At 43.5% G+C, this 137,339-nt stretch overlaps 1 protein-coding gene across 2 annotated transcripts; it reads right to left on the bottom strand.

Moving 5' to 3' along the window:
* Positions 1-33,430: 33,430 nt before the first annotated feature.
* On the bottom strand, positions 33,431-104,640 carry LEKR1 (leucine, glutamate and lysine rich 1). Of its 2 annotated transcripts, none has more exons than XM_079977902.1 (13): positions 104,528-104,640; positions 102,627-102,720; positions 93,353-93,567; positions 82,675-82,794; positions 80,319-80,494; positions 78,349-78,534; positions 68,726-68,807; positions 54,327-54,404; positions 53,649-53,852; positions 48,714-48,807; positions 44,578-44,733; positions 41,401-41,700; positions 33,431-34,521 (listed from the first exon to the last, which is right to left on the bottom strand). In XM_079977902.1, the coding sequence occupies exons 2-13, from the start codon at positions 102,672-102,674 to the stop codon at positions 34,123-34,125; spliced, it is 2,058 nt and encodes a 685-aa protein (XP_079834028.1). In that variant the 5' UTR covers positions 102,675-102,720; positions 104,528-104,640; the 3' UTR covers positions 33,431-34,122. The 2 variants fall into 2 exon arrangements, with proteins under 2 accessions (XP_079834028.1, XP_079834029.1); XM_079977903.1 differs by lacking the exon at positions 104,528-104,640 and adding an exon at positions 96,841-96,976.
* Positions 104,641-137,339: the final 32,699 nt, after the last annotated feature.

Genomic DNA, 137,339 nt, shown 5'->3' with positions numbered 1-137,339 from the left:
AGCGCATTCCCCCCTCCCAAATAACCCTGGGAACTGTAGTTTACCCCTCGCAGAGCTACAATTCCCAGCACCCTTAATAAACTACAATGACTAGGACTCTCTGGGGTAAGCCAAGTGCTTTAAATTAGGGTTGCCATATTTCAAAAGTGAAAATCTGGACACAAAAGCTTTTGGGGTTTGTTTGGTTTTTTGCAAAGGTGGTTTTTTTTGTTTTGTTTTGTTTTTTTTTTTTTTGCAAAATCCCTTGACATTTCCAAGCTATTTTTAAGAAAGTTCATCAAGAAATCAACACCAATTTTTGGAAATTCTTCCCAGACGCTATTTTTGACAGACGAATACCAGATATGCCGGGAAAATCTTGGAGATATGGCATCCCTATTTAAATGCATTGTGTGGCTGTGACCTTAGCACATTCAACAAGTAACCAAACAAATGAAACACGTACAAGTGTTTTTCTGATTTTTTTCTGGCTAGTTAAAGAACCAGATATAAAGGCTTAGTCCTAATCGCACAGACCTGTTAATCCAGTCAGACTCACAGAGTTAGGACTGCACTGTTACTAGAGGGTCATTGACTGTACATTTTATTTTTGGTATTCTAGGTGGGAATAAAGGGGAATTCAAATGAAAACTATGGTGGTTGGTGGAAAGGAATATACATGATTACTGCTCAGGGAACCAGAGAAAGTTCAGGTGAGGTTGCAGCTCGGACAGCACAAATAACTAAGTTTATTACTCAAGTTGAACAAAATTAAACGTGATTGGGCCATGACTGTAGCAGCGGCTACAGGGTTAGGCCAGGAACCTACATCTGAAACGGGACGGAATTCATTAGCTGGTTTGAACGCACACACAAATGTGCAGAAGGAGAGAGGGGTATTTTAAAAGAAATGCTTGAAGCTCTGTGCTTCAAGAGTACATCAAGGGGCAGGCGATATCCAGACTCCATTATTCAGAGTTTGGTTAAAGCCAGACCTGTTGTGACGTGGGGTTTGTGATTTCAGCTCTCTTGACATAATATGCTGGAGACAGTTCTCTAGTAACACTTCTTTATTAAAGCAACAAGACTAAGACTTGAGGAGGGGAGAGCTACATTTATAGGGACAGGGAACTAGCTAGAAAGGATACCTTTTGGAGGGAACAATATCAGGCAATCACAGTCCTGCCTTTTGGAGGCAACCAATAAGACAGAGGATCCAAATACAGCAGCTTAAATGAACCAATAGTAGCTGTACCCTCTGGAACCAAAAGGCAGTTACTTTACCCTAATGCAAATACAGACAATAATAATACAGATATAAAATCCTTTGACTCAATACACAACAAGACCCTTTGCTCCATATCATTTCATTCCAGCTGCTTCTTGTTGTGCCAATATACTTTCCACATACTTTCAATATGTACACACAGGTATTTGTGCTGCTGAGAAGATCATAGGCAGGGAATTAAGATGAGGCAGTGTGGCATAGTGATTAGAACATTTGACTTAAGACCTGGGAGACCAGGATTCATATCCCCACTTAGCCATGAAGCTCTCTGTGTGAGCTTGTGTCCAGTCATGGCCAACTCTGGGGTTGCGGTGCTCATCTCGCTTTATTGGCCAAGGGAGCTGGCGTACAGCTTCCGGGTCATGTGGCCAGCATGACTAAGCTGCTTCTGGCAAACCAGAGCAGCATACGGAAACGCCGTTTACCGGTACCTTCCCACCTATTTATCTACTTGTACTTTGATGTGCTTTCAAACTGCTAGGTTGGCAGGAGCAGGGACCGACCAACAGGAGCTCACCCCGTCACGGGGATTCGAACCGCCAACCTTCTGATCTGCAAGTCCTAGGCACTGTGGTTTAACCCACAGTGCCACCCGCGTCCCTAATAGTAGTAGTAGTAATTATTATTGTTGTTGTTGTTAATTCATTTTATTATTTTTACCCCACCCATCTGACTGGGTTGCCCCAGCCACTCTGGGCAGCTTCCAACATAAACTAAGCCCGCCATGGTGCACTTTTTAACCCATTCTCAGTGTTGTTTTTAATCACTGATGCCAAAAGCTGAATTTGAGTACATATTGAACAATTGGTTTTCACAGCTAGTCATTTTACTTCAGAAAGATGCACTGAAGACACTTTTAAAAAATTGGCCTGCTCTCTAAATTTTGCTTTCAGATTGCACTGTAAGTTCAAAGTTCCAATATTAGCTTTTCCAATTTCACACAAACTCTCTACCATACCCCACTTTCTAATCATAGGAAAGAGGGAAATCAATTTATGGCTAAACCTTTTTAAAAAAATGGCAAAGAACATGCTGTGATTTGATGCAAGCTTCCTTTAAAAATAAACAAGTTCAGGCAGTTTCCCACCACTGCTTATCCTTTGACTTATCCTCTATGACTAAGTGAAATATTTGCCACCAGTGTTAATTACTATGTCAATAAGGATAGAGACGTTTTAATGAGAGATTTCCTGTGAAATTATAGCAGTCGGTTTGGTGCCAAGGTTCTGAAGAAAACACAGATTTTTTTCCAGCTGATAAATCACATGCCTGTTATACGAGTTGACTGTTTTTAAAAGAATAAATGGGAACCAAGAGATGCTAAGCCTTTGTAGCTTTCACTGAACTCATTTCCGCATAGGAAATGGCATTAATCCCATGTGTATTTTGCTCCATGTACACCTATAGAGGCATAGGCATTTTTACACGTGACGAATTACACACTGGAGTCATGCAATGCACATCATTCTTCTTCTTGCTATTGTTCTTTACTATTTACATCTCGCTTTTCTACTCCTAAGAATGCAGGGTAGTCTATAAAAGGACGAATGGTAATGCAACACAGAATAAACATATAATATTAAATAAAAATAAATAAATTAATGTCCAGTCGCACCTTAGGGACCAACTACATTTGTTCTGGGTATAATAATAATAATAATAATAATAATAATAATAATAATAATAATTTATTGTTTATACCCCGCCCATCTGGCTGAGTTTGCCCAGTCACTCTGGGCGGCTCCCAATCAAGTGTTAAAAACAATACAGCATTAAATATTAAAAACTTCCCTAAACAGGGCTGCCTTCTGATGTCTTTTAAAGAGAAGATAGCTGCTTATTTCCCTCACATCTGAAGGGAGGGCGTTCCACAGGGCGGGCACCACTACCGAGAAGGCCCTCTGCCTGGTTCCCTTTAGCCTCACTTCTCACAATGAGGGAACTGCCAGAAGGCCCTCAGCACTGGATCTCAGTGTCTGGGCTGAACAATGGGTGTGGAGACACTCCTTCAGGTATACAGGACCGAGGCCGTTTAGGGCTTTAAGGTCAGCACCAACACTTTGAATTGTGCTCAGAAACGTACTGGGAGCCAACGCAGATCTCTCAGGACCAGTGTTATATGGTCTCGGCAGCCACTCCCAGTCACCAGTCTAGCTGCCACATTCTGGATTAATTGCAGTTTCCGGGTCACCTTCAAAGGTAGCCCCACATAGAGCGCATTGCAGTAGTCCAAGCGGAAGATAACTAGAGCATGCACCACTCTAGCAAGACAGTCTGCGGGCAGGTAGGATCTCAGCCTGCATACCAGATGGAGCTGGTAAACAGCGCCCTGGACACAGAATTCACCTGCACCTCCATAGACATCTGTGAGTCCAAAATGACTCCCAGGCTGTGCACCTGGTCCTTCAGGGGCACAGTTACCCATTCAGGATCAGAGAGTCCCCCACACCCACCCACTCCCTGTCCCCCAAAAACAGTACTTCTGTCTTGTCAGGATTCAGCCTCAATCTGTTAGCCACCATCCATCCTCCAACCACCTCCAGGCACTCACATATAAGCTTTTGTGTGCATGCTCCATGATGGAAGAAAGTCAGGATATGTTAAGAAAAATAAATAATCCATTGCCCGAGGCAGCTGCTACACTCTGCCTAATGGTAGGGCCAGTCCTGTAATCAGTTTTTTTCCTCCTTTTTTGCGACTGGGGGGGGAGATGTAATAGTGGAAGAGGTCTGTTGGACCATTATGTCCTTATATCCTTGAGCTGCAGTGCATTTTGTGGATTAAATTGTTTATAAAATGACTAATGGCACAAAAGGCTCCCTGTTCATTCAGGGGTACCTAGAACATTACACCATAACCATGGTTCCATGTTGGCTGGGGTGTGTGAAACTATAGACAGTTATGAGTCTTTACTAAATCAATTATGTTTGAGTTAAACTCAAATTAAACTCAAACGTAAGAGGAAATAGAAATGCTTTTGATAAATTCCATTTCTGCAGATGGCCTCTCTGTAACCTATTTCCAGGCAGAGGTATGCTTTTTAAATATAAGATAAATCACTTTTACAGCATCTTCGTGTCTCGTGATGATTCAGACAAATATTTCATGATTCCAGAAGCCCATCGACGCATCATTACATACAATGCAACAGCCCTATATGTGACTATTTCCTAGTCAAATAATAATATATTGCAGAACAATGGTTTGCTATCAAGGAAACCAAGCATAACAAATAAACAACACTGTCTCTTGACACAATAAAACTTTGGGCTATTTGTTTGCCAACTAATCCTAGTTGCCCAAGCAACAGCAAATTAATTGCTGTGGTACTGGAGCAAAACACATACATACACTCCAATGTATAAACAGATGCCTTGCACATATAGATACAGGGCAACTTAGAAACATTGGCTTTGTCCCAAACATATTCACAACAATCAAAGATTGTCTTGACAACTCTATTTTGTTATGGTTAATCAGAAACAGAAACTTTACTAGGAAAGCTGCAAACCAGGATGTGCCAATTTAAGCACTCATTAACCACTTTATTTTTGCACAAGTAGATTTGACCCTATGAAATATTTTCTGTTTTCACCTTTAACGGACCACAAGCTGTGCTGTACTCTCTGTGTAACTTATTAAAACAAGAAGTGAATTGCAGTAAAGGGAGAATGTCCTGAAACAGCCGAAGCCAGGACTCAGAACACATGTTCATTTCACAAGCTTTGCAAACGAAATTCTCATAGGCTATTTCATTGGTAGAATCAATGAAATGAAGAAACAAATGAGCGTTGCAAAAACGGCTTTTTCCTATCTGTTGCCCCAGCAAAACTGTGGCTCCTGTTCCGATGGTCAGTTTTTGTCTTGACTACTGCAATTTTCGCTCTGGTCTTCATTTTCTCACATTGGCCCTGCGTTCCCAACTCCCTCTCTCTAAGCTTCCCCCTCCCTCTTACGAATCAGTTGCAGAAACCGGGGGGGGGGGCGGCGAGGATGCTACCGCAAATGCTAACCAACCCCTGCTGAATTCAAACGATATGAGTGGCGTGCACGGCACTCCTTCTGTTAGCACAACAATTTACACTTGTACAACAGAACTTCCTTCCCTCTCGTCCCCCTGGCATGTGTCCCACGACTGGTGCAGTCACAAAATTTTAGAGTTGCACAGGGAGCTGCTGAAATTTGTATGCCCAAAGTCCGCCACTGCCCACCCCCTTCCCAAATCTGCTTTGGAAGTTCGGGAGAAATCATTTAGGGAGCAGATGGGGGGAGAGGAGAGGAAGCTCTGTTGCACAAACATAAATCCTTGCACTGATGGAATGGGGTTCTAGCACATTGGTTGTAACCCTAGATATATATATATATAATAATAATTTACTATTAATTATCATTCAGTTTCTAAGCAACATAAAGCATGTGCATTTTGTACCCTGCTCCCTGTTCCCAAGCTTTTAAAATATCATAAAAAGCACCCGAGACCAAACTACTGTATTTCAAACACCACATCATTTATGCTATTGCTTTCTGGGCTTCTGGCTTGCTTGCGTCTTCTATGTATTCAATGCAGACCAAGATATACCATTTTGTCGCCCGGCCTAAATCTTGATCCCTTGACAGGTGACCTTGTATTTGGCTGTATTGGAACACACTGCATTTGAACACAGAGAACCTTGCAGGCAGGCAGGCCGGCCAGCTGCCTTTTAGATGTTCTCATTATCATTACTGCACCAATCTTTTTATTATCTGCCGATCCTCAATGGCCAGCAGTGATTTTCGACTTCCTCCAGATCCCTGTTGAACACATTTAATCATATTGGGGCTAATAAATGGAAGGATATTTTTAACCTAATTTTAAAATCCCTCTGCGTGTCCTTTTTCATTTTGCATTTCTCAGAAACTGATAATTAATTACAGCTCATTTGGTTTGGTTTCGTGCGCAAGCGTTTTTAAAACCATGCGGCAGTGCTGGTTTGGCAGACTGACGGATGAAAGTTACTTCCACCCCGAAATGTCAGTGAGGGTGATTCAGCCCAGCTTGTCCCCATTATTAAACATTTCTATAGCACATTTATCTGTAGCAAAGTGAGGCAAAGTTTACAACAGGAAAACCTTGCTTCTTGGGTTTTGACCATATTACATTAGACAATATAAAACTTATAAACACTGTAAGATTTAGCATAAGACAAGTTGCAGTATAATCACATGCCAGTTTTCCTCCACCCATTTTATTTGTAAGCTGTCTTTCCACAGTTCAAACCGTGCTCAAGGCAGCTTACAACATGAAAAAAATACATAACTACTATATAACAAAAGTAGTCATAAACAATAAATAAAACACTTGAATTTTACATTGACACCACAACCAGCAGCCATTCGACATTCTGTGAACAAATTCAGTCCTCATTTGCTTGAATTTTCTTTTTTGGGGTAGGGTTCTCCACAGTAGGTTACTTTCCAGGTTTTGCTTTCTCTCTACTTTTGCAAACCTTTGGGTTCCACTAATGAGCCTGCTGATACTTTCCTATTTTGTGTGGAGTGTGCCCTTTTTGCTATATAGGGAGTGGCACTCAGATAACTGAAATTGCTATTAACATATATGATAAAGAAATGAAACTAATATGTCTCCCCAAATTCTCCATTGCAAATCACTGACACTGAATATTCACCAAATCTTTTCATTTGAAGAGCAGTATTTGATAGCTGACACGAAGCCATCCATATTTGACAGCCAACATGCAGTTGTATTTAGCATTTCAATGGAATTGTGACAGCTGGCAGGCAGTGATGTTTAGATTTTGACAGAACTTGGCAGGAAACACAGCACTGTTGAATATTTGACGGTTGACACGAAACTGTATTTAGCAAATAGCTGGCTTTTGAACTATTTCCCCACATTCGTTTAACCGACTGGGGAACAGTCCTGCTAAAAAGTCAACAGAAACAATCAGACTTTGAGTTTGGGAAGCAAGTAATTCATTTTAATGACTTTTTATTCCCCCCTCAAAAAATAATAAAATAAAAACCTGCTGGCATCTAATAGCCATTGATGTCTCACCCAAATCTGATGTTTGGTGCTTGAACTCCCCACACAGTCTTTGCCCTGATTCCCAGGAAAACTGTGATTGCAAAAATGAACTGCAGAAATTGGTGCTCAAGGATAAGCCTTTGGTGTGAATCACTCATCTGAGGTTTTCAGCTAGATTAATCATACTTCCTTTCTGTTCATAAACACTTGTTCGTGTGCCAAGACAGCAGCCATTTGTTGATCCTGCTGGCTCATCCTAACTCCAGGGAAAAGGGAGGGGGGAGAGGAAATTGATTTACAGTGGTACCTTGGGTTACATACGCTTCAGGTTACATACACTTCAGGTTACAGACTCCGCTAACCCAGAAATAGTGCTTCAGGTTAAGAACTTTGCTTTAGGATCAGAACAAAAATTGTGCTCCGGTGGGGCGGCAGCAGGAGGCCCCATTAGCTAAAGTGGTGCTTCAGGTCAAGAACAGTTTCAGGTTAAGAATGGACCTCCAGGACGAATTAAGTACTTAACCCGAGGTACCACTGTATTTATTTTGCGGCATAAAACCAGTGAAAGAAAACCCTTACTCACAGGGTCTTTATTTCTTAGCTAGGGTGGGGAGCATTATTTAGTCCATGGGCCACATTGCCTTGTAGGTAACCTTATATGGGCTGTTTACCAGGGGCGGGTGGGCAGCAGAGCCAAAAGTCAAAGCCAAAGGTTTCTTCTAGACATGCACACACACATATCCAGACAAACATGAGACAATATTGCAGTTTAAGGACACATTCTTGAGGAGGGCCGTTGAAGAATGTGGCCTGAGGAGAATTCCTGTGTTGTGTGCATGCACATCCATGTGCACTTGAACGTGTGCATGTGCAGCTTAATAATTTCAGTGCTTTTCTTCCTATATACCAACAGGGGGCCATGCAAATTGTACCATGAGGGCAGAACAGCTCACTCAGACAGATGGGCACCCAAGCAAGTCAGAGTGGAAGAGCAGCAGCTGCCCTGCCCTGTCCTGATAGTTACTCTAAAGCTTGCCTGGGCCATAGTTTGGCAGGTGGGCAAGCAAGTGGCCAAGGCCAGTGAGGGGCTGAGGAAGTCAAGAGAAGGTAACTGGAGGTCGATGCCCGGAGCAGGGCCGGATTTAGGTTTGATGAGGCCCTTAAGCTACTGAAGGTAATGGGGCCCTTTATATGTCCAGCTGTCCTTTGTCAACAACAAATTGTCACTGTTTTTTGTGTTGAACATATGCTATATGGTGATTTATGGACCTAATAGGTGTCTAAAGCCATTCGCACATAACAAAATATGTATTTTATCAAAGTAATTGTTGAACTGAAATACAATTAAGAAGAAGTATATTAATAGTGGAATACAGTGGTACCTCGGGTTAAGAACTAAATTCGTTCTGGAGGTCTGTTCTTAACCTGAAACTGTTCTTAACCTGAGGTACCACTTTAGCTAATGGGGCCTCCCACTGCCGCATGATTTCTGTTCTCATCCTGAAGCAAAGTTCTTAACCCGAGGTACTATTTCTGGGTTAGTGGAGTCTGTAACCTGAAGCGTCTGCAATCTAAAGCATCTGTAACCTGAAGCGTCTGTAACCCGATGTGCCACTGTACAATTAAGAAGAAGTATATTGGGGGGATCACTGCAGATAGTGACAGCAGTCACAAAATTAAAAGATGCCTGCTTCTTGGGAGAAAAGCAATGACAAACCTAGACAGCATCTTGAAAAGCAGAGACATCACCTTGCCAACAAAGGTTCGTATAGTTAAAGCTATGGTTTTCCCAGTCGTGATGTATGGAAGTGAGAGCTGGACCATAAAGAAGGCTGATCGCCGAAGAATTGGTGCTTTTGAGTTATAGTGCTGGAGGAGACTCTTGAGAGTCCCATGGACTGCAAGAAGATCAAACCTATCCATTCTTAAGGAATTCAGCCCTGAGTGCTCACTGGAAGGACAGATCGTGAAGCTGAGGCTCCAATACTTTGGCCACCTCATGAGAAGAGAAGACTCCCTGGAAAAGACCCTGATGTTGGGAAAGATGGAGGGCACAAGGAGAAGGGGATGACAGATGGTTGGATAGTGTTCTCGAAGCTACCTGCAGGAGGCAGTGGAAGATAGGAGTGCCTGGCATGCTCTGGGCCAAGGGGTCACGAAGAGTCGGACATGACTAAACGACTAAACAACAACAACATATGGGGTGCAAAAGAATGGGGCCCTAAGCTATAGCTTGTTCAGCTTATATGTAACTCCAGCACTAGCCTGGAGGCAGGCAGGCAGGCTGACATGCTCTGAGGCTGGGTGAGACTGAGTAATCCAAGGTCATCCCGTGAACTTCCATGCCTGAGCAGGGATTTGAAGTTGAGTCCCTTTGCTTCACAATCCACATTCTATCCACTAGCAATTGGGAGCTGGCCTGCCTGATCAGACACACTGATAAAGCAAGCTCCCAGACCACATGAGGCGCTGTAGATGCTTATTGTGGACCTTGCTTACTCAACATGGGCAGGCAGTGGTTTTTTCTAAAAAAAATGTTTAGGGGTCCTCTCATTTTGACTCAAGAAAAGCACCATTTTATAGTTCAAATCGGGGGAAATAAATACAGTAAATGGACCAAAAGCCGTCATTGGGGGGTAGCAACAGAACGGACGATTCACTGGGCTAGAGAATAAACTAATTTTTTTTTTAGTTTCTTCTCCTGTTAGATTCTCCTGTTAGATTCACAAAATGTTTAGGGGTATGCACCCCCCTGTGTCCTCCTAGGAAAATAAAGCACTGGACATGGGGAGAATTTAGGAGTTGCCTCGTCTTCCATCTGAAACTTGGTTCCTAACGAGTTTCGACCGAAATAGAGTCAAGGCCACACGCTTCCTTAAGTATTAGTGGTTACTCAAAATATTTCAGAGAACAGCTGAATAGTATGCTGCTGACACAGCCAGTGTTCCAAAGTCTAGTAGCAAAATGTGGCGCTGAAGATAATCAGTCTGAAAATATGTCGAAAACAATAATAAACACTCATCTCCTGTTTACAGTGGTATATTCTTCAGCAAAGGAAGCGGAACCTACAATATGGAACAAAAAGGAACCAGCCAAGTGTCTAAGCAGCAGTACTCTGAGCAGCTCTCTGCCTGACAAAATGATTCAGCCACATGGTTCGGCAAATATTTATGAATAACGAATTTGTCCATGGAAATCTGGAGGAGTGTCTGACAAACCACCAGCTGGAAGGGGAATGTGGCTGACATAAAATATGACTTGTAACAAACAGCTGTTTCAAATTGGCCCTTGCAAATCAGCCAAAACCCAGCAAAACAGTGACCTGCCTGCCTGCCTGCTTGTTGGTTTATTTATTTTTTGCTGCACAGAAAATCCACAGCGAAGACAGCTACTCAGTATCAAGTCATACAAGCTGGTCTTTCGAAAGCGGTTTTGTGTCTGCTCCGATATGTGTCTAGGCTGTGATTCATCACACCCTGGAAAACCCTTTGGAAGCAGAGAGATTTCTTAGAGTAAAAACAGAAGAAAAATACCCGTGGATCAGCTCTGTCTCTGCCCTAGCTAGGCATTAGGCATTACCAACAAAAGAGGGCACCTATTTGCCTCCAATCTGCATAGTCTAATTGATATGTCTAGATGTACATGTAGAATAATTACTATAATCTAAATGAAAATGCATTAAGCTCACCGTAACAGGGAAGGCTGTGGCCTGGTGAGCTTAGTCTGCTGACCAGTGTTGATGGACAACTTCAAGGCCCCTTTCTGCTCTCCCTTATGTTTCTCTATGTGTATCTCAAGGAGACCCTTGAAATTAATGGACCTGGCTACTAATTGGAGGCAGGAACACTTCTGAATACCAGTTGCTGGAAATCCAGAGGCATAGGAAGGGGGGTGCAGTGGGTGCGAGCCACCCCAGGTGTCAACCCTGAGGGGGGTGACAAAATTATCAACAATTACCGCCCTCCCCTCCGAGAGGTGGGCGGGGTTTGCGGCCTGGATTCCAGATGCCACCCTCCTTGCCTTGGGGCAATCAGCTGCGGGTTGGGGCAGGGCAAAGGCCAGGAAATGGCTGATGCTACTCGGCCCAGTCTCATTTTGTTCCCCTCCAGGCCAACTTCCTGTGTGGTGAGCCAGTGTGGTGTAGTGGTTAAGAGAGGTAGACTCGTAATCTGGTGAACCGGGTTCGCGTCCCCGCTCCTCCACATGCAGCCGCTGGGTGACCTTGGGCTAGTCACTTCTCTGAAGTCTCTCAGCCTCACTCACCTCAGAGTGGGGGATGAAGGGAAAAGAGAATGTTAGCCGCTTTGAGACTCCTTTGGGTAGTGATAAAGCGTGGTACCAAATCCAAACTCTTCCTCTTCCTCCTCCTCCTCCTCCTTCTTCTGCCGCTGTGGCAGCCTGCCGAAGATGCTGCCTGTCCTGCGTGCCCTCTTCGGGCTTCAATTCCCCTCTGAGAAGCCCCTGCTGCCCCCGAAAGTGGAGTGTGTGGGACAATGGCACCGGTCCCATTTTGCCCACGCATGGCGCCGGGAGGAACAGCACAGCGCCACCCTGTGTTTTCAGCAGCCCAGCCTCCCCTTTGCTGATCCAGCAGGCTCTTCTTGTGTCCAAAGTTTGGCCCAGCATTAATTTTTATGCTGAAACCTTGAATTCACAGCACCGCTACCCACCTCTTGGCTGTGATGGAGGAGGAATATATGTTTTGGAGAAACTGTTATATTCAGAGTTTGCTTCTGTTAAAAGGAGGGGGGTGGGGAGTGGTATCCATGAGAGTTGTAAGTGAAAAATCATGCATGGAGAGGTGGAAGCAGCTTTTTTTTCTTTTTTGTACAGTGTGGAACTCTCTGTACAAAACCTTCACAAAGTTGGGCAGCACGTAATACCAGTCCTTGTTAACAACAGCTATATGGAACGTGTGTGTTCTCCCTCACAACCAATTATTTGGACAAGTGAACAAAGTCATCTTCATGCTGATGTTGTAAAAAGCAGAGCATCACTGCAAATTAATTTGTGACATGCCTCGTCTTGACTTTTATGGCTACATAAGCCAGAAATCAGAGTTACTCAAGGCTATATATACATATATATATATATATGATTTACACACAAAGAAAAATACTGTGGAGCATAGCATGTAAGATTGTGTAATTTAGTATCTGTGGGTTCTCCTGATTCTGATGGGCAAAACACATACATTCAGACTAATCAAATCAACACATTAGCTCAACCACATGGAAACCATCACAAAATGGAGGTGGCTCCACATGAGGGGCAATAAACGTGCACCATTTTGTTGCCCTGAATGAAATGGAATGCCACTAACTCCAGCCAAGAAGGGGCAGTGTCAACATGCAGAGACTCCATGTACCGGTAATTTGAGTCAACTCATGCAAAGTGTTTCTATATATTACAGCCAGTGCTATTTTTCTAGAAAAAGAGTTGCTGGAACTCGCCATGAACACCTCCCTCATTCTCCTAGAATGGCAATGGCGGTCACCTGAAAGGTGACAGAACTGAGTTCCAGGGAGTTCCGGCTGAAAAAAGCCGATTACAGCTCTTCCAATCATAGAGAGTGGCAGCCACAGGGAAGCACTTCTCAGTAGCTGGCATGACCGAGATAGTACGCAAATTGGCCCTGAACTCTGGCCAAAGGAGAGAATTACAGGAAGCCAGACCTACAGGAGCCATCCAATGCTGTATAGGTCAGAGCAGACCATATTATATACCCTACACTCTGTAAAATCAGCCAGGCTATGAACTCAGCTTAGGAATCTTCTCTGCTCTGGAACATTTCAGAAACATAAGAAGCTGCCTCAGTCTATTTGTCTGTCTAGCTCAGTGTCGTCTGCTTGCGCCTCTCTATGGTCTTGGTCCTTCATCACCTGCTGATTGTTGACTGGATATTCCAGAGACTGAACCTGGGGGACCTTCTGCATGCATAGATCTACAAGGTTGCACAAACTCATTCTCATAATTATCCTCTATCTTGGAATAGATTTTGAGATTTTTCCGTGTGTTCTGTGTTTCAGCATGTAATCATCTGCTTCAGATTTGCATGCAGAGCAAAACTATACTATAAAACAAAACTATAAACACAGAAACCAAAAAAGGAAGCCGATGAAAACCAACAAAATCTCATTCCCATGGTATGGTCTGAAGGCACATGGGGCCACTATCTTGCTAAAGCTAAGTTGCAGTCGGTGCTGGGATAAGAGACCACCTTGGAGGCTACTTTGAATTCCCTGGTGGAAGAAAGGTGGGACGGAAAGGTAAATTAAGTCAATAAACAGTGACACATCTCTGTTGTCTTTTAACTTTTCTGCACAGATAGAACTGCACACAGCAACACACTGACAAATTCAGCTTCAGCCCACTAAACCTCATCCAATCTCCTCTCGCTTTCCTAGACTTGCTGCATTCCTCTGAGCATTGCCTTATCTCACCTTGACCTTTGCACTTTTGTTCCTGTTCAGGAGCTTAAGCCTGATAGGGAGATGGGGTTACCTTTGCAGCTCAAGCCATTTTGAGCTCTAAAAAAAAATAAAAATGTCATCTTGAATTGTGCATGAAAGGTTATTTGAAAGCGACTGCAGGCTCCAGAGCATATCAGACACACCAGCAGTCTGATTACATTCACAATCTTTCTCCAGTCAATTACAATACCATTCCCCATTGAGGAAGGGTAGCTATTTTTAGCAGCATGTGAGAAAACCAGCGTCAACAGCCACAAACAGAGATTAAGCTAGCAATGGGTGGAACATGAAAGCAGAATGGTTCGGTCACCACACCCAGGGAATCAGCTGACACACGACCTTTCTCTTGGAACTATTTTCTACTTTATGGGGTGTCTATTTGAGGCTGGGTTTCATCTGGTCTGCACATGTGGTCCTTTCTTGAGGGCTTTACGGCGACAAATGCTTACATTCAGACCTCATAACTGGAACAATGAAATTTGCCACCCACATAATGCTCCACCCACATGTATACAGGAAACAACTGGCTAGTAAATCAATTTAGCATGGGGTCTGGGCATGCTTATGCTCAGGAACATGGTGTCACTGGTCACAGACCATACGTGCAGTTTTATGTGGCTCAGAATGGCCTGGAGGTTCATGCACGTACGCAGCGTTTCAGCATGTCAACAATGAGGTGTGTTCCGAACGCGGAGCTGATTGACTGCAGGTAAATGGCTGTCACCAACCTACCTTTGTGGTGGGTGTGGCGAGTCAAACATACAAACTTTATGGTCTGGGACACCCAGAAGCCCTTGCATATCTGAACTCTGAGGATCAGCAAAAAAATATTGGTAGTGAAAGAAGTCCATCTAGACAAGACTCTCATTGTGAGGAAGGACATACCAGGCCTCTCCCTTTCCATTGGCTTTCTGATAAAAAGATCTGAGACCAGGAATACAGCAAACATCAAGAACGCATGACAACTTGCCTAACGTGTTACAGGAAACTAGTAACTACCCTGTGGCACAGGTCTTCACCTGGGTGTGCTGACAGCCTTGTGACCTGTGAATGGCTTGAAGCAGGTTATACCAGCAACACCCCCTTCATTATCCTTTTAAAAGAGGTTTTGTAAGAGAAGGAGAAAGAGATAAGTAGAAGGGGTTCTTTTTTTGGGGGGGGGGGGTTAGAGAGAGACAGAAGGAAAACAGAGGGAGAAAGATAACGGAGGGGGGATGGTAGGTTTTTTTAAAGTAGATTAGCATTTTAAAAAAATTGCTTGGTGGGTGCTGAATTTCGACTAATTCCCGGGACTTACCTGACAATCATATTTATTTGGATTATCAGAACATTACCTGCCTTCCTTGGAACACAGTCTCACAATGTTACCAGCATGTTCTCAGTTTTGACGTATATTAGCATTAGGAGATTTAGGAACCACTGCAGGAATAAAAATGTAGACATTTATAACTTTCTCGTGTGTTGTAAGAAAGCGAATAATTCAGCACTTACTATGGGGGGCTTTGTCCTCCAAAATATGAAAAGGTAGAGGTCTCCATGCATTGTTCTCAAAGCTCAGCACGCCACTGTAAATTATACATATTACCTTGTGCATGACAAGACGTGGAATTGCTTTGGTTTTTCATTTGAAGATGCTCACATCATGGTTTTTGTGCTACTTATTAAGGTCAACCCCTGGTTACAGGTTACCCACAGGACAGAGGCATGCAGGGCATGGAATGAAACCTTCCAAAAGCTTATCCACCCATGTTTTCTCCTGCCAATTAAAGGCTTTGTAGCTGGGCCTGACATAGGGCAGTGGTGATTTCATATGTCAAGGAGAGCTAATGCACTTGTAATTGATTATTTTTCCTAGGTCTATCTATCCTCAGGGGAGTTGTGGAAGATATCAAGAGGCAACAACAACAGAACATGACAGAAAAAACATGTCCCACACATCAGCAACTCCCCCCCCTCAAGAAAATCTAGCCTATGATTGAAAGGCCATTTTTCATGGGAGGGAGGTAAACAAAAACAAATTGCTACCCTGCCTATTTTAGGAACTGAGAAATGAAGGGAAAATGTTCTTGTCCATCGAGTCCACTGTCCTGCCAATGTACAAAGGTTCTTCAGATAATATTTTCCATGGGATTTTCTGCCCTGTCCAGTTTTAAAGTGAACAAGTTATGATGTTTCCATTTCTATTCTAGCCTCGAGGGAACAGAGCACAGAGGACATCCTGCCCTCTCCATCTTGTTTGCCCAAACTTTCCATTGCTAAAAGTTATCTTCTAGCCTTGGAACATCCAACCTTCTTTTACTTTTGGGGGAGTTGTTGATGACTGCAAGGAAAAAATAAATATAGATTTAAAAGAGAATTCCTGGATGCCAAGAACCAAGTTTGGGGCAAGTAGTCTTTGGTAACAGAACCCTAGCAGAGATTTTAAATCACGAAATATGTAGCAAAGCATGGAAATATAGGCTGCCAGACCTTTAAAATATGCCCTTGTGAGCTCCAAAATTTCCTTCTTCTCCTAGCATAGAAACCCCCCCCACACACACACATTATGTATATGCTAGGAGATGCCTGATCAGTTCTTTGTGTTGGCCAAGATATGACAAAACATCATTGTTGAGACTCATCCCTGTAGAGGCAATATTGGGATAACATTAAAGGCCCACCTTACTTGGCCTGTAAATGCTCAAATATGTTAAATGTTTTGAGTGCGTAAGAAAAGCTGCATATCAGTGCGCACGATTGTGAACACAATTCAGCCAAAACTGAAATGAAACACTTTTATAGCTATTGGTGACAAATGTTGAATTATTTACTTTTTTAAACAATTCATGGTGAAAAATTCGCATCTAGATAATAGATTCTTGTTCATACCTCACTTCACTTAGAGATAAACTGCTCAAAGTTTTTTTTTAAAGTGGGATATAATTTTTTTGAAATAAAAAAGTAGAAATGTTCGTGTATGCAACTTTCAGAACAAAGTAGTGAAATTGCGATGTCCAGTTCTCAAGTAAGTCAGGCAATACTGTTGCTGTTGAAATAAATATGGCTCTTAGCAAACTCCCGGAATTTAGAATGCATTTACCATATGCCACCAAACCACACGCCATATAATGAAAAAAGCAGGTGATAATATAAACGTTTCCCTCCTTTGCTTCACTTCAGCCTGCATTCTGCCACTGGGAGGCACCTCTGACTTCTGGAAGAAGAACAGAGCATCACCAGAATTAACAGTTTGTTCCTTGGAAAGTCACAATAAAATGCTTTGACGGCTGCAGGAGCTTGCCAAGAGTAAGGAAGAAGCTGGTGAATTATGCCTTAGATGACTTTGGGTTTATGACTAGCTGATTCCTACAGTTCCCCGTGTGCTAAGCAGACCTCCCCATGGCTCTGCAAATATTGTTACAAGGTTTAGGTGCCCTTGCTTCCTCCCCAATGGTTTTCTATTCCTACTTATGTTCATGTTTGCTGAGCTAAGACTGAGCTTGCCATCTATGACCTGGTTTATATACCGTATTTTTCGCTCTATAAGATGCACCAGACCACAAGACGCACCTAGTTTTCGGAGGAGGAAAACAAGAAAAAAAATAATTCTGAATCTCAGAAGCCAGAACAGCAAGAGGGATCACTGTGCAGTGAAAGCAGCAGTCCCTCTTGCTGTTCTGGCTTCTGGGATAGCTGCGCAGCCTGCATTCGCTCCATAGGACGCACACACATTTCCCCTTACTTTTTAGGAGAGAAAAAGTGAGTCTTATAGAGCAAAAAATACGGTAAGCAGCAGAACTAAGGCAGTGGGAAACAACAGGATGCTGTGGACGAGATAGGCTTTTAATCTTCTCAAGCAGGGCTTTTCTTGCTGTACCGCCTCGGACTGCAGACAGGAAATCCAGTTCCCAGTTGCTTATTAATGTGAAAATTCCACGCAAGTAGAAAATCAGCACACCGGGAAGAAAGGTTCTTTTAGCCCAGTTCTCTCCCTGCTGTGCTGTCCTCTTCTTACAAGGATTTTCCTTTTTCTTTTTCTAATGTCGGGGAACAACGATGGGATTCATGCATCTGCAACCTCAAGTGGTTTAGTCAACTCAACCTCTCAGAATTCTTCCAAGTAATACAGTGGTACCTCGGGTTACAGACGCTTCAGGTTACAGACGCCACTAACCCAGAAATAGTATCTCTGCTTAAGAACTTTGCTTTAGGATGAGAACAGAAATTGCACGGCAGGAGGCCCCATTAGCTAAAGTGGGTACCTCAGGTTAAGAACAGTTTCAGGTTAAGAACGGACCTCCAGAACGAATTAAGTACTTAACCCAAGGTACCACTGTACAGCGAGGTGTGAATGGACAGCAGGCCGGATATTCCATTTTTACATGTTTCCTCCATGCTCTTTCTTTAAAATTCCCAATACGTAGAAAATCAGCACAGCAGAAATATAGCTAGGCTAGCCTCTTATCTTCCCTGCTTTGCTGGCTTTACATTTGACTGAGTTTCACATTAAGGAAGAATTCAGAAGTGTGATCTCCTTCTCAGAACCCACTCTGTAACCTCGGCACTCGGTCGCCTTGTTCTGCTGCAAGGCCTATGTTTTCTTTATTATCAATGGCATTTATATTAGTTTTAACTTCCACCTTTGCTAGGGGGACACACCAGTTCCCTTTTCCCTGCAGGAGCATCAGGAATCCATCTCAGAATACAAGACCAACCCTTTGCATAAGCCATTTAAACCCTCCCTGACCCTCCCACCAAGTCTGTGATATTTTTTTTTAAAAAAATTAATTAATTTGGCCCGACCCTGAGAGATTTATTACCTCAGCCTTTCAGCAGACAGACATCCATAGAGCTTTGCTTCAGAAGAGCCCCCCAAATCGCGCCCTTTTGGTGTCTTTCAGAATTCCCCCCTCTGAGAAGCTTGACACGGAGGATGAGCCAGCAAGACCCTCTTTGCGCCTCCTGGTGACCCCCTCCATGGAGAAGGTCAACCTTCCTTTCATGAACAAGCACCAGCCACCCACCGAGCTATTTAGAAAAAAGAAGCTTAAAGGGCAGCTTGCTGCCGGCACTCACATCTCTCCAGGTTCCCTTTTGTCACTGAAACAACCCCTTGCCCTCCTTGCTTCTCTCGCCTCCCTTTCTCAGCTGTTTGCAAACTTTGCTAAAACGGCCCCAGATGAGTCAGGGTGATCAAGTTGCACTGGCATAGATCTCTGGCTGATCCAGGAAGCTCCAGGCTCGGCCAGAGATCCGCTGCACCCTCAGCTGCTCAACCGGGCAGGTCTCACCATAGGATTGAGATTCCTGCATCGGTTGGGAATCCTGCATTGCAGGGGTTGGACTGGATGACCCTCAGGGTTCCTTCCAACGTTGCGATTCTATGATGACGCCATGAAATCATCAGTGAGTGCATCACAATGCATTCGCTGTGGCCAATTGCAGTTGGGGTGAAGAGTGTTACTGAATACATCATACCAACCGTCAGAATGAATGCAAGTCATACTAAAGAGGAAATAAGCTGTTATCTCCAGAGGTGATGCTGTTATGTGAACAGAAACGGCCCAAAAGCTCAGCATCTCCTTCGCTCTGCTGAGATTTCATTGTGAAACAAGATGGCTGCCTCCTCCCTACTTGTGTCCTGGGAGAAATGGACAATTGGGCAACTGGGCATGTGCAGGACAGCTCCCAGTCAAGGATCTTGTGTACTGCTGGTGTGGAAGGGCCTGGCTTAAAGAGGGAGAAGCCCAATGCCTAGGTTTCACCCAAGATTTATGGATGAAGGGTGTCATACCAATTTAATAAATAATAACCAATGAGGGACTTGCTTGCTGGCAATGTTGCTGAGTTAATGGCGACTGACTTGACTTTAAAGGAGGCAGGCAGGATTTTGTACAAGATTCTGGAGGGGCCCAGAAGTGTGGGGCCCAGGCAGCTGCCCTCCCTCTAAAGCCAGCACTGTAGGACCTTTTGTCAGGTCATCTCACCCCAACTCCATCGCCATTTGCAGAGTTGTTCGCCTTTTCCCCAATGAATGTTTGAAACCCAATATTCTTTCTGAATCAACGAAAGTGTATAATAACTAAACCCACATAGATTTCTTTTCTTTTGTAAGGCCCAGACTAGAGGTCGCCTGATGGGGCCCTAGTCTGTAAATATAACAAGGGTGGTCTCACTTTAACAGCCAGATGAGTGTTCAGGAGAGGGGCCTTCGTTCTCTCCCTCCATTGCTCCAGGCACTTTCCCTCCTTTCACTAGTGGAAAAACAAGCAGAAATCTTTCCTACGTCTTTCACACAGCGGGCCCCTTTCAAAAAGATTGCAGCTCTTCCACATCTTCCAAATTGTTTGAGAGCTGCAGCCTACTCTGGCCTTTACTTAGGCTGCAATCCTCTCCCTGTTTACCTGGGAGCAAGCCCCACTTCATTTACTCCTGAATAGACATAGAATTGCACTGTGAATGGCCCAGCCCAATACGACATGACTGCGCCTACTTCCAGATTCTGGTAGTGGGGCTTGTCTCACAAAAGAGTTCTTCAGATCCAATAGTTCTGTGTGTGCATTTGGCATGTTGGCTTAAAGCAGGGGTAGGCAAACTAAGGCCCGGGGGCCAGATGTGGCCCAATCGCTTTCTCAATCCGGCCCATGGATGGTCCGGGAATCAGCGTGTTTTTACATGAGTAGAATGTGTCCTTTTATTTAAAATGCATCTCTGGGTTATTTGTGGGGGCTGCCTGGGTTGCTGACCCCTGGGCTTAAAAACATAGAATTATAGAATTGTACAGTTGGAAGGGACCACAAGGGTCATCTAGTCCAACCCACTGTGATGCAGGAATCTTTTGCCCAGTGTGGAGCTCGAACCCATGACCCTGGGATTAAGAGTCTCATGCTCTACTGACTGAGCTCTCCAGCCTTGTCAGAACATAAGAAAAGCCTTCTGGGTCAAGCCAATAGCTTGTCCGGTCCTCACAGTTGTCAATCAGATGCCTGTGGGAAACTGGCAAGCAGGACCCGAGCAAGACTTGAGCACAAGAGCCCTTTCTCTGCCCTTGTATGGCTTCCAGCAACTCGCATTTAGAAGCATTACAGTGGTACCTCAGGTTACAGATGCTTCAGGTTACAGATTGCGCTAACCCAGAAATAATACCTTGGGTTAAGAACTTTGCTTCAGGATGAGAACAAAAATCGTGCGGCGGCAGCGGGAGGCCCCATTAGCTAAAGTGGTGCTTCAGGTTAAGAACGGACCTCTGGAACAAATTAAGTTATTAACCCGAGGTACCACTGTACTCTCTTCAGCATAACCATCATAGCTAAGAGCAGGAGCTACTCAATGGTACACAGTACCATTTCCATCAACAGGTTGCACTGTTCCTCTCCCCCTGGACGCACTGCTGTGCTGCTGCCTTGCTGCACCATGAGTTCTCTGCCCCACTCTATGGTGCAATTATAGCGTCTGCAGGGCCGTCTTTACCCGGGGGGGCAAGGGGTGCAGGGCATCCGGGCGCCAAATTCTGGGGAGGGCGCCAGGCGCCCGCCACTGAAACCACCTAAGCTCTTAACTATCTACCTGTTATGAAATAATAATTTTGATCAAGCTAGAAAAACAAAATACATATATACCTACATATTACCAAAATGTATACCTACCGTTTCACTAAAGGACTTTCAACTTTGTGCACTCATTTACCAAAGATGCGCCATGCCAGCAGCGGCGCTTGTCATTCACAACAGTGGCGCTTGTCAGACTAAACGACGGGCGCTTGTCATTCTCAGCGGCGCCGTGCAAGTGAAATTAACTCTTACATCAAAATATTATGTTATGTATTGTATTGAGCTGCTATGCGGCAGCGGAGTCAGCAGCACCTTTGACATGACTGATGTTTCTCCTAAGTAGGTGCCTAAACAATACTTATAAGTTTAAGTGTGGTGGTGTTGTACACTTAAGTATAAGTGTATTGTAAATAAATGAGCAAGTAAAAAAGTTTGTTTCTTTTTCCTCCTTTCTTTCATAAACAAGAGATAAGGTGTAAGCATGGTGTCTGACATAAGCATAATAAAAGTTAATTTGGGGGCTAAACTAAATTTTGGGGCGCTGGGTGGATCTTTGCACCCCAGTGATGCATATGCTAAAGACAGCGCTGAGTGTCTGAGTTTATTCCCCCCCCCCCCGCCGCCCCCCACTCCCACACACATTGTGTGGAGATCTTGAGGGAACAGAGCCTCCTAACTGGGTTGTTGAAATGCAAATATGCCTTCAATGTGGCAATTGGAGGAATAGGCCTGCTCCTATTTTCCTGGAAACAAAATGGCCAACGTTAGGCCCAGTGTTGGACAAACTGCCCTCCCTCATGAAAAGACCTATGAAGTTCCCACATGACTAGTGACTGCAGATGTATAATAGGTTGTTTTTACTTATCAGATTTTCTGCAATAAAGAGAACTGTGCATTACGTAACCGCAAAGGAGTGGGGGGGGGAGCTTTCATAACAATAGCATTGTGTGGACAAAAAAAACTTGTGCGCATAAGCTGCACTGACTCCACAATAAGCTGTTTATCTTGCAGTGATATTTGAGAATGCCTTTGGCAAGCAGCGGAATTGCATGCAAGAACTCAGTTTATCTCTGCAATTATTTTAATATATTTATTCAGCATTGCCTCTGCTGCAAGCTACAGTTTCTTTTCATCACCTGAGTCTTGGTTACACTGAATACCACTTCCAATTTTCATTTTTGTTACTGATCTGCTCAAATATTCACTGTACAGTGGTACCTCAGGTTAAGAACTTAATTCGTTCTGGAGGTCCGTTCTTAACCTGAAACTGTTCTTAACCTGAGGTACCACTTTAGCTAATGGGGCCTCCTGCTGCCTCTGCGCAATTTCTGTTCTCATCCTGAGGTAAAGTTCTTAACCTGAGGTACTATTTTTGGGTTAGCGGAGTCAGTAACCTGAAGCGTCTGTAACCTGAAGCGTCTGTAACCTGAGGTACCTCTGTATTGTTTCCTAGATACTTTAAAAAAAAAAAAGTATGGTTTTGGTTCAGCTCCCCTCTCCTCCAATATCTTAGGGATCTGTTTGGTGCCTGGTGGGCCTGTTTGATGTCAGTCAGCTGAGTACATATTTGCAGTGGCTACACCTTAAGCACTGAGCAAGGTGCGAATGTTCCCCTGAACATTTTTAATGGGCTGTTAAGACCATAAAACATGTCACCAAAACAGAGCGCTCCATTTAAGTAATTGAAATGCAGTAACAGGGCGCAGCTGTTGGGCTGTATATTCAGCTGACCTAAAGAACAGATTGAAAGACAAGGACATGAGGCCAGTCTCCCCCTCCCTCTTTCCATAACTCAAAAGAAAAGCAGAGCGAGGCCCTTAAACAAACTTACCCTTTCATGGAATGTGTTCTGTCTGTAGGCATCAGGGTGTAGTTGGTCTTTGTAACAGCTGGGGTACATTGTAGGGTAAGCAGTCAGGTTGAACAAATCTATCAGTTTTGGCTTCTCTCTGTTTCTCACTTTTCCAGCATAAAATTCAGTTGTGTACATTTCCACAGAAATTTGCAGTGTTAAAAAAATCCTCCTGAAAATTCATCAGTTTTGTGTGAATTCCCCCCCCCACACCTTTTTAATGTTGTTTTGACTAATCTACATATTTGGCAAGCATTTTTCCACAATACAAGGCATTTTTGCATGTTATTTTAACAAGTATAGACACTATCCCGCTCCAAGGGCCTTCTGGCAGCTCCCCTCACTGCGAGAAGTGAAGTTACAGGGAACCAGGCAGAGGGCCTTCTCGGTAGTGGCACCCACCCTGTGGAATGCTCTCCCACCAGATGTCAAGGAGATAAAGAACAACACAACTTTTACAAGGCATCCAAAGGCAGCCCTGTATTGAGAAGTTTTAAATGTTTGATGCTTTATTATGTTTTTATATGTGTTGGAAGCAATCCAGAAGGGCTGGGGAAACACAGCCCGATGGACGTGGTATAAATAATAAAATTATTATATTATTAATACTTACTTATCCCTAAAAGATGCATTTGTGTACACATTGTTTGGTTGGAGGCCCTTCTTTTAATCCTGCCACCATCACAGGCATGTTTGATGGCGACATGGGAGAGGGCCTTCTTGGTGGTTGCTCCCAGACTTGGCATTCCCTTCTTAGAGAAGCTAGACCAGCTCCCTGCTTCTTGCTCTTCCACCGGCAGGTGAAGACTTTCATTCCTGCAGGCTTTTCGGAACTGACTGCTCTGAAGCAAAGAATAGTGCTGACAGTTGGGTGCCTGACTTAATAGAGATGGTTGCCTCTGTATAATGAGCGAGATTACATACAGCCCAATCCACTGCGTTCAAACTCAGCAGTCTCCCTGTGTTTAACAGGTTTGCTCCCTAGTACTGTAAGTGGTTTTAGAACTGCAGCTTTGTGAATGTGCTGGGCCTGGGGGTAACCAGTGAAACATGGTCCAGGACCGGTCCAGAATCCAAAGGTTCCACTAGGAGTCAGTCCGACAGGGCCAAGGCAGGACATGAGGCAGGAAACCAGGCAAGGACGGGTACAGGATCTCAGGCAGGATCTAGCATACAGCAATGTTGCTCCTATAACCTAGGGTGGGGTCCGAAAGCCTTTTATCTTTGTCGGGGTAGCAGCTGGTCCTGATCCCCCGGTGACTCACCTCCCTGTTTCCCCCGAAGGCGAACGCTCCTCCTGCGAGTACTCAGGTCTCTTCTTCTCTCAGACCTTAGTCTCTGCAGCTCGGGAGACATCGGTGGGTTACTAGACCCAGAAGCTGCCTCAGCCTCCCCTGACCAAACCAGTAGTGGAGCAGCTGTAAGTGATGGCCCTGCTGAAGGCAACGAGGTAATCCCACATCTGGAACCAGGGCAGGCTCAGGCCCCTGACTCGGCCCAGCTGGTGTTTGTTGCAGCGGAACCTGTGCAGACTGGGACTCTTCAGGATCAGGCCCCAGACTTGGTTCAGATGATGCCTGAGGCAAAGGATCCGGTGCAGACTGAGTCTCTTCTGGTTCCTAGTCCGAGCCCAAGTCCCAGGCCATTACAGTGAAGCAATCCTGAGCACGCTTGCTTCCTTACTCAGAAGCGAGTCTTGCTGGTTTTACTCCCAGGTTCCATGGGTCTAGGTTTGTTGCCCAAACAAGTTTTGCAAGGATCACTAGTAAATGCACCCACCTGGTGTGAACAGAAAAAGCTTTGTTTCAGAAGACAGAGAGCCCTTGGTTGAAGAGCCTCTGAGAAGGTAAGAAATGGCTGTTCAAGCCCAATTGCAAAAATAAACACAAGAGCCCTCCTTCCTCTTAGAAGCTACTCCACTCTACCATGAAAAGAAAAAGTGAGTGCCAAGGAGTGTCCAAGTAGGGCTTGAGAGCCCGTCAGAGCTGCTCCCCAACCTGTCATAACAGCCTGTGGTATTGCTTGGTAATGACTTGTCCAAGTCTCTCTAGCCCAATTCAGAATGGCAGTGATCTATAGCATAATTGCATCAATGCATCCGCCTCTGACCCAGGTGGCAAAGATCTTCCAGTTCTGCGGTATGAAGGACGCAGTGCTGGAAACACAAGCTCTTCACTCCCTTTATACAGTTATGGGGTCTACTGGGCAGTGGGCTTCTCATACTGTTCATGCATATTTCCCCATCCCCCATCTTGCTGTACTAAGAAATATGCAAGTACTCAAAATGTTGATTGGGGATGCAACATTGCAAAATTGCATGCACTGTTAAGTGGGAAGATATACCCTTCAACCTTTCTCCAATGAAAATTGGGAAGTCCTACTCATTGTTGTTGTTGTTGTTGTTGTTGTTACTACTCCGCCCATTTGACTGGGTTGCCCCTGCAGCTTCTAGCTAATAATAATTTATTATTTATACCCCGCCCATCTGGCTGGGCTTCCCCAGCCACTCTGGGCGGCTTCCAACAAAATATTAAAATACCGTAATACATCAAACATTAAAAGCTTCCCTAAACAGGGCTGCCTTCAGAGTTCTTCTAAAGGTTTCAAAGTTACTTATCTCCTTGGCTCGGGGGTCGCATAACTCCATACCTTCCAACATTTCTCTGATGAAAATAGGGACGTCTTCAGGAAATGTGGGACATTCCGGGATCAAATCAGAAACCGGGACGGCTTCTGTAAATCCGGGACTGTCCCTGGAAAATAGGGACACTTGGAGGGTCTGCGAAGATCCAGTCCTGCACTGTGTTGCTTCTGGTGGAAGGAGGAGTGGCCCCGACTTTCTCCCACAAAGATGCAGCTGCTTTTCATTGTTTCTCATTGTTCTCACTCACACCTGACTTTACTTTCTGCCCCTGACAGCCCCAGATGGCTCCACGCCATTCAACACGACCAGTTGTGATCAAGAGCTGTCTCAACCCAACTCAGATGAGACCCGGATCCCTCCAAAAAGAACCAGTTTGGTTTAGGATATGGGCTTCAGCCAAATAGTAGCCCTAGTAGTTATTACTTGGACAGCAAACTAAGCAGGCTCCATAGGTTACCTGGTCTCAGTGTCCCCCTTCTCTGGTGACAGGTATTGTATTTATATTTAAATTTCTAAATTTGCATCTAAAAATATAAAGGTAACGCTTTGATTAAAAAGGACATGGCAGAGTGAAGCAGCCTCTAAGAGGAAGGTGGGCTCTTATGTTTATTTTTGCAATTGGGCTTGAACAGCCATTTCTTCTCAGAGGCTCTCCAGCCAAGGGCTTTCTGTTATATTTACCGTGTATGGATAAATTAGCATATGCTTTTCTTGTGCAATGCTGCATCCTCTTCTTTGGCAATATGTAAGCAGCCACTAGAGGCACCTTCACATTTTTATTGAGATATGAGCTCCATTTTGTGTTCGCAAGCATGGGTTAGTTTTTCCCTATTTTGCTTTATTACCTTTTAATATTTTAATGCTTTGATTAAAAACAACCACCGTTTCTCCCCTGGAAATGTCTCTGTCTCCTTTAGGATGGAGCCTAGTAAATCATATGGAGGAACGCAATCGGTTGCCTTATATACCGAGTTAGACTTTTGGTCCCTTCGGCTCAGCACTGTGTACTCTGACTGGCAGCAGCTCTCAAGGGCTTTAGACAAGACTGTTTCCCAGCCCTACCTAGAGATACTGGGGATTAAAAAAGTACCTTTTGCATGCAAAGCGGATGTTTCACTGCTGAGCGATGGCCAAACTTGAGTGGTATATAAGCAGAGACTATAGAGATTTATGGCTTCCCAGTATGAGTTGTCTGGCAGAACATGGTATTACTGCTTGCCCCAGGAAATGCTGGCTGATCTGCAATCCTAGACTTTATCTCAATGTTGCTGAGGATTTCCAGTGTCAGGCCTTGGTAATCCTTTGCATACAGATGCTTCTCTTCTTGCAGTTTCAACTCCCCCTTGTAAACGGCTCTGGGATTTTGCACAAGCGTCAAGCATTTGTATAGGAGCAGACTTGATTTGCACAGTAATGAAAGCAAACAAGATCCTGACCTCTATCTATGGGGTACCATTTGTTGAATGCAAATGGCCGCAGGTGCCAAAACCAGACCTCCAGAATGAGACAGGTGGGGACCTCTTTACAATCAATGCTTTTATTTCGCTCTGACTTTCATACACAATCCTCCTTTTGAAACTTTGTTACACACACACACACACACACACACACACACACACATACACAAATGCAAAAAATCCGAAGAGAGCTTTAAAGACCTTTTTCTATCATGCTGTTCCCTGCAGCTGGCCTTTTGATTCGGAATGTGTTCAATGTAATCAAATGCCTATTTATGCTAAATTGTTCGTCACCTTTTTGCTGCAATTGAGACATTCAAAAGCTCCGAAATATCTCCAGCTGTAAACATGGACCCTGCCCCACACCTTGATGCCTGGAATCAATCTGGGTCCCCCCCCCTTTTTTTTATCGCATCTGCAAGAAATAAACAAGACATTTTGACAAGCATCTTCTACCCAGGTTGCCCAGGAAAATGCAGAGTGCATTGCATGTCCTTCCTTGAACTACAGCCAATAACGACCTCTAAAGCCTTTCCTTTGACATTTTTATGGTTCCATTATGTCATCTTCATTATGCTCTCAGCAAGCTGATGTTTGGAATGGCCCCCAAGTAACTCGTTCCTTTTAATTAGAAGACTTAACAACCTACATTGTCGTTAAAGCATCGTGCTGAAGGACTGCTTGCGAGGTAATCAAGGAGAACCCAACATACTGGCAGCTGTGCCATAACTTTGAGGGCGGAAGTGCTCTTTCTCAAATTTTCTAACAAGAGCTGGACTCTGAATCGTGCACGAAATACAATACCTAGTCCTGTTTTCAAGAAGAGATTGCGAGGTACAAAGACGGAACGGTATATGTTATGCCAGAAAAGGAAAACACGTCAAACCTTCATTTTTCCAAATGAAGCAAGAAAGCTGTACCGGATGCTAAAGGGCCCTTTCAGTTCTTTAAGGCATGAGGAACCTTTGGCGCTCCAGATATTGCTGAAGTGTAACTCCCAGCAGCCCCGGCAAGCATGACTAAGCGCCAAGGATGTTGGGAGTTATAGTTCAGTGACAACTGGAGGGCCAAAGGGTCCTCACACCTGCTCTGAGGTGATCTCTGGGCCATTCCCTCTGCTGGCTTTTGTGGCATGTGTTGCCACAGACATTTTTTCCTCTGTTCAAAAGTCAAAAGCTAATAGGCACCTAACTTCCTCTGCACAATATACAATTTGTCTATACAGTCATACCTTGTCGAACAGCTTAGTTCCCGAACGTTTTGGCTCCCGAATGCTGCAAACCCGGAAGTGTCTGTTCCAGTTTGCGAACTATTTTTGGAAGCCAAATGTCTGACGGGGCTTCTGCAGCCAATCAGAAGCCGCACTTTGGTTTTCAAACGTTTTGGAAGTCGAATGGACTTCCAGAATGGATTCCGTTCGACTTCCAAGGTACGACTGTACTGCCCTTTACCGTACAACATATTGAAACACACTAATGAAAATTTCTAAAATCAATCAAAATAACAATACAAGTAAAACATAGCATAAAGCTAATAGAGGACAACATGGGGTAACGAGTAAGGTAAAAGGTAACAAGTACCAAATACTGAGCTTACTTAATTATATTTCCTCATTTCCTGGTGGAAGGGGTACCTCAGTTATGCAGACTAGGTATAAACATAGTATTGGGAAGCAGCCCAACCCAACACAGATTCAATTTCTCAACAGAGTCAGGACCAGTCCAAGACATTTTGTTGCTTGAGGCAGAATCGCAAATGCTACCCGCTCCCACCAGCAGAAAGCACCCAAGGCCAGTTTGAGACAGAAAAATCCCACAAGCACCTCTCTCCTTTCCTAGACAATAATAAGAAATTGGGTCCCGTCCCCCCACCGCCCTTTCACGACACCCAAAATCATCCACCTGAGGTACCAGCCTCAATCTACCTAATGTACTAGGACCGGCCTGGAGAGGTGATAGAGATTTTCACTTTGATGCAACCCTTGAAATGCAAGAAGGAACACCTGAGATCAAGAACGCTTCTTCATGTACTTAGGAGCCTCAGATGAGGAAAACGAGTTTTGGTAGCCAAGAATATAAGATAAAAAATGGAACACTCCATGCAGTGAATCCTCAAATGCTGGTATTTATTAACTTAAGAAGCAAATGAGGTCCAAGTTAATTGCCCTCCCAACCTCGCCGATGGGAACCCATCATTCAAAGAACACATTCAAATTTCCAAAATAAGCAGGATTTAGAATGTAAAGGTTATTTAAACAATAATATGATGTGATGAAGGGACACGGGTGGCGCTGTGGGTTAAACCACAGAGCCTAGGACTTGCCAATCAGAAGGTCGGCGGTTTGAATACCCGCAACGGGGTGAGCTCCCGTTGCTCGGTCCCTGCTCCTGCCAACCTAGCAGTTCAAAAGCACATCAAAGTGAAAGTAGAAGGTAAACGGTGTTTCCATGTGCTCTAGTTTGCCAGAGGCGGCTTAGTCATGCTGGCCACATGACCCGGAAGCTGTACGCCGGCTCCCTCGGCCAATAAAGCGAGATGAGTGCCGCAACCCCAGAGTCGGCCACGACTGGACCTAATGGTCAAGGGTCCCTTTACTTTTATGATGTGATGAACCTCTGGTAACAATATAATTTATGTCTAAGAAGGCAATGCTGTCGGTTCACGCTGTGTCAGTCTCCTGCAGCGTGAGATGGAAGAAGCCATGCAGAGCTGCCCCCCCAAAAAAGTTTTGCTGGCTGAAGAGACAAAATGGCAGCCACCATTCCCCGCCTCACAAGCCAACTAAACTGATGGGTGAATCTTGCTTCAACGCAGAGGGACTGTGTCATGGCAGAAGGGTCCTTTGGAGGGCACCGGACAGGACACACCCAGCTCTGTTTTCCTGCAAAGGAAAATGGCTGGGGAGGACTGAGGGAGAATGGCAGGACGAAAGGCACTACTATAGCTGCTTCTCACAAGCCCCAGCTCCTGCCACCAGAGGCATCTTGCTCATTTGGTCCACTGGTAGGGCTGGCCCTGGCAGAAACACCCCCACCCCTAATCTTTCCTCATTCCGAGCTGGACTTTGCAGCCAACTGCAGCCAGCATTTTTGCATGTGTGAAACCATTTGTGCTAATAACGCAGCACGCTGTGATCTTCGGGCTGATGCAGTCCAGAACTAGGTGTCTTTGGATAGACTGTGCCGTATTACTAACCCTTTGGGATCAAGAGTTTTGGGAGCCTACGGAAAAAAAACATTCTGTCCTGCAATAGGCACAGAGCGTTCACTAGTAACATTGGGCTTTCATTCTGAGACTTGTGTTAGCGTCAGTCATCGTCCCTTAAGGAATTATGTGAAATATTTTTAACTCCTTGGGCCTGCTTGCTCTGCATTAACTATAAAACGAACCTTTAACGGATGCTTGCTTACTAGACTTAAAGCAGTGGCAAAACATCAAACAGCATGAGTTCCTGTGCACGTCTCTCTACTTTCTGTTCTAATAATCGGGGAAATTTTGTTTCTCCCCCATTGCATATTCTAGTTTAAATAACGGCATAACTCTTTTATTTATAACCTCTTTTATTATAACCTCCTTTTATTTATTGAGAACGCAGGTCATTTATTATCCTGGTGCCAGTAGAAATTCATGACAAACACAGGGTTCTGGGTGGCAAGATTGTAATAACTTGATATTTGTAACCCTATGTTTGCTCAGTGGACAGAAGAGTCTCTCTTGAGGGCTGGACAGAGATAATGTAAAAAGGCAGTGCCTTGTTGGAGAGATTTTGTGTCTCGCGTATTATCGAGTTGCGATTCTGGCATTGCAGGGGGTTAGACTAAATGACCCTGCAGGTGCCTTCCAACTCTACAATTCTATGGCCCAGGGAGGAGTTCACAATACGACATTGGGGGCTCAGGGTGTCCATTGCACAAATTGTACCTCCAGCAGAGAAACCTTTTGCCAAAAAAAGAAAAAGAAAAAGAAAAGCCCCTGGCAGAGCGCTTTTAAAACAACCTCTTTAAAAGATGGCGGTGATTATTATAATGTGCTTCAGAAAATGATGGATGCTGTTGAAGACTGAGCATAAATGAATACTCATTATTATTATTTGCTCCTGGAGCGTGCGCAACATACTAGGTACTTACGGGAGGAATAAATACCTTCCAGTTGCTGTAATCAAGAACACATATTAGCAAAACAACAAGACTTGCTGAAAGAAAACAGAATTCTGATTTGGTAGAGTGAACTACACTGCTTCAGACTGTAGGAGGCTGGGTGATTAAAAATAAATAAATTAACATTTCCAGGCCTAGCATGAGCCCAAGGCATCCCCAGTCAGCTGCCAGGGCCTCAGGACCCAACTGTTGCCCAAGGCCCGCTGTTGCCCAGCCCAGCCCAGCCCAAGCCCCCTCTCCACTCAAGCACCAGGCAATCCACCGGCGCAAGCCTGGGAGCCACTTTTCAGATTTCCTACGATGTCTCTGATGTAGCATTTGGTCAGATCCCTCTTGGAAGGCAGGTGGAAGGAACTGTGCTCATCAGCCTGTCACTCTTCCCATCCATTTGCTGCTGCCTTTCCTGTTCCACCACTGCTCTCCTCACCCCTCAGTCACCTTCCACAGAATCCCCATTGTCCTTCCCTCCAAGTTTACCAGGCAGAAGCAGCAGTGGGGGTCCCTCCTCTCCCCCCTTACATCTAGCGCATGGCTGGCAAGGCTCCAGGCAGCCACCATTTTATTTTCCTAAGACTGCTTCTGGGCCTACCGGTTGCCCCAGGCCTAGAATTGCAAAATTTTTTTAAAAAATTGCAGGAGCGAGGTGCCACTTTAGGGATGGTTGGACTAACATAAAATGGCACCTTCCGTGCAACTACCAAAGCAGGAAATGCCTAATTAAAAATCTCAGAGAGCCTTTTGCTGAATCGGGTTTGCTTCTGAGTAAATATTGTGGAAAGATATTTATTAGCTATGCTAGGGAGACAGGAATTGATGGAAAATATAGCACTGTATTAAGCGCTAATTCCACCTGCTAATTGCAGAAAAGCATCGCCTCGGCCGTAGAAGCAGCTCCATGGAGAATTCTTTCATGAAACATGCACTTAGGATAATATGACATGGCTTCTTTGCCTCCATCATGACTAATTAAATCCACTTACTCCAGCCTAGCGGGTCCAAAGATCAGACTGATAAAAGGTTCTTATATTTCTGTCTAGTTAGAAGCTAGTGTCTTCCTGCATACCCTAGAATAAAATATCCATCCTAATATAAAATACCTTGCAATATTTTCTGCCTCCTCCAGACATGCCTTGTTTTTCCCCTCTCATTCACTGGATCCATTAACCACGATTCCAGCTTCTTTTAGCTTCGGTCTTCAGGTAAAAGCAGAAAGGAATTAAAAGGAAACAATTCCCGTTTCATTCCGGCCTGAGATGGCACACACTTGTTAGTGAAATCTAGCTGCACCGCTTGGCAGAGCACTTCAAAGATACGATAGTTACAGAGGGAGCCTTTTTTTTGTTTTTAAAATGTGCCTTTACTAAAAGGAACATTCCAGAATAAAACCATGCTCCTTGTAATATGCTATTCTGCTGTCAAACAGTTTGTGCCACAAACAGTACCAAATTTGAAAGTGCCTTAGCTTAGTGAATAATATAACTGGCCACATGAAGAAGAAAACATTGTGATAAAGCTAGTTCTGGCTGATAGGATTCTTCATGTTTAATAGAATCTAGGTTTGATGGGGGCATCTCAGTAGGACACATATGGTTGGTACAGAGCAGTGGAGGTGTTGAAAATAAACACACACAGACAAATTTATTTGCTTGTAAGATGAACTTTTGAAACTATTGCTTCTGCTGCTTCCTGACACTCATTTAGCAAAATCTTCCAACAATTTTGCTGTTATTATACAACTTATGGCTGTTCAGCTCATCGCTGAGCCACCACCAACATCTTCAGGTCATTTGGCTTCCACTCAGTGTGATATTTTTAAAATTTTGCGGTAGTTTCCTTTGCCCCACAAACAGTTTGTTTATTCCTCAGGCAAATATTCTGCTACCTCTCTTCATTCTGCAGTGCTTGGCTATTTGCACATCTAAGCTCAAAGTCAGAATGAGAAATACTGGTCCTTTACGAATACTATTTGTTTGAACAGAGCAATTCCACCACAGTACAATCATGCGAAGTAGGACAAAACCAGAGGTTGCGAGGTGGGGGGAAATTTTGCATGTTTTTATTAACTTTTTAACAATGGAGGCACGCAGCGTGAAAAATACCACTTCAGGATAGTGTAGGCGTGAAATACTTTAATGAATTTACTATATCCTCTACACCCGTTGTAGAGAGGCCTCATTCTCATCAACATGCTATATCTGTGTCTGCATTGTACCACTTCAGACTGAATACATATCCTGTACACACACTAATGTTTTAGCCCAGTCTTCTCCTTGCCACACTAGTTTTCTACATGCAGGAACAAGGATAGGCTTGACACCCCTGACATCTACTTTGCTGTAGGGAAACATTCCCACCCTGCTCTTCAGTTTATCCTTTACGTGAAGCCCCATCTGCAGGCAGAAGCCCATACACAAGATTGCTACTTTAGTCGGAACCAGACCTAAGTCACCAGCATTTACTAAGCAAAATGCCGATTCATGATTTCAGTATAAAACATAAACATGTGTGAGATTAAAAACCACTGCTTAGCTTAATTTGATGTTGCTTGTATATAAAACAACAACACTCAGTGCTAGAAACATGCTAATTGCCCGACAGTAAAATCTGGTATTTTCCCCTGTGGGCCGCACTGAGGTGGCCTAATGACCTATGCCACTGTTTTTTTCCTGACTCTTCTCAATAAAAGAGAGAGAGAGAGAGAGAGCAGCCCTTGACTCATCACAGCTCACTCATCTGTCTTTTTAGAACTGCTGTGATTCTCTTCCTGGATTCATCTAGAGATGTTTTTCTGCTTGGGGACTGCAGCGCAGGAAGAGCAGGCAAGCTTGCGTTCATGCTGCTTTTGTACCTATTAGAGAGCGGTGCTTTAGTGGCTCTTGAAATCCCACAGTGTCCCGAGAATGTTATTCCTTTCCCACAGTTTGGGCTCCTCTGCCCATGATGGCTGACCAATGCAGCGGAGGTTAGGCTGCCCTGACTGAGAGAACACTGTGACAATTGGAAGTTTCCACTGAGTTTCTTTAGCTCCACGACTTGTTCTTTGGCTTGAGCCAAGGCTTCGGTGAGCTCATACCGTTCCTCACACTCCCTGCGCACTGTGTCCTGGAGAAGAGCATTCTGCGAGCATAAAGAAACACATATTTCATAAGGCATTTGTCAGGGAAGACAAAAAGGAAAGGTATAAATATTGTGTGCTTTCTTCTTAAAACGTAGAGGACTCAAGGAACAGAGTGCACAAGCGACTACGCATTATGTGCTGAAACGCTTGAAAACAGATAAGCAACGTATTCATGTCAGTAAAAGTATTGGCTGCCGCATTCTTCTGCCTTGGGTGTGGTGACAGAACATCTGTGCCTGGGATGCAGAGAGGTACTTTAGAGTTCAGATGCGCTCAGGGCTCTCTAAAACTGTCTTTCCTTTGAACAGTGCAGAGTGCCATGACGCATCACAAACTGCTTTTGAAACTTACCTCAGCTTCAAAAGAGGTTTGCTTCTTTGGAAATGCTTGCTCCACTTGGTTCTTTGGCTAGACACAAAACTGTCCCTGGATATAGCTTGATTAAAATACTATATACAGTGGTGCCCCACAAGACGAATGCCTCGCAAGACGAAAAACCCGCTAGACGAAAGGGTTTTCCGTTTTTCGAGGCGCTTTGCAAGACGAATTTCCCTATGGGCTTGCTTCGCAAGATGAAAATGTCTTGCGAGTCTTGCGATTTTTTTCACTCCCCCCCCCCTTTTTCTAAGCTGCTAATAGCCGCTAAGCCGCTAATAGCGCTAATCCGCTAATAGGGTTGCTTCGCAAGACGAAAAAACCGCTAGACGAAGAGACTCGCGGAACGGATTCTTTTCGTCTTGCGAGGCACCACTGTACCACTGTTCATTTTTTAAAAATACCAAATATACAAAAAAACCCAAATAGTCAAAAGGTAACTTAGGCAAGAAGAACCTGCTGCACAAATATAAGATTGGGGGGGGGGGGGGGGCAACCTGGCTTTCCAGTAGTACGTGTGGAAAGGATCTAGGGGTCTTAGTAGACCACAAACATAACAGGAATCAACACTGTGATGCAGCAGCAAAAAAGTTAATGCTATTCTAACCGATAGTGTCCCAATCAAGAGAACAACAACAATTTTATTTATATGCCACCCATCTGAATGGGTTGCCTCAGCCCCTCTGAGTGGCTCCCAACAAAATATGTAAAACTCAATAAAACATCAAACTTTAAAAGCTTCTCTATACAGGGCTGCCTTCAGATGTCTTCTAAAAATCAAATAGTTGTTTATTTCCTTGACATCTCATGGGAGGGCGTTCCACAAGGTGGATGCCACTACCAAGAAGGCCCTCTGCTTGGTTCCCTGTACCTCCAGAAGGCCCTCAGAGCTAGACATCAGTGTCCGGGGTGAACGGTGGGGTTGGAGATGGTCCTTCAGGTATACAGGACTGAGGCTGTTTAGGGCTTTAAAGGTTAATACCAACACTTTTAATTGTGCTCAAAAATGTACTGGGAGCAAATGCACCAGTGTTATATGGTCCTTGGCAGTAATCCTTTGTATGCGAGTTGTGATATTGTTGAATGTGAGTAGTTTATGTTTGAGTGGCTGGTCGATAAGACAAAATGTATGAGGCAGTGAAAGGTTCTGGTGGCTGTGCGGACTGCTGAGTGAGATTGGCAAGTTGCATAAAAGTGTGCTATATTGCTTGAATAATCTTCATTATGCTGCCTTATTAATGCTCTCTGGTTTTATCTGTATGGATATTCTTTGTACATTTGTTCCTTTATGTAAATTATTTGACATGGTTTTTATTGTACAGTGGTACCTTGGTTTAAGAACAGCTTAGTTTATGAGCAAACCCGGAAGTAGGTGTTTCGGTTTGTGAACTTTGCCTTAGAATAAGAACACATTCTGCTTCCTGTTGAGTGTGTTCCATTTGTAAATTGAGTCCCCCGCTGCTATGGGAAAGCACGCCTTGGTTTAAGAATGCTTTGGTTTAAGAATGGACTTCCGGAACGGATTAAGTTTGTAAACCAAGGTACCATTGTACTTATTATGTGTGTATATATGTGTCTCATTAATACACACTCTCTCTCTAAATGGTCTGTAAATTAAATAAACAAAAAATAAACAAGATGAATTATGTCTACATCATTCATAATTTTATAAATCTGCCTTGGGTTGTCCATTTTATTTTCAACCACTTTTCTCAACAGAATTGTGGTTAAGGTTAAATGAGAAAAGGATGATAATGGTAGAGGACAACATCCACAATGATACTAGATATTCAAGCTGCATTTAAGTTAGTAAATGGAGCAAAACCCTTTTTTCCTGAGTCATAGTGCGTAACCCAGCATTAAGAATTATACTGTGCAAGTCACATTGAACTGAATGTCAGTTGGATGCCTTTTTCAGCAACTGTATAGCACTTAGATTTGCTGACAACAGAACTGCAAAGGCCGTATATTCCCCCCCAGGAAGCTCACATGGTTCAGAAATGTCTTTGGCGATGTCTATGTGCCTCAAGCCCTTGGAAGGAGTGAGTTGGAATTTTTTTAACACACACATCTACCTTCACCTTCATTGCAGCAAGACCGCTCATCTTTAAATGGATCCGAGGGTGTGGCTTCTGTCTGATGCCCGGACGTGGGCTAGGACTACAGCTGTCAACTTTCAGATTTGAAAATAAGGGATCAGCAGCCTTGAAAACAAGGGACCAGCAGCCTCACCTGTCCTGGGGACAGTCTACGGGATATCTAACAATCCGGGACAGCAGCGGGAAGCAGTGGGAAACAGCGCTGGAATAAAGGAATTCCCCCCCCCCGAAAAGGGAAAGTTGACAGCTATGGCTAGGACCATGCCACGAACCCAGTGGGGACCCCTCGGGGTGGCCCTATTTTATGTAAGTTATGTTGTTGTTGTTTAGTCGTTTAGTCGTGTCCGACTCTTCGTGACCCCATGGACCAGAGAACGCCAGGCACTCCTGTCCTCCACTGCCCCCCGCAGCTTGGTCAGACTCATGCTGGTAACCTCGAAAACACTATCCAACCATCTCGTCCTCTGTCGCCCCCTTCTCCTTGTGCCCTCCATCTTTCCCAACATCAGGGTCTTCTCCAGGGAGTCTTCTCTTCTCATGAGGTGGCCAAAGTACTGGAGCCTCAGCTTCACAATCTGTCCTTCCAGTGAGCACTCAGGGCTGATTTCCTTCAGAATGGAGAGGTTTGATCTTCTTGCAGTCCATGGGACTCTCAAGAGTCTCCTCCAGCACCATAATTCAAAAGCATCAATTCTTCGGCGATCAGCCTTCTTTATGGTCCAGCTCTCACTTCCATACATCACTACTGGGAAAACCATAGCTTTAACTATACGGACCTTTGTTGGCAAGGTGATGTCTCTACTTGTCAAGATGCTGTCTAGGCCTGTCATTGCCCTTCTCCCAAGAAGCAGGCGTCTTTTAATTTCGTGGCTGCTGTCACCATCTGCAGTGATCATGGAGCCCAAGAAAGTAAAATCTCTCACTGCCTCCATTTCTTCCCCTTCTATTTGCCAGGAGGTGATGGGACCAGTAGCCATGATCTTCGTTTATGTAAGTTATAGGGCTCCTCTTATTGGTGATTCACTCTTAGTTGGACTCCCTGCAGACAGGTGGGAGTCGAAATACAGCCTGGCTTCACCCAATGCCTAAGCCAAATGACTCACATCTGTAATCAATAAAATTGTGGCCTATTTGAACCCATAAGCCAAAATACTTGTGTACATGTGTTTATTATCTGCTAAGTAACTGTGGGTCATGGGGCCTTGGCATGCAATAACCATTGAGCATTAAGGGCTGGAAAAGCGTTAGATGGTTTTGCATTTTATAAAGAATTAAAAGCAAACAAACCCCAATAGAGTCAAGGACATTGTGAAGGATCTGATTCTAAATTATGAGCTCAGTCTGATTTCATTAGTAGTCCTATTTCAATCTGAATCTGAATAATGAGGTCTTATTTTAGTATGAATCCAAAATAAGACCTTGTTGAGAGAGACAAAATCACATCAAACAATTTTTAAAATATTTAAAAGCAAAGGTGGTTCTAAAATATTTAAAGGTGATATATTCACTCTTTCATCAATACCCCAAAATTTACCAGCTCCCACCCTGCAAGCAAGATTAAGAAAGTTTGAGGCAAGAAATAAAACTGAACAGCCTCTGGTTGCAAATGTCTATTTGAATGGCTCAACTTTTCCACCTTTCAGTGGGAGACAGGGGGGCATATGGTACAGTCTCAGAAATAAACATATTTATTTTAGTGGCAGAGTTTTATGATGAGCTAAAAAGCTACCCAAACTCACATGGGTCAGTACCATATGGCCTAGTTGTATCGGTTTATGTTTGCTCTCAATTCGATATTGTATTTAGCAAAATTTTGGGTTTGCTTTTTTAAAAAGAGATATGAATCAAGGACTTTCTCTCTTGTTGACTGCATAACATCATTAGGGTGGTCTACACCATTAACAGTTGTACAGAAGAGGAAATTTCAGCAGGTGTAGCTTGCACCTGTCTACCTTCGGTCTAATGCCACAAAAAGCGAAATATCTGGATTGTGGAGATTTAGCAAAACATGCCATCGTTTTACCCAAACAAAAGGATAAAACCTAACCCTCATGCTTCTATCTCTTTCCCCTAGGACTAGGATAGTGAACCTGTGGCCCTCCAGTTGTTGTTGGACTACAACTCCCATCCTGGCTGGCCATCAGCTGGGGCTGATGGGAGTTGGCGTCCAACAACATCTGTAGGGCCACATGTTCCCCATACCTGATTTTTGTTTCTATCCATTGATCAGAAGTGTGGCAGAGGATCTCACTATGGTCCCTATCTGAATTGCCCCTTTGCATCCATGCTGGCTATGCATGTTTTAGAAAAGGGCTTATTCACATGAGGGCTAAAGACATTAATATTGTCTTGTTTGGCCCTTAGGTTGCCTTATCTGCAGTACCCTTTCCAAAATATGGCATGAATTTGTAGAAAGGGATGTAATCACCCGGAGATGGCCTATGTACCTAAATAGGCTTATTTTGCCTGATCTCAGATGGCTGCCATTTTGTGAACTCTTTTTGATTTTGGTGTTTGGCTTCTCAAACGTTTTATACTCTCAGGAATCTGAGCTATTTAAATCTTTTTTTTTAGAAACCTTAGCCTCTTTTTGGGTGTATTAGGGTTTTGATTTTTTCACTGTTTAATTATTTTATTATAAGCTACCTTGGGCATTTTTAAAAACCAAAAACTGGGGTACAAATTACTTTTAATAAGTAATCCAATCAGTTGTCACAAGGAAAATTAGCACGTCCCATTTGGATTGATAATTTTTGACATCTGGCTCATAATTCCCACCCACAGCTGAGTCTTTGGAGTTTATTGTATTTTGGAATATTCTATTTTGGAATGTCTTGTTCTGGCCTATGTACTACTATTCCTACTATATTTTGCAAGATTCAAGGTCACTACCACAGTCTGACTGAACATGACAGCTACATTTCACAGGGCACTTTTATTGTGTCTGGGGCACTTTGTCTGCGGCTAGCAGAGAACTCCCTGGAGACTTCAAAAGGATATGTGCTCTTTGTTGGAAGAGAAGCGGGAGCGGGGAGAAATGTGGACACAGCTTCTGTTGAGGGTCATGCGCAGAGTGAGACAACCTTGGTCAATCTGCAGCATGACAGTGCTACCACAAAGGATGTCTTCACCCTGGGGCCAGACGATACTCATTCAGGAATGATGTTGCCATGGATTTTACTGCATCATTGTTGCTGTTTCTATAAGCTGATAAAATTCCACGAATATGTCCCAATAGAAAGGTTTCCTTAGATCTTTCCTCATACTCTTGGGCTTGGATCAATTCCCCATATTCCTGGTTGTATCCTGCAAACCAGACATGCTCGAGCGATGAGTTCACACACTTGATGGCAGCAACACTCAAATGTGTGAAAGTCACTGCAGCTCAAATGCTACACAAAATGTACCTCTTCCAAAAAATTTGTTACATCTGACATGACACTTATCAGTGGAGCCAGTTCTATTCAGACAACTATGGGTGCTTTCAAGTGCCGAGCAATGATACCTTTTTGCATGTTGCTCTGAACATTTGAAAGTCAGGAGCATTGTGCAGTGTCCCTGCTCTAGACATCCCTGTGCCTGACTGTTTGCAAAGAACTTGGTTGGCATCCATCTGTCTTGGGAGATAATGAAGGAGTGCACCTTTGTGGGTGAAAACAAACTGTTGGAAGGTTACAGTGTCTGCTGTGGCTGTAGAGACCAATATGGGAGAGACATGTTTTGTTGTAGCTAGGGCAGATGAAGGCATCCGGTTGTGCTGCTACAGATGCACCATGGTATTTCTTCTCTCTGCGCTCCTCCCAGCAAATAACTTATGCATGTACTATGGTATACTTGTAGGGCTTTCTGGGAAAGCGGGTTTCTTAAGTATTGGAGGACGCGGGGAGAACCCTACTACACTGATGCAGACAGTCAAATGAGCATGTAGAATTTGGGAGCCAGGTCAGTATGTGCAACCCCACTCCCCTCTTCCACATGTTCAACATAATGGGCTTAACAATCCTAATGCAACAAACCACTGTTTGTTCAACCAGGAACAAGCTGATGTTCCCTCCATCTCTTCCATTGTGTCTTAACTGAATACTTCCTACATACAGTTTCTCATGATGTCCAAACCGGGAAACTGTGTTTTGAAAGATCCCTACATACCAAGACATCAAAACACAAGTTGATCTTGGTTAGATATTCTAGTTTTTGGCTCTGATGTCCTGGACGAACACGTACACATTAAGCAACCAGGAAGGTACACAAGAGAGCAGGAAAAGGTTGGGGAAGAAAGACTGTGCAGGTTCATGGCTTGCTCCCTAGTTTGTTGGACTAGGATGGTTAGGTCTCAACCAAGACAAGGCACGAAAAGGACTTAAAGATGAGACATTCAATTGTGAACCCTGGTTGAATTCATACCTCCTCTTGAACCTGACTCATTTTCTGAATCAACTGCGTTTGCTCTTGAGTCAGTTTTTCCAGCTCATAAGTTTTCTTCTTTATTTCTTCTCTCATGTCTTCTGTCACTGAATGATGGGCGCTCTGTTCCTCCTGCAGCTGGAGCTCAAGCACGGCAACTTGTTTTTTTAAACTTAGCCATTCCTCCTCTCTCTCTCGGTGCTTCTCTGTAAGCTTGATCTGGGCTTCACAGAGTTTCTTTTCAAGGGTGCCCACTTCCATCTTCAGGTTATTCGTGGCACTGGATATCAATGCAGGTATCTGAAAGACAAATAATGACATTCCTTGGTTTGCAAGGCGTGATGGCAAGGCACCCCTTTGGTTAAACACATTTTCAATAGGGTTAAGTGAGGTTTCAAAAGATGGAGAAAGATGTGAAATCATCACTTCATAAATCAGCAGTGCTAACAATAGTTCAGATAAAATGTGTAGCCTTTTTTTCTTTAAAAAGGGGTGGGTTTTTTCCAGTTTATTGTGGACTTGATGCTTGCACATTTTACACCGTGGACCCACACAATATTGTCTTCCTTAAAATGCCATTAAGTATTATTTCCCATTTGATGAGGATTTATCTTTTATGGGGGGGGGGGGGGGGAATGGATGTTGAAAGGAAAAGCAGAATGGCATATCTGGTTTAAAGTGGGGGCATGGGACAGCATCTTGATGAGGATAATGTTTTGTGGAAGATGCCAAAAATATGCATTATTATTATTATTATTGCCTTGCCTTTTTCCTAATGGGACTCAAGATAAAGATAAAAGCAATAATTGCAAAAAACATAGAAAATAATAATAATTAAAAACAATTAAACCATGACAGAATTAAAACTATATACATATATAATATCTGTTTAAATCCAAGTCCACGATAAACAGCTGTGTGGGCATGCCTGTTCTTTATACAAGTGTATTACTGCAATAGGACAAGAGAGAGAGCAAACTGCACTAGATCAAGGACAGATCACAAATGAATGAACAAGGAATATTTATTATGTTATATATTTTATTCATTAATTTACTTTGTTTTCCAATAAACGAATAAAATAAACGGCGAAGAACTAAAAAGATCCATAAATAATGTAGTAGAAAAGTTTTAAGTATCCAGAAGTCAGCATTGAGATAGAAAGTTTTTCTCATGGAAAGCCTTGCAAAACAATCAAGAAAGCAAGCAAGCAAACAAACAAACAAACAAGCCTTTGTGACTCTGTGTGAGGTGGGGATGTTAGCTACTGGATTTACTCAGGGAGGCAGTTCCATAATGGAGCCTGTCCAATGAAAAGGCCTTGTTCCAAGTGACTGCCAGTCTGATCTCAACAAATGACAAGGCCTCCAAAGGAGATCCTGTTTCTCAAATTCAGAAATTCTGAGGTGATCCTTGCCAAGTGAGCTGCAGTGCTGCACAAAGGCATGGTGAGGGCTGTGAGAGAAGTTAGTGGCTGTTCCCCTCTACAGAAGTAGCTGCCAATGGCTTCTCAGCTTCCGGTTTTACTTGGGGTTGCTGTATTTCAAAAAATGAAAATTCAGACACAAAAGTTGTTGAAGGTTGGTTTCTTTTGGGCAAAGTTGCTATATACGTTCAGGTTTCCCCGGACGTTTTTACCGATTTCTGCAAATTCCGCCTGGATGCTATTTCTGACGGGCGAATCCTGGCTATGACCGGGAATTCTGGACATATGGCGGCCCTAATCCTATCTTCTTCCCAGCCAGCTTCTCTTTCATTGAAGAGGAAATGTCCGTTTTTGAGGGTGGTGGGTGGGTGTAGAAGGAAGAAACTCCTAGGCACCTTGCATACAAAAGGTAAGACACACCTCTTCCTCACAAAAATGTGAAGAATTTGCTTTCCCCCACCTCCAGCCAACTGGATTAGGGAGAGAGTTCATTCCCTCTCCAAAACTTACAAAAATCACTGGGAAGATACTTGGGTCCAGCGCTATTGGAGATGGAACCTGGAACTTTCTGCATATTCTCCTCTATTGAGCTTTGATCACTCCCCCCCCCCCCATGGTCTTTATGCATTTTCAAAACTGGAGAAGCCAGAGCAATTTTTATTCTTTTAAATAAAGAATTGGGAATTTTTGGCTTATACCAAAATGTAACACTGCATTGGTACGCGGGTGGTGCTGTGGGTAAAACCTCAGCGCCTAGGACTTGCCGATCGTATGGTCGGCGGTTCGAATCCCCGCGGCGGGGTGAGCTCCTGTCGTTCAGTCCCAGCTCCTGCCCACCTAGCAGTTCGAAAAGCACCCTTAAGTGCAAGTAGATAAATAGGTACCGCTTTATAGCGGGAAGGTAAACGGCGTTTCCGTGTGCTGCGCTGGTGCAGGCTCACCAGAGCAGCTTCGTCACGCTGGCCACGTGACCCGGAAGTGTCTTCGGACAGCGCTGGCCCACGGCCTCTTAAGCGAGATGGGAGCACAACCCCAGAGTCGGTCACGACTGGCCCGTATGGGCAGGGGTACCTTTACCTTTACCTTTAACACTGCATTAGCTTGATTGCACATTCTTTTATCATTTGATAATCAGAATTTACTTCAAGCACATAGAGACACGAGAATTGCCGTGTTTACATGATCAGTTTTCCTGGGAAGTCACTTCGGACTCTTTGAAGAATCAGCCTCAAGGGGCAGAGCTCAAGAAGTAAAATGGAAAGAGTGTTCCTGACTCATTTCTTTTCTGAAGTTGGGTAAATGTGTTTAACAGCAGAACTGCTGCCTCTGATTGATGGATTTCACAGTCACACAGAAGAACATTGTGATCTGTAAAAGTCCGAAGGGAGTCGCAAAAGGGTGTGCCTGAGACTCCCAGGGATTCCTCAAATTTTGTAGACAGGATTACAACTCAGAAATGACAATCTGGGCGTCTTGACTGTATAAACAAGTCCAGTTTGAGCAACATGCTGTAACTAAAACACTCTTTTGCTGCTTGCCCATGTCAACAATAACTATTGATTCTGGGATTGTTTATTGATGTCAGCTCTAAATCTTAAAAACCTAGACTGTGACTCTGTCTGTGTCTAACACCCTGACTGTGTCTAACCGCCCCATGGTATCATTTGATCTACATGATGAAATTAAATGAATTCCCCCCTGCCGGTGCATTTGTCAAAATCCCAAAGCAGTTTATTTTTAGTTGCTAAAACCTTAAGGTGTAGCTGGTCATCGTGATCTTTCTGATATTTTGCAATCAATTCCTGATGCTTTTGTTTCTCAATTTCTAGTTCCATTCTGGCTTCCTCTTTGAGGCTGAGAATCTCCTCTTTGTGATGAGCTTGTTCCTTTGCTCTATCAGCTTTGATCTAGAAAGCGAAAAACCTGGGTGTCAGTAAGTATCTGTTCAACTCGTGTCTTGTTTTACAATGAACGTACAGGCACCCAATTCAGAAAAAGGCGGTGGTAAAAAATTATGTTCATCAAGATGAACAGCCTTTATGTATCTATTTATATCTATACATTTTCATTAGTATGAAATATACAAAGCATGCAAAACCATAATATATATATAATGCTAATCACAGAGAAATATAAAAGCTATCAGCAATATTGTATGAATACACACAGATACAGATAGCTGTTGTTGCCATCTGAAGTGCCTGATGCACCACTGGTCTCTAAGCTTCACACAGCCAGCTAATCATATGCATGTTTACTTGGAAACAAGTACCTCCCTGCTTGATGATGCTCAGTTCCAGTTAGTGTACATAGGACTGCAGTCTAAGCTCCATTCCAATTGTTTTCAATAGAACTTAAGTGCATGCCAACATATTGTTTTGATGATCTGAATATGGGTTGTATTGCTACGAGTGAATCATTAACACAGTGATTTTGCCTAAAGAGTTGCCTAAATGGGTTCAGGGATTTGTTCCCCGATGACTCTCGCCTCCAAAATGCAACACCCCTCAGAGCTAGAAGGCAATGCAAAGAAACAGCTTGAAGCCAGTCTGAAGAACGAATTTGGGGAGAGGGAATAGTAGGACATTTGTCTGTGGAAGGTGAAGTACGGGCTCTTTCTGGAAATCTTAAAAACTGTTAAACACGTCTCTTTGCTTCCATTTGCATAGGCGAAAATAGTCTCCACTATTCTTTCCCCCTCTCTCCCAACAGAACCTAAGCTCTGTAACGGAACCTCAGGAATTTCTCATTGCTCAAGGAAGTGAGAGCACACCCAGAACTTTTGCTTGCTCTGAAAAGCATTATTTCGATTATATCTCAAAGGCAAATTAGCAGAATGACTGGAGCCCACACAAAAGGATGATCTCGTTATTGCAGCTTTCTAATCAGAGATTCACACCTTGGCGCACTCTCAAGCTCTCATTATGAGAATTTCATGAACATTTACGAGAAATGTCAACATTTTTTGGCACAGAAAAGGAGTGGGGGAGCTCCAGCCTTTCAACCTGGCAGCTGTACGGATTTGGCCCACAAGGCAGTTTGGTGCAAGCCATACCCACGTTCCCCACACTTGATATAATGTCAAATGTGGAGTAAGTTGAAGACACGGGTGAAAAGGAACATGGCGGCAAAGGACTATCAGGAGTCTTTAAATGCACCTTCAATAGTTCCTTGGCAGGCAGGGCTTATACTTGATGCCTTTTAAATGTGCCCTTGCCCTCTGCTATGCTCATTTTGCTGGGCTGATGCCCAACCTAGAAAGAACCCCAACCCCAGTCAAATTGAGTACTGCTGGACATCTCTTTGGGGAAAGAGGGCAGCACAGCCTCAGCTCCCAGATTGGGCTTTTTAACCCTGTGAAATGTGTGGGCAGCACCCATTCTGTGTATACTTCTGCTTACAAATCAGGATAATTGTGTTTTTCCTATCAGGACATCACCTTTGTGCTGGTAAAGAAGTGGACCTCATCACTGCTGAAGTGCAGCACAAGTGTTTATTATATGTTGCATGTGCAGGTCAGGGAAGTGGCTGAAGTACACTTAAAACATTACCAACAAGGGGCTGAAATGAAAGGTGACTGGCAGTATTGACACATCACTGGAAACTACTCTCAGGATGAAAATGTTTCCCATATAGCAAACACCTGAAATCAGGGGAACTAATAACCATAATAATGAGGATTCTGAAAGACATTTCTCAATTATCTTGTTCAAGTTGCATAGCAACAATTGATTTCTTCTACTTGCAGAACATTTTTATAACTCCGTGCATTAAATGCCAAAACACCACTTGAAGCAACTTAATTTTAAAAGAGATTTTTTCCCATTTAACAAAACATGTGGATTGATTTTTTTTAAAAAAATAAAGGGAACACATTATGCCTATGTAATGGCACAATGACCCAAGAAAAATACAGCAACATCTCTTTGGTCTGATGAGAGCATTTTCAGAACACTTGACATTCAGCACATTTTAATACTGGTTAGCAAATCTAAGTGCTGTCTCTTATTTCTGTTAGTTCTTTATCCATTTTAAATGTCAAGCTGCACAACAAATTCTGATGGTGCAAACAGAGTGACCTCATGCTAAAATTATATCCTATATGTGAGAAATTAAGTTGTTTAGGACAGCTTGATATATTTATTAATAAAAGCCTAAAATGATGATGAATGTGTATAATCTGTGCCTACTGGGATAAAAGATGTGAACATTAAGAGCCTGGCATTGAAAGCTTGGGGTTTAATGACCAATCATGAGTAAAGAACATAAGTAGACTTTTGAGGAAGTTGTTTGAAACAAAAGATTGCAGATCCCTCAGCCCAGACACCTGAACAGAAGACAGAGAACAGCTGTCTAATATGGAACTTATTCATAGAATCATAGAATCATAGAATCATAGAATCATAGAATTATAGAGTTGGAAGAGACCACAAGGGCCATCGAGTCCAACCCCCTGCCAAGCAGGAAACACCATCAGAACACTCCTGACATATGGTTGTCAAGCCTCTGCTTAAAGACCTCCAAAGAAGGAGACTCCACCACACTCCTTGGCAGCAAATTCCACTGTCGAACAGCTCTTACTGTCAGGAAGTTCTTCCTAATGTTTAGGTGGAATCTTTTTTCTTGTAGTTTGGAACCATTGCTCCGTGTCCGCTTCTCTGGAGCAGCAGAAAACAACCTTTCTCCCTCCTCTATGTGACATCCTTTTATATATTTGAACATGGCTATCATATCACCCCTTAACCTCCTCTTCTCCAGGCTAAACATGCCCAGCTCCCTTAGCCGTTCCTCATAAGGCATCGTTTCCAGGCCTTTGACCATTTTGGTTGCCCTCCTCTGGACACGTTCCAGTTTGTCAGTGTCCTTCTTGAACTGTGGTGCCCAGAACTGGACATAATCAAGTCTGTAGATGAGCCATTATATGTTTGTTATAATCATGAAAACGAGGCACCACAGAAAGAACCTGCAAAAAAACCCCGATGGCATTCAGTGGAGTAAGTTCACACATTCAACTGCAAGTAACCAAGTGATGCATGTGTGAACTGCTCAAAGAGGGTTTTAAAAAGCAGCATATCAACATGTCTGAGGTTTATTGCATGAACAAGCAGTGTGGTTTGCAAGAAGTGGAGGAGACCAAGAGCAGATTCTTCACCATGAGAAAGAGTTCAAAAGGAGACTCGCCACTTTGATACTTCAGTAATTAAGCAATATATACCGGTAAATACCTTAAACAAACAAACAAATTGTCAGGACTTTCCATAGCCAGTCAATAGGTGACACAGTTCTGCTTGTATTAGATTAGGAACTGGAGGAAAGCTGGGCACTAATATTATCAGGAGGTCCCACGCTAGTGTATAGTTTGCCTGTTGCCCGGCAGATTTTTTTGACTAGAACCCCCACCACACCTGAGGGCACCAGGCTGGCAAAGGCTGATACAAAGGGTCTGAGACATGTTTTGTCTCAGCTGAGGGATCCTAGCTCACCTTCCCAGACAAATGTTGCCTTTTGTGTCAAATACGGTGAACACACAAAATGGCAGTGGAAGTGTGCTCCCTGGTCACATAATGGCTGAATATTTTGAGTTGTGTGTTTTATAGCATTGGGTCTTTAAGCAGAAATGCTAACCCTGCCTCTCCTGCTTTTACATTCACCATGTTTTTTAAAATGCCATACGCTGCCCTGTGTTTCTGTGGAGTTGTATGTTGGAATAAACGTTTTAAATAAATAAATCAGTATTTTTTTGTAGAGTAACCTTAATTTTGGATGAAAAAATATGAAAGCATAGCTGAACAGAAGCTGTTAGGAAATGGGTGTCGGGCACATTTGCCTGACAACTGACTGAAGTTGGAGAAAACAAATAAACATGACACTGGAAATCCAGTATTACCTTTTCCTGCCAGTTCTTTTCCTTCAGCACCTTCTGCCTCAATGTTTCCTGCAGTTGCTCCATTCTGCTCCGATGGGAAATCAGCAGAGACTCCCTAAACATGACAAATATCCATGAACACAAGAGTTTCTATGGAAAGAGGGGGGGAAACTAGCTCCCTCTCACCATTCAACTACAACGCATGCTCTCTCTTTCTAATTAATTTTGTTTGCTATTACTGCAATGGGCTCAGAAATCTAGTCAGAGCCCATGTATGCTTCACACTACAATTAAAAATATTGATGTAGCTGACTCCAACTCTTTCATGTACCGCACTGTATTTGTAATATTACTGATGTGCAATCTTGTGAATACATTGATGTAAAATACTCTCTGTGCCTGAAATAATTTTCAGTTCATATGACTGGATAAATATTGACACGTGTGGCATCAGATGTAGGCAAGGTGGGCATGGCTTCACAAAAACAGCCTCGTGGGCCACATGCAAAGGCCTCAGCCCTGATTTCAAGGCTCTCATCATTCTTCATTCCCAGTCCTCCTTGGGCACAGAGGTCAAAGCAAGTACTAACATGCCCAGCCCCAATTAGATGGGAGCTGGTGGTGGTATGGGTACAATTTATATTCCACTCAACTATCTCCCAGAAAAGCAGCTTCTACTATGGGAAGAAGGAAATGATTCGGATAGCCAGCTGATCCCCAGACTTAAAAGTGAGATCACTCTGTGACCTGCAGAGTATTCTGGGTGTGTTGCCCTGGAAAAGATTTTCCTTGATTTAAAGGAAGCTGGCAAGGGCTGGGAACACTTGTTCTAATTAAAATCTCATTGCTTGAAATGATGCCCGATAGATGCTCTGCAGGGTTCCTCTGAGTACACAGAGCTCTGTGCAAGAAGGTCTATGAATTTTTGCAGTGTTAAGAGAAAGCACCAGCTTCTGCTTACATGAAGAACTGTGAATGTATCAGAGCCCTTGGTTGGTGCCACAGGGCAGAGGTGGGTATGTTGTGATTGCTGATACATCTGGATTGCAATCTACTCCAATCTTTTCCTGTTAAATGCCTCTTTCTCAGAAGAAGTACTTTCAACATTTATAGATGGAAAAATGAACAATGCAGGGAGAAAGAATACTCACTCCTAGCATTTCTGTCCCAGCCAGTGAAACTTTATTCAATTAACTATACAAATAAATGTTTGCTAGCTTATGAAGGTCTGCTGTGGAGAAGTTTAGCAAGTGCAGCTTCTCCTGTGAAGCAAGAACTTGCACTTGCTGGACTCCTAATTTCCGTTACTACTGCACTGTTCTGAAAGAAGCAAGAGCCCATTCATTCAAAGTTTCACCTGCAACTTTAATTTCTATGCGGTGACATTATTAGTCACCCGGTGGTGGGATTTATACATACATGAAACTTCCACTTGCTCAACTTCCACTGAACTGTGTGAATTAAGTGGGGCTACATGTTTCAACAAACAACAGAATGCAGACACCATTTGGAAAGGCTACAAAATGACATCTGCTCAGTGACTGATGGGCTATGGAATCCAAAGTTTGTTGGGCCTCTTGACAGACCATGTATTTGGAAGAGAAAGACTAAGGGTCAAACTAGGTGATAAAACATCATGGTGGTTTTAAAACAGCACGATTGGATTGGGGCCCTGACACTGAGAGAAGGGGTTAATCCTCTTCTCTGCACCATTCTTGTCCCGCCCTACCCAAGTTATTTGCCCCACGGGAGAGAAAAAATGCATATCCCACACAAGTAGCTGAATATTATCCCTAGGAAGCAAATGGGCTGCCCAATATAGATTGGGAACATGACACAGAAGAAGGGTTAAGCCCCACTTCCCCAGCACTGCAGTTCCAGGCTGAAATCCTCCCCTCCTCAATGCTGCTTTTAAACTTTAAGAAACAATGGGAGATCAGCTCACATATCTCCAGACATCTTGTCTTGGCCAAATTTCAACCCCACTCCATGTCTAATGTAATCCACATTGTGTTTCCACTTAGGAGCCCTTTACAGAGCAGAAACATGGTATTACTGGGGCTACTGTATTGAATAAATTGGTAATGTTACAGTATTTCACTGGGACACAGTTTGAAAATTTTATAAATCATGCAGAAGGTCCCAGGTTCAATCCCCAGCATCTCCAGGTAGAGCTGGGAGAGACTCACTGTCTGAAACCCTAGAGAGCCACTGCCAGTCAGTGTTGGCAGTACTGAGCTAGATGGACCAATGATCTGACTCAGTATAGGGCGGCTATGGGGGAGCTTGGATTAAAGAACCTTTAAGAGCCTATCCAAAACCCGTTGTCAGTAGATGTTGAATCAGTCTGCAGAATTCACATCTTAGGTAATGTAGTCAAATTAAACACCACCACTATGGGCCAATTTCACTGTTAATGGTTTCCCTCTGAAGAATGCATGCAGAGAACTATGTCGAAAGGTCTGCAAAATCCACACAGATGCTCCATGGGTATTTTTTCATGAAGGAAATGAACCAATCTCAGCTTCAGTGGAAGGGTCTGCCTTAGAAGATGGTGGACTCTTCTTAACTAGAGATTTTAAGCCAGGGGTGGCAAGCCATTTTAGCTCCAAAGACTACATTTTTTATCAGGATCTGACTTGGGGTCAAATTTGACAAGTGGGTGGCTTCACCCACTTATCTAAATTCCACTTGCTCACCTCTCAAAAGTGGGAAGTGGTTTGCAAAAGTCTCCACCCTTCTTTTTTAAGACCCCAACCTTTGATCTTTAATCTCCACTCATCAGCTGACAAGAGGTGATTAAATCCTCTTGCCAAGGCTGCACAATCCTGTTCTATGCTGGGAAAAGGGCAGTGCAGCCAATGCATGATTAAATCCTCTCCTTCGACCTATCAGCTGACATTGCCAATGATGTCAGCTGATGGTCAGGTGGCTATTGCTTGGGGGAAATGGCATGGCAAACCAAACTGGACCCACTGGAGAGCCAGGATTGACTTGTGAGCTGGAGATTCTCCACCCCTGTTTTAACCAGAGCATGGATGGCCAACGATCATGGATGTCATAGCGGCAGAATTCCTGCATCAGCAGGAGGTTGAAATAGTTGACCTTTGAGGTTGCTTTCAACTCTGTGGTTCAAATTCTACATGCATGTCCCCTGTATCCACACACACCCCATAGTATTGCAGATTGGGAGCAATAACTTGAAAACATGCAGCTCAGGGAGGGGAAAGGTTATCCCACAAGAGTTCGGCAGAAATGAGGTGTTCACTAGACAATTATAATTATTTGCTTGCACTCTTATGAAAATGAAAACACCTGCTGTATAAATGATGCTGCACTACTGAGGATAATAGATTCAGGATTAGACAAATTAATGGAGGACATGGCTATCCCTAGCTACTAACCCTGGGCTTGTAGCCAATGCTAGCCCTACTCAGAGAAGACCCATTGAAATTAATGAAACTAAAGTCATGCTCATTCATTTCAAAGGGTCTGCTCTGAGTAGGACTAGCATTGACTACAGCTCTTGGTGGTTAGGTTCTTCATCACTTGCTGGGAATCTCTAGTGGAGAAAGTGCTCTTGCCCTCATGATTCACTTCAAACTTCCCATAGGCATCTCATTGGCCAGGGTAAGAAGAGGATGCTAAACTAGGTGGGTTCTTTGGTTTGATCTAGCAGGGCTCTCCTTATGTTCTTATGTCATTTCACTGCAAGCATTATTTGAAGATACCTTTATTTGAAGAAGCACCAGAAAGATCGCTCATAGGATAGCATGCTTAGAGAAACAGGCAGGGAACAATTTTACAAGCTTTTAAAAAAAATATATACATAAAAAGAGATGAACATAATTGTTATACGTGAATATCATCACTGAAACAGATATGACGTAGCTGAGAACTGATCTGATGTGATGCCTGTGTCTGATGTGAACTACTGCATCATTCAAACATCAAGTTAGCCTTGAACTCACTAGGTTGCTTGAGAAAAGCTACTAGGTCCCCATCAGCAACATGTGGACAGTATTACTGAATCATCTCCCAGAGATGTCAGCAGTGATCATGGAGGGTGGTTGTGGAGGGCAGGAAATAGCCACCGCTGCTGAGCAGCTAGCAAATGAGGTGGTTGGGGCCCCACATCCTTAATTTCAGATGCTGGTGGAAGGCAGGGGGCAGTGCGGGCCTTCCAAGAAACATCCACTTATAGAACAATAGACTAATAGAATTGTAGAGTTGGAAGGGACCACGAGGATCATCTAGTCCAACCTCCTGTGATGCAGGAAACTTTCGGCCAATGCAGGGCTTGAACTCACGGTCCTGAGATTAAGTCTCATGCGCTACCAATTGAGCTATCTCTCAGGACACTTGTAAAGATGTGAATTCTCCCTCCACACAGATTGCTGCTAAGTGGTGGTCGTAGTATGTGGAGCATCTGAGACATTTTAAGTCCTATATCTACTGCACCCGATCCAGAGGAAATCAGTCATGATTTACCACTAGAAACCAATTAATTTATGTGTATGTCACCCTTCATTGGTAAATCTCAGGGCAGTTCACATCATGCAAACGGGGTTTGTTAACTGTCACAAAGTTCTCTTGATGACTTAAGTGGGATTTAAACATGATTAATTTCTTTTAGATTGGGGTCAGCATTTCTGTTCTAATCCTATGCAGTTAAGGCTGAAATCCTAAACACACTCACTAGAGATTAAGCCTTACTGTGTTCAATGGGAATAGGCTTGTCCTAAAAATATTCCCTCCCCCCCCCTTATTATTTAAAATATTATTAGTTCAGTGCACAGTTAATATGCTGTGCTCTGTAATGATTTATTTTGGGTGTGGAGGACTGTGAAGAGTCAACTTGTAGGGGACTTTCAGTTCGACGATATTCTCAGAAAGAAAATCTAGGCAGAACATCCTGTCCTGTAACGCTATGCATGGCTAGTCATTTCTGATTACCTTTCTTGCCTAAGCATTACCACTTCTTCCTCTCGCTGCTTGAGAAGACTCTTAATCGTTTCCAGTTCGCTCTCCAAATGGTCGGTGCGTTTTTTTAGCTCTTCTTCTTTCCTCTCTTTCTCAATCACTTCTTCCTGTAAACGTCCAGATGCTTGTTGGCAGGCAAGCAAAGACTCTTCTCGCTCTTTCAGGGTATTAGCAAACCTAAACGCAAAAAAAAGACCGCATGTCATAACCGAAGCAGTCGGTAAACATATATAAAATGTATTCTGACATGGCCCTTACAGTAAATGCGAACACTATGCAAATAACTCTTCTGCATTATACCAGTGTAGTTAAGTCAGTGTGAACAGACTGTGTACTGATGAAATATATAAAACAGCACAAGAAAGAGAGCACGATACATTACTATTGTCATCATTTGTTATTAATAATTCTGTGCCTTAAAAATGTAAACATTTTACAGAAATTGATGAGGGGAAAGGGAGTTATCATAAAAGGGTTGGGGAAGAAGAGGAGATATGAGAATAAAAAACAGAAAATCAGCACAAAGCGAAAGAGGAGAAAAACTAAGATAAATGAAAAATGTCGGTAAAACCATCATGTGAATAGAATAATTTGATTTTCCACATTTCAGAGCAGCATCTGCATACAGTTGTAATAAATTCTGACTCATACTGAGATGTGGATGCTCCAATTTCAGATGTCAGTTTCTGGAGTTCACTTTGATAGTCTTCAACTTCTTTTGACTTCTTTCTAGAAAATAAAATTTAGTATTATAAATCTACTTGCCTTTACAAAATGAGCAGAATCCTTCTCATACAGTAGCCTTTATTTGTTAATGGTCTCAATAAGACGTTTTATTTTACCTCTTGGCAAAATACAAACAGGAGAGTGTTACTGAGCTTTTGCCCTGCTTGTGGGGGAAAAATGCTGGACCAAGTAGGTTTTCTGTCTGAGTCAGGCGAGCGCTTCTCGTGTTCTGAAAACAAACCGCAACTGCATTTTGTTTCAGTACATACTTACGTTGACTATTTAGCTTTAGATGGAGGATTATTGAAACGGTTTTTTAAAAAATCTGCAACAAGAATGATTTTGAAGGCCATTGTTAACACATGCACACATCCCTTCCATTTAAGCGGTGACTAAATTTCCTTGCTGATGCTCCAAATTATTGGCACCTTGAATGAAATTACGAGCAATTCTCCTCCATATCCAAAAATTCAGAAAAAGTATTAGGACAGAGTCAGGAGAGGTATTTATCATAGGAGTTGATGTTTTTGCGTGGCTGTGGCCTGTTTCGGATACCCTTTTAGCTAAAGGTTAGATGAGCATACAAAGGAAGTGTACTTAGAAGACATCTGAAGGCAGTCCTGTTTAGAGAAGCTTTTAATGTTTGATGTATTACAATATTTTAAATTTTTTTTGGAAGCCGCCCAGAGTGGCTGAGGAAGGCCAGCCAGATGGGCGGGGTATAAATAATAAATTATTATTATTATTATTATTATTATTATTATTATGTCGTCACTTAGTAGGAGCTGAAAAAAGGATGAGGAAATGAGAATCTGAAATAAAGGGCAAGTAGAAAGTGGGTAAAGATGGGTGGGGTATAAATAATAAAGTATTATTATTATTATTATTATTATTATTATCAAATTCTTGATAACAAATTCTTTATGATGCAGTAGTACAATGCCACAGTGTCCATTCCCTATAATTCCAGCAGTTTTTCCAGGTTTTAAAAGACATGTCCCTTTGGATTGTTTTGCTCACAAGTGTTGTCTTTCCTTAAAATATATGGGTAGGCTAGGGAGTGGGGTGAAGGATCTGCATAGAGCTCTTCTTTGCCTGGAATGATTTAAATCAGGATGGCTCAGAATAACTAATACTTGACTTTTGTGACTTGATGTCACAAAAAACTATACCAGACCTGACATCGTTTCTGACAGGTAAGGCAGAATGAGGACTCAAGGATTAATCCAATCATCCAGAAAGAGAGAGCAGTCACATCGTGGCACTGGAAAACTCTGCATTTGTATAAAGATGTGGGGCTTGTACTTTGACTAATTTATTGTTTAGATTTTGTACTTAACAAATGTCTCATTAACTAAAAATCCAGGCATATTGCAGGAGCATTACATCACTTTCAAACATAAGCCCAGTAGGAAATGCATAACTTGGACAAGGCAAATACCTGCTGTGTATTGCTATAACCAATATTTGGAAACAGCTCAGCTCATGCATAAGGAACCACTGTACACGCCACTGACTAAGGCTGACCAAACTGAAACATGTCTGGCATTCCAGGTACTCATAGAACTCCATGGAAGAATATTTAGAACCTCTCGTGTGTTGTGCTGAGTTTTTCTTTCATACTCATAACCCAGCCAGATGGGTGGGGTATAAATATAAATATCAACAACAACAATAACAACAACATGCTGTGGATACATTATTGGGAAGTTTTGAATGCTTGATGTTTTAGTATGTTCTGATATATACTGTGAACCTCCCAGAGTGGCGGGGGAAACCCAGCCAGATGGGTGGGGTATAATAATAATAATAATAATAATAATAATAATAATAATATTTAGTCAGTTGAAGTCTCTGCATTAGACAGGTTTTGTTTAAAATTTCTATTTCCACGTTTTTTGTTTCTGTACTTTTCCTTTTCCTTTCCACATCCATGCCAAAGTTCAACTTTTTTTTCCTTATCTACTATTTGTGATAAATAGTGCAAACACATTCACTGACTGTTTCCTCATCCTGCTTTGTCAAAATATAGGTTGAAAGTAAGGCACAACAGTACCAGAAGTGTGGCTTCTACAGATTAAGGTAGGGCCTTCGGCGTATAAAGACGTACTCTTCCAACCTCAAACACTTGCTATGACTTCAAACCTTTCCAGTCTCCCACTGTTCTCCCACAGTACTGTCAGAACTCAGGATCTGGAGGCAAACTGGAAGCTCAGCCAAGAAGCAAATGGGGATGGTAGTCTACGAATGGTCAGGGCCAACCCTGCTACTTGGCAACAGGGTAAAAACGACCTGCTTCAGGCAGCAACATGAACTGGGTCAGGACAGATAAAGGCAGGAACTGATGTCTGAATGGTATAGCAATACTTTTCAAAAACTTGGCTCAGCACTGAGAGCAACTCAGACAAGAATCAGGTAGAACCTTACTATCACATTTGTAGCACCTGACTCTTGTTTGAGATGATACATGCAACAGCACTCTCTGACTATCTGCAGGTGTCTGTTGCTTTCTTCTCAATTTTGAATAGTTAACAGTATGAGAAAAGAGAGTTAAGCAGTCACTCTCACCTACTGAACTCTAATGAAGGTATCAGCTTATTGTAGTTGCAATTTATTGCTGTATGTAAGATACTGTTTGTCAAATTAATTACTTTGGTGCTGATGTAGTGAACATAATTACATATATTCTGTAACTTTGTGTTTCTTTTTTAAAAAATGAAGACAGAATTTTGAACGCCTTTTCATTCATTCCTTTTATTCTACTTTCAGAAGTAAAAAAATAATTAGCCAACTGTCCAATGATTCATATACCTAATTATTGTTAAATAACTGCTACATGAAAGTAAACACATTTGCTGAAGAATGTCAGAAGACCTTTAAGTCTAAAGAATTTCTTTTGAAATTTGTCAAGTCAATGATTTCCAGAACAGGCTGTCACAATGATTTATGTAATTGCTCAATTCAAGCATTCAGTTCAAAAGAAAGTTCTACAGCCATTACATGTGGCATGGAAAAATGATGTCTTGACTTAATATCATTATGTGTTAATGTTGCCAGTAGGCTTTCCTTTGAAATGTATAGATATTCTTTGGCAACATGATTCAAATATTCAAAGATTATAGCTGTAAATCCATGACATAGACACCACAGATACTAATTTAGTCTGAATGCTGCTAATTATATACTAAAAGCACCTAATTCTGAGTACCAAAACTAAACGGAGGAAGTATAATGCATGATAAACTTTGGAATAAGGTCAAAACAGTGAACTCAGTGCTGCTACTGCTGCTGCTACAACACACAAACAGGGAGAGAGAGAGAGAGAGAGAGACTTGTTTTTGTAGAATAAATATTTCAGGAACCTTGCTGCTGTTAGCCATGGGCAAGCTGCCATTCTTCCAAGCAACCTGGTTGCTTCAGATGTCACTGAAGTTGCCATTTGTGATATATATGTACAGGTGGGCAGCTGAGAATATAGATTTTGTGGGGGGAATAGAACTTTTTCTGTATGAACCTGCGAAGCTGCACAACTGATCATCCTTGTGTGGAAAGTGAGGAAAGTAGGAGAAGGGGCACAAAGTACGTAGGATCCTAGAATCATAGAATTCAAGTTGGAAGAGAACCCCAAGGGTCATCTAGTTCTGTAATGTATCCTATTCAATATTGATCCAGAGCAGAACCTCAACGTATAGTTAGCAGAGTAAAAACTTAAACACGTTGCAGGATTCCTCCAAAATAGACCAGAGGCAATTAATATTTCATCCAGCAGAGCTTGACTGCTACTGAAGGCAAATGAGCATAATGGTCACAAATCCAATACATTCAGGATTGGCACTGTTCATAAGAAATCCAGTTGCAGCAGACTTACACTTACAATAACTTATAATAAGACTAAACCTTAATATTAAGCATACTATATAAAAAACACCACACCACTTGGAAAGAGAGATAGAAAAGAGTGAAACCCAGGCTCCTTCTGGCCTTACTATTATTGTCAGCATGACCTTGACAGAGATAACAGAAACAGTTTAAGCCAGCTGTACTCAGCTTCTCTGAAGGAATAACCCAAACATCACGAACCTTCTGCTTGTTTCTTTCACACAGAGAAGCTTCCAGAACCCTCTTGAATTAATTTGAATAGGAAAGACTTTCTGCACTAAGCACTCAACCCCTTGCAATGCAGGAATCTCAGCTAAAGCATCCCATGACAGATGGCCATCCAAGGTCTGCTTAGCAACCTTCAAGGAAGGAAAGTCCACAACCTTCCAAGGGAGACTGTGCCACTGTTGAACAGCTTTCAACCGTCCACATTAGGTAAATGAAAGCCCTTCCTCGCTATTCACACACCTTACCATAGATGAAAAGGGCCTCTGCTAGGCACATCAACTGGAAGTATATGAAAAGCAAGTAAAGAAACAAAGCATTTATGTGGTAAAGTTTAATCAATATGCCAAGGGTTCTAGTGTGAAAGATTTAGGAGGCCTGGAGGTAGAAGGGGCCATTCAGAACATGCAGTTAGGCAAATCTCCAGGGCCGGATGGTTTGACTTCAAGATATTATAGATCCTTGAAAGAATGGTTAGTACAACCTTTAAAGGAAGTTTGCAATGAAATATTGGAAGGGAAAAAGGCACCAGAGTCGTGGAAGGAAGCTTAAATTACACTTATACCGAAAACAGAGTCTGAGAAGACACAGCTTAAGAACTACTGCCCCATATCTTTGCTTAATGTGGATTATAATTTTTTTGCAGATATCATGGCTAAAAGACTAAAAAAGGTTTTAGTAGAAGAAATACATAAAGATCAAGCGGGCTTTCTCCCGGGCAGGCACTTGTCTGACAATACGAGGAATATAATTAACATTTTAGAAAAATTACAAGTGAATATTAACACCAAAGCAGTTTTGATATTTGTGGACGCGGAGAAAGCTTTTGACAATATTTCCCAAAAAACATTAAGAGACTATTTTGAAATTAACATGAGGACTAATGTGGAAAAAAGAGTAATCTGGGACGCAAGCAAAGCGGTTATGAGAGGTTTCTTGATACAACAAAATGCAATAAAGAAGAAAAGCCAAAACGAGAAAAAGGATAAGATATTAGAAAAAATTAAAGAAGGAGAAAAGAAATTGAGATCAAAACCAAAGTCTCAGGAGATCTTGAGAGAAATTAAATTATGCCAAATGCAATACATGGAACTGATGAACCAAGAAGTAGAATGGAAAATTAAACAAATGAGACAGAAAACGTTTGAATCCGCTGATAAATGCGGGAAATTGTTGGCTTGGCAATTGAAGAAGAGACAAAAACTAAATACAGTGACAAATTTAGAAGTGGATGGAAAGAACATAAACAATCCAACTGAAATTAGAAGCTGCTTCCAGAGATATTTTAAACAACTATATACACAAGGGCCAGAAAAAGAGATTGATATAGAACAATTTTTGAAGAAAAATGGGATGAAGGAAATTTCATGTCAAGACAAAGTGCTTCTGAATCAGAAAATAACTGAACAAGAAATAGAAGATGCCATTCAAAACATGAAACTGGGCAAATCTCCGGGACCTGACGGACTGACTTCCAAATATTACAAGGCTTTAAAAGAATGGCTAATACAACCTTTGAAGGAAGTCTGTAATGAAATCCTTGAGGGGAAAGAAGCACCTGATACGTGGAAAGAGGCTTATATTACGCTTATACCGAAGACAGAGACTGAAAAGACCCAACTTAAGAACTATCGTCCAATCTCTTTATTAAATGTGGATTACAAAATTTTTGCCGACATTTTAGCTAAGAGATTGAAAAAAGTTTTGATGGGGGAGATTCATAGGGATCAATCGGGCTTCCTCCCGAGAAGACATTTATCAGATAATGTAAGGAATATGTGATGGGATGATGAGCTGCTTGTGCGTAAAAGCTTAGTCCCTCAGGGTTTGCTCAGCTTAGCAAAACTCTGTCTTTAGTGGAGCCCTTAAGCATGGCTCCCTCAGTCGCTGGCAGAATCCGACAGTGGGCGTTTGTGGAATCTCTTCCAACATAAAAGCTCCTTAACGGAAACGCGTCTTCTGGACTCTCGGCGTGACAGTTTCCGGCGAGGTGTGGGTGTCCCTATAGGAGGTCCTGAAACCTCCTCACTGTTTTCGCTGGAAGTGTCCCAGAGCCCTTCTTCCGACTCCCTTTCCCTCGGAGCTCCTTCTCTCCCCCTGCTGGTTCCTTCCTCTGCTGTTAAGTCTCTCCTAACCTCCTTGAGCCCTTCCACCACCTGCTCTGATGGCAGTTCCCTGACAGAATATAATAGACATTTTGGAAATGCTAGAAGTTAACATAAACACAAAAGCTGTTCTGATATTTGTGGATGCGGAGAAAGCCTTTGACAATATTTCCTGGAACTTTTTAAAGAAGAATCTCCATGGGATGGGGGTAGGCCAAGGTTTTGAAAACGGTATAGGCGCAATATATTCTGAACAAAAAGCAAAGTTAATTGTAAATAATGTAGTCACAGAAGAATTTAAGATAGAAAAAGGGACACGTCAGGGGTGCCCAATTTCCCCATTACTTTTTATTTCGGTCCTGGAGGTTTTGCTCAACATGATAAGAAAAGACCAGCTGGTTAAAGGGGTTCAGGTCGGAGCGAGACAATATAAATTGAGAGCAATTGCAGATGACTTGGTACTTACATTACAAGAGCCAGAATCTAGCACCAAAAGGGTTTTGGAATTAATTCAAGAGTTTGGTCAAGTGGCAGGATTTAAATTAAACAAATCAAAGACTAAGGTATTAGAGAAAAACTTAACAGTAGGGGAGAAGGAGAGGTTTCAGAATGAAACAGGTTTAACTGTGGTTAAGAGTGTAAAATATTTGGGGATTAATATGACAGCTAAAAACATGAATCTATTTAAAGATAATTATGAGAAATGTTGGAATCAAGTGAAAAAAGATCTAGAAATTTGGTCAAACATGAAGCTTTCCTTGTCTGGTCGAATTGCAGCTATTAAGATGAATGTATTGCCTAGAATGTTATTTTTGTTCCAAACATTGCAAATTGTTGATAAGATGGAGTGTTTTAAGAGATGGCAGCGAGATATCTCTAAATTTATCTGGCAGGGCAAAAAACCCAGAATAAAATTTAAGATTTTAACTGATGCAAAGGAAAGGGGGGGATTTGCCCTGCCAGACTTGAAACTTTACTATGAATCAGCAGCTTTCTGCTGGTTGAAGGATTGGCTGCTTCTTGAGAACACAGACACCTTAGATTTGGAAGGTTTTAATAACTTTTTTGGGTGGCATGCATATTTGTGGTATGACAAGGTTAAGGTTCATAAAGGCTTTAAAAACCATATTGTCAGGAAAGCATTGTATAATGTCTGGATTAAATATAAAGATTTGTTGGAGAATAAAACTCCAAGGTGGCTGTCACCAATGGAGGCAAAGGCATTGAAAAAACTTAATACGGAGTCTAAATGGCCAAAATATTGTGAAATCCTAGAACAGGAGGGTAATAAGTGGAAATTGCAGAGTTTTGAGAATCTAAAAGACAAAGTGCGAGATTGGCTTCACTATTATCAAATAATGGAGGTTTACAAGCTGGACAGAAAAATTGGTTTCCAGGTGGAAAAGTCAAAATTGGAAACAGAACTGTTAGAATCCAATACTAAGAATTTGTCAAGAATGTATAACTTGCTGTTGAAATGGAACACGCAAGATGAAACGGTTAAATCAGCTATGATTAAGTGGGCGCAAGATATTGGACACAATATTATGTTTGCTGACTGGGAAAAGTTGTGGACCACCGGTATGAAATTCACGGCGTGCAACGCCTTGAGAGAAAATATTATGAAAATGATTTATAGGTGGTACATGACCCCAGTCAAGCTTGCTAAAATTTACCACTTATCAGATAATAAATGTTGGAAATGTAAAGAAAATGAAGGTTCATTCTTTCACCTCTGGTGGACGTGCCCAAGGATCAAGGCTTTCTGGGAAATGATATATAATGAAATGAAAAAGGTATTTAAATATACCTTCTTGAAGAAACCAGAGGCCTTTCTCCTGGGTATGGTTAGCCATGTGGTGTTAAAGAAGGATAGAACTTTGTTTCTGTATGCCACAACAGCAGCAAGAATCCTTATTGCCAAGTATTGGAAGACACCAGATCTACCCACTCTGGAAGAATGGCAGATGAAAATGACAGACTATATGGGACTGGCAGAGATGACGGGCAGAATCCGGGACCAGGAGAAGGAGACAGTGGAAGAACATTGGAAGAAATTTAAAGACTACCTTAATAAATACTATAAGATTAGTGAATGTTAGATTGACAGGGGTTTAAAAATAATGTGGTTTTCAGAGACCTTGATTAAGAAAAGGAATGGAATTAGTAAAAAACTTTTGGGAAACAAGGGAATGGATTTGCTGATTGGATAATGAAATTAGAATACAAAACGGGGAGGTATGAGGAAGTCGGGGAAAATAGGTTGAGAAAATTAAGGTTTGAAATTATACTTGTTGTTGTTGTTTTTTTTGTTTTTATTGTTGCTGTTTGTATTTGTATGTTTTTATTGGAAATGTTAATAAATATTATTTAATATATATATATATATATATATATATAAATACATGGCACTGGCGGAAATGACTGGCAGAATCCGAGACCAGGGAGAAGAGTTGGTGGAAGAAGATTGGAAGAAATTCAAAGTTTACTTACAGAAATATTGTAAAATTAAGGAATGTTAGAAGGATGCTGGAATGAAGTTATGTGGTTTTAGCAGAAATGTTACTAAGTAAAAATGGATTGTTAATTAGTGAAAGAAGAGAATGTAAAATTACAGTATATTAAGATAAATTATTAGGATAAAAACAAAGATGGAAAGGATTTGCTGAAATATCTAATTGAACTAGAATACAAAAAAGGGAGGTGTGAGGAGATCAAGGAAACAAGCAAATGAAAGATAAGTTATGGGAAGGTTTGATTCGTTTTTTAATTGTTTGTATTTTTCTGGTTTTTTCTTTGTTTGTTTTTACTTATTGTGATGTATTGTCTTGGTTGTTGTTGTTTTTTGCTTAATTTGGTGTTTTCTCTTTTTTCCTTTTGTAACCTTTAAAACTTTAATAAATATTATTTTTAAAAAAAAGATTTAGGAGGCCTGCCCCATCCCCACAGCCTCAGAAGTTGCATCCATCTCTAGGCACCTGAGTCCCTGCCTACATAGAAACTCCAAGGATTTATCTTCTCACCAGACGTTTCCTTGGTCTCCTGTTTGCCCTAGTGATCCAGGTTCAGTGGGATTTATTTGAGCAGACAGGAGAAATTTGCTTGGCTCTTCTACTGACAAGATCACCAGACCTCCCAATTCCCTTACCCTCCAATTGTTCCTGTAGCCTCAGGGGCATTTTGTAGCCCCCACCCCCAGGGCATGCGTCAAGATAGCGACCCCCCTGCTGGCACCAACCCACTTCCTTCCTTGCTTTGATTAATCCTGGCCAGGTTGTTCTTGATCCACTATGTCTTTACATGAATGGCTTGCTTAAATGACTATTTACTGAATAACTACACAACACTTTAGAGGAAAAGTGTTTCTGCAGCACCGCTGATGAAGTAACAAAGGGAACTGGGCATTCTCACCCCATGATTGAGCTGCAATTTCAAATTACAATCGCTTCCAGTTTTTGCTCGCTTCTATGGAAGTTCTGTAAAATGAAACTTTCTGTTCTATCTTGCAGATGGAAATCAAAAGGCATGAATGGAAGATGAGCTTTGGAAAATGAAGGAGGAGGAAAAGGGATATTTCTTATTGTACTCGGCAAGTATGCCGCCCAAATGGAGCCAGGCCCCTGGGTGATCATTCTTGCTGGAAATGTCTGCTGAGGAGTGATAATAACTGACGTCTACTAGACAGAGAAAGTCCCTCCAACATGTTCCAGATTCTGTGCACACAGAGCATGGACACATTGCTTAGTTATCTCTTTGTTAACCATCACTTGGTCTGACAGAACAACTGTTTTGCCAGGGCTGGTTGGACATGCACTTCTTTATTCAGATCAGAAAATTAACTGCTTTAAATATTTACTGTGGTTTTTAGGTTGAACTGTGAAAGGCCTTTTCCTATTGAGAAAAAATATGATATTGTTGTTTAAAATGTCTATGTGGGTTTAACATGGACTGGTTTGTTATTGTTGTTTTTAAAGAAATCTATGAGCCTACTCATTCATTCCTCGGCTCCTGAAAATCTGCCTAGGGTTAGACAGGGGTGGGGAGGGGATCTTGAACTTATACCACCAGCAGCCAAGTACCATTTTCCGGTCTACATCACCAGCCGCTGGGTGAGTCCTAAAGCCCAGCTCAACAGGCTCACTCCTGCTGTGGGAGATGGTTCATGGTGTCAGCAGCCCACACTGAGCACTGCTAGTCAGTCATTGAAGCTGTCCGATGGCTAGTTCTGACTGAATCATCTTTGCTTCTACAAATGTCACACAATCACCACCACAAGACTGCGGGGCTGCCTTCCCTTTGGTACCACTCAGAAGCTCATTTTCCCACTTTGCCTCACATATCACCAGCTGCCACCAGCTCACACTGCACGCTTCCTCCTCAGCTCTTCTCAGAGCAGGAGAAAGTTGGTGACTGTTATCATGCAAGGCTGAATTTATTGGGGCACAATACTTCCCTCTCACCTGGAGGAAACTAGAGGGAAGTAGGGAACAAGGGAGAAACCATGCTCAAGGCCTGCTTCTGGTCTTTGGCTGAATAGGCTAAATGTGTCATATGATGCCAGACTCAACACCACCAATATTTGATGCAAGAGTAGAGAAGACTATGAGAGAACCACAGAAGAAGGCAGGCACACAGAAACGGATGCACTGCTAGTCTGCTGGTTAAGGTCAGCCAGAATGTTATTTCAGTGCTCAGTTCTGAAATATAAATTAGGCACATATTTAGGAATATATGAATCTATCCTTAATTTTCTTGTCTTTTCTTATGGTAATTATAGGTGAAACAACAGGGAAGATTGGGACTTCAGACTGGGGGGAAAGCCTTCAGAGTGGGGGGAAAGTTGGCAGGCATGTATTACAAATGAGTGATGTGCTGCCTGATACTTTAAATGTGGGCAGTGTATGTTCTCAATGTAATTTAAACCTAGTATGTGGTCATTTACTGTAGCAACCACCAAACACTGAACTTGTGGTGCTGGTTTTTCAGTAAGTCAGGAATGAAAACAGGCAAGCAGCATAACAATTCAAACCCCACTAAAGCTGGAAACTTGGTGAAATTTCTCATCATTATAACATTACTTCACCTATTAATAACTCTAGTTAATCTTTATATTTATACTTAAACTGAAATAGAATATACTACTTTGCTAAATTAGACCCAGACTCATTATGGAAACTCATTATGGTATATTTATGTATATGCGATCACTGTGTTTTTCATTTCAATTACTGTTAAAATATTTGGAACGCTTAGCAACAGGGTATTTGTAGATTTGATTTTCCACCACCACCACCCCCCCGCAAAATGTGAATGCAAGAATGTACATGTCATAAAGAAACCATATATATATTTCAAGGAAGGAAAGCCTGTTGAAAAGAATGCTGATTGCTGTCTTTTGAAATAACAATGAATGTACACTACCTCTGAATGTAAAATGCACCACAAATATAAAAAGGAATTTCATTCCTGAATTTGTTATGGTTAAAAGTCCACTTTTTATATAGCAAGGAAAAACGTATTAAGGGCAAATATTACTAATCATGACTGTATCTAATGAATGCCGGGAACTGTATGATAGTGGGAGAGCACATGCTATGCTTTCCATGCAAAAGGTCCAAATTTCAACCTCAGACATTTCCTGGATGGGCTGGAAAAGTCTCCTTTCTGAAATCTTAAAGAGCTATGACTAGCCAGTGTCAATAGTGTTGATAAGATGAAGCAAAGACCAATGGTCTGACTCGGTACAGGTAGCTCTTTTAAGACTTGTGCTTGTGGGCATAGACCATCCAGCAATGCGAAAAGGGATCTGACAATTTGTCCTTCTTGTGAGGATTCTCTGGCCTTCACAAGCAGGGGTTGCAGGGAGCTGAAAAGCTCCCCTGGGAGCGTGATAGACCACAAACAACCTCTTCCCTTGGATTTATTAGAACCAATGGAGATTGTAGACAGGATACTAGGCTAGGTGGACCATTTGGTCTGAACCCCTAAGATGATTCTTATGGTGGTTCCAATGGATTTTCTACTTGTTGAGGTATCATTTAACCGGAACTGACTATTATGGGTAATGAACTTTTCACCATTCTTGCCAATAATGCTTCTTCCACTAAAGTCTGTTTATACCGGCTATATCATTTCCACATGCTCAGTGGCAGGCCTCCCTCCTGTAGGGCAAGAGTTTGGGCTTCTTCCTACGGACTGTGTTGTGGTCTGAACAAGCCAAGCAGCCACTTGCTCGCAGTGCATTCTCCGCCCATATTTTGCGGCAGGCTTTTCTGCATCTCTTATATAAGCATCTGCCTTGACTTTGGGTGTGTGCAGGTGTTTTTCACTTAGATCTCAGCCTTGCTTGTTCCTTTTATGAGCTCTACACTCTGACTTGGCAGGATTTCCTGTTTTCTTTGTGGCTCTTGCATTCACGTTGTACAAATGGGTCCCACCACCACCTTGCTGCTGGAAATTGTACGTTGGAGGAGTGAGAGGGTTGTGTGCCACTGTTCCTTATCACTGCAGTGCTAGATGCCATGTACTCAAAATCTGAAACAAAAATGGGCTTTTGTCCATACTGGTTACTTCCCACAAATCACGTCAGCCTGACCCACACGTGACATAATATGTGCTTTCAGGTGTGGGGCAGGTAAAGACGTAGCTGCCACTGCAGTCAGGAGCCTTAAAGTGGCCAACCAATGGCTATTGATCATGATAACTACTATGGAGTTCCATGTTTGGAGGCAGTGGACCTTTGGTTTGATCCAGCAGGGCTGCTACGTTCAATTTCCTTGCAGTGTAAAAGATTCCCAGTATCTCCTGAATTGTTTTTCTAACTTCTCTATTCATTCAAAATTACACTATGCGTGTAACCTCATTAACTCTCTTGATCCCAAAATCTAGCAGTGGCAAGGATATTGAGTTGGAAGTTACAGGGTCACCAGCAGAGGAAGAGGACTGGGTTTCTGGCTCTAAGCATGATGCTGGTGTTCAGGAGCCCACTGAAACCAAGACTGGCAGGCAGCACTAAGACCCATAGGACCACAGCCGGGGAAAAATAATAATAATAATAATAATAAATTATTTATATCCCGCCCTCCCCAGCCAAAGCCGGGCTCAGAGCGGCTAACAACAGTAAAATGATACAATGATTGACTTTTTTCCAGGCCTGAGGAACTGAGTGTCCCCCACTCCTACAGTACAATGGCGCAGGGAGTACACCAAGTGGAAAATCCAGGAGCACAATAAGAGAAGTGTCTGTCTCTTTAAAAGACTATTTCTCTCCAAAATAAGAGGAAACATAGGAGATCAAAAGGGTTCATTTCATTTCCAGCTCTCCTTGGAACAAGTTGCTCACTAAGACGTCTATAGGTTGCTTCATGGGATCAGAAGAGGACAACAACCTACAACGTAATAAGGCACCACAAGGATAATAAAATAGTGTTATGAGTTTGTGGGTCCCAGACTCCCCTAAATTCCTGGGTCCAGTAGATGTTAAGATTTAATTAAGGCTTGGAGTGCTAAGCTGTGTGCTTGACACTTCTAATCCCCTGGAATCAGTAAGTGTTAAAAGTTAATTAAACTAAGCTAGTTTGCTGTGAGGTGATGGGCTATTAAGAGATAAAGCCATAGCTTAGGTTAGAGAAGTTAGTGTTAGGAGTGATGTCACTGAGAAGGAAAGCAGCAAGCTGGGGGCAGGGAGAGAGAGAGCAATGGTGTCTGTCTGAATCCAAGGCTGTGACCATGGGAGAAACAAGACCCTCAATGAGGTGCTAATGCTGCGAACCCCTCAATTGTAGGCTCAGGTTGTACAGATGTGTAAATAAACCCTGTATCTTAAAGACACCGCAGCCTCATTCTGAAAGGAAACATGAACCCTAGGTAAGTGCTCAGAGACTGGGGTGGTGTGAAAGGAGATTGAGGCTGCATGCAACAATATGTTCCATGTCTTATATATCTTGAAAATAAAAATCAACACTATTCTCAGTCCTTAGCAGACTTCAGTAAACTAACCTAGTATTCATTATCTCTTACATTTTAGCACATAATTACAGGGGAATCAGGCAGAAAAAAACGATACCTGTTATGAATAAAATTTATACCTGATATGAATAAAATTAAGTGTCTTACACAAATAGTTCTTTATAATGGCTGATTTCGGCAGCTGCTTTCTGGAACTCGTGCTCAATTGTCTCTACTTGACTTGTTAAATCTGAAATAAGAAATTGTTAATATATATTATCATCATTTAACATTATTATTCCATCCTGCATTCTTCCATGAAAGCCCATAGTAGGCTGCGCACATTACAGCAGGTAGTCTTTTTTAATGCTCTCATTTGCATGTCACTTTAAACCGCAGTTAAAGGAAGTGGAACATGGCCATTGAAGCTAGTAGCCATAGCATCCAAGTTGGTGGCCATCACTCTCTCCTGTGGGAGCTAGTGCAATAGTTTAATTGTGTGTTGCATGAATAACTTTCTCTTGTATGTCCAGAATCTTCAAATGTTCAGCTTCAGCCATATCAGAGCTTAGCTCCCAGCAGTTCAGGAGCAGCAGGAATGAAGGAAGAACCAAGCGCCCATGATTTCAGCATCATACACTAGCATGCTGTGCATTCACCTTACTTCATCTGTGACTTAAAGTGATACAAGAACAAGGCACCTTTCTACAAAACCAGAAGTGTATAATAAACATCCTGTATATAAGCGTTTTGTAAAAAGAAGTCAAGCAGCGTCAACTTCTGAAACTGATAGGCACTGATAGGAATTGGTCTTTCAACAGATTTTGCATTACTGATAGGAAGTATTTTGTTTTCTTATTGTCTATTCTGGACTGATTTAAAAAAAATAATAATATTTATTAACATTTTAAAGACTGCAAAAGAAAGACAAAGAATTAAACAAAACAAAACAATACAATACAAAAACAAAAACACCACACAACACCAACCCCCAAACATTAAATTAACAAAACCAAACAAACACAATTTAAAACACATCTAATAAGTTCAGTATCTTAACTTTCATTTACTTGTTTCAACGACCTCCTCACACCTCCCTTTTTGTATTCCACTTTAATTAACTGTTTCAGCAATTCCTTTCCATCTCCCTCTGTTTTCTGTCCTGTAATTTATCTTAACATATTCTAACCTTATTTTTCCCTTTAATAGATAATTGTCTTAACATATTTTAACTTTATTTTCCCTTTAATACTCTAATAATCTATTTGTACTTAATTCCTTGTAACATTTCTACTAAAGCCATATAGCTCCTTTCCAACATTTTTCTAACACTCATTAATTTTACAATATTTTTATAAATAGTCTTTAAACTTTCCCCAATCTTCTTCTACCGACTCTTCTCCCTGGTCCCGGATTCTGCCAGTCATATCCGCCAATTCCCTATAGTCCATCAACCTGGTGATCTTCTGTCCGATGCTCTTAACTCTTTTCCAAGTCCCTTCTGCGAGTCTTCTTCATATTTATACATGAACTTGACTTTGTCTTCCACTGATCTTATTTTCATTTTCCTTCTTTTGAGGCTAAAGAGTATAATCACGGTCAGTCCTTTACAATAGGCTTTCCGAGACTTCAGCTTGCATCCTCATTGCTTCAATCTATTTACAAAAGGGGAAGGTGGACTTCCTGTTTTAGACCTCCCCGTTTCGGCACCAAATTAAGACGTTTAAAAATCCAATTCTCCGCTCTACTCACGGGTAGTTGCTTTAAGGTCAAATTGTCCACAGGAAAAAGTCAGCGCTCACCGGCAACAGCTATGTGGCTTCGCTCCGTGGAAGAAGCAGTCAATTCGAAGCACCGCACCGCTTACCCCACGTCGCTCTGGATCCCCGAAACCAGGTTTCCCCGCGAGTAGGGGAGGCGCAAAAGGTGCCAGCCGAATCCCACGTTCACAGGCTTCACCCGCCTGTGATTTCTAGTGGGTCTCCGCCTTCACCGTGGCGGCCAGACCTGGATTCCTACGAAGCAAATTCCTCCCGATCAGAGGAATTCTGCCATTACCGGAGGCGCTAACCCGGAAGTCTGGACTGATTTTAAACTTACACATAATATTGTAATAACCTGTACTCTAACAAATCATTCTGGAAATAAAAGCCACCGGTTTATACAACAGTCCAATAAATCCAATTTCAGGAAGGATATTCTTAAAAAATTATTTTTGTGCTGTCCTATCCTTAAGGTGCTATAAATTCTTATACACTATCATTAGCCTAGGGAACATTTCTAAAAATTCAAACAATTGATATTTTAGGCAGCTGGTATAGACAAGTGATGATACTATTAACTCAGAGAGGGCAAATTCACACTTTACAGTTGGTGAGATTTTTGCAGATGTAGGAGTCACTCCTTCATCAGCATCCATGGGGCCAGTGTAATGCGCAAAGTGGCAGATCACAGACCTCAGCTGTGGAAACATCTTGCCAGGGACTGCTAGGCCACCTATGTACAATGAAGCTAGAAATGGGCAGCAAAAAGGGATAGTCATTTACTAAAGGTAAAAAGGTAAAGGTACCCCCTGACCATTAGGTCCAGTCGCAGACAACTCTGGGGTTGCGGCGCTCATCTCGCTTTATTGGCCGAGGGAGCCAGTGTACAGCTTCCAGGTCATGTGGCCCACATGACTAAGCCGCTTCTGGCGAACCAGAGCAGCGCACGGAAATGCCGTTTACCTTCCCGCTGGAGCAGTACCTATTTATCTACTTGCACCCTGGTGTGCTTTTGAACTGCTAGGTGGACAGGAGCAGGGACCAAACAACGGGAGCTCACCCTGTCGTGGGGATTTGAACCGCCAACCTTCTGATCGGCAAGCCCTAAGCTCTAAGTGCCCCATAAATAACCTCACAACCAAACAGCATTTGATAATTGCTGCATTAATCTTGGCACCCCTTGAATTTGAAACTATTTCTACCCTGATGTACTTCATATGTACATCACAGATAACTCTATCGTCAATGTTGTCTAGCATATTCAGAGTACCTGGGTACTGCATGTACATAAGGTGTGTAATCTAAATAAAAAGGAATGGAAAATGAATGACAACTTAGATAGAACCTTCTTAAGATGATGTTAAAAAGAAGAGGACAAATGGCTTTGCCCAAACATTAATTTGCTTTGAACAATTACAGTGGGCCATACGGACAAATGATCACTGCAAATGATGGAGAAAATAAAGAAGTTTCACAGTCACTTCCCCCACCCCCAGGAGTTAATCTGTCAGCTTTTGTTAGCACACAGTGGCTGCCAACTTGCCTTGCTTCCTGCACCCTGCTGTGGGTATACTGAAGCACCTCAGATTGTACATCTCCCAAGCCTGCTGTTTTCCCCTCGGTGAAATCATTTAAGCCAACTGACTGGCAGTGGCAGGGAACAACAATAACAAAGCTTCAAAATGCCTGGACTAAATGCAACCCCAGAGAAAGACACACAAACACACATACAAACACACACAGCCACAATAATGGGAAAGTACCCGAGAGCTTAACATTCCAGAAAAGCAGCCATGTCAGCCTGTAAATAACTGGTTGCATATAGCCTTGGGTGCTTAGTTTCTGAGTGGAAAGGTGACTCATAAATGTTTTAATTAATAAGAGCAGTAGGAAGACAACAGGTACCTTGGACTTAGTGACACATGACAGATTAAATTCTATTTCTTTAGTTCAGTGGTTCCCAATTGGTGGTCCATGGACCCCAGGAAGTGTGCATAACCCATCCAAGGGGTCTGCAGCACCACTCATGTAACAAAAACTATCATAGATATATCAAAAAAATCAAAAGTAGGGGGTCCATTGCTTGGCCTTTCAAAAACAGAGGGTCTGCATTTCTTAGCTAATTGCTTTACTTACTTGTCGCAAAAAATTTTTGAAAGCTTCATTTGTATTCAGAATATTTAGCTTATGTTTTTCATAGAACAATGTTTTTTATGCTGCCCTTCAGATATAAGCATGTGAAAAATCTGACAAGGACAAAAAAACCCAACCCACATAACTGTAGATTATATCAAAAAGGTATTGTCAACAGCTATAACAGAAGCGGTCATGGCGACCCTTTCGTTACAGCTCGAACATTCCAGAGATATTAAAGATGGCACACAATGATGCCAAATGTTGAGATAACAATAGGTGAACCTTTTACATAACCCCCCAACCCATCTTCTTAGTAAAACCTCATTTACCGAGAGGAAAACGAAAGTACACGCAACTGGAAGAGCTGTTACGTAAATATGTTTCAATAATTATTTCAATATAGCAATGGCAAACCTAGACAGCATCTTAAAAAGCAGAGACATCACCTTGCCAACAAAGGTCCATATACTTAAAGCTATGGTTTTCGCAGTAGTGATGTATGGAAGTGAAAGCTGGACCATAAAGAAGGCTGGTCGCCGAAGAATTGATGCTTTTGAATTATGGTGCTGGAGGAGACTCTTGAGAGTCCCAGGGACTGCAAGAAGATCAAACCTATCCATTCTGAAGGAAATCAGCCCTGAGTCCTCACTGGAAGGACAGATCCTTAAGCTGAGGCTCCAATACCTCATGAAAAGAGAAGACTCCCTGGAAAAGACCCTAATGCTGGGAAAGATTGAGGGCACAAGGAGAAGGGGATGACAGAGGACGAGATGGCTGGACAGTGTTCTCGAAGCTACCAGCATGAGTTTGACCAAACTGTGGGAGGCAGTGGAAGACAGGAGTGCCTGGTGTGCTCTGGTCCATGGGGTCACAAAGAGTCAGACACGACTAAACGACTAAACAACAACATGACAGATAATTCAGTTGGAGAGAGTAAGCTGCCTTATGCAGACCACTGGTCCATCCAGCTCAGTACTGTCTGCACTAGGAAACCTTTGACCCTCCAGATGTTGCTGAACAGCAATGCACATCAGCTCCTGCAAGCATAGCCAGCACCCAGGGAGGACGGGAGCTGTTGTTCAAGAACACGTGGAGGGCTAAAGGTTCCCCATACCTGGTTGACATTGACTGGTTGCAGATATCCATGGTTTAAGATAGCAGACTTTCCTTGCCCTTTCTGGAGATGCTGGCAATTGAACCTGGGGCCTTTGTATGCAAAGAATGTGCTCCACAAGGCTAAGCCACATCCCTTCCCCAACAAGAGTTTGTCCTGGGATAGCTCAGTAGGCAGAGCATGAGACTTTTAATCTCAGGGCTGTGAGTTCAAGCCCCAAGTTGGGTTAGAAAACCCCTGTGGTCCTCTACAATTTGATGATTCTATGAAATAGAAGAGAAATAAGTATGCTTTACATATCACTTACTCATTCTCTCACACACAAATTATCAGGCCTCATCAAAATACATGAAAAAACAATAAGTTCCTTAAGAAAATTGGTATATTGTAGGATTAATGTTACAATTAACCTAAAAGTTAAGCACCTGATGAGTCAGTCTAATCTATGAAGGGTTATGCCATAATAAAATTTGTTATGTCTTTAAAGATACCACAGAAAGGCAACAGAATACCAAGGCTGCATGGCTGACAACTAAATCTGTCATAGACCTTACACTTTTTCCACTGGAAATGCCTACATTTGATGACAGCATGCATGCAGAAGCTGCAATGTGTGGAGGCCATTCCTGTCAAGGATTGGCCTCCACATTCATGCCAGCCACTACTAAAAACACATACTACACCAAGTATGTAAAACCTCCAGGTAATAAGGCTGATTCGTGGGGTGAGCAGCCTTTGCACATTACAGCTTGTGCATACAGCCGCTTGCCACAAAGAGCATTTATAGTGGTACCTCGGGTTACATACGCTTCAGGTTACATACGCTTCAGGTTACAGGCTCCGCTAACCCAGAAATATTACCTCGGGTTAAGAACTTTGCTTCAGGATGAGAACAGAAATCGTGCTCTGGTGGCACGGCAGCAACGGGAGGCCCCATTAGCTAAAGTGGTCTTCAGGTTAAGAACAGTTTCAGGTTAAGAACAGACCTCCAAAACGAATTAAGTACTTAACCCGAGGTACCACTGTACTACAGTTTCCTGTCAGGGTGTAGGGGGCATTACATGAGGATCAGCCTCAGGTTATTGATAGGACTGTTGCTGTTCTGAGCTCTTTGGAGGGAGGGAGGGAGGGAGGGAGGGAGGGAGGGAGGGAGGGATAAAAATGCAATAAATATGTTTACTGTGCTTGTTGACGTCATGGTGTTGAGGATCTTATTTTACAAGTAGCAAGAAAAAATTGACAATTATTTTGCATGCCTGTCTCTTTTAGGTTATGTTCTCTGCAAAAAGTTCTAGTCCGGTTAGTACACTGAAACATTAAGCACATGGGAAATTAAATTACAAATAATGGCTTTCTGCACACATTTTTTTTAAGTCTTTCTGGCTCCCCTAGTGGGAATAGATTGTTTTGTTAGACATTTCTTTTAAAATGCTTCCATTTACAGCAAAGCAGAAACATAACTGATTAAAATATATTTTGGTTTGATTAGTTATTTCCCGGGAAAATTGTAATTCAGCCTATTAAGTTTTTATTTTTATTTTCCTTCATGACAGTCATGATGTTGTTGTCTGTTTGTTTGCTAAATACCTATACCACCCTTTATCCACGGAACATAGGGAGGTTTACAATGTAAAATGTTTATTGAAAATAAGAGAACATTCACCCTCTTCTGGGGATAAATAGGAATTTAGTTTACTGATTTTCCGGTCATACTGACCTCTAAGAACAGAAAGGCAGATTAGAGAAAGAAATATGAATATTTAAAACTACTTCAGTGAGAACAAAATGTGCAATTATTAATATGTGGTTTTTATTTTTACTTGTCAGCTATAACTGCTCCATCACTGCCTCAATGCATTTATCACTCTTGATAAAACAACTAGTTCTAGATAACTGCAGCTTCATTAAAACAAAGTAATTAGATGTTTGCAGTTTTTTCCCCAGCCCACTGCTTAAACTTTCTCCAAGTGTGTTCACTATATCAATGGAATATTACAAAAGGGGGAGGGAGGGGCATCTCAGTCTGTGCCTGCTTTCCTATCTGTCCCTTACAGTGGTGATGTTGCAGCACATAGTAAAGAGGATCTTGATCTTATGCGGCAAGAAGAGCAAAGGGACTAGAAATTTAAACTACTGCAATTATACGTGGGGCTGTCTTTAAAAATAACTCAGGAACAGCAATTGGCCCAGAACAGGACTGCAAGATTCTCCACTGGAACGGAGCAGTTTGATGCCTGTGTTTTGCAAGTTGCACGGGGCCCCCATCCATATTCATGTACAATTATTGTGCAGCTTTGACCTCTGAAGCCCCAGGCAGCTTGGGACCAGGTTATCTGAAAGGCTACCTTCTCCTTTAAGTATTCCAATAGCCTCTTCTTTGGAGGCCCAGCTTCAATTTCCCTGTTGAATGATATGAGGTGGGTAGCCAGAAGGCTGTCTTGGAAGGAGCATCTCCGTTATGGAACCACCCTCCTAAAGTAGGTTTGCCCTATGCAATCCTTGTGGTCTTTTAAGTTCACCCAGGCTTTCTAAGTAATTTATCTAGGGTTTGCAGAAAGTTTTGGGTTTCTTGCTGTTATTTATGCATATTTTATGGTTTATGCCTTATTTTTTTATTTAAATGTATACTTCTGGATTGAAAACCACTCAGAGAACGTTATGCTGTGGGGAAGCAAACAAATGTCAAAAAATAAATTGTGTGTGTGTGTGTGTGTGTTTGCCACATGAGCTTGTGAGGCTCAGGCAGGTGTTTTACATCTCCTTCATTGTGCCCAGATCCAGTGGATTCCTTGGCGTTACACGTCAAGGGCTCCTTCTGCAACAACAGCACATGCTAAAATGGCAAATTCCTCTGTTCATTGCTGTATCACTGTTACCATTGGCCCTGTAATGAAAGCCATTCCGTACCATAACTACCGCTGTTCAGGACTTGAAATCACATACTGTGAGAGCAGCAGCGCTCTGCAATTACACTGTCATTTTGATGAAGCAAAGCTACTTTTTGAATAGCACAACCTGTACATTTTTAGAATATTTTAGTTGCCAGTCAGGATCACAGACTGAATGATGGCGTTGCCTTTGAAATGAAGTTTTTGAATCAAAACAGAAAGGCAGCACACTTTTTTTAAAAAAACAACAACACCTGTTAATGCCTGCATTGGACTTGTAAAATGAACGTAACACGATGCGTCTTCGGTTTCAGAGAGGAGACCACAAGTCACAATTAGGAGAGGTCCCAGGTTGTGCCAAAACAGACAGGCGTTGGATGAGCCTAAGAACTCTGTGCCTGGCTCGATTCAGGCTTCACCAGGGATGCCAAAGGCACTAAAATGATCAGCTAGAACAAAGGGTGCCTCTAAATGAATATTAAAAAGAGATTCACAATACTGAATTCTCTTTTGAGCTCTCATTTTAATGCATTTATTTATTATTAAAAGTTGTATCCTGTCCACATGCTGTTGCAATGTATCCATGCATCCAGAATATTATCTAATCCATCAGTAGAATGTGCTTTTCTCCACTGGCATGCTGCTCCATCACTGCCACCTCATCTCCTGTTTGACAAACAAAGAGCCCTACGGCTGAGTGCCTAAGATGGAAGTAGTACGACCTCCTCCTGTCTTTGGCAATCAGCTGCTAGGAGCTTTATGATACATAATGCAGACACAAAGCTAGTGTGTAGCACGGTACTTAAAAGAGACTCCTCAAATTTTGGTCACATCCATGCCATATGTTTAAAGCACATGGCTTCCCCCAAGAAATCCTAAAAACTATAGTTTCTTAAGGGTGCTGGGAATTGCAGTCCTGTGAGGGGTCAACGACAGTTCCCACAGTTATTGGGAACACGTTACTTCCGGGTTTCGCCACTCGCACATGCGCAGATGCTCAAAATGACGTCACGCACATGCGCAGAAGCGGCAAATCGCGACCCTTGCACATGCAGACGCGGGTTGTGTTCTGCTTTGGATGCGAACGGGGCTCCGGAACGGATCCCGTTCACATCCTGAGGTACCACTGTACTCCAGGTTCTGCTCTGGCTTCCTGTACGTCGGAGAAAAATGTTGTGGAGAGATTTGAAGGGGAGAAGTGGTAGATGGGAGAAATCCACCTTTCCCCAGCCTTCTGGGTTTCCTCAGAAACAAGTTTCTGGAGATTAGTAAGGCTATTAGAGGAGTCTGGCACATCTGGTCCAGCATCCTTTTCTCAGAGTGCACATGGGAAGCCCAGAAGTAGGATCTGAGTGCAACAGTACTCTCCCCCCAAAAACCAAAGTGGAATGAAATTGCTGTGGTATTATGAATGCACTCTATGGGCTAGTTAGGATGTAATGAAGAATAATGTTTTCTCAGTACATTAATGAACAGTTGGTTCATGAGCAACCCTCTCCCCATGTGGCTGTAAGGAGATTGGGAACACTGCTCTTCTTTCAAAGTAGCCACAGTTCCTCGTTATGTCTGTAGTTGGGGAACTGTGGCTGATTTAAACAGTGATTTCAAATTAGCCGGGATCTGAAAGTACATTTTGATCCTGGCTTTCTCCTTAACATACCACCGTTTAAAGAAACCACAGTTCTCTTAAGCTCAAAAATAACGGGGAACTGTGGTTACTTTGAAAGCAGAAGTGAAAACCATAGAAACAGAGGAGGAAGCACATGTGAAATGATGGCGCATGGAGATTTGCACATGTACCTCTAAGAATGGCCGACTACAGCAGGATAGAAGTTTTAAACATGCTGCTTGTCAGTGAAGCCAGCTGCTTGTTCTAAAATTAACACCTACCTTGTGTTTTCTTCTGTAGTTCGTGACATCTGTTTTGTAATTCACTCTCTCGTAAGAGAGTCGCCTGGAGTTGCTCAGCTTGCTGCTCAGCTGCGTCTGATATCAACCTTAAACGCTGCACCTCCTCCTGGAGGAGCAGATTTTCCCTCTGGCATTCACCCAAGCTTCGGTTCAGACTGGATATTTCTGAAAGGTAATTGGATTTCTCATCAAAAAATAAAAAATAAAATTCCAGATACCATCACAAGAAAAATGACTGTCCTCGGTTGTACAGAAACAACTATTCAAGAAAGAAGAATGAATTTCAATTAATTTTTGCTGGCTATTTAAGTACTGCAGATTCAGTATCTACACCTACAAAGATGCCATCACTGTTAAAATAAATTATAAATAAATAAATATGATTTTGATACCTTTGTCCCAGCTTCAATTTAATTGTCAATTTGTATAGTATTTCTGTATTTGACAAGTACCAAGCATATGTGCTGCTCCTCATCCAGACTTCCTTTGGCTAAGTATGCATAGTTATTGCCAGTCACTGCTGGATTATACATTAATTGTGACAAGTCAGGGCTGAAGGACCAAAAATCAGAGGTAATTGTAAGTGTGGTCTGTATTGCCAAGTGCATAAACAGTTACAGAATTTCAAAATGGCACTGCATGCAGAGGTGCACAATGTTCTCAGGTTCCTGAACCTTAATTTCTTGCCATCCAAACTCAACATTAACAAAAGAAGCACTTTTAGAATGCCGTATTACAGAAAGAATGGGGAAAGCATGCACATATTTTTACATTTGCCTCATGTAAGATAGTCAGAACATTTCTGCACTAGCTACTCAGAAAAACCAGAGACAGTAAGAAAAGCACATGTATCAAGTCAGCTGCTCTCAACATTTACAAAACCTTCCATAGTTAACTGACCAAAATAACAACACATCTGAATAGGAGGAGCTGGGATTTCATGCAGATTACAAAAATAAAAAATGTGCATAAAAAAGAATCAGGGTCACATATATCTAGGGCAAAACAACATTAAAATGGATTTTCTTATAACATATATTATCTAATCAGATGTCTGACCGGGGCCCAATGTCAAAATAATTCACTCATATCCCTATATCCTGCTATTCTGTTCTGAAAAGCTGCAGTGAATTTAACACTCGCACAAGAACCTGAGATCACCTGGAAACAGAGAGAACAGCAGTGGCAGAGGCAGCATCCTGCCAATGTGCCTCTTTTGCCCTTTGCGAAGAAGAGCACAGCGAGTTCTCCCATTGCCTACCCCTTGAGGCGCCTTTGGAGACTTCAGATTCCATGACCCTTCATCTCTATGACTTAAGGGGAAGGTTGACAGTTGTTTTTCCTGTGAGGCAGAAAATTCCCTGTGTTGGATTTTGTTCAAGTCATTTCAACGTGACCCATAAAAAACGGTCAACAGTCATAAGCTACTGCATGCAGCTAATTTTTGTGGGCAAAAGCTGGCAGGGAAGGGAGAGGACTGAGTTTTGATTTTAGAGACCTGGACCCAAATCACAGCTCAGCTATGAAGATCGAGGAAGCCATTCTCTTCTACGCCGAGACCTCATTGAAGTGCGAAGCCCTTGCTAAGGCTGTACCCATTTCAACTCACAAGACTAAATGCCCAGTGATAGCTAAAAAACTTCCTTTAAAAAGCACCTTTGCATAGGAAAACAGATTTCAGTGAGGCTGGGGCACAAGGCTTCTCCCTGACATCTCGCTTTCTCTGTAGCATTATTATAATTAAAGATCCCATCATATCGCAGCCGACCATCTAAAGTAGTACGGGCAGTGCACAGGTTTACTGCCTCAGCAATAACTAGTTTTTAGTCTGATATACTTTACAAGGGTGCTGTGAAGACAAAATAAATCAGAAGTGTAAATCACTATTAAAAGTCTGTAAAAATGACCAAGAATCAGATGCTGGGGAAATTCGTAATCTGGTAATTTACCTGTCAATGCTGTTAAATTAATCTTTTTTATGTGTAAAAAAATCTCTCCTTTGAGTGCACTCCATTGGCTGTGAAAGTCAAATATTCCTCCTTTAACACTGTGTACCTCTCCTTTGATAAAGGGAAGGAGAACAAAGGCTTTCTTTAGGATGAATTTATGTCGTTCCAATGTTTTTCTGCCAAAAAGGAAAAGAAGAACTAATTGGTAAATGGGTTTTTAAAAACAAAATAGCACTTTGAAAAAGAAGCATTTAAAAAAATTATTGATTTATATCAATAAAAGAAGCTAATTGAGTTTTCTGCCTTGCGGTTGGATTCATCAATACTTGGAATATGTTTCAACATTTTCAGCTAAGCTTCATATGGCAATTATGACTATCTTTACCAAATACCTCTCTATCTCGTGCAGCTGGCACACCTAGCACATGCACTTTTGAATTCAACTTGCATGATTTTTTAGAATTATATCATTGTTTGGACAAAATGGGTGCTCTACAAAAGATTACAGCTAATATTCAGACATAATTTTCATGGATTAATTTTTTTAATGCCAAACAATTTGTAGGCATCTTGCATTTTTGGATAATTTTCTGATTCAGAAAGACATCAGTCTGTCAAAAATCTTGATTTGTGGTAGAGATGGCCAAACTTTGGCTCATGAAGTATAGCTCCACACAGTTAAACAAATGAATGTGTATTAATGAAGACGCTTGTAGGGAATTCCTGTGTGAGGGCTTTCAGTTTGCTGAAGCCATTCTCCTTTTTACTCCCAGCCACAAACTCGGATCAAGGGAGAAGATGGGGAAATACCATGGTGATTTGTTGTGGTCCAGTGCAGGAGGTTTCCAGGGATTATGTGCTAGACTAGGGAACTGAGAGAAGTAAACAGGCTGGTTAAGGGGAAGTTGGGTAGAGAAGAGCAGCAAAAGCAGAGGCACACATAGGTAGACAAAGAGGCTTTCAGGAAGTTGGACAGTGATGACAGAACCACAAAGCTCAATTTAGGATAGCAGTTGACAACAGAAGACCATGTATGCTTCACTTCTCAGCTGCATCACTATTAGATAACTCTTGGGCACAGAAACTTTGGACATTGCCAATACTTAGTCTATTTAGAAGGTTATAGAGCTAGAAATCATGAACACTGGAAAATACTGGACACAATTTAAAAAATACACTTTGGGGTCATAGACCGGGTGAAGTAAAGAATTCAGACCCACTATAACTCCAACTTTGCCAACAAAGGTCCGTATAGTTAAAGCCATGGTTTTCCCAGTAGTGATGTATGGAAGTGAGAGCTGGACCATAAAGAAGGCTGATCGCCGAAGAATTGATGCTTTTGAATTATGGTGCTGGAGGAGACTCTTGAGAGTCCCATGGACTGCAAGAAGATCAAACGCATCCATTCTTAAGGAAATCAGTCCTGAGTGCTCACTGGAAGGACAGATCCTGAAGCTGAGGCTCCAGTACTTTGGCCACCTCATGAGAAGAGAAGACTCCCTGGAAAAGACCCTGATGCTGGGAAAGTTGGAGGGCAAAAGGAGAAGGGGATGACAGAGGACGAGATGGTTGGACAGTGTTCTCGAAGCCACAAACATGAGTCTGACCAAACTGCGGGAGGCAGTGGAAGACAGGAGTGCCTGGCGTGCTCTGGTCCATGGGGTCACGAAGAGTCGGACATGACTAAACGACTAAACAACAACAACATAACTCCAACCCAGAAATGCATGTGGAGTTATCTATGTGTCTTTTTGCTTTCTTCCCCAAATGGCAGTCCCCCCCCTTCTTCCCCTATGAGGAAGTTCTGAACCCAGGTTACAGCAAAATATACTTCCACTTGAACATACAATCTGTTATTTGTGATTGCTTGCAAACCAGAATGCTACCTGCTTGTCTGACAGCATAACATCTGAATGCAACCTATAACATGGGTCACATGATTACCTACGTTGTGGTTGACTGGGAACAAGCCAAAGTGAGCCTTTGGGTGTGTACTTTTTACCTTTACTTCTCCCTATGTGACAGAAGGTGAGTGAAAGGTTCCACATTCACTTTAGAACAACTACAAACTCAGAGAATTGTGGTTTTCCTAATTAAAGTTTGTTAACAAACCAGAATCTGAAACCACCATTTAATTGTGATTTGTTTAAACTAACGTTGGTTGGAACAAGCTATAGTTCCCGAATACAAATGTAACACACCTGATCTACTAATCATAGTTTACGGAAAATCATAGGAATGAAGCATTTCAATAAAAACATGTGGCAGCTAATGCTATGATTTTACCAGATATATCCTACTGCGTGCATCACAAAAAAGTTAGTTCTCCTACATACTGCCTTCTGAAATCTCTTACCGCAACAGCTGTGTTTGTCTGCATGAAACTTCATTCTCTTTCTGGAGGCTCCTCAACTGTTCATCTAGATTTTGTATTGCTGCTTGCTTATTTTCAAGCTCCAGAGATAAAGTTTTTATCCTATAAGAAGTGTAAAAAAAAAGGGGGAGGGGGGTTAAAAAAGGTAACACCACCATCTGCCTAATAAGAAATCAATGCCTTGGATCCAAAAGTACACTTCCTTGAGAAAAAAAGCATCTTCTGTTCATGGAAGGGCAGCTGCTGATTTAGTGGAAGAACGTTGCACTAGACATGTGAACTAAAGCCCTGAAAGGCTATTGTTAAAGACCTGATGATACAGTGAGGGATCGGGGAACACCCGGGCATCCTGCTTGTAAATATTGTACTGACATATCTGCCTTTAACACCAGTTGTAAAGTCATGTTTTGCTCAGCATCTTCTACTCAGCAGATAGAATGCTCCAACATAAGCGCTCTTTTTTTCTTTTATTTTATTTTGCTGTCACAGCAGATCTTTCCATTATCTTTTGATCACTGCAGAGTTTTTAAAGCAGAAGGATTTTCGTCTTCTTTTCCCCATATTCTTACAGCCGGAAGCTGGTATGATTTTGCTTTGGCAGGAAGAACAAGGGGAGGGTGGTGGTGGCGGCGGTACAGAAATTAACAACAAATTAAAAAACTAATTAATTGTAAGATATTTTACACTTCTTTCAATAACCACAAAAGGCATTCAAGATTCGGATTACATACAGTTTATTTAAATTTAAGACTGTTTATCAATTAATTAAAAGCCTGACGATTAAACTAAAAGGCTTGAGATGATTAGCATTCTTAGACTACAATTCAAAGCCCTGGTAGGCAGTGGGGGGATGTGATGAAGTGGCATAGCCACTGTCACATCTGTAGTCCCGCTGCTCATCCCTGCTGCAGTGGGACAGGGCAGCTAAGTCATACTTGGAGATGTAACTAATTTAAGTTCACTCATTTCAGCGGGTCTACTGTGGATATTCCTTTAGTAGAATACAACACATGGAATACTGAGGAACTGACCACTCAGTCATGCAAAACCTGCCTTAGATTACTGGCTCATTCATTCATTCATTCATTCATTCATTTCTGTTGGTAAATAAAGGTCTGCTAAACACTTTGTAAAGCCATCTTTTTGTGGTACTGTACCTTCGTGACAGGGACGCAGGTGGCGCTGTGGGTTAAAGCCTCAGCGCCTAGGGCTTGCCGATCGAAAGGTCGGCGGTTCGAATCCCTGCGGCGGGGTGCGCTCCCGCTGCTCGGTCCCAGCGCCTGCCAACCTAGCAGTTCGAAAGCACCTCCGGGTGCAAGTAGATAAATAGGGACCGCTTACCAGCGGGAAGGTAAACGGCGTTTCCGTGTGCGGCTCTGGCTCGCCAGAGCAGCGATGTCACGCTGGCCACGTGACCCGGAAGTGTCTCCGGACAGCGCTGGCCCCTGGCCTCTTAAGTGAGATGGGCGCACAACCCCAGAGTCTGTCAAGACTGGCCCGTACGGGCAGGGGTACCTTTACCTTTACCTACCTTCGTGACAACCAGAACTGGCTTTTTAAAGGCAGCTGAAGGTAGTTTGAAAATGATTCATGCTAGCCATCTTCATGCATTCAAAAGGGGGGCAATGTGCATGGGAGGGGGCAGCCACTGCCCCAATCAACCTATGTCCACTATGAACAGGGGTGTTTTGTGAACAGCTTGAATCCAGACTAAGTTGATTTTAATGGTGACTTAGTCATGATTTTTTACACTGATGTCAATGGGACCCAAGTTCAACTCCTTTGGGGTTGTGGTCCACCTAGGTTCTACTCAGAGAAGATGTGCCGAAATAAACGGACAAGTTGGTTATGTCCATTAATTTCAATGAGTCTGCTGAGTATGATACATACTAGATACAACCCTTAGTCTGGATGCAACCCAGTGTGCAGTTTGGGAGTGCAGCCTGCTATCTAGATGTTCCACCATCATCACCATGTTCATCATCTCCAGCTCTGAATGGCTGAAAAAAGCTGGTGTGTTAATTTACCCCACTTTCAGCTCAGGTAAACCAATTTGCAAGTTTTCTGTACTCCAGAAACCTGCAAAACTGGTTTGACCTGAGGCAACGGTAGGACAAAAGGTAAATCTGGGGAGGGTCCATATCAGTGGTAGAGCATATGCTTTGCTTGCAGAAAGTCTCAGGTCTGATCACCAGCACCTTCTCCAGTTAAAAAGATCAGGTAGCAAGTGATGTGAAAAACCTCTGCCTGAAACCCTGGAGAGTCCCTAGATATCAGAGTAGGCAATACTGAACTAGATAGACAATGAGGGCCCTTTTCCTGATAAAAAACCAGTTTCCTATGTGAATAATACAACATGAAAAGTGAAACCTCTTAAATCACATGCAAACTTTTAAAAAGCTATCTGTCCCTAGCCTTGGTGTTCCTTGTTAAACCTCTCACAATGGAGTACATTTCTTTACCCTATAAAACACATCCCACTGAAGCTGCAAATGCGCTGAAATACCAGACGCGATCAGCAGATCCAAAGGATGTAAGAACTATGGTGTGTGAATAGCACAGTCTTATGCTGTGCCCTTTTCTCTGGCGTCCAGCTTCTGCCAATTGGATGCCCTTAGATAGCTATCAAGCAGTTTTCACTTTTTAAGAGAATCATAGAATCATAAAGTTGTAGAGCTGGGAGAGACCCTGAGGATCATCTACTCCAATCCCCTGCAATGCTGGAATATGTAGCTGTCCCACACAGGGATCGAACCTGCAACACTGGCATTATAAGCACCATACTCTAACAGGCTAGGAGTCATGGGGTTGCATCCCACGAAGCTCTACTCAGAGCACCCTCAATGAAATAAACAGAGCTAATGTCATCATGTCCATTAATTTCAGTAGGTCTACTCCAAGTAGGATTTAGTAGGATTTAATTCACAAATGTATGCATTTCTGTGTACTCATGCATCTCCAAAATATGGAGAAGCCCCTATGTTAATTTTCAGTGGCCTGACCTTGACCACTTGACTGGACCCCAAAAAGATTTCACTTCAAAAAAACAGAATGGCCAATGAGAACAGTATGGAGCCAGCATGGTAGTGGTTAGGAGAGTCAGACCACCACTGGAGAAACCTGGATCCCATGATGAAGCTTGCAGTGATCTTGGACCAGTCATTCTGTCTACCTAACCTGACACACAGGGTTGTTGACAGGGATGTGTACAGTGGTACCTCAGGTTACATACGCTTCAGGTTACAGACTCCGCTAACCCAGAAATAGTGCTTCAGGTTAAGAACTTTGCTTCAGGATGAGAATAGAAATCGGGCTCCGGTGGCGTGGCGGCAGCAGGAGGCCCCATTAGCTAAAGTGGTGCTTCAGGTTAAGAACAGTTTCAGTATAGACCTCTGGAACGAATTAAGTACCACTGTATAATGTATGCTGACCTGGGGTCTTTGGAAGAAGGATGAGATTAAGACATTAGTTTAATAAAACACATACAGTCTGTACACTGAAGACTTGCACTGGCTGGAGAGTTCTCCCCAAAATTTAACAGGCTTTTGATGAAAATGACCGATGTTTGCAGGATGCTGTGAATAAGGCATTAAACATTATTAAAGGCAGAACTGAATGTCCTTCTCCTTGGACATTTTAATCAAACATACTGAACATTTTTGAAATGAAACACAGGCATCTAATCTTTATTCAAGGCAATATAAAATATAATACGGAAGTATAGGGTTACACCATTAATATGCACACCAGCAATTCCTTGCCAACAGAGGCCTTTAGCAACACCAGAGACTGGTAGCTTTTGAAAACTGAATTGCTTAAGCTAATAAAACTTGCAGTGACACTTCTTGAACTGAGCTTATTGTTCTTTATAAAGCAATTATATTCATCTGCATTTTACTGCAACGATTCAGGCTAACATTTGATACCCACAAATTACATCCCGTCTCCCTTTTGAAAAATAAACAGGAAAATGAACCACCAACAACTTCGTCATGTTTTCTTTTGCCAAAAAAAGAGCAATTTTTTTGTCTGATTCCCAGGATTGGGTGATAAATATCTCCCGGGAATGCCTTGAAAAGAACAGCCAGCTCTCCCAGTTTTGCTGAAAATTGTACATGACATAATTCTTACTGGGTGTGCAATAAAGAAGTGAGTACAATCAATTATTTTTAGATCAGCACTTCTGAAGTTGGCTGGTCCATTCCTTCTCCCAAGTAGGAACACGCCTCTTTGAGGATCCCCCAAAGAGGAAAAAAGAAAACAAACATGAGGTTTACATGACAGTGGCTGTTCTCAAGGCATAGTTGAATTTCCAAGAGGCAGTGTGGTGTAGACTAGAACTGCCCCCCCCCTTGAATTTTCAGGGAAACATACAGAATTGCAGAGTTGGAAGGGATTCCAAGGGTCATCTAGTCAAACCCCCTACAATGCAGGAATCTCAACTAGATCGTACATGACAGGTGGCCTTGCAACCTTGGGAGAAATCATTTGCAATGGGGTAAGAATAAGGGCAAAGTAGCGGACACTCTCCCAAGCTTAGTGTCCGGGGAAGTGAAGGAAGTTTCCTTCACTTTCCGTTTGCAAGTTGCCTTCCTTCAGTGAAAGAGAGATAAACATGGCTTAAGTTTGGATGATACTGGTTTAATATTCTGTAACATCTTAGACCAGGGGTTAGCAAACTTTTTCAGCAGGGGGTTGGTCCACTGTCCTTCAGACCTTGTGGGGGGTCGGACTATATTTTTTTTTGGGGGGGGGGGGAATGAACGAATTCCTGTGCCCAACAAATAACTCAGAGGTGCATTTTAAATAAAAGCACACATTCTACTCATGCAAAAACACCAGGCAGGCCCCACAAATAACCCAGAGGTGCATTTTAAATAAAAGGACATATTCTACTCATGTAAAAACATGTTGATTCCCAGACCATCCGCGGGCCAGATTTAGAAAATGATTGGGCTGGATCTGGCCCCTGGGCCTTAGGTTGCCCAAGTCATGAGTAGGCAAACTAAGGCCCAGGGGCCAGATCTGGCCCAATCGCCTTATAAATCCAGCCTGCGGACAGTCGGGGCATCAGCATGTTTTTACATGAGTAGAATGTGTAGTTTTATTTAAAATGCATCTCTGAGTTATTTGTGGGGCATAGGAATTAGCTATTTTTTTCTTTTCTCCCCCCCCCCGCACAAAAAAATATAGTCCTGCCCCCCACAAGGTTTGAGGGACAGTGAACCAGCCCCCTGCTGAAAAAGTTTGCTGACTCCTGTCTTAAGACTAATCATGCAGCTTACAAGGCAACTCTAGCCCACAAAAGCTTGTGCCATTAAATAGACTGTTGGGTTACAGTTAAGGGAAGCAGGGCCACTCCATAGGCTCTGCTGAGAAGCCAGCTTCAGCTGGCTTTTCCACTCCCTCAGTTATCACCTGGCAGCAGCCATTAAGTGAGGCTGCAGGCAGGAGGGAGGGAGGGAGGGGAAGAAGGCCCACTCAGCTGATAAGCCACCAACTTTGGCCTCCTTCTCCTTTCCTTGAACTGTTTCCTTTCCAGCTGCTCATCATCAGAACTTTGTAACTGAAAACTAGTGCCTGTGTTTGCTTTCCCCTCTCCTTCCTCCCAATCCCTGTTCGTCTTATGCTGTTATTGTTCAAAGTATTGTAAGCCTGAGAACTGTCCTATTTTTAATCTTTGTAAGTCAAACTGGGAGCCTTTGCAGCTGAAGAACAGGGTAAAAATGCTTTAAATCAGTGGTTCTCAAAAGGTGTGACAGGGGATGATGGCAAGTGTGGCAGGAAGAGTCAAAGACAATCAAAGAAACATTTAAACATTTCAGTATAGTATAGTATAGTATAGTATAGTATAGTATAGTATACTTATTATTATTTTGCACAATATGGATAGATCTTTTCAAAATGAGAGCAGGAGCATCAAGTGATACTGAGGACAATCCTAGCTGAGATCTTTTTGTTTTCCAATGTATTTCTTAAAAATAAGAAATTTGGTGTGGTGCAAGCAAATTTTTCCCCTGAAAGTGTGGCCCAGAGAATAAAGTTTGAGAACCACTGCTTTAAATAAAACAAGCCTTTAAGGAGCTGCAGGACTTCTGGTTGTTTTGCTGTAAAGACCTAAATCAAGTACCTTCCAGAAGTGTTTTTTGCTTCTTAGTCTTCTGAGGAAGAAAGTCAGACTCCTCAAACTTCTCCCATGAAGCTGTAGCTGCTGTATATTGAGACAGACCACCTCTAGTCCATTAGTCTGAGATATTTTTAACTGGAGAGAAACCTAGGATTAAACATGAGACCTCCTGCATGTAAACATATGGTCAACTGCTGAGTCATGATATGCTCCCCTCAAACTGCCCCTCACAGGCCTGTTCATAACAAGTGAGATTACTTCATTTTCTTGAAGACCTGCCTGCTTTTCTCAGCAATATATTTATTTGACTCTATGAGAGTATGAAAATACTGGTAAGTCATGACAACTTGAACAGTGCATCTTGGTTTCAAGGGAAAGCACAGTGCTTTAATAACAAAGGTTGATATAATTTTTTTGGTTCAAATGTGCAACAAAACCATGTCCTCCTGACTGTGTTTCCCACATCAAAAAGTCAAACTGGAGAAAGAAAACTCTTTGTCACTTTCCTAATTTTTAGCACATGAAACCATGAAAAGCATACTATGCTCCATGGATAATTAACTCTGGGCACTAAAGGGGGGGCGGGAAATAACAACTAAGAACATGCTGATCTCCTCTGCACTTGCACAGTTCACATAAACTGTGAAACTGAACATCTTGCTATCACAGCCAGCATATGGTCATCTGCTAAACACCGGATAAATTGGCACAAAGCGAGATATCTTGAGAACCAGGGCTGATAAGGAAAATAGAAGGCAGGAGAAAAGAGGTCAGCAGGCATCTAATCCAGGAAAAAATGACGGGTCCTTCATCAAGGCTGTGTAAATTGTTAGCAAACACCATAAAATCTTGCTAGGGGACCTTAGCGACCACATTCATTTTCAATTTCGTACACAGACTTGTATTTGCACACATAAAGAAACTGGAGGCTTGCTTCCGAAGGTAAATGAGAAGTGTAGTTGGGGAACCATCTGTAGAGAAGCCTAGGCTGGCAGGATTTCTCTCCCCAACACCTCCTGCTTTTGAACAGCATTCCTATGCAATGACAGTTTCAAAAGTTGATTTCCCTGCAGCATGGGCTGATCTTCCAGAAACACACCCTAAAGCTGCCCTGGGTGCACAGAGCTGATTGGCCAGGCCTATGTATTGTATATCACAGGCAATGGCAAACTTGACTTCTTCACATGCACACACAATCAGTGGAGAAATTGAAAGCTGGAAAGCTGGCTATAGTTTTAAAATAAATAAGATTAGTCTTAGATTAGCAAGTATACAGATATTTGATGTGCAAAATAAGTAGAATTCCGAATTGTGATTTGTCAGTCATCTGAAACTGTGATTTGTATTGATATAATCTTATTCAACACAAAGCAATTCCTTCAATAATATTTTTGGAGGCATTGATTTATTAATATATGCAAACACTAAAATACAGTGCCTAGAAGAACAATACTGTTTAATCAGGGTTACTGTTGTATCTTATCAGGTTTTTTGGTGACATAAGGTGATAATTATGTAAAAGAAATCCTTCTCAGAATCACAAATGTGTTTGGCTCTGAGCTTTGTAATTTTAAGTGACTTTGAGTTTTGCTTAGCAGTTGTTCAAAACAAGGAACGTATTAAGTTTCTTGTGTCTGGAATTGGCTTTGGACTACAGTGGTACCTCGGATTACAAACACTTCAGGTTACAGACTCCACTAACCCGGAAGTAGTACCTCGGGTTAAGAACTTTACCTAAGGATGAGAACAGAAATCGCACACCAGTGGTGCAGCTGCAGTGTGAGGCCCCATTAGCTAAAGTGGTACCTCAGGTTAAGAACAGTTTTAGGTTAAGAACGGGCCTCCGGAACGAATTAAGGATGTAACCAGAGGTACCACTGTAGCAGCAAGTTTTCTCTCACCGTAGTGCAAACCACTGGAAAAGAATAGCACAGTCTCACAATCTAGGGTTGTCAGACACAACATTTCCTCCTTCAGGGAGGACATACATGCCGATAAGCACATTGACAAAGATATGGATCAGATAAAGCTCAGTCAGCTAAATTTAAAACAATACATTGAAAAGGAAAACAATGATGTTTCTCATGCTTCTGGCACTAGGTTATATCTTGGTATGGAACACAAGTGACAGCTTTCAGATTACATATTAAAATTATACACAGGAGTTTGTAGGACAGAAATATCAGTAATTTGTAAATTACAAATAAAGAGCACTCAAGAGGGATAGCTATATTAGTCTGCTGCAGCAAAAGCAACAAACCTTTGGCACCTTAAAGAACAACAGATTTAATGCAGCATCAATTTTCCTAAACTAAAGTCCACATTGTCAAAAGATAATGGAGATTTTTACACGGATAACAGTTCAAATGTGATAGAATCCAATTATAGAATAACATCTACCCCTGACTAAATAACTATATTGAGAAGCATGTTCCCATGCAAGAAACCTGTGCTGTCTGCTGACCAGCAAGTTTGCGTATTAGCTCGAAAGAGTAAAGAGACATCCATGCTTTGTGAAACACTATTTTTAGGAGAATAGCTGTGTTTCCAAAAATGTACTTTCAAAACAATCAGAACTATTTCTATTTCCCACATGGTACGACCTGCTGAAACAGATAACACAGCCTACAGGATCCTGCGTGCTTGATAAAAAACCTCCAGCTGCGCTATCTGCAAGCCTTTTCTGAGAATGAGTCACACTGAGGGTATCCAAGTCAGAGGTCACACATTCATCAAATGTCATTCAAATATATGAAGAAGGGGTACAAATCCAGGTCCACACTTCACAAAGATAGCACACCTATATCCGGCTGGGCCCTGCTAGATCATAGCTCTACAGCTAGCAACTTTAAAATAATGTAAACACATATTCCATTCAATCAACATGAAACCAGCTTACCAAACTTCATAGACCAAGAAGGCCAAATCAGTTAATGCTGAGGCGTTCAAACAGGAGTTCCCTGGTGATTAGCAAGCCTTATTACCCAATGAGATCCCCTCCGCCCCTGCTTCAGGTGTTTCTTGCCTCAAGGACCTTTGCACTCTTCCTTTGTAAATTGGAGAAAAGTCCACAGCTCAATTGTCTGGCAACACCTGGGCTCCGAATGCACTGCATTCAAGAGAAAAGATCAATAGCCCCTTATCTTTTGTACACAAGGCACTTCCTCAAATGTCCACCCAGGCCTCAAACCTATTCTTTTTAACCTTTCCCCCTCTGAGTTTTGATGTCCTGTTGTTCCTGCCTTAGTTATCATACAATGGATCCTGGCCCTGCACATTTACCCAATCCCACCCTTGTTTCCTCTAATAAGGCTTTCTGATGCTGTCATTTTTCAAGATTATGATGCCAAGAACCATCTTAATAGATGTGGAAGTAGAGGTGAATGGCAGAAAAACAAAGAAACAACCACCTGTAACAGGAAACACAAGCCACTGCAAATCTAGCATAGAAAGCCATTCTAAGGAATCATTCATAATCATTATTATCCTACCTTACAGAACTGTTTTACTAAGATAATGTATGAAGTGCTTCCAACATTCCAATTCAAATGCTAGGTATTATTATTATTATTTGCTGATATTGCTCATGTCATACCTAGTCTATCTGGTGCCACAAAAAGATTTTTAGAGGCCAGTATTGTGAGTGATAAAACTTTCGCATTTCAATACAATTAAACAAGTACAGGGGTATTTCTGTTTCAGCCAGGTGTGTTATCTGTATTAGGATTTGTAGCCTAAAGCTACCAGTACGGGCCAAATGACATTAGTGTTCAATGTAGATGTGACAATGGCTGCCTGCAAACCAGCTTTCTATGTTTCTGTGTAACATGGTTTAGAACTCAGAAGCTAGTCCATATGACATGCACTGCTTTCGCCCCCCTCCCTCGTCACCTCTCTCATACAATTCCCTTCTCCCCTTCTGGAGAATCATAGTTTGAAATTACATCAAATGCTTAACATTAACCAACTCCTCTGAGTTTGCAAATCTATTTCAACCCTAGCTTCAAGATCTGGTGAAGACTGCAACCCTGGTAAGTGGTTACCATCGTTGGTGTTAGTGCAGATGTAACACTAAACCATGGTTAAAGCCGACAAGGGAGGGAAAGGGGGCGTTTATATCAAAAAGGAAGTGGGGAAACTCTTGTCTATGTTGAATCTTGATTCACAAAGCAACCCATGACTGAGTTCGAATTTCCCATGTTACAGCTGGAAGGGCAAAATCATATTCTCACCTGTCTTTTTCACAACAGGGCAAACCTTTAGGTTGCTAAGAAAATTATTAAACTGGAGTTTCACCTCTGATGACACCAGACTTTAAAATAACTTTCCTACCATGACGTTACTGACTGGTACTAAACAATTCAAGGAACAGACATTGACCTCTAAAGAATCAGTCAAACTATGGTTTAATGAACATGAATTCATCGGGATGCAAGCTGGGTCTGGCAAGACAGCCAAAGTTTGCTTTTCCTTGAATGACATTAATGAGTATGTTACTTTTTTAAAAAACAAGGATGAATAGCACATTCCAACCTTTCTCTTTTTGATTTGCTAGCTGCTGCACACTGTTCAAAATCTTGATTTAGCTGCTGTAGTTTCTCTTGAAGTGTTTTCTCCCGTTCTATGCTGCCTTCATAAAACTTCACCTTCACTTCCATTGCTTTTACTTTCTCTTCCAGCAGCTTAAACTCATGGAGGATCAAATAGCTGACTCCGCAATATTTACACACTGTCTCTTCCCGGGACATCTAGAAGGGAAATGGTAAGCAATACATTTAGAGAATGGATTAAATGAAGTGAAGTAGCAAATCACATACAAAGCTGAGTTAGGCCACTGGAACATCAAGCCTCAATTGTTTACTTTGACGGGCAATGACTTTCTGGAATCTCTGACTGGAGTCATAGGTGGAATCTAGACACCTATAAAAAACGCTGTGAAAATGCTTTTTTTTTTAGCGTTTTGAAAAATGTACAGTGGTGCCTCGCAAGACGAAATTAATCCGTTCCGTGAGGCTCTTCGTATAGCGGTTTTTTCGTCTTGCGAAGCAAGCCCATTGACAGCTTAGCGGATTAGCGCTATTATCGGTTTAGCGGCTTTTAGCGATCAGCTGTTAAGCGGCTTATCAGCGGATCACCTGATAAGCGGCTTAGGAAAAGGGGGGGAAGGGGGAAAAACCTGCAGGAACTCGCAAGACATTTTCGTCTTGCAAAGCAAGCCCATAGGGAAATTCGTTTTGCGAAGCGCCTCCAAAACGGAAAACCCTTTCGTCTAGCGGGTTTTCCGTCTTGCGAGGCGTTCGTCTTGCGGGGCACCACTGTATTGATTTGCCATAAGCTCATCATCGCCATCTAGTGTCACATTTGTATAATGCACTTAAAACATTATATTTGCAGCTGTATAGCTGAGTCCATAGAATCATAGAATTGTAGAGTTGGAAGGGACCCTGAGGATGCAGGAATATGCAGCTGTCCCATACAGGGATCGAACCTGCAGCCTTGGCATTATCAGCACCATACTCTAACCAACTGAGCTATCCTGGGATCTTCTGCATTCAAAGGATGTGCTCTAGCAGTGAGCTACATCCCTTTCCCAACTGGATATAGTAACATTAAAAAAAAGTCTAGGGGGTAGCAGAACAAGAAATCACAGCTGTTTCCCACATCAATTAAACTGTTTGCTATATTAGCCAATGAAGGAACAAAACAGAGATTAAGATCTGACCAAAAAGAAGAGTCTTGCTACTTGTAAATAACAAAGATCATCTGAGCCCCTGCGAGTGGGAATTTCTATCTGGGGAGGCTCTCCTGTTCCCTTTTCCTGCTAGCTGTAGCAACATGTAGGTGGGTGTTGCTTCTGAACAGAATTACTGTAGAGACAGAGAAGCCATTTCTACAGTGGGAACAGTGTCTTCTGTCGGGGGTTGCTGTGTTCCAGTCTTCCAACTCTGCCTTTGCCATCTGTTAGTTGCTGCAACCAGCAGGAGATGACAACAGAAAAATAGAACATGGTGGCGCTCAGGCTACTGGGGAAGCGCCATATCTCCAACCCCTGGTTAAAAGATACTGAAAGTTGCGAAAGGTCTCCATCATGTCTCCACATAACCTAACAAGGGGAGGAAGCATTTCTCGTAAGAAGAGCCCTGCTGGATCAGACCAAAGGTTCATCTAGTTCAGCATCCTGTTTTCATAGTGGCCAACCAGATGCCTAAAGACTGCAAGCAACAGCTCTCTTTCTACTTGCGCTCTCTTTTGTTCTTTAAAAGGGGTTTTTAAAAAAATCAAGATACTGAGTTATTGACTCCTTTGGAGCACTTCAGACAAATGAATTATCATCTCTTGCCTGACAAAACCACATCTGCGGTCCACCAAAACCATGATTAGGGTAGTGTTCATAGAGAGCATCATGTGATGCACTGCACGTGTCACTTATGAGTCACACAGAAACTATGAAATCTGGCAGGTGTGGGATTATTAATCATCTACACAGGATGTATTTCAGCACACAATTACTTATTTGGGTGAAGCTGAGTTTCTTACCAAAAAAAAAATATTATAAGCCCTGCAGCATAACTTTGTTCCCCCTACACTTTCAGCTCAGTAATTCTCCCCTGCAAATCACAACCCAATTTAATCACTCCTGCTTGTGTGTATGTGCAGAAACAGAAGTACTGAAACAACATTACTCAAGCATGTAGGACTACTTCAGGTATATTAAAGACATGCAAAATTTTACCTTGAGAAAAGAGGACAAGAACCACAGAACTTCCATGTGAGCACACATGTTTCTATCTGTGCTCCTGGGGTACCCTTATTGAAAACATTTGAATTCTAAAGCTACCAGAATCTGCCAAATTATAATTTGGCATTAGAATCTGGTGCAGATGTAACAAAAGTCCTCAGCAAACTATGGTTTAGCACTCAGAAGCCAGTCCTGGTAACAGGTCTGGTGATGTCCTCCCTACACACAGACACACCCCAAACCAATTCCCCACCTGGAGGACCACCCAAAAATAAAAATATGACACAGCATGAATCCCTCCTGCATGTGCACAGGCCACCGGACCATGTTACTTTTTAAACACCTAAGAAACCTTGCTATTGTGGAGATAATCATACAAACACCGGCACCAGACTTTAGCTTAAACAATGTTCTTGAAGGGAACATAACAACTGTATTGCAAGATTAGACCAACATAGGTAGGCAGCTCACAAGAAAAGCATGGCAGTGATAGCTTTCTCATTTGCTTGCCCGCAGTATCTTGTACTTAGAAGCATATGGCCTCTAAACATTGAGTGATCATACGTAATGTCATGCAGCCATTACAATAACCTCCAGCAACTCTGCAAACCCAGTCAGCGAAGGCAGTTTAGGGTTCTGAAGGGTAGGATAGAGCAATATGTAGTAGTGGAAGAAATGGCAATTTGAGACAAATAGGGGAGGCTAGTCATCAGTTGAGCAAAGGCACATGGAAGGGAAACATAATGAATGGGGCAAGCAGGAGCAAGGAGCAACCTAAAGAGGCCTCCTATCAAGCAATGCAAGTTGAATCTGCTATATATTAATGACATTCTCTTCTGAGATCACCAATGGTCACCAAAGGGAATTGGCAATATGTATCCAGCCTAAATCACCACACAAACCGGTAAAGCATTTATAATGTTGAACTAATTGCATGATTATTTACCCAAAACCATGTTGGGACAGGACCTGTCATCAAATTATCAAATAGATTGTCAACCCACCCCACAGCATATATAACTCATCATATTTCCATGAATGAAGAAACACTTTGACTATACTACAATTATTTTAATTTTATATTCCACTCAAAGCCTTTGAGAGAAGAGGGATGACTGTTATCTGATAAGAAAGCTTCCTGTGAAGAAGGGGGAGGGAAAAAGAGATTCAAATGTAAGCAAAAGGGAAGACAGTCAAGCTTTGCAGCAGTCAAAACAATGAACACTAATAAGATGTAATTATGAGACAAGCCATAACCAAATTAAGCATTCCAATGCCATACCTCAGTGCTATGCATTTTAACTATTCTTTGATAAAACTATGCGTCTGAGATGTTGGCTCCACGACTACTATGCCAGCCTTTATTTATCCTAATTCTTCTTTTTGCCTCGTGAAGCCTGATCATAGCTACAGTGGCTCTGAAGGAAATGAAAAATTAATTCTGTTTTTCCTGGCAGTTACAACCTGTGCTTGGAAATATGAAACTGTTATTCAGAATAAATACCATAAGGTTCCAAAGTACTTAAATTACTTATTGAAAGGGGACAAACTGAGCTGTAATGTGAAGGGAAGGGAGGGACTGTTATCCCAAAAAGAACATTGTGATTTCTTGCAGCATCACTGCTTCTGTCTTTCAAAATAAACAGTTTTAGGCATTCCACTTCATGTCTCCAGTATGAGGAGGGAAGTGGAGAGGGAGCGGGGCGGGACGGGGGGGGGGGGAATCCTGCTTGCGGTCTATCTGGAAATGTCACAGAAGTGTTAATTACATTATAGTTCCTAAAATGAACAAGATGCTTTTAGCATTGCTAACGAAACTGGTTGTATTTAGTTGAGAATTATCACAGGCTTATCTTCCTTGCTCTTTGAGAACTTGATTGTACCTTTCACTGTATATTCCTAATCTCATATGGGGGTGGGTGGGCAGGGGGTGGGCATCTTGGGACTCACTCTGGCACTTGTCAAGGTTTTAGTTCTCCATATACATGCTTCAAGCACAAGTAACTTAACTGCTCTCTGATTAAAGTATGATTAAAAGTGCCAATAATACATTTTAAGCATAGGCAACATAATGGATCAATTTGATCACAACTTAACACGCATTTGAGCCGCATCTGCCAGGTCTGTGCCTATGATTTCTGAAGTGACAAAGGACCCTACTCTTGTCCAGATTGCACATTATACAGCAACAATTCCAATTTGTTATGTTACACATAATGGGAATATAGGGGAGGCTGGGATAACATGACATCAGGCGTGCGTGTGTTTAAGCCTTTTATTTGTATATCCCCACCATTCAGGAATATGTTGCCCTGCCCATGGAGGATCCATTAGGCTAGAATGCTGAGTTAAGGTGGGGAGGGACCTGGGGACAGAAGGACGCGGAACAGAAATGCTAAGGGTTGTCCATATAAAGCAGGAGAGTTTTGAGAAAGCAAAGGAATTTACTTGCAGGGTTCCCTTAGACATCTAATTGGCCACTGTGAGAAAAGGATGCTGAACCGGATGGGCCTTTGACCTGATCCACCAGGACCCTTCTTAAGTTCTTCTTCTATTGGCACCAAGTAATGATGTACAAAATCAAGGCTGTGAAACCTTTGGCCCACGAAGGGCTGATGATTCACAGGAAAAATCAAGAGAGGCAGGAAGTTTGCAGCCTTTCAGGATTTCATCGCTCTTTCTAAACCTCTCTGCCATCCCATCTCTCTCTTCCTTTCTACGCCACGCCATGTCTGTGGGCTGTAGGTTCCCTACCCCAGTACTAATTGAAAGCACTCGGGAGAAACAAGCTCAATATTGTTCTGTTACATTCCAACCAAGAATCCATCCCTTGGGTTAAATGGAGGTAAGTGTAACTGTGTTATAAACAGAAGTTTACTTCCTTATAGACATTGCTTCAAACTAGGGATTGAGTCAGAGGTCAGCATCGTGGAGGCGTGCCAAGGCTCATCAAACCCCAGTAGGGGGCCTGATTCCAATCCCTGGAGACTCCTGGCTCTGATGATGTTCCTCATCTTCCTGTTGCTGCCTGTTCACCTGTCTTCGCCAAGCAAGCAGAGAAAAGAATGAGAAGCAGCAGTGACCACAGCACAATTTAACTTCTCCCTTTCTCTTTCTCTGGAGGTTGGTGAGGATTTGGCCCGAGGTGGGGAGATGGAAGCAAATGGATATAGCAACAGTGGTGAGGAGAAGGAGATGGGTACAGCGTGAGTGGAGGATCAGCTATCTTGCCCAAGGGCCCCCTGGAACTGGCACTACTTCACACAGAAACACAGGAGTAAATATTGTTTAAAAGGTTAAAGGAATCAGTACTTGTAGCAAAGTACTGCACTGCCTGTACTACATATGAAAAGGATCATGGGGTCTTAGTAAGTAGAACATAAGCTTAACATGAGCCAACAGTGTGATGCAGCAGCAGCAGCACACACACAAAAAAGTCGCTAATGCTATTCTAGGTTGTATCAACAGAAATATAGTGTCCAGCTGAAGGGAAGTCATAGTCCTGTCTTATTCTGCCTTGGCCAGACTACACTATGTCCAGTTCTGGGTGCTACAATTTAAGGAGGATATTGACAAACTGGATTATGTGCAGAGGAGAGTGACCAAGATGATCAAGGGTTTTCTCCTGCTCCGGAGGCAAGAACGCGAACAATGGCTTCAAGTTACAAGAAAGGAGATTCCAACTAAACATCAGGAAGAACTTTCTGACAGTAAGAGCTGTTTGACAGTGGAACAGACTCCCATGAGACCTTGGAGGTTTTCAAGCAGAGGCTGAAAAGCTGTCTGTCACTTATGATCTAGTTGAGATTCCTGCAATGCAGGAGGGTCGCCTAGATGACCCTTTAGATCCCTTCCAACAATACATTTCTATGACTCACAATTTTAGTATAGCTCTTATTCCACTCCCCGCAATGCATTATGAAAGACCCTCCTGCCCCTCCAGGTAATTTGTGCTGTCAGGTTTAATAGGACCAATTACCTGCTCAGAACTCTGCAAGTGCAGTCCCTGATCTAACAACAGGTAGTAAATGTTTTCTGAATGCACATGCAGATCCTCTTCCAGCAAGGGAATCTATGAGTGGAAGCTTGCACAAATCTCCCTTGTTCAATTATGAATTATTATATATGGCAGAAAACTGGAATACTAATCCCTCTTTAATAATGAAAGTATTATTTCTTCAATCTTGCATTTAAATAAATGAAATGCCAACAGGCTTGTGACACATTATGCATTACACAAATCTCTCATGTGCCACTGTATCCTGTTCCCATCCCCACATCTGTTTTTAAAATGTGTACTCTGGTGTCCATAGTCATATTTAAAGGCAGCTCATACTGAAAGATAGTTGCAAAATATTTACATGTAAAGCCTTTTCATTTTAACTTTCAGAATTATAATTCCTGTTTTATAAGGCTGCTGAAAAATGTGCAGTGCGATCATATATGATACCCATGTCAGAAGTGAATCCCACTGGGATTTATCCAAAAGGTATAGGATCACAGGCTTAGACATGACTGTATTACCAATACAATGAAATAGATAAGTTACACATCAAGAACATTATCACTGAATACTGTTATTACACAGTGCAAGCAGATACAGTTACCCAGTTTGTGGGTACATACTAACAGAGCTTCGTGCAAACAAGCAGGCTCCCAGACAGATCATGGCTTGTATTTTGACTGGAATAAGATGAATCACAGGCCTGGGTTGGGCATAATGCTAAAACAGTTCACAGAAGCACCACAGTAACAAGACCAGAGGTGGAGCAAAGCGGCTGTGATCTCCTCCATAGGCACCTGCATGTTTGTTCATTAATGCTAAACCATTGAATAAAGCCCTTAGATATATAATGTTTTCTTGAAATGGCTGCAGAGAATCCAGCAATGGGAAGCATAAAAAAACTTGATATAAAATCAATATAAATCAAAGTGTCCTAACTTTCCAGGCTACTGTTATTTTTCTTTATTTCTTACTCCTCAGCCCCCTTTCATCTATTTTGCAAAATTACTGTACTTCAAAGTCCTGTCCTACTCTCGTTCAATCCCTCCTAAGTATCAGTCTCTAGTAGGCATGATAAAATGGTAATTTGGCTTCTCTCTGTCAGGGCTTAAAAGGGGAAACGAAGTGTCATTTTTAATTATTTGGTATTTATTCAAAAACAACTATATGAAAACACTACAATTTCTGTTGTAAAAGGTAAAGGTAGAGGTACCCCTGCCCGTACGGGCCAGTCTTGACAGACTCTGGGGTTGTGCGCCCATCTCACTCAAGAGGCCGGGGGCCAGCGCTGTCCGGAGACACTTCCGGGTCACGTGGCCAGCGTGACATCGCTGCTCTGGCCAGAGCCAGAGCCAGAGCCAGAGCCAGAGCCGCACACGGAAACGCCGTTTACCTTCCTGCTGGTAAGCGGTCCCTATTTATCTACTTGCACCCGGAGGTGCTTTCGAACTGCTAGGTTGGCAGGCGCTGGGACCGAGCAGCGGGAGCGCACCCCACCGCAGGGATTCGAACCGCCGACCTTTCGATCGGCAAGCCCTAGGCGCTGAGGCTTTAACCCACAGCGCCACCTGCGTCCCACAATTTCTGTTGAAATACAGTCAATTATCTTTCCAAAAACACTGGCTTGCACAGAGTACTTTATCTCATTGCATGATTTACATTTAAAAACTGAACTGAAACAAAGGAATTCTTCTATAACTAGCATATTCAGGTTTCACTCAATTTCCATTTTTTATTTTTTGGTCATTTTTGTCACTGCCCTGGAATAATTGCAAAATGCTGCCTCATTAACAACTTCTATCTGCAGTTCTTGTTATACAGCTACTAAGGGCTTCAAAACCAACATAAATAGTGCTTCTTAATTTGACATGGCACAAAGAGCATGCCATTACAAATATGACTTTATTTCTTAACATCTTTTCCAAACAGTATGGCTTATGAATGTATACTAGTAAGAAAAGCCATATACGTATCACGTGCAGGTCTTCACAGAAATGCATTCTATATATTTTAATTAGTAAGTGATTTTTGTGCGTCTACTGTTGTTCTTTCACCAATTTATAATTATTTTTATTCTATTGCTCTAGAGAATTTATACTTTTGATCTCTGGATCATGTTCAGCAATGCATGTGCATCACACATTACTGGGCATGTGGAAAAAGGCTGTCAAATGGAATCTCTTTAAGTGCACAGAGGTTTGCTATTGAGGGAATGGGTTGAGAGAGAAGGACAAAATCATTCCCTATGCTGCTATTACACGTCAGTCACTTTTGAGTATTTTAAACATGAGGAAGAAAATATTTATATCTGTCTAAAGCAAGATTCTTCTCTTCTAATGATGTATTAGTCATATTTTGCACAATCGGGATACCAGCAATCCTAAAAGAGCACAGTCTGCACTGCATTCAGTGATCTGGTACTATTTATGGTATACTTTTTAAATTCTCATGGGCTGGATTCTAGACACATCAAAGAAGTTGCAAAGTTTGCATGAGAAATCAGGTTAGCAAAAATGGAACTCCACAGCACCATCTGGTATCACAGTGTTAGAATGCATAAACAACACATATAAAGCATTTTTTCTTTCCCAATGGAGCTGAGCCCCTGTTGAAATCTGTGACTCATTAAAGAGAAAAAAACCTTTCTGTAATTCAGAGGACATAAGACCCATATCATCCTTCTGCCTGGCCAACTTTCTAGTCTTCCTCCTTCGTTATCAAACCCTTTCATTTCCAAATAGCTTTTAGTTGGCAGAAGCTAAATCTGGCTGCTTTACAAACCCTCCCATCTCAAGGTTCCTTTTTTCTCCAACTGATTCCTGTCAAATTTGGGGGGGGGGCTGTTCATGGGTTTATTTGCACAATATAATTTCTTTAAAAATCCCAGGCACACAACTCCAAGAGGCAGCAAGCATGTGCAAATATTAATATATATCGAGCAGCAACAGACAGAACGGAACTATGGCAAGAGTTCTGTTATGGACATGACAACAAACTGCAGACAAATAAAATAAATAAAATATACCAGAAAGCAAAAGCTGCCAAGTTTGCTCACTGTAGCATACCTTTCGTATTTCCTCAGGTAGCGGATGCACAGGAATATGTCGGTCCATATCCTTCTATGGTTTAAATACAGATTTGCAAGACTGGCACACAAAACTGTTAAAAGATTATAAACAGACAAAACTGGTTATAAGTTTGGAGTTGAAAATTCCCCAATATGACCTGCCTTGCTTGTGTTTTACCTTGGCAGCTCAAATGGCAGGTGTACAATATTCCCACCCAACAGCACAATCTGACAACAGCATTTGCACATGGAAAGGCATTCAAAAGCAATCTTTTTACTGTAGTATCCCGCGTCCATGTTTTACATCATGAGGGGAGCTGATGGGAGTGGCTATAATATACTGTAGATGGAGTCTTCCTTCCCCCTTCTATTATGGAAATCCTCATTTTCATAAAGCTCAATGGACTAAAAACAGATTATCTCACCTGTGCATATTAGTCACCGGTCACAATAGAAAGGAATATGCCAGATGGAAGAACGGTGTGACTCTGCAAGGATCCTGCGGCCCGCCAGATATTGTTGGACTCCAATTCCCACGAGCCCCTGCCAGGATGGATCATGGTCAGGGATGATGGGAGTTATAGCCCAACATCTGGAGGGCCACCGTTTCCTCATCCCTGGTATAAGGCAAGTTCCCAAGCAGGGGAGGAAGGTATCCAGAAGTAGCAGCTGGTAGCTGCCACACCTATCTCACCTCCCATCTTATAAACATGGTGTAGAGTTTAGTGTGCTAAACAAGGAAATCCAGGTTCAAATCCCCTCTCAGCCATGAAACTCATGGCCCAGTCTCTCTCTCTCTCTCTCTCTCTCTCTCTCTCTCTCAGCCTAAATTATCTCAGGGTTTATGTGACGATTAATAATAATAATAATACTCAAGGAGGCTTCCAACAGATTAAAACACAATACAACATCAAACATTAAAACCCTCCCTGAACTGTCTTCAGATGTCTTCTAAAAGTCAGATAGTTGTTTATTTCCTTGACATCTGATGGCAGGGCGTTCCACAGGGAGGGCGTCACTACCAAGAAGGCCCTCTGTCTAGTTCCCTGTAACTTCACTTCTCACAGTGAGGAAACCGCCAGAAGGCCCTCGGAGCTGGACCTGAGTCCGGGCTGGACGAGGGGGGTGGAGATGCTCTTTCAAGTACAGTGGTACCTCGGGTTAAGTACTTAATTCATTCCGGAGGTCCGTTCTTAACCTGAAACTGTTCTTAACCTGAAGCACCACTTTAGCTAATGGGGCCTCACATTGCCGCCAGAGCACGATTTCTGTTCTTATCCTGAAGCAAAGTTCTTAACCTGAAACACTATTTCTGGGTTAGTGGAGTCGGTAACCTGAAGCATATGTAACCTGAAGCGTCTGTAACGCGAGGTATAACTGTATACAGGGCCGAAAAAAGGGGAGGGATAACTATGCACACAGAGCTTCCTGAAGGAAGAGTGTGGCAAAAGTGAAATCACAAATGCACAAACAATATGAATACAGTATTTTGCAAGTTACAGGTGAGAAAAAGCACTGCCTCTGCCCCAATCCACTTCCCTTCTTCACATAACCATTAAAATGCAAGTCCCCATGTTCATCTCCTTTGCCTCTGGTTCGCCTAGGGAGGCGAAATAAATGAAAATAAACTTCAGCAGCCCGGCTGGAATCTGCTAAGCCAAAGCAACGGGGCTTCACTTTTGTGGCAAAAAGCAGGCCATCGTTGAGCCAAGCGCCTTGCTTGCCCCAGAGAGCAAAACGCAGAGACCCGCGGAAGTGCCTCATGCCAAGACCCACTGCGCTATCTAGGTCAGTATTGCCGACACTGACAGGCAGCTGCTCTGCCCAAGGGTTTCAGGCGTAAGAAGTAAGCCCTCGCCGAGTAAGGCTTACTCCCCGGTAACTGAGGCGCTCACTCACCCAAGCAGGAGGTGAGCAGGGCAGCGCGGAAACGGAGGGAGCGCTAAGCCCTGCGGACACACCGGAGTAGGCCGCGCCGCTTCCTCGTTGCCCCGGCAACCAACTTGCCCGCCAGGCAAAGAAACCAGAAGTAGGGCAGGCGCTAAGGGCGGAAGTCTCTCCTCTGGCTTCGCGTCCTCCCACCGGGCGTGCGCGGTTGCTGCCGAGCGTTCCACGGCGTTCAGTCAACACGTGCCGCTTATAGCCCCGGTCCAGCACCGCTTGAGCGCAATTTCATGGATTTAAATGTATATACCGCCCTTCATTGAAAGTTCTCAGGGCTGTTTACGTACAAGATAAGACCAGAACAGTTCTAAGAATACAAGAATGAGAAGGAAAACATACAGGGGGGGGGGGGAACAGAACTGGGGAGAAACTCTTTGTAATGGCGTTTATGCACTGAAAATCAATAAAACTTCTTTTTCAAAAAAACAAAAAAGGATAATAATAACAATGGCATAAACATTAAAGGTAAAGGGACCCCTGACCATTAGGTCCAGTCGCGGACGACTCTGGGGTTGCAGCGCTCATCTCACTCTATAGGCCGAGGGAGCTGGCGTCCGCAGACAGCTTCCGGGTCATGTGGCCAGCATGACTAAGCTGCTTCTGGCGAACCAGAGCAGCACACGGAAACACCATTTACCTTCCCGTCGGAGCGGTTCCTATTTATCTACTTGCACTTTTGATGTGCTTTCAAACTGCTAGGTTGGCAGGAGCTGGGACCGAGCAACAGGAGCTCACCCCGTCACAGGGATTCGAACCGCCGACCTTCTGATCAGCAAGTCCTAGGCTCTGTGGTTTAACCCACAGCGCCACCCATGTCCCTTATAAACATTATTCCCTCGTAAATCACAGTTACTCGTGGGAGCAAATTATGTTGGCCGCAATGAGACTGGCCTCTCAAATCCACATGGAGTTTTGGAGCGCAGTTCTTTACACGTCTGCTCCGTGGTAAAGTCCACACAGTAGCAGTTCCAATGAGAGCAACTTCTTCTCCCATTTTCCTTTCAAACTGAACCTGTTACCTTAATTCCCCATGCCCAAAATACCTGCCAGTTTCTTCCGTCCTGCTCCCGATTCTTTTACATTAGCTTCTTCCTCCAACAACAGCTTTCCTCTTATGCCTTTCCTTTCTACCCCCTCTTTTGTTTATTAATAACATTAGAAATATTAAACCTTCGTTTCTCTATTATTTCCTTCAACACCTCTGCCTCTGGTCCTTTCCCCTCGGAAGGAGACATAGGAAGCAGCCTTATACAGTGGTGCCCCACAAGACGAATGCCTCGCAAGACGGAAAACTCGATAGACCTAAGAGTTTTCCGTTTTTGAGGTGCTTCGCAAGACGAATTTCCCTATGGGCTTGCTTCGCAAGACGAAAACGTCTTGCCGCTAAGCCGCTAATAGCCGCTAATAGCCGTGCTTCGCAAGACGAAAAAAATCGCAGAACGAATTAATTTCGTCTTGCGAGGCACCACTGTACAAAGTCAGACCATTGGTCCAACTACCTTGATGCTGCCTACTCTGGCAGCAGCTCTGCAGGCTTGCAGAGCTGGTCTTCTACCAGCTCTTCCCCCTTCCCTCCTCGCCACCTGACCTTTACTCAGGATGCAAGGAGTATGCAGCTGCTGGCATTGCTCCAGACAGCAGGCACAGCTAGCGGGCAGGGCAGGCAAGTGAAAGGACACCTGGCAGGCTGTGGCCTTGCCTGAGAATGACTCAAGGGTGACCTACTGTCCACAGACCCATGCAAGTTTATCTCATATGCCTGTGCGCCAGATCCTTCAAGCCCCTAGTGACACAACTGGTCGCCACAATGCCCTTGTTGTTGAACTCTGGTGTTATGTACTGAGTTGAATAGGATCCAAAATGCAGCAGTCTGACTGGTCCTGGAACAATAGGATTCAGAATGCAGCAGTCTGATTGGTTCTAGAACAATAGGATCCAAAATGCAGCAGTCTGATTGGTCCGCAGGAGCCACCCAATCCAGCTCCAGGTGGAAGTGAATCTGCAACCTGATTGGCCTACAGGAGAATCCTGGAATTAGCCAATCACATGGGGCCCATTGTGTAAATAATGTAAATAAAGCAGACATTCTGGGAGAACTTCCATTCCTCCTCACCACTATGAGCTGAATAAAGAGCATGAAATCCACTCTCGACTATATTTCATCTGGGATGGAGGAAAATGACCAGGGTGGTTGACCCAATTGCCCTCAAACATCCTATCCTTGTTGGTGGATAGGATGGTTTTCGAAGGAGCTGGAGAAGATGAAACTGCGAGAGTGAACCCTAGAGCTACGATGGAAGGGGGGGATGGGGAGTAAACAGGACTGAGCACAAGCCAGATTGTACAGCAGGACCTCCTCTGTAGTGCTAATTGTAGCCAAAAAATATATACAGCAAACCCACCGCTTACACACTTTTAATTTGTGTGCATTCAGTTTTATGTGCTTGGCCAGAAAAAGAAACAAATAATAGAAAGGGGTCTGGCACCTGGAGAAAATACTTTTGACAATCCTACCCACCATTGAGCTCAATGCATTTAACCGTACGTCATTTTGGCTTTAGGCGCAAGCCCCAGAATGTAACCCCCCATGTAAGTTACGGGCTTACTGTATCATAATACCACCACCATTCTATCTTTGCAGAGCCATTCAGAGGAGCCGATTTGAATATTTTGGAATAGATGCTATCCGAGGTACATTGGTACCTCGGGTTACATACGCTTCAGGTTACAGACTCTGCTAACCTAGAAATAGTACCTCGGGTTAAGAACTTTGCTTCAGGATGAGAACAGAAATTGCACGCCGGCAGCAGGAGGCCCCATTAGCTAAGGTGGTGCTTCAGGTTAAGAACAGTTTCAGGTTAAGAACAGACCTCCAGAACAAATTAAGTACGGTACTTAACCCGAGGTACCACTGTATATCCGCTCAGAAGCAAGCCCCGGGGAATTCCATGGGGCTTGCTCTCAAGTACGTTTCCCTGTCTGTGATCTTGTAAGCCTCCGCTCTGCAGCAGCTGTTCCAGATCTGTTCTGCTGGTGGAGCAACACTCATTTTCCTCTTAGCCTTTTTCTAGTAACGTAATGCCAAAGCTGTTGCCACTCAGCCGCTGTGCAACTGCTGAACTCCAGTGAACCCGAGAGCAACGGAACGGGACTTAAGCCTAATTGTAGCGTTTTGCCTCTGCTCCCATGAACTCTTGGCCTGGGCACGCTGTCATCTCTTACCGGCTTACTACCGCTGCTGCACGACAGACTGCAATGTCCTTGCATGCACCCTTGTGATGCCGCAGCCCGGTCGGTGCCCCCAGCTAAAATTAGCGGCCAGTGCTTTGGACGGGCACAGCACATCCAGGCACAATAGGAAGGAAGGAAGCCAGGAAAACAGGGACCTCCTGAGCATTTTAATGTTAACGGAACCTGATTTCACTAGAACTCTCTGTGAACCCTGAGCCGTCCCTTCAACCCAGGTCATTCCCCCTAAACTGGGACATCTGTTTACCCTGTACTTGAACTGCCTTTGCTCTGCCAGCCCTGGAGGAAAGCTCTTTCAGAGCAGTGTGCAAGCAAAGGGAAACAAACTAAGAAGGAAGATGATCCTCAGGAGTCGGCAGCATTTCTATTAGGGCTCCATTGCAGTGGAGTTAATTCCACTCATATCTTTAGACCTTTCCCTTCATTCTCAGTGATTAGTCCTTCTAAACCTACTAAGGTCAAGCCTTCTGAGATGCCTTAGCAGGGCTTGATGTCCACATCCCAGCTGAGTTGTTTCCAGACCGCTGCTATCTGTCCGAGGTGTTGAGATTGATTTTAAGATTGGCTCAGAGGTTTTCACTCCACCAGCTTGTTTGCAGAACGAATTGGTTGCATGATGTGTCTACTTGTTTCGGACATCACTTGGTTACTGAGACCTTGAGGACTGGAAGCGGAATGTGTGAACTCATTTGGTGGCTCGTTTGCACAACGTTTGAGATTGCAATCATGATAAAACTTGTGGGTGAACCAATGATAAAAGACCCATAGTCGTTTCCCATACACCAGGCATGGTCAAACTTGGCCCTCCAGCTGTTTTGGGACTACAACTCCCATCATCCCTAGTTAACAGGACCAGTGGGAATTGTAGTCCCAAAACAGCTGGAGGGCCAGGTATGGCCACCACTGCCACACAATGAGATTTGCACACCCACTCACAGCTTGTCCACACTAACAGAAGCTACTGTGAGGGCTTTCATTAGAAGCCACAACCAACATTTCATAGCTCGTGCTATGAGCAGTTTTGTGCAGCTAGTTTTGTGCAGCTAGTTTCTTAAGTATCTGGAAGGGGTTTGCCTGCTATCTAGGCCTGGTCTATGTCACAGAATGACATCCTGTCTTTGTGGGGCCTGTTAACATACTCTGCTTCTGCAGACTCCACCAAATGATGACCCTCAACCTTAGGGAAGAATAAGGAGACAAACTGAAGCCTTAGTGGAATGCTCTAATGATCACGTAGGGTACTCCAAAGGGGCGGGAAGGTTTTTTGAGTGACAGATATGCAGCCAGTGTGGTGTAGTGGTTAAGAGTGGTAGATTCGTAATCTGGGGAACCGGGTTCGCGTCTCCGCTCCTCCACATGCAGCTGCTGGGTGACCTTGGGTTAGTCACACTTCTCTGAAGTCTCTCAGCCCCACTGACCTCACAGAGTGTTTGTTGTGGGGGAGGAAGGAAAAGAGAATGTTAGCCGCTTTGAGACTCCTTCGGGTAGTAATAAAGCAGGATATCAAATCCAAACTCTTCTTCTTCCCCAAAATACGCCTGGAGACTGTGCCGATCCCTTTATTGATTGTTGCTAGCCCACAAGCAGACAAGGAGGTTTTGGGGAAGAGCTAGAGCTGGTCGATTGAATGCAGAACCTCAACCTCAGGGGCTTAATTTTGCACACCAGGTATCTCTGGGCCAAGCTTGCTTTCCAGGTCAAAGCCCTCCTGTGTGCCCTCTTTGGAGTGCTTTTGTCTGACTGAAATGTGTCCTTGAACTGTGATGGCGTCTCTTGCTTGCCTAGATGGAAGAAACAGAGACGTCTATGCATATGACACCCTTGACTTTTGTGTCACACCTGTGTTTGCTTGTGGTCCTGCCCACGACTGGCGTGAGGTCCCTGGAAGAGGTCCCTGGAAGCCCCAGGTACGTCTGGGACAAACTTCTCCAAAACCCCTTCATTGCTACCAGTCAATGAAGACACCACTGAGCTCAGTTGACTGATAAGTTCCTATATTCCCATAGCTCTCTGAACCTTTAAATAATTCACCCCCTGTGCACTGGTAAATACAGTAGAGCATATATTTTAAAAAAACTTTCTTAGGGGTGCTATATGTCCTTTTTTTCCAGGACAGGTCCTCTTTTTCATGGGTAGGTATAATGAGTCGTCATAGCGATCCATAGTTAAAAGTAGAAGTGGGCAAATGTGTCCTCTGTTTTGCTCTTCAAAATATGGCAACCCTAAATGGAGGCCAAACTTGTGACTGTTTGATTATGTAACACAACTCTTGATCAAGCATCTGCTACCATTCAGAATTATAAAGGGCTTTCAGCAAGCACGAAGGAAGCACATTTTCACTCCTGGAGGGCCAATTCAACCAACTGTAACTTCTAAAACAAAGAGGATGTTGCGGATACGATATTGACAGCGAAATCCTATGTATTTCTACTGAGAAGCCCCATCAAGTTCAAGGGGACTTACTCCCATGCAAGTGTACATAGGACCACAGGCTGCAATTCGGTGCACAGTTGTAAGTCCCGTTGAATGAAGTAGCACCTACTTTTGAATAAATATGCAACAGGCTGTAGGGTTATTATACAACTCTTCTCATGCCAAACCCCAACAAGCTCTGCTGCTGGTTAGTACCAAACTGGATACGGGCCTTCCCCCCCCCCATACTGCTAAGCACATCTGCCTCCCAGTGAGTTGCACAGTGAGACGAGGGCTTGCTCAGATGTAGTTCTATCTACATAGCTCCATCCTTATTTCAGACATAGTGATATATCAGTATATCACGATGTTTCGCTGGCGATATATCACGAAGCTGAAAACCAGGTATCGCCCAGTGCTACTGTTCACCTCTGCAAAGTTCCATCCTTATTTCAGACATTGTGATATATCGGTATATCACAATGTTTAGTTGGTGATATATTGCAATGTTGAAAACCAGACTGGTAGTAATGGCCCAGCCGGATTGGCTACATGGAAGGTTAACCTGCTTAAACACACACACACACACACACACACGTTTAACCTGCTTTAAAAACAACAACACATGGAAGGTTATCCTGTGGGGAAATGCTGCTTTGGAAAAAAAAGTCTGGTGTATTTTAAGGGCATATGTTGTGAATTGAGAAGTTTTATGTACTTTTCCGTAACTATAGCAATGTCAACAATACAAAACAAGCCAGCATCATTGGGTGCGGGCCAGAGAAGCAGAAACATATATGCCTTGGGCATGCATGCTTTATATTCAACAGGCCCATTTAATTCTTGGTAACAAGTCACTCCATGTGTAGAAACAGGTGCTCCTGAATAATAATCATGTGCGATCTCAAACATGCCTTCACCTCTCTAAATGGTGTCCCTGCTGAAAAAACTTATCAACACAAGAAGATCCCTTGATGGGTGGATAGGCTCAAAGGTTCATCTTGTTCAGCATCCTTTCTCCCACAGTGGCCAATCAGGTGCCGCCAGGAAGCCCGACAAGCAGGGCGTGGAGGCAGGAGCTGGAACACTCAGCCTCACCATGTCATGATGAACAGCAATCGATAAGCTTATTATACTTGACTAATCTAGCCCAAAGCATGTCTGTGAGGAAATGCTGACTCTTCAAGCACTGATCCTGCCAGGTACAATAAGAAAAGCCAACCTGGCTGGAACAAATGTTTACTTATTATTGCCAAGCTGCCACAATGTTCTCCTCCCACGCTTGACAAGGGTAACCTGGCTCCCAAGGAAGAGCATACTGGAGAGCAGAGGTAAGGAGTGTTCTGGAGTGGGGTGTGTGTCTCTCTGTGTGTAAATGAGACAGAGAAGAGGATGATGCTCCTATACATGAAAAGTAGAACGGAACACAAGCATCTGAACAAGCAGAAACTGAGCAGGGATACCAAGGGCCAAGATGATAACAAGTTCCTAACCGGAACAGCTCACACCCAAATTAAAGTCTAGGCTTGCTGAAACTCCTGGCGTGTCTTCCAGCTATTGAGAATAATTTGGGAGACAACCATACACCATTCAGAGCTCCACTAGCATAGCCAAGAGATGATGGGAACAAAGTGGATTCAGAAAATATTTTGCAAAAGGAAAAATGCAAGAATGACCCTACACTACAGTCTAAGGACTTTAAGTTGTGCTTCATAAAGTGTGTACTGTACTGTACTTAGGTTCAAAATGTTTATTATCTTAGCACAGGCAGCACAACTTCAAAGGTCCCTTTCTTTTGTAGAAAGGTCTACTGTAATTTTAACTGGCAAACATAAAACAGCCACCCAAGCCTCCATTTGTTTCGTTTTCCCTCTTCTGCACAGGGAACGCATGTTTACATTTAAACTGCTTCAAAGCAAGAGTTATAACACTGGAGGGAATGTGGGGGAGGGTCTCCCTGCCCCCTCCATCTGAATGACGACATTAAAAAGGGCCTCGCTCTCTTCAAAACTTCTTTCACCAGCTGGAGAGGCGTGGGAAATGTTTAATCTCTCAACGCAGGAGGCTCCCTTCCTCCGTCCTGGGAAAAGTTCTATTGAGAAGTTGGGGAAACACCCTCGGGTTGCAGCCCTATGCAGGCTTACCTAGCAGCAAGTCCAGTGGAACTTGCATCGACACGCACAGGAATATTGCAGAGTAAACATGCATAGGAGTATTGCTGGGTAAACATGCGCAGGATCTGGCTGCCAACCAGCCGAGGAGGGGATGAGAGGGGGCGACGGCTGCTTGCAAGCAATCGTTTTTTTCTCTAGATAAGAGAGGGGACGTCGCGTTCCCGTTCTCGCCGCGCTCCCAGGACGAACGCCTCCTGCTCGTCCCCGGCGCTCGCGTGACTGGCTCCCCGGGCCGGGCGCGTTAGGCAAGCGGGAGTCACAACGGCTTAGCGCTTAAGCGGCTCCTCCCCGCCGCGGCACCTGCACGCCAGCCCGGCGGTAGCAGCAGGAAGAGGGCGCCGGGGTCACTGGGGCGGGAGGGGAAAGCGAGTGCGTGCGCGCTCTGCCGCCAGCCCGCTGATCCCGTCGCAGCACGCAAGCCTGGAGCCCAGAAGGCAGCGGCAGCTGGCCTTGCGTGCCAGCGCCGCACGCAAGGCACTGCACACGACGGCGCCCGGCACGGAAAGCGCCGCCGCCGCGCGCACTGGACTCGGGCCGCGCCCTCCCCGCGCACGCAAGCAAGCCCGGGTCGAGGAGGGGGGCGTGGGAGGGAGTCCCCAGCGCAGCGCTGCAGGGCAGGATCCGGCCGGCCCGGGGAAGCGTCTGGCGCTGCAACAGATCGCAGCCGCAGTAGCAGTCACGCTCTGCTTCGCCGAGACACGCAGCCTGGGCGCAGAGCGGCGCCCGGCGAGCAAAGGAGCCAGATGGCACTGCAGGGCACGACTCGGCACACCGGGGAGAGGGGAGGGAGGGCGGGGAGAGGGAGACCCCCGTCGCCTCACTGCATGTCACGATCGGAGGAGGGGCAGGGGAGCTGGCACTGCATAGCACGGGAGATCTCAACTTGGAAGCCCGTTTCTCAGTATCTTGAGTATTTTATAATATAAAAGGAAACAGCAGGGACAGAGCACGATCTGTTTCCCTGGCTATACAGCACTGCTGAGATCCAGAAAAGAGGGCGATCACCCTAGTGGGAAGGGGGAGGGGTACCCGCTGTGCGCCATTTCCATCCTCCAAGTAACGTGTGAAAGGTTCACCACCTGCCCTCGCAGAGGGGTTGCTACCTACCCCCGGTCCCTGTGCCTCTTAGCAACGACAAGGCAGGCGGAAATTCAACCTGTGCTTGACGACGCTTTCTTTCCCTACATTTTGCAGAGGGCCCCCGCCTATGTTTGGGCTTTTCTACTATCACGCCCCTTTGAAAAAGATACACAAGCGCCCTTTCAGAATGTAAAGCTGGTAATCGCGCGAATACAAAGGGGGTGCGATCTGTTCACTTGGCGAGGATTTCTACACGTGGCGAGAGGCACTCTCCCCTTTATTTGAGCTCTGAGCCCTTAGTTAAATTAATTAAATCCGGCCCTTGGATGTGTGTGAACGCAGAAGCGGTGGCCAGCAACACACACGCCCACCCTCCCCAGGGACCTTCTGAGACGTCAAGGCAGGATCAACACCACTGACGACCAGGCCTAGTGGGGAGAAGGAGGTGCGGAGTTATTCGTTGATTTTTTAAAAACCTTTTCTCTTCCTCCAAGAAGCGCACATGATTCTCTTCCATTTTACCCTCACAACAACCCTGCAGATTAGTGGAACGACTGGCTCGTGAGTTGGAGATTTCTCATTCTAGGCGAACCGCTTAAAACTACTGCGCCCTGCTTTGGTGCGGATGAAAGCAGGACGGGGCGTGTGGTTCGAGGGACTGCAACCTCTGACCCACTAAGGCTCATAGAGCTGGTGTCGCGCCCGCCACTCCAGGCGCCCCAGGGCTCAGTCCCGCAGCCAGTTTCGAAGATCCGGCGGTGGCATGACGAGAGTGCCTCTGCGCACGCACAGAGGCACGCGCCCCTCCCAATATGGAGCCTTGGCCCATTCCCTGCTCCTTTGGGGATGAAAGGAAGGGCTTCTCGCTCAGGCCCCTCTCTCGGTTTAATGGCTCGTGTTGCAGCTGCGCTGGGCAACAACGACCCCAGGAGGAGCTCCTCCCTTTCCCACCCGCTCCGGGCGACCCGACGACTCCTAGCCAAAGTCTCCTCCTCCTCCTCCTCCTGGCGCGTCCTCGCTTCTATTTCTTTTTCAGCTGCGCTTCGCGTGTCGAGCCGCCTTCGAAGGCTGCAACTCCCTCCGGGCTGGGCTTGAAGACGCGCTGCTGGGGGCTTTGCGTGCCGACTCGAAAGCTGGCCTGACTCGCTTAATCCGGAGCTTGGCAATAGCAACAACGGCAGCGCCGTCGGCCGGGCCTCTTTGATCCCTTCCAGCGGGACAGGTTGGCTGGAGGAGGAGGCCGTGGGGGTCCTGCTTTCACCCCTCCTCCCCACCCCCGAGCCCTGGCCTTGCCACGGGAGGCGACCCGAGCGCCCAAACAGCGTGGTTCTTGACGTAGGGACGCGCGACACGCGTCCGCCGCCGCCCTCCTCCTCTCTCGTTAACCCAATTGCAGCCCGGAAGCGGCCACTGTCAACACCCGAGAGCGCAGCCATCGCCGGAGTTGAGGCAATTACCTCGTTTGCCTACTCGTCGGAGCTATTTTGAGATACAAAGGCGGCAGAACACACGCGCGGGCCCCCCTGCTGGGCTCTCGGAATGCGAACGCGGGGGAGGATCCGGCGCGGAGTTCCAGTCCCGGAAGGGTGCTCAGCCCCCGCACCTGTTCCAGGAACCCCCTCCCCCGCCGCCGCCGCCTCCTCTTCGTCCCCCTGGAGTATCTGATTCGGCGACGTAGCTAGGCGAATGGCGGTGCCCTCGAGCATGTGCAGAGTGCCCTTCGCAAGTGTAGACGTGACGTGTACGCGTTTAGGAGGACACATTATGATTGCAGTATTATTACTAAGCATTAGTGTAACTAGAGTAAGCCGGTAGAGGTACCTGTTTTGGGTGGAAACTGGACACGGGTGCAGGAAGTATGTTACAGGTCGCGTTACCTACTGTTATTAAAACATTGCTAAGTTTCATAATACATTTTTTGCATCATTAAGCCAATGAACAGAGCTAAATATCATACAAAAATGGACCTCTGAGTCAATCTGACCATACACGGACACTGTTTGTTGATTTACTTGGTGTCCTTCCTCCCTAGCCATTTCCTTATGCTATATTTGTTTTTATTATACTTGTGATCTGGGAACAGTCAGCTATCACATGGGTCCCAGTCTCTTTATCCAGGCACATGGGCGTAGCCAAGTGGGGGGCAGGGAGGGGCAACTGCCCTCCCCCAGATCAATAAGAAATAAATAAAAATACATAGCTAACGGAAGTTCTGCCCCCTCTAACAAAAGCCCTGCCCCACCCCCAACAAACTGAGCAAGTCCATTTTCTACCCAGCAGATAAGAACAGGCACTATTCCTTCAGAATGATTCCCCCCCCCTATTTTGAGCAAACTGCCATGAGATTAAAAAATAATGATAGGTTTTGAAAAATCGCACACAAGAAGTCCTGATACAGCCAGTATGGTGTAGTGGTTAGAGCAGGGGTAGGCAAACTAAGGCCTGGGGGCCGGATCCGGCCCAATAGCCCACGGATGGTCCAGGAATCAACGTGTTTTTACATGAGTAGAATGTGTCCTTTTATTTAAAATGCATCTCTGGGTTATTTGTGGGGCATAGGAATTTGTTCCTTTTTAATTTTCCTCCCAAACTATAGTCCGGGCCCCCACAAGGTCTGAAGAAAGGTGGACCGGCCCCCTGCTTTAAAAGTTTGCTGACCCCTGGGTTAGAGGTAGGCTAGGAGACCCGGTTTTGAATCTTAGCCCAGCCATGAAGCTCACTGGGTGACCCTAGGCCAGTCACAGTCCCTCAGCCATAACCTACCTCACAGGGTTGTTACGGTGTTTAAATGAAGAGGGAGAGAACCATGTATTGCCACCTTGAGCTTGGAGAAAAATGGTGTGGTATTAAATGCAATATATAGACTAAACCTAGGGTCTACTTAAGATTCAGCAGCCGTTCCAACAGGCCTGCCAGAAATATTTAAACTAACATTCCACAAGTGTTGTAAAAGTGTCCTGCAAGCAAATCTTGGGATGCTGAGGTTGCTTGCTATGTAAGCAAGAGAGGCATGAAGACGTGAACTCTGGAAGAGAGAAATTGAACAGCACAGTCCTGTGCATATTTACTTGGAAATAACTTCCCCTGCTTTCAGACCAGGGTGCGTGGAATTGCAGCCTTAACTTTGGAAGCCTGGTGCATATTCATTCTTTGATAGTTGCTGCATTGAGTGACTATGCTTGAATGGACAGATCAATTGTTTATGCTTGTGTTTTGGATGTGAAACAAAAGGAGGCACCATGTTTGGGTGAATGAGAGTGGGCATTTGTCCAGCTTGCTTTTGGGTAGCCCATGCTTAGGGAATTTCTCATGGATCGGATCTGTCTTTTCCCCGACTGTGTTGGAGCCACCTCACCTTGGCTTAAGGGTAGGCTCAGCTGTGTTTACATTCTGATTTGGGGCCCAAGTCAGATAAAGGATTCTTATGCAAGATTTCCGTATGCAGTGCCTACTCAAGTACAGTCTTATGTGTACTTTACTCAGTAGTATGTTCCATTGAGTTCAATGGCACTTCTCAGTAAGTGGGAACCTTGCAATTCCAAACTCACCTGGAAGTAAAGCCCTTTATGTCCCATTGGGACTTGGGGTTGTATCCAGAAAAGTCCATCCATTAGTGCAAGGACTTCTGCTTGCACAATGCAAATCTCCCTTCTCCCCGACACCCTGCTGCCACACCCCACCCAATCTGCTCTCCGGAGGAACATGGGGAGAGAAGAGAGAGGGGAAGTCCTTGTGCAAACAGGAAAATTTTGCTGAATGCAACCTTTACTTCTCAGTAGACATGCATAGCACTGCACATTACCCATCTCTTTAAATCCACCACTGGGGTGGCTAAAGCCTAGTGAAAGCTGCAGTGGGTTTCCCCTGTTCTTTCAATGCATATCAAGTTATCAATGTGTGGGGTTGTGACCCCAAGCCGCCTTTGGAGTTACCAGGATGCAGAATCGGGGTGGTCCAGGATGAAAGTGTGGTCCTGTGTGAGAGCACCCAGAGAGAGAGGAAGGCTTTGATCTGATCGTGCAGATGCGTTTTTTATTTTGGCTGCATTAATTTTAGCCCAAGGAAATTGCCATCTGTCCCTGTTGCACCAGAAATAGTCTCTTTCTTCTCTCATCTCTGTCACACACACTTTCCTTTCCTTTAATTTATTATATCTGTGGATTGACTTGCACAGCAACCAGAGGGTAAAAAGGGGGTGCAGTGTGTGTTCTTAGTGTGTTTGCACACCTGCTCCTTTTGTATGAGATAGGGAGATATGTATTGGAAACAGCACATACTGAGAAATGCTACAGGTAGGTCATTCGAAGGACTATACCACTGCAAACTGCAGACTGGAGATCATGGGTAACGTTTCCCTCCATATAAAAAAGTAGAACATTTGAAGCCTGGAGACGGTGCAATCCTTCTCTGGCATGCTGCTTTTGTACAGGCAAGGATTTTTATTTTTACAGGGAGAAGCATTTGAACACACAACTCTCCCACCTGCAACCTGAAGGCTACACATGCGTCCCAGCAGTTCTCTCGCTTGTGTAGTTTGCCCGGGGTTTCTGAGCAAATATGAATAGAAAGGCTGTAAATTCCCTCTGTACAGCCCTAGATAACGCAGTCAGATTATCCCGCATTCCCAGACGCCCTTTCTCCTTCCCTGTTTGCAGATCCTTTTAATAAATCATCACTTTAGAGCACTGCTTAGCACTCGTACTGCGCTTTACAAGGTGAAAGCTCCTTACAAACATTAACAAATCGTGAACTGTCAAGTAGGAGGCCATATGTTCAAAGGTCAAAATTGACTGCTTAAAGCTCCATCTTTTAACACTAACTAAAACACCTACCCACCCTAGGATTTCTCTCTCCAACATCCTTGGACTTCCCCCTTTGGCTATTTAGTCCTAAATTAACCGTGGATAAGCCCACTGACATCAGTTGCCAAAGGAATCTGAAATGGTTCAGGTGATGCCTTATAGTGGACTAACAGGTTGTTTCTCACATACATGAGCATTTCAGTGTAGGAAACATGCCTTTATCTCCATTTCTGAAATGTATTTTTTTCTCACTGTCTTGTTTAATTGCAGCAAAATACTCACTAATGTTGCATTTTCAAAATCGGCAAGTACACCCCCCTCTACCACCACATTTATTTGTTTAAGGTATTTCTAGCTTAGCTCTTTATAGTGGGGTACAATGTAGCGCACATAATAAAATAAAACAAAACAAAATCACATTATTTATAATAATAAAACCACATTTTAAAACCGACAAAACAGCAGCAACAAATAAGCCTTGTGCAGCAGTCGCAAAGCCCATCTCACAACCAGACCTAACTATCTGTTAGAGGCCTGTTATCTCCCCTGCAGTTTTACGCAGTAATTTGCACTAAGAGACTTGCGGCAGGAGCAGGGAAATGCTGGATGTGATGTGATGACATCTTGTCACACGCGTATCATTGACTAGACATTTTAAAAGAGACTTGTGAGGGGAGAACACAGGTTGGTAGCAATCAATCTAATGTCTAGTTAGGAACAACATGGGGGTGCTTTGGCCTGCTAGACCAACTTCAGCTTCCATCCCCAGTCACATGGGCATAGCCAAGATTTTTGTGTGTTCATGGTTCAATCCTTAGCATCTTCAGGTAGGGCTGAGAATTGCCTGGATCTGAAACCCTGAACAGCAGCAGCAGCTGCTGCCAATTCAGGTAGGTTACAATTCTCACCCATGCGTCTTTGTCTATACATGTCTGCCAACTGGAGGTAAACTGCAGTTCACCATCCCGATATAACTTGAGGGCAAAAAAATGCAAGGCAGTTTTGCACAGGTAGCGGTAGAACATCCTAACTGCAATGTCCCTCTCTCTGCCTCCCCTGCTTTTAAATGCTATTGGCCAGGATGCGTGCAAAGAAAAGAGGCCACAAATGGAACCTTCCCCCTGACTCTTAATTCTTATCACCACTGGAGATATTTAATTCCTAGCCTTGGATGTATCCGAGAGAAAAGCCAGTGCCTTTGATCAGCGTTCGAAAACAAAGGCGCGCCTTCCTCTCTGCGTTTGATTTTGCCCTTTGAACATATGTTCCTCCTGCGTGAGCCTCGCACGGTAATTTGCTTCGGTGGGGAGGCGTTTCGGAGAAGGGGGGGCCATCGGGGCTGCGGGCGGAGGGCATGGGGAGAGGAAGGAGGAGCTGGGGACAGTTGCCTGCGAGCAGCCTTCGCTCTTCTCACGCTATCGCTGTGCAGATTTCAGGCGAAGGGTGTCGTCGTGCACATCGGCAGCGAAATCAGTTTAAATAACCACAGTGTGGTGGTGGTGAAATGGAGTAGTCACGCAGCAGCCTGCCGGGAAATCTGGGGAGGGGAAGGGAGGTCTGGGGACCACCCCCCTCCTTCCCCACGTGCAACCCTGGCTGGCTGCCTATTCTTCGCACTGCCTGATTTGGAGAGGGCGGAAGGGGGGCGCTTGCCAATTGCGCACGCGAACGACGCTCCGGCCCCAGCTCTCCCTTTTGCAAAATTGAAAAGCGCAGCGGCTGGGAACAGCTGACTCACACGGCCGGCAGATCGGTATAGAGCAGAGTTTAAAGCGTGAGAGGCCGGGAGCTGCGGGGGCCGGGAGAGAAGGGCGCGCGAGGAGAGGCAAGGCGCGCGCGGGCCCACACGCCCGCCCGCCCGCCCCGCCTCCGCTGCCCCAGGCGGGGGCGGCAACAACAATGGGGAGAGCCGCTGCTGCCTTTCCTCCACCTTTGTCGTTCGTTCCTGCTCTAAAATACCGTAAACGAGGTTTCTTTTCTTCCTTTCGCTCTCTCTCTCTCCCTCTCTCTCTCTCCACCTTCCTCTCAAATCAGGCAACGCGGAAACCAGAAACCAGCCCCAGAAATAGCTGTGGGTTGGACTAGATGACCCTTTCCAGCTCTACAATTCTGTGATTCTATGAAGAGAAGCTGCTCAACTTAATTTAGAAATATATTTTTTTCAAAGCCCCGAGATCCTTTGTGTGTGCAATAGGATGCAGGCAGACTGGAGAGATTTCACCACCTAAAAGTGCAAAGCCTGCACACGAGAAACGTGCTTGCCAACATGTCTGGCATACAAGCACAGTCATCAGGGAGTAGCCATTGGCCACACCTTGTTGAGTGTACACTGCGTATTATCGGAGTTTGAGGACACATTCCAGCCAGGCACAAACACCTGAGGAAGGCTAGGGAGGGCAGAGCCTGGAGAGAGTCCCAAGGTCCACACAGAGAGGTGTGGAGGCCACATTCTGCTCCGGGCCTGAAGTTCCCCACTCCTGGCCTAAAGGACTGACTCACACATTGTAGGACAGAAAACGTCTCCTTGGGCCACCAAGTGCCAGGGAGCCACAACCAGTAGCAGACAGTGTGCCTCGTGATAGCTGTGTCGCTGCTTCTAACCGGGAGGCGTGAGATAGCATGGAGCTCATTGCTGTGCCAATGCACCAGCCCATTGCTTTGGCCCCATTGATGGTGCTTTGGCTCCATTTCTTCTCTGGGCCACCCTTTCAGAATAAAAATTTCTCACTCCACACCAATTTTTATTTTTCCTGATAAGAAATACACTGGAAAACAGAAATAACTAGCAGCTGTTTGCAAGACAGTACATAGCTACTTTATGATATGATTATACCAGAAAGTATAAAACAATGCAGGAAACATGAGAAAGTGAATCATTCCCAAAATATAAATGAGCATCTTACATATGTACCTTAAGTACATATACAGTGGTACCTCTGGATGCGAACGGGATCCGTTCCGGAGCCACATTTGCATCCTGAAGCGAATGCAACCCGCGCGTGCACTGGTCGCAATTCTCTGCTTCCGCACATGCGCGTGACGTCATTTTGAGTGTCTGTGCATGCACGAGCAGCGACCCAGAAGTAACGCACTCCGTTACTTCCGGGTCGCCACGGAGTGTAACCTGAAAACGCTCAACCTGAAGCACATTTAACCCGAGGTATGACTGTACAAACGCAATGAGAGATGTGAGCTTGCTTTCGGTAGGTAATCTCCTTTATATTGGGTCTCATCTGAGGGAAACTCTCATCTCATCAACCGAAAGCAGCTTTTATTTCTTCTGATCTTGATGCTATACTATACTACACGACACTGAAATCTTTAAATGTTTCTTTGGCAGTCCTTTAATCTTCTTGCCACACTTGGCCTCCTCTCCTGCCACACCCTTTGAGAATATTGCATTATACTAGGAAAGCTTTAAATGGAGCTTTTGTTTTCACAATTTTTAGACATGGGCTGATTCCTGGGCCTCCTATATACTCACAGAAGTTGTGCTGTGCTGAGAATTGTTGGGATACTCCCTATTCCCCTCACAGAGCTACAATTCCCAGAATTCCCTGGGGAGAGGGATTGGTTGTTAAACCACTCTGAGAATTATAGCTCTGTGAGGGGGAACACGGTGTCTCCCAACCACTCTTCTGAACACTCTTAAGAAACCACAGCTCCCAGGAGACTGTTTAAAGTGGTATGACACTGCTTTAAATGTATAATGAAGACGGGGCCTCATGCAGTGTCTGTTGTAGTCATTGAACCTGGCATGGGCACTGTGGGTTCATTCCCTGCCTAGTCACAAAACCTACTGGACGGCCTAACCTACCTCACTGGGTTGTTCTGAGGATAAAATTGCATACTGCAGCCTTTTAGCTCATTGGGGGAAGCAGGGTTTACCATTGCAATGATAATAAATTAATAATAATAAATTTATTAGTCTTCAGGAGTGCTACTTTTATTCAGTAGTAAATGTGCATCCTGCTTTTCTTCCAAAGTGGTCTCTATAGGATGATTCTCAGCTTGGCATTTTCCACATGACCTTGCCAAGTGTCCTCAGACGACAACTTGCCCCAGATGTTTTAGACTACAGTTCCCATCAGCTAGGGTTGCCATATTTTGAAGAGCAAAAAAGAGGACGCTATGACGACTCTCATTTTAAATACTCCTAATATATGTAGGCTATAGAAGCTGTGATAGGGGCAGGAGAGTGAAGAGGAAAGGAAATCTTCAACCATTAATTATGTCTATCTCTTATCCAGAAACTATAGCCGAAGACTTTTCGGCAAATTTCTAAAAATCCACCAGCACAGAAATGTTACCCCTGAAAAAGAGGACGTGTCCTGGAAAAAGAGGACACATGGCAACCCTTCATCAGCTGAAGCTGATGAGAGTTGTAGTCCAAAATGCATTAAGAGCACCAGGTGGGCAAAGCCTGCCTTGAAGTTTGAAATAGCTGGCCTTGTCTTTTCCATTTGCTGTTCTGGGCTTCCAGCCACGTCCTGTGGTTCTAGATGGGCTAAGTCAGCCTCTCCCGAGTTTGCTGTTACTGTACTCTATTTCTTCTTGTGACATTCCGTCCATGGTGACTCAAAGTCGCCTTCATGATAGCCAAAATGATAATACTGCAGTGTTATGGTGTGACCAGACAAATCAAAACAGGTGGCAACCCCGCAGGACAAGACAGGATGTGCTTTTTATGATGTGCTCTTCCCGTAATTGTGACCTTCTGCTTCACAGCTGGAAATAAATATCGCCTAATAAAAAATGGGCCTGTTGCAATTTGGCTGCCTTTTACCTTCGTGGCAAAACTCCCACTGACTTTGAATGAGAGGAGCGGCACAATCTAGTGTATAATTTGCTTCCATTCTGATTTAACTGGGAACACCAGCAATCAAATGCTAATAAATCTGGCTATAATTTTGCAAAACGAAAATATAGCCAGAGACCTGGGAGGATATGAAAATGAAAGATAAATATTCAGCACAACCACTGACCACACTACATTAATCACAGCTTGAACAAGAAATCCTGTTTATTGGATTTATGGTAATTTCCATGTTTGGTAACATGCCATTCACCCCTTGCACTCACACATAAGGCAATAATAGCAAGTGGTAACTTACCTTTTGCTGTGTCGCTTGAAATAAATGACCATAAACAACTTTTTAGCCAGGAAAATGGTGAGTGCTAGATGATTTCTCAGCTAGATGATCATTTAATTTCCAACTCTTTGATTCAGTGGGGCTTACTCCCATGTAAGTAGGGTGAGGATTACAGTCTCAAACATTAAAATACAAAATCAATCAACACACAATGAAACAGAAACGGGGGACCTGTGGACCTCCAGATGTTGTTGGACTCCAACTCTCATCAGCCCCAGCTATCATGGCCAGTGGTTGGAGATGATGGGAGTTGTAGTCTAACAATACCTGTAGGGTTTTTAAAAGCTTGGGAAAATTAAAAGGTTTTAAAACTCTTGCCAAGATAGGTATAAGCAAAGTGCTTGGTGAACCTATCTGTAGAGGGCATTCCATGGCCTGGCCACCACCACTAAAAAGGCCCTGTTCCCCAGTACAGTGGTACCTTGGGTTAAATACTTAATTTGTTCCGGAGGTCCGTACTTAACCTGAAACTGTTCTTAACCTGAAGCACCACTTTAGCTAATGGGGCCTCCTGCTGCCGCCGCGCCGCTGGAACCCAATTTCTGTTCTCATCCTGAAGCAAAGTTCTTAACCTGAAGCACTATTTCTGGGTTAGCGGAGTCTGTAACCTGAAGCGTATGTAACCCGAGGTACCACTGTATCTGCCCTTCATATCACAGTTGGCAGAGAGATACACAGACACAGACCAGGGTCCCAAGGATGATTTCATGGTTTGGTTAGGTATATGTGGGAGGAGGTGTTTCTGGAAACATGCAGTAATTTAAATTTCTCATACCAGAAAGCTGAATTGTGCTCACCTCTTTCTCCTTACATGGTTCCTGGCAGCTTCTGGAAGGGGGAATTATTTAAATAAGGGAAATGGGGTTGTTGTTGTTTTTGAAAACCTCTTCCTACAGTGCCACAGACTTATCCAGTTCTCTCCTTGTAGATGCCTTTACCTGCAAAAATAAATAAATAACAAAATAACAAAATAAAATTAGGAGTTGTGATCACGAAACTCCCACATCCTGCATGGTTTAGTGCTGTGGAACACTCACGAAAGAAACATTTTCTGGAGTGTGTGCTTACCTGGCACACCCTCTTGATTGTTCCCACATTTCTGTGATTCAGCCATGAACAGTGTTCTGCAATTTTATTTTGTAAGGCACCCTTTAGTGCAACATGTGAACCTTCCCATTTTCAGAACCTTCAGTCCGTGCCTTATTGTTACCGATACTTTGCAGGGTATGAGTGTTCAAAATAGAAAATGGTTTAATTATTTCCAGTGCTCAATTTGTGTAGCAATTCATCTGTGGACAAAAGTCCTGCTGTTACTGCTGTAATTTTTCTTACTTCCTCCAAAAAGTCCAAGGTGCCTTAAATTGTTTGGGCCAAGAAGTCGTCCTTTACCTGCAAGGCATAGCATCCATTTAAGATGCCCATGGGTCTTACTTTACAGAGGACTGCTAGAGGTTAGTCATCTCTCTGAAGGAGTCTCCCATTTCAGGGTTACCCTAGAGTAGACACACATATTCTATCTCCCAATCCACACTGTGTCTGGGTTTGAGAGACTGATTGGCGCTGGGCCAAGGAGACAGAATGAGGATGTTGTTAGTGCACTGTTGTTGTTGTTTTGTTGTTTAGTCGTTTAGTCATGTCCGACTCTTCGCGACCCCATGGACCGGAGCACGCCAGGCACTCCTGTCTTCCACTGCCTCCCGCAGTTTGGTCAAACTCATGCTGGTAGCTTCGAGAACACTGTCCAACCTTCTCGTCCTCTGTCGTCCCCTTCTCCTTGTGCCCTCCATCTTTCCCAACATCAGGGTCTTTTCCAGGGAGTCTTCTCTTCTCATGAGGTGGCCAAAGTAGTTAGTTAGTGCACTACAACCTCCCTAAGCGAGCTAGCAAGGGCAGTCTCGGATGTGGTCTTGAAGAACTTCTTCGAGGTAGTGTTGAGAGACTTAAATATCCCTGCTTGAGGCTACCTCAAATGCACAAGACTGCAGGGCCCCTCTGTGCCTTTGACACCTAAGATGTGTGTCAATCATAATATATCACCTAGTCAAAGTTTTTCCCAATAGGATGTACAGTCATACCTTGGGTTACAGATGCTTCAGGTTGCGGTTTTTTTGGGTTGCGGACTGCTGAAACCCAGAAGTACCGGAATGGGTTACTTCCAGGTTTTGGTGGTTGCGCATGCATAGAAGCACTAAATTGCACTTGGTGCGGGTTGCGGATGCTGCAGGTTGCAAATGTGCATCCCGCACAGATCACGTTCGCAACCTAAGCGTCCACTGTATTTATATTTAAATCATACTGATTCTTTCTGAATTTGCATTTATACATATAAATTAGCACATGCAAATTTCATGCAAATCACATTATTTTGGGTGATGCATTTCTATCTTCTTCTTGTGGGGGGGCGTGCATAAGTGACCAACCTACTTCCATGGTTTTTTTAACAGCACACAATACCACATTGCTCTTAAATTCATCACTATAGCCAGCATCAATTCAGAATCAAAATCAGTGAGATGCTTTGCATTATTCCTGTTTATCTGCCAGTCGAATTTTGTACTGTTTGCTTTCATTTTAGAATAGTAAGTACTGTAGTGTCTACAGTCGTACCAGTCTGAGAAAGAGGCCTGCAGCACTGTGCTGTCACTTAGGATTAATCATAGCCATAGCCACAAGAAAACTGCGGGGACAAGCCATCTCACATTTGACTGTCTATAAGGTCTTTTTATAGTTGGTGCTTCTCTCTTCCCATACGGAATATAAGCTTACTTAAAACAAAACAAAACATCACGACCTTCCTGACGTCCTTTCGCATGCAATGTAGAAGGACATGTTGCCTTTCTGTTCTGCAAGCTGATCTGAATAACACCCTTAGCTCAACACAGACTCATATTTTAGATTTAAACATAGGACAAAGTTATTCAGTTCATTTCCTGGGCATGCCAGATCTCTAGTCTGACCTGTTATAACCCACGATAACCACCATCTCCCCTATGCACTGCCAGCAGACTCCCTACCCTCCACAGCCCACTGCCAAGTCTTGGCCCTTCTTGGCTGACGTCTGTGTACACCAATATGTGTACATGCCCAATACAAACAAGAAACTCTGGTAGACCCTGCAAAGAAAGATACACAGGCAATGGTGACAGATGGGAAAGCGGCAAAGGTTGAGAAGGGATTAGCTGGAGAAACTAAGCAGGCCTGACACTGATCCACCGTGAACTCGTTGAGGAAGAGGTGTCTATTGGTTTGGAAACAGGAAAGCAACTCGTATAGAACTAAGTAATTATCAGAGCGACAAAAGAAAGTCCATCTCCACACAGAATGATCATTCATTTATGGAATTTGCTGCCACTAGTTAGGAACATAAGAAGCTACCTTATACTGAATCAGACCATTGGCCTATCAAGCTCAGGACTGTATACACTGACAGGCAGCAGCTCTCTAGAGTTTCAAGTGGGAATCTTTCCTGGTCCTCCCTGGAGTCGCCAGGGATTGAACCCGGGACCTTCTGCATGCAAAGCAGATGCTCTACCACTGAGCTATGGCCCTTCCCTTAAATTGTGGGGATGGCAATTGACTTAGATGACACCAAAAGTGGATTAGACGCCTCACTGGAGGCTGTGCCTATGCCAGGCTATTTTGCTCCTTAGGCAAGGCGAACTACTTGCACACAAACCTCACCCCAAAATTGCTAATTTCAATTTTCAAAAGTGTAAGGGGGGGATGTAAAACACAAAACTGCTCAATTTGTTTTAAATTTCAGGAAAAAGCAATGCAACCATCTCAAATACAAAAAATAAATAAAAATGCCTTGGCACATAAATCACTTTGAATAATCTTGCCATTTGGGATGTTAAAATTCCAGCCACATTGAAATCTCACTTTGTGTGTCTCTTCTTTTGCAGATTTTGTTACCAATTCCTTCGAGTTGAGTGTTGATACTAGGGCATGTTGAACTGATCTAGCTGCCAAGCCAACTAGTTTCTTTTGCAACACTGTTGAATGCATGCAAGTTTGTGTAAGTTTGAACTTTGAAAGGCTGTGTTCACAATCTGAAATAAAACTCAGATAATACCAGAAATTTATAAGATGTAGCAAAAAACCAATCTGTTTAAAACTGTGCCCCTCAGAGGTCTGTACTGCACCCCTCAAAGGTCTGTGCCCTGGGCAGCTGCCCATGTGGTCTAATGATAGCACCAACTCTGCTTGCCCATTAGCTGTGATGGCTATGCAGAATCTCCAGGTTCAGTGGCTGTGGTTGAGAGCAACAAGAGGAAAGAGTTAGTGTCTTTGTGTCCTCATGGACTTCTCCATAGGTATCTAGTTGGCACCGGCCACTGGTATTTCCAGATGGAGGCTTTTACTTCAGGTCCTGTATACCTGAAGGAGCATCTCCACTCCCATCATTCAGCCTGGACACTGAGATCCAGCACCGAGGGTCTTCTGGCGGTTCCCTCATTGCGAGAAGTGAGGTTACAGGGAACCAGACAGAGGGCCTTCTTTGTAGTGGCGCCAGCCCTGTGGAACACCCTCCCTTCAGATGTGAAGGAAATGAGCAGCTATCTTCTCTTTAAAAGACTTCTGACGAGATCGGGCGTGCTCAGGGTAGTATGGCTGTAGACCTCTTTAAAAGACTTCTGAAGTTTTTAATATTTAATGCTGTATTGTTTTGGAAGCTGCCCAGAGTGGCTGGGGAAACTCAGCCAGATGGGCGGGGTATAAATAAATTATTATTATTATTATAACTGAATCGGTTAACTCGAGACACTCTCAAGCCATATTGCTCTGGTCTCTGTGCTTGAGCTCAAACTCTAGTTTCCAGTGAGTTGATTCCTGAGCTAGGCTCTTGTCTACAAAATGCAGCTCCCATGGAGGTCTTAGTCCATGTGGCATGTTCTGAAATTAACCCCAGAGATTCTTAAAGGACTGCAGTCAACATGTTTTGTTAAGGCAAGAAGTTTGTAGGCTTCAGGTCAGATGTAGGACCTTCATTAAAGTTCTGTGTGGGCTCACATCCCAGTCTGTTGTGAGCAAGCTGGGACCCTCTCCCCAACTTCCTGTTTGTGTTCTAGGTCTTGAGCATCTCCACTTAGTTCTGTATCTCATGAGATATTAGCTTCAGCACAGATGGCACAAATTAGTGAGACACGATAGTTTTTGGGACGCCATGTTCTTAATACCTTTTATGTTATGGTTTATTTCCATGTCACCTTAGGGCCAAAAAGACTCAGCTAAAGTGGCTCACAAAGGGTAAGAAAAATCCAAAAGTCAAGTGGTTCAACAGAATACAACTGATAACAAATTTAAAATAGTAGTACATCAAAAACACATTTCGGGTGTTGCTGGATTAAAATTACCAACATACCTGGCCATTGGCCATGCTGGCTTAGGCTGAGGGGAGTTGGAATCCAACAAGATCTGTGGCTCAGGATCACAATACCTCAAGGTTGTCTCTCTCCATAGGAACCTACTCGGACCCTGAAATCATCCTCTGAGGCCCTTCTTTGTGTGCCTCCCTCATGAGAGGTCCGGCAGGCAGAAACGTTCCTGTTTAATCAGGCCTTTGGCTGATTGGCATCCAAAGCCCTTTTAAAATGTGTTGGGAGAGGGGGAGTGAAATATACTTAAGAGTCGAGAGTGGATTTCATGCTCTTTATTCAGCTCATAGTGGTGAGAAGGAATGGAAGTTCCCCCAGAATGCCTGCTTTATATACCATTATTTACACAATGGGCCCCACGTGATTGGCTAATTCCAGGATTCTCCTGTAGGCCATTCAGGTTACAGATTCACTTCCACCTGGAGCTGGATTGGGTGGCTCCTGCGGACCAATCAGACTGCTGCATTCTGGATCCTATTGTTCTAGGACCAATCAGACTGCTGCATTTTGGATCCTATTCAACTCAGTACATAACAGGGAGATTATTGGTTTGTTTTTGTTCTTATTTTTATTATGCATTTTGCATTTTTTTTATGTTGTAATTCTATGTTGTGAACTGCCCGGAGGTCTACGAAAGAAGAGCTGTACACAAATTTTAATAATAATAATAATAATAATAATAATAATAATAATAATTGAAGGGCCTCAAGTTCCCTACCTCTAGTTTAGCGGGAAGCAGTGTTGGGTCACCCAAGCTGTACCCAAACCTGGCCCTGCTTATGGCAGTCAATAGCCTTAATGGCACAGATGAAGGCTGCTGCTGTTAGGCTGCAAACAGAGCTGAGTTTAAGAATGCAGACGTGTCTCAGTTCAGCGCATTAATGACAGCACGTTCTGCTGTTGGCACGTTTCTAGCTTTGAACGTTTCCCCCCCCCCCTTTCCCCTTTAACCTTTTTATTTGCAAGTGTTCCCATCATCTGCAAAATAAGTGCTGAGCGAATGAATGCTCAGGCGTGGGTGCCAGCATAATCAACGTGATTTCTTTAACCTCTAGGGAACCTGTTTGTCAAGTGGTGGATTTAGATCTCTTAAAAACCACTTTTTCTGGCTGGCGTCTGACCGCGGCATGTGTACTATTGCCAGGGGTACATGTGAAGATGCACGATTTTTGCTTGGTGTTGGAACTGCCTGTGGTCTAGTTACTCAAGTGCTTGCCAGGCCCGATTCTCACAACCATCGTGGGAATAACCTATACGTTGTGACTGATGACTGGTGACTGAGGTTTCCTCATAAGTTATCTCATTGCATTATCACCTTCCACACTCATGTCTCAAGGCAGTGTAGAAGATACTATAACATATCCTCCAACATTTCTCTGATGAAAACAGGAACATCTTATTCCATAACAAAAACAACAACAACTATAATATGTAGGTAAAAAAGGTAAAAGGTTTATACCCCACCCAACTGACTGGCTTGCCCCAGCCACTCTGGGCAGCTTCCAACATGTATGTTGTTGTTTAGTTGTTTAAGGTAAAGGGACCCCTGACCATTATGTCCAGTCGTGGCCGAATCTGGGGTTGCGGCGCTCATCTTGCTTTATTGGCCGAGGGAGCCGGCGTACAGCTTCTGGGTCATGTGGCCAGCATGACTAAGCCGCTTCTGGCAAACCAGAGCAGCGCACGAAAACGCTGTTTACCTTCCCGCCGGAGCAGTACCTATTTATCTACTTGCACTTTAATGTGTTTTCAAACTGCTAGGTTGGCAGGAGCAGGGACCGAGCAACGGGAGCTCACCCCGTCGCGGGGATTCGAACCGCCGACCTTCTGATTGGCAAGTCCTAGGCTCTGTGGTTTAACCCACAGCGCCACCCGCGACCCTACAGATTCTGACTTAGAGGCATCCCACAGCTTTGCCCCATTGGCTCCTCAGCCAAGCACATACACCAAAGGTCTGAACCTGCGGTTCCTCTCGTACTGAGCAGGATTACAATCGCAACAACACATCATCAGCAGGGTAAAACTAACCTGTCGTGTCCAACTCTTTGTGACCCAGTGGACCATCCAACATATATAAAAGCATAATAAAACACTAAACATTTTAAAAAAACAAAAACACTTCCCTATACAGGGCTGCCTTCAGATGTCTTCTGAAGGTTGTAGAGTTACTTATTTCTTTGGCTCAAGGGTCGCATAAATCCATACCTTCCAACATTTCTCCTAAGGAAAAGTGGGACATTCCAGGATCAAATCAAAAACCAGGATGGCTTCTGTACATCTGGGAAATAGGGCCACTTGGAGGGTCTGTAATAAAAACAGCTAAAAAACAAACAGCTAAAACAGGGAAAAACAACACAGGAAACAACAGACAGACAGATAGACTAGGGATTGCTGCCACACTTGTTCTGCTCACCAACCCCACCTATCTACCTACTTTTTGGGCAACCCTACTTCCCCCCCCCCACCTGCCCAACCCCTCCACCCTTTACACCTGACTATCCTCCCTACCTTTACACTTCAGCCACCTGGTGTCTATCCCCTCACAACTCTTCCCCCCCCCCACACACACACACATCCCAGCTTGCCCTAAAACACATGCCCTTCACTCAGAGCTCACGCTATCCCCAACCCTCTTAAGGTCTTGGAAGCAGTTTGAGTGCTAAGAAATAAGTCCCCCCCCCCCCCCCCCGTTGGTTAAATGTTTGACATAGTGTTATATGGACGTCTGGTTGTCTTGCATTTGTCCGGAGCTGCTGCTTGTTTTATCTGTGCCGCCCAAGGTCTTGGTTGTTTCTCTTGCAGCCAGACAACCACGCGAAAAATCTGCAACACTGCTTGTCAAAACACTTCCCCAAAGTTGACCTTGGTTGCCACTTCCCCTAAAAACAGTCCTCTTAATAGCTGCATATACGGCTGCTTCGGGATGCCAACCTGTATACAAAGGCCTTGCTGAAAGAAATGCTCCCTAGTGCCCCATAAACATGCCTACAACACAAGTGTCCGATAAACACCCACTCTGCCATGGACTGGATGACATGATCCCTTCGTAATGGGTCATGGCACCAGATCTTGTTTCAACTACAACTCCCAGCAGCCTCTGCAAGCGTGGCCAATGGCCAGGGATGATGGGAGCTGTAGTTAAGCAACATCTGGGGGTGCAAAGGCTCCCCGCCGCTGGCTTGCAGACGTCCAACACTGGCACAGCATGAGCGAGTCTATGCTAGCCTTTTTCTCCATTAGCTCTCCAAAATGCTGCAGTTGGAGAAGGAAAACAGCTGGAATGGGGCCTCCTTTTGTAGGATGTTGTGTGGGAGGAAAGGGGCAGTGATTTGCAGCCTCCCAAATGCTACACCAACTGTGGATTGTTTAGGTCCACTGAGCTGGATGCCGGAGAACGTTGTTTGGCGTCATAGTTGGCAGCACCTAAACAACTGCCTAGCAATAAGAACATAGAACAGCTGTGCTACAGAGATCAATGTAGTCCAGCATGTTATTTCCACAATCAGACACCCCATGAAGTTAATTGAGTTAATAGTCTGTTGTTCTTCACTCCCAACTGGTATTTAGAGACATCACGCCTCTCATCCTGGCAGGAGCATATAGCTATCATGGTCAGTAGCCATAGCAGTCTATGAATTTGCCTAACTCCCTTTTAAATCCACAGATTTGTATAAAATAGTGTTGCCATACATCTGGAATTTCCCGGACATAGCTGGTATTCAGCTGGTATTCATAAGCAGCGTCTGGGCAGAAATGTCTGGGAAAATCCGAACGTATGGCAGCTCATGTTGGTAGTGTAGATTTTGAGGAATTTCATTACAAATAGCTCAGAAACTCTCTCTCTCTTTTTAAACTGTTGGCAATTTTTTTTTAAAAAAAGCTCAACAACTGTGTCCCTTCCCCCCAAAAAAACCCCCCTTTTGCGTCTGGATTTTCACTTTTTGAAATATGGTAGCCCTATAGAAAGGCATGATGCTATTGGCAGCTTTGTTTTCTATACCTGTTTCATTTTCAATATCTGCTCTCCCCCAACCTCCCCTATATTCTGATAAATCAGGGGTGTGGAATTTTTCTCATCCTGACGGCAACATGCCCTCTGGGGCAACCGTCCAGGGGTCAGCAGTGGGCAGAGAAAAATAGAACAGTGAATGTAACTTTTAATCTTTGTACCATAAGCTAGTTTCCACACACACCTACCTGACTTTATACAGCCTTTTCTTTAGACAGGCCAGGGAAAAGCAGTATCAGAGTTCAAAGACTCATTGCAGGCAGGCAAGAATTGAGAGAGGCGCGAATCAGGGCCAGGGAGGGGTATGGCCTGGGAAGAGTCCCAAGGTCCAGAAAGAGAGTCCTGGGGGCCACATTCTGCCACCAGTCTAAGGTTTCCCCCCCTCACAGCTCTAAAAAGGTTTGAGGTTTGTGTGGCTTCACTGATTTTATGGAAAGAAATCGGTGGTCCAGTGACAGCTCGCGGGGAGAATTTGGGATGCTGGCTGTCTCCTGGCCTATATACATTAATTAGGGAGTAGCAGTCCCTTAGCAGAAAAAAATAAATAGATGGCGCATGGAAAAGAGGCTTCTGGAACATGTTTGTGTACATGACACAGCCTTGTTTATGTAATCTCTTCTTCCTGTGCACACTGCCCTGTAATAGATGTACATTGTACACCCTGTTTGTGTACAATTATATGCTCTAGGTCACCTTTCCAGCCCTCTCTTCCAGCCCCTACAGGATACAAGCCTTGTGTCTCCCAAAGGGTCCAGTCCAAAGATGCTGTACTGTGTGTTTAAAGCGTCTCACGAAATCGCTATATAATCGCTGTCTTATGCCAAGTCGTGCTTAATCCCAGTCATCAGCAAACAATGCCTTTCTTGGCTTCTCCCATGGCCAATAAGACACAGCTGCAAGTCAATGTGCCGAGCCAATTTCATGCTTAGTATAATTCTATTGTTTTAGTCTCCTTTGGAGGAACACCCAAAGGGCAGATCTGACCCATTGCCTCTTTCATGTCGATGACACATTACGTGGCGTGTGAACTGACTGAGGCAGCTGGCCTGACGTGTCATTACTACGCAAGGAAATTAAGGCCAATGAAATTTATGAAGTGCAGAGCCCATCTAGAGACAAACTCCCTGGCTCGGGCTGCTCGCGCAGTCGTGCATAGTCTGAAAGCTGGCTGTAATCTATTAATGGGGAAGTCAAAAATGACACCATGCAAGAAATTCCCGAGAAATGTAGCCTCAGACCATGGTGCAAATGCAACAGAGCCAGACCCTATCACTGAGAATGTACTCTCTCTCTGTGTGTGTGTGCTCTTGTGCTTCTTCCATCTGCTTATTTTTTGTTTGTTTTTACAATGGTGGGTGGCTTTTTCCAAAAATTGCTCAGCTGCCTTGAATCTCATTTTGCGGAATGGTGGCATACAAATCTTCCAGTCGAATCTTCCAGGGTTCCCAAATTGTGGTCCACAAGGGTTCATTGTCTGTGAATTTGTGGTTGAAGACAGGAGATGACACAGGCTGGTTGGTTGGTTGGTTGGTTGGTTGGTTGGTTGGTTGGCATCCGTCCGTCTGTCTCAGGAGGCAATGGAGGAGTAGCGTCTTTGAGGGTGAAGTCAAACTGTTGAAAGGTAGCTGTAGAGACTGATGCGGGAGAGGCATGTTTTGTTGCAGCTGAGGCAGATGAGGGCATCCAGTTGTGCTGCTGCAGATGCACAATGGTGTTTCTTCTCTCTGCACTTTTCTTCTCTCTGTGTATTGTCCTGTTTATTTATTGTCCTGTTGTAGCAATTGTAGGTAATTTGCTTTGCTAAATGCTGTATGTTTTTTTAAAGTTGTATTTCTATTGATTCTTTTATTTCTTATATATTGTATTTTCTTGTATTACAGTTTGAATTCCATATACTGGTAATTTAATGTATTACAATGTGAATTCTGTAGAATTCAAATTGTAGCACAAGAAAACACAAGAAATCAAAGAAGCAATAAAAATGCAATTAAAAATCAATATTGCAATGGATCTGTGGTGCTAAATGTCTAGGTTTAGTAAACATTAAGTTTTAATTAAAACTTGTATGTTATTACTGGTCTATTAGGATATAATACGGTGTATTAGAAAAGGGGTTATGCAAAGGGTTCAAGGTATTTAATTAATGTTCTGAGCATCAGCAATTAGCATGTGAAGAGTTAATTAACCTACGTAAATGTCATATGTGCATACCAGTCTTTAATTCTATTCAATTAACAAGTATTGATGAGCGGTTTCTGTTCTCATCCTGAAGCAAAGTTCTTAACCCGAGGTACTATTTCTGGGTTAGTGGAGTCTGTAACCTGAAGCGCCTGTAACCTGAAGCATCCGTAACCCGAGGTACCACTGTATTGGCAAGGGCGCTACAGCAATGGCTTGACTCTCCAAAAGGGTGTTGGAGAATGTGATGTTCACACCAGTCAAGCTTGCAAAAATTTATCATTTGCCCGAAAATAAATGTTGGAAATGCAAAGAGACTGAAGGTACATTCTTTCACCTTTGGTGGACATGCCCAAGGATTAAGACTTTCTGGGAGATGATCTATAACGAAATGAAAAAGGTATTTAAATATACCTTTCTGAAGAAACCAGAGGCCTTTCTCCTGGGCATGGTGAGCCAATTGGTGCCAAAGAAGGATAGAACTTTCTTTATGTATGCCACAACAGCAGCAAGAATACTTATTGCAAAGTATTGGAAGACACAAGATTTACCCACCCAGGAAGAATGGCAGATGAAGGTGATGGACTACATGGAACTGGCGGAAATGACTGGCAGAATCCGAGACCAGGGAGAAGAGTCGGTGGAAGAAGATTGGAAAAAATTTAAAGTTTATCTACAGAAACATTGTAAAATAAAGGAATCTTAGAAGGATGTTGGAATGAAGCTATGTGGTTTTAGCAGAAATGTTATAAAGGATTAAGTAAAAATGGATTGGTAATTAGTGAAAGAGGAGAATGTAAAATTATAGTATATCAAGATAAATTTTTAGGATAAAAACAAAGATGGAAAGGATTTGCTGAAATATCTAATTGAACTAGAATACAAAAAAGGGAGGTGTGAGGAGGTCAAGGAAATAAGCAAAGGAAAGGAAGTTATGTAAAGGTTGGATTTGTTTTTTTTATTATTTAATTGTTTGTATTTTTTGTAATTTTTTGTTTTTGTTTTTTTGTGTGCTTTGTTTGTTTAACTTTTTCTATTTTTCTTTCTGTAACCTTTAAAACTTTAATAAAATTTATTTTAAAAAAAGAGAGAGAGAATGTGATGTTCAATACCGAGATGAAGGCCTACCAGGCTTGCGTGTCGAGCATGCTGCTTTGTGGAAGTGAGTTTTGAGCAGCTCACAACTGCCCGGAGTGATGCCTCGACGCCTTCCACATGTGCTGCATCAGGAAAATTTGGGGCATCGCATGGCAGGACAGTCTTAAACAAAGGTGAGCTCTCCCAAGCCCGCATTCCCACCATGTTTGTATTCCTGTCTCAGCAATGTCAACACTGGCTTGGTCATGTCTGCAGAATGGCAGGAACCCCAGGGATGTGCTCTGTGACGAGCTGGCTTGAGGCACCATGCCCGGTGGCAGACCAACTCTGTGTTACAAACAGTGGCGTAGCGTGGGTTGTCAGCACCCGGGGCAAGGCAAGTAATTTGCGCCCCCTAACCCGTGGATTTGCGCCCCCTAACCCGTGGATTTGCCCTAACCCCAGATGTTGCGCCCGGTGCGGCCGGCCCCCCCTGCACCCCCCACGCTACGCCACTGGTTACAAACATGTCTGCAAACATGACATAAAGACTGGCAAATATCAACCCCGCTGTGTGGGAATCCCTTGCAGATGACCGCAGTGCCTGGAGACAGATACAGTGGTACCTTGGGTTAAGAACTTAATTCGTTCTGGAGGTCCGTTCTTAACCTGAAACTGTTCTTAACCTGAGGTACCACTTTAGCTAATGGGGCCTCCTGCTGCCACCATGCCGCCGGAGCACGATTTCTTTTCTCATCCTGAAGCAAAGTTCTTAACCCGAGGTACTATTTCTGGGTTAGCAGAGTCTGTAACCTGAAGTGTATGTAACCTGCAACGTATGTCACCCAAGGTAACACTGTAGTCAGGCCATGCATCCAAAGCAGGAATAACCTGCTGGAAGACAATACAACAGGACAATAAACAGGCACTCAGCAATTTTTAAGTAGTCTATGTTTGGGAACCACTGCTTTAAATAAATCAAATCAATAAAGAATAAGTAACTATGCAACTGCTAACGAACAAGTTCAAACAAATATAGAACACCTCCCCACACATACAAACAGAAAGGGACAGAGCTTAGTAAAAATAGCTCAGTACGAAGTTATGCATGGCAGATGTGTACAGGGATTTGGGGTTTTAAATATAGGAGAAAAATTCGGTTTCCCTGCATCCCCGCCCTCTAGAAAATAACTGTGTGTTATAACAGGAGAGAACTGAATTGACTGCCTGGAATATGATTCAAAGGTGACAAACG

Source organism: Podarcis cretensis (assembly GCF_951804945.1).
Source record: "Podarcis cretensis genome assembly, chromosome: 5".
NCBI classification, from domain to species: Eukaryota; Metazoa; Chordata; class Lepidosauria; order Squamata; family Lacertidae; genus Podarcis; species Podarcis cretensis.
This window is presented reverse-complemented; position numbering and strand designations above follow the sequence as displayed.

Coding starts and splice junctions, on each gene's coding strand:
- LEKR1 (XM_079977902.1), bottom strand. CDS start 102,674: ATGGACCGACATATTCCTGTGCATCCGCTACCTGAGGAAATACGAAAG. Junction 68,808..78,348: donor ACTACAGAAGAAAACACAAG/GTAGGTGTTAAT, acceptor TTCTTATTTCAG/ATTTAACAAGTCAAGTAGAG. Junction 53,853..54,326: donor ATTGGAGCATCCACATCTCA/GTATGAGTCAGA, acceptor TTTTGCGTTTAG/GTTTGCTAATACCCTGAAAG.